This window comes from Thamnophis elegans, chromosome 6 (genome assembly GCF_009769535.1).
Source record: "Thamnophis elegans isolate rThaEle1 chromosome 6, rThaEle1.pri, whole genome shotgun sequence".
Taxonomy (NCBI): domain Eukaryota; kingdom Metazoa; phylum Chordata; class Lepidosauria; order Squamata; family Colubridae; genus Thamnophis; species Thamnophis elegans.
The window spans coordinates 5693415-5836267 of record NC_045546.1 but is presented as its reverse complement, the minus strand read 5'-3'; the positions used below and the strand labels follow the sequence as shown (position 1 = coordinate 5836267).

At 44.3% G+C, this 142853-nt stretch overlaps 3 protein-coding genes and 1 long non-coding RNA gene across 6 annotated transcripts; 2 read left to right on the top strand and 2 right to left on the bottom strand.

The window, feature by feature from the left end:
- Nucleotides 1-1825: 1825 nt before the first annotated feature.
- Nucleotides 1826-8219, bottom strand: LOC116510556. Its single transcript, XR_004255652.1, has 3 exons — nt 8144-8219; nt 7838-8004; nt 1826-1925 (listed from the first exon to the last, which is right to left on the bottom strand). It is a non-coding gene; the product is annotated as an uncharacterized LOC116510556 (long non-coding RNA).
- Nucleotides 8220-21248: 13029 nt separating this feature from the next.
- On the top strand, nt 21249-69410 carry LOC116510160 (ras-related protein Rab-30). Of its 3 annotated transcripts, none has more exons than XM_032219606.1 (5): nt 21249-21435; nt 54997-55097; nt 59614-59697; nt 65764-65947; nt 67148-69410. In XM_032219606.1, exons 2-5 carry the CDS (start codon nt 55005-55007, stop codon nt 67396-67398), a joined length of 612 nt encoding a protein of 203 aa, XP_032075497.1. In that variant the 5' UTR covers nt 21249-21435; nt 54997-55004; the 3' UTR covers nt 67399-69410. The 3 variants fall into 3 exon arrangements, with proteins under 3 accessions (XP_032075497.1, XP_032075498.1, XP_032075496.1); XM_032219607.1 differs by lacking the exon at nt 21249-21435 and adding an exon at nt 54469-54497; XM_032219605.1 differs by lacking the exon at nt 21249-21435 and having other exon boundaries at nt 54836-55097.
- A 2684-nt stretch (nt 69411-72094) lies between these two features.
- Nucleotides 72095-84089, bottom strand: LOC116509938. Its single transcript, XM_032219246.1, has 6 exons — nt 84059-84089; nt 80738-80859; nt 80485-80610; nt 78866-79027; nt 76209-76326; nt 72095-74587 (listed from the first exon to the last, which is right to left on the bottom strand). The coding sequence occupies exons 3-6, from the start codon at nt 80592-80594 to the stop codon at nt 72632-72634; spliced, it is 2346 nt and encodes a 781-aa protein (XP_032075137.1). The 5' UTR covers nt 80595-80610; nt 80738-80859; nt 84059-84089; the 3' UTR covers nt 72095-72631.
- A 488-nt stretch (nt 84090-84577) lies between these two features.
- Nucleotides 84578-125952, top strand: PRCP (prolylcarboxypeptidase). Its single transcript, XM_032219909.1, has 9 exons — nt 84578-84759; nt 113415-113555; nt 114646-114747; nt 115898-116079; nt 116629-116786; nt 118104-118276; nt 123291-123455; nt 124922-125109; nt 125376-125952. The coding sequence occupies exons 1-9, from the start codon at nt 84586-84588 to the stop codon at nt 125587-125589; spliced, it is 1497 nt and encodes a 498-aa protein (XP_032075800.1). The 5' UTR covers nt 84578-84585; the 3' UTR covers nt 125590-125952.
- The last annotated feature ends 16901 nt before the right edge of the window (nt 125953-142853 follow it).

Here is a 142853-nt window from a genome sequence, read left to right as displayed (position 1 = left end):
AGTGCCAAACCACCAAAAGTGCCAAAATTTAAGCCAGCCCTTCCCCTTTAAGAAAACCAAGAAGCATCAGCTGAAAGGAAAACTCAGAGAAGCAGTGCTAAGCTTAGGCTGTTAAAAAAGTAACAAAGCTGAACACAGAAACACTTAAGTAGAGCCATTAAGATAAGGGGAATCAGGCTAAAAATAAACTTTCCAAGGTAAACCGAAACTCCTTTTTTTCCTGTGCCTGACAGGATTAAACCCCAAGGACAGGAAAAACAAAAGACCTGGGACCAAAATTAACCCAATAAAACAGTGGGGGGGGGGAACCCAGGGCAATCAGAAACACATTAAAACCCACCAAACCTGCAGAAGCTTCAAAGGGGAATTAAGCATAAAAGGCTCAGATTCCCAAGGTGCTTGCAAGCCAGGAATTCTAGAGTGTGTCACTTTTTGCTTCTTGCCTCCCTACATTAAAAGAATTCCACTTTCTGGCAGCTGGCTTCTGCATCCATTTCTTCTCAGCATCGTCTGTCGTGTGTCCCAACTGGGAACGAACCAGGAAAATTCCTTCCAACAGTACCAAAGGCAATATTTGCAGGAGAAAAAAAAAACAGAATGGCATGAGAAAATCTAAGCACTCCACATCTGTTTAATCCTGCCTCCACGATCTTTTCCCATCTCCCTGTTGGATTTTCGGGAGTCCCACTGTCCTTGTTGCTAATGGGAAATCTGTTAATAAAAGAACACCCAGCCAATTACAATTGTTTATATTAGAAGGCCTCCAAACCTGGCAACTTTAAGACTAGTGGACTTCAACTCCCAGAATGCCTCAACCAGCCACTCATTTCTCAGGATGCTCAAGGATGAGAAGAGCAGGTTAGCCAGCTGCCTCGATATAATCTTGCATTTAGAAACACCGCAAAGCCGTTTGTTTCACATCTCCAATATTCTCTAACCGAAGACACCAGCTAAATATTAATATTTGTGCTTTATTTCTATGCCACCATCAACCGTTGGGAATCCTGTTTTTTTTTTCCAATTCCCTGGTGATCTCATTAAATCATCCAGGGGGACGCGAGTGCTCTCACCTCAAACTTTAGGATTATTTTCGTTCAGAAAGACTTGGAGAAACCCTGGAAAAATAATGCTATTAGTTATACGTAATACTTGACTTATGACCACAATGAAGCTCAAAATGGGCCACTAAGCGAGACAGGTGTTAAGTGAGTTTTGCCCCATTTTACCACCTTTCTTGCCACAAAAATTCACCTACAGTAATGGCCAAAATTGTGGAAACCTTTTGGGAAAAGTGTACTTTTGAGGTTCGATGGCTAATAACACCACTTTTTTTGGAGTAGTTTTGGAGCAGGCCTGTATGTGCTGTAGTGTGTCAACATTTACTCACACTTGCAATTATGCATTCTGTGTCAAACGGGGGGCAAAATTTTATAAAATAAAATGGTAATAGTAGAGTAATAAACCTGTAAGTATTTAAAAAATAAAAATAAAATTGTTAGTCTTGTCCTTCTCACGATGCCATAGAATCTACCTTTTGTGGAAATTGTCCAGCTTTTCAGCATAACACCCTCCAGAAACTTAAAAGTACACATTCTTGTTTGCAGCAAGCACATCTGTACTATTAGCACATCTCTACTATTACCATAAGTATTCTTTACGCATTTATCTTTAATATATTCAACCACCAAGGGAACAGCACCCCATCTCATCTTACCACGGGCTTAATATTAAACCATCTATTAAACATTCAATTTATTCTTTCAAATGTTTGACTTGAAATCACGCTAAATAACTTACCTTCAACCCTATATATCCATGCAAAATGCCCCATAATTTAAGCCTCTTCCCTTTAGTTTGATGCTTTCTTTAAGTCAAGAAGCATCTAATAAAAGTTTGCTTCTCATAGTCATGCATTTTTCAGTGACCTGCGGAGGAATAAAATGAATACGTTCCTCAAAACAAACAAACTAGTCGTCTGCATTCACGTTTACCATTTTTTCTTTTGCATATAACAATAACAGCATCATTCCTATCCTAGACACAGATGCAGGTTTCAAACATGCATCAAACACATCTGCAAATTAGTGGCCATATATCGAGCCAAAATAAAATGAATTATTTATGGTTTTAGGGCAACGTGTGAAAAGCCAACCAACCAGGCATGCTTCATATCTTATAATTTGTTAAAATATTCATGGCTGGGAGAGACCTGGGAACAAGGTCAGCCAATGAATAGGCATAGCAACCAAGTCAGCCAATAGCAGCTTAAGCAGATCTGAGTCTGTGCAGAGAATGGAAATAGAAACTTAAGTAAGAAGTCTGGGTGTCGCTTAGCTATATTAAGCAATCTGCTGCTCTGAGAAGTAACTCAGCAGTCTGTCTGGGCTTGTCTGCTGAAATGAAGCTAGTTGCTTGCTTGCCTGTAACTCTCCTGCCTTGTGTTCACTTGGAAGAACCACCTGTTTGTATTGTACATTTATTCATCTATTCTTATGTATATAAAAAAGTTAATGAATCCAGCTGAACCAGTTACTTGCGTGTGCTTTCTGGATTTGAATTTGTGCAACAAACTCTGACATAATTTACTTAAGCATGTTGTTGAATTAACCACGGCTGGCTGTTTGCCATTAAGCCATAAACTATGACCTACAAATCAGAGCAGGTGGGCTTGGCTTAGTTTACTACAACTAACCAAGTCTGGTTATGGATTAACCCAGTACTGGAAAACCACCACTGACAGATTTGGGATTACTCTCTGTGCAACGCACGACATAGACCAACATTAGTAGATGTAACATTGCAGCTTGCACACAATCCTATCTGTACCATGGATTGAGCTAGGAATGGGAGGTGGTACTTACCTGTACCGTTTAATGATATAAAATACCACAGCCTACTCCACAAGGGTGTGGTGAAGATATGTGCAGGACGTGGGAGAACCTTGCATGCCACCATAAGCTCTTGGAAGACAGTTGTTAAGAGAGTTGCGTGTCATTTTGCCAATCTTTTTGCAACCGTTGTTAAGTGAATTACTGCAGCTCTTAAGTGAATCAAGTGCTCCTGAAGACAAAGCTTTGCCAGAAGCTGGCTAGGAGGTTGCGAAGGGTGATCACATGATCCTTGGGGGAGGTGGCATTGCAACCCTCTTAAATTAATGCCAGTTTTCAAGTGCCCAAATTTTGATCAGGCGATTGCAGGAATGCTGCGAGGGTTGTTACGTGTGAGGCTCCATTCAGATTGTAAATTGAGGACTAGCTAATATACTTGTTAGGAATATAATTCTAACAGTTGAGTTGGCAATATATAAATCATGTAACAATGCTATACCTGTTTCTTTAAATCATGCTGTAACATGTGATTGATTGCTGTTTTTCCTCAATCGGCCATAAGAAGGAGCCAGAATGACTGTTAGTTCTCTGTTCATTAGATGCTGGGCTGATCTGAGTGCCGTGAGCTATTGTAAGTTTTGCAACTGCTAGCAAACTTTGAGTTCTGAACTGATTATATGATACTGGACTATGTTATTTGGATTATCTCTTAACTGAAAGACATTGATGACTGACTGAATTATCTGTGTATGACTTGGACTGTTTGATGGACTCTGAAAAGCCGAGGTGGCGCAGTGGGTAGAGTGCAGTACTGCAGGCCACTTCAGCTGACTGCTAGTTCAGCAGTTCAGCGGTTCAAATCTCACCGGCTCAGGGTTGACTCAGCCTTCCATCCTTCCGAGGTGGGTAAAATGAGGACCCAGACTGTGGGGGCGATATGCTGACTCTGTAAACCGCTTAGAGAGGGCTGAAAGCCCTATGAAGCGGTATATAAGTCTAACTGCTATTGCTATTGCTAAACCTCTATTTCCACAAAAGTAAAAGCCTATTTAAACTGCAGGGTCTCTGTATGCTGGTTTTGTGTTCTCCAACTCTCACAAGGCTTCTCTGAACGTACTTGCTCTCCCAACGGGGAGCTTACCCAACAATACTGTTGCAACCCCAGATAGATGCAGCCAAGATGTGGATGGATTTTAAGCCACGAACTAGCCACTCACATTTCAGCTCAGGCAGTCTTCGGTTATGACAATTGAGCCCAACATTTTTGTTGCTAAGCGAGACAGTTAAGTGGATTTTGTCCCATTTTACAATCTTCCCTGCCTCTGTTGTTACATGAACCACTGCAGGTAAGTTAGTCCCATGATTGTTAAGTTGAACCTGGCCTCCATGTTGACTTCGGTTGTTTAGTAGGTCACAAAAGGAGATGATGACATGACATTGCAACCATCATAAATATGAGTTACTTGCGGAGGGGGTTAATTTTCATCACGTGACCCTAGGGAATGCTGCAACGTTCGTGTGAAAAGCAATCCTGAGCCACTTTTTTCCCCAGAGCCTCATCACATCAAATGGTCACTAAATGGTCACTGTTGTAAGATGAGGACAACTTCGAGTTACCTCCTTCATTGGGTCACAAAAAATCCAGAAATTGAAATCCACAAACTATGCCAGTGATGGCAAACCTTTTTTAGAAGGTTTGCTTGAAGCCTGGGGAGGGTGAAAACGTCCTACCCCGGCTCTCTGGAAGGCCGAAAACCAGCTGGCTGGTACGCACATGTGTGCTGGAGCTGAAAGCTCACATGCCAGCAAATATGGCTCAGCATGCCATCTGTGGCACGCGTGCCATAGGTTCACCATCACGGCCATAGATAGTCAGTGTGATTCACAAGGGAAGGAAAGCTGCATGGTTCTGAATTGATCCTAAATAGCCAAGCCAGCCACGACCCTGCGAGGTTGGAAGTGCTTGCAGTCATCTTCCGACGAACAAATAAAAAACTTCGTGAGACAGCCAGTACTTACAGCATCTCCCCTCGGGGCTGCATGCTTTGGAGGTATGAAAATGCAACCCCAATGAAAATTGAGGTCGTTTCCAGCTCACAGTCCGAAAAAAAGCATCTTCTAAAATAAGATGGCACAACAGGTTTTTCCAGTAATCAGTGTTCCTTCTGTGCAGGCACGACAGTGCAGGCGGCAGTTATTAAAATACGATGAAAATGTTTTAGCAAATATCTATCTATCTATCTATCTATCTATCTATCTATCTATCTATCTATCTATCTATCTATCTATCTATCTATCTATCTATCTTTGCATCACAAAAGCTCACAAGAGATTTTGGTCCTTCTGATCCAAAAAAGATGGGGGGGGGCGCGTCGTGGCTGATCAATTCCTTACATTTCATGGCCTTCTGCTCCTATGCTAAAACCCAACAATTTACAGTGGGCGAGGACCCGTTTCGAGAAACAAAACCCGTGTGGTGGCATAGAATCAAAATCACGTGAAGTCTCAGTACCCGCTTTATAAAGCCTTAGTGAGGCCACACCTGGAATACCGCATCCAGTTTTGGTCACCGCATTCCAAGAAAAGGTTGAGACTTTGGAAAAAGTGCAAAGAAGAGCAACGAAGATGATTAAAGGCCTAAAGACTAAAACATATGAAGAACGCTTGGAGGATTTGGGTATGGCTTGTCTAGAGAAAAGGACTAGCGGGGAGATGATAGCAGAATTCTAGTATTTGAGGGGCTGCCACAAAATAGAGGGGGTCAAGTTATTTTCCAAAGCACCAGAAGGCAGGACGAGAAACAATGGATGGAAATCCATCAAGGAGAGAAATAGCCAGGAATTAAGGAGAAACTTCCTAACAGTGAGAACAATTAACTTCAGAATTCGTGGGTGCTTCATCACTGGAGGCTTTTAAGAAGAGTGGACAGCCATTTGTCTGAAATGATGTAGGGTCTCCTCCTTGGGCCGGGGGTTGGACTAGATGACCTACAAGGTCCCTTCTAGTGGTGGGTTTCAAAATTTTTTAGAACCTCTTCTGTAGGTATGCCCTGCTTTGTGGGTGGCTTGCCAGCCATGTGACCAAGTGGGAGTGGCTCATCAGTCATGTGAGTGGGTGGGCGTGGCCAACTTGTAAAATGTGGTGAAACTCGCTTAACAACGCTCTTTCTTAGCAACCAAAATGTTGGCTCAGAAACTCTGACACTTGAAGCACGCAAGTCTTAAAGCTGTCAAGTTAGAAGACCCTTGCACCCCTAACCCTTTAGAAAAAAAGCCCCAGGGTGTTCAAACTTGACAGCTTTAAGACTTTAAGGTTTAGGTAGGACTCTTAGAGGTGGGTGGGGCGATTGGTGAGCCAGCCAATCAGTGAGTGGCGGGCAGGCAAGCGTGGTGCGGACGTGCGGGGGGAGGGAGCTGGAACCGGTTCTAAATGGAACGGCAGGGACGTGCAGTCACTGGAGGCGGGGCCTCACCAGTCTCATGAGGAAAAGGAAAGAATTCTTAAAATAATTAAAAAGACCAAGGTAGTTGCTGCCAGACTCCAATTCACAGTGACTCTGAGTCTGCTAAGAGCCAAGGTGGCGCAGTGGTTAAATGCAGCACTGCAGGCTACTGCTAGATCAGCAGGTCAGCGGTTCAAATCTCACCGGCTCAGGGTTGACTCAGCCTTCCATCCTTCCGAGGTGGGTAAAATGAGGACCCAGATTGTTGGGGGCAATATGCTGACTCTCTGTAAACCGCTTAGAGAGGCCTGAAAGGCCTATGAAGCGGTATATAAGTCTACTGCTATTGCTGCTATTGCTTAGTGCTAACTGTAGGGGGAGGAGAGAGAACTATGGGCCTCCTTTGCATAAGGAATTTCTTGCCTTTTAAGAGTTAAGCAAGGGTTAAAAAGCGAAAAATTCCTTATGCAAATTAGGCACGTGATTCTCTCGCCTCCTCCTGAAGAGGGCACTCCGTTTAGAGGCTTTTTTTAGAGGTTAGAACTGGCAGGAACCCACCCCTGGTCCCTTCCAACTCAATCTGTTAAAGGCCTGCCTAAACAATATCTTGGTGGTGGTGGAGAGAATTGCAACCAAGTTTTGAATGCGAAAGCCCAGGTTCTCCTCTATTTAAAAAAAAAAAAAAAATCACCCTGTCCTTACCGCCACCTCCTCCATGTAATTTTGAGACTATATGACGAATTCAAATTTTGCAATCTCCCTAGTCTGCATTAATCCAATTTCCAGAGGTGGTAGAGCGAGTTTGTGGCAAACAGGGGAGAACTGGGTGACACCACAAAGGTGAACCAGTTTATCGGCTTCTGCCACTGTTGTAGCATACCGGTAAGCTTTTTATCAGATCTCATATGCACATCACCACAGCTTGTATAAAGAGACCGCAGTAGCTTTGTTTTTCATTCTGCAGCGGTCTGGTTTTAAGAATTACTTTAGCCTTTGTCAACATGGAAGCTTTGCCAAGCAGCTTCACTGCAAGGAGGGAGGGAATCCATTTCTCAGAGATCTGGAGTCTCTCGAGATCTGCCCGTCTGGATTATTTTAAACTGATTGTTTACCGGATGAAACGTGAGTCACCTTGGCTAATGACTCTCATGTGTTTACTTTAAATTTATGAGTCAAGCCACCGGGCGATTTGAGTCAGACAGGAATTCAATCCCAGCAGTGATCAGCTCCGATCTGTAATCTGGCCTTTCGGACAGACCTAATGAGAAAGACACGGGGGATGTTTCAAAAAGAAAACACAAGGCTTACGCAGATCTTATGGATCATAATGTCGGTGTATGAAGGGGGGAGAAAGAGTCCGTTAAAGGCGAAGGATCCATGTAGCCCGTATGACTAAACACCAAAGGCGCACGGAACGCTGTTACGGTCCCACCAAAGGTGGTCCTTATTTTTTCTACCTGCATTTTTTTACGTGCTTTCGAACTGCTAGCTTGGCAGAAGCTGGGGCAAATAAGAGGAGCTCGCTCCATTAGGCGGCGCTAGGGATTCAAACTGCGAAACTGCTGACCTTTCTGATCGACAAGCGCAGCCTCTTTAGCCACTGAGCCACCGTGTCCCCTGAGAAGAGTCCGTTAAGGTTGTTGAAAAGCACAGGGAGAAAGAAGGTAAGAGTGCTTTGGAATATTTGGCAAAACAAGTGGCGGCTTTCCATTTGGAAAATACAATTTGGAGCAGCTGCAAAAAAAAGAGAGGAAAAAAGCTGTATCGTTAACACAAAATGCAACACACACACACACACACACACAAGAAGTGGACAGCACTTTTAAAAGGGCTCAAACCCTGCAAATGGAAGCAACCACATTAGTATACTTACACACATCAGCTTTCCTGATCCCGTTCCCAAGGCGAGTCCAGAAATTTTGTGCACTAAAAAACAGAGCTCTATTGCAAACGTCTTTGGTTTTTTTGGAGTTACATAACCCACTTGCACAAAATGAGAGTGGTTGAATTCACACATAATCACAAACCACTCCATGTTTCAGCCTGGCCATTACCCAACAGTATAGTACCAATGTGCTTGTGACCTGGACTGTGAATAGCAAGCTATAAAACCCGCTTAAGTAAATGTCACCTAAGCAACAGCTGATTTTTTGTGAAAAACTATTAAAAGTAAACTGTACTTCAGGCTGAATTCCGTTCTTGGGGACCCAGATGGACTTATCTGTAAATTCCCCCGGATTCCTGCCCTTTTTAACAGTGAAATTCAAAGTTACAAACACCACCGCTCCCACCAACACCGATAGGCAAATCAGTAGCACACAAAGAGAGCAAACCCACCTTCTAGTGCTGATGATGTTACCAAGCTGGGTAGTGAAATGTCTGCAAGAAAATGACCAAGCTCAGAGAAAACCAAACTACATAGATCACTTTTAAGCAAGCCTGTTCTTTCTTATAGCTGAAAGGATCAGGTTTGTAGGGAGCAAAAAAAATAAAAAAAATAAATTAACATTTGGACATATGCATGCAATCCATGTTGGTTGCATAAAAAAAAAAAGCATTGAAGGAAGTTGCTGGGGAAATTTGCCAGGACTTACCCAGGTAGGTGCAAGCTTCCAGCTATGTTCCAGTTTACCTGCCCTGTCAAAGCCCACCCCTCCCGAGTGGCCCTAATTGAACTGAGTCACAGCAGTAATTCCAGAGGTTGTGGGTCCTCCAAGACTGGAAGTTTTAAAGAAGCGACTGGGCAAACATTTGTCTGAAAATGTGTAGGTGTCTTGCCTGAGCTGGACGTTGCAGTAGAACAGGAGTCCCCAACCCACAATCCGTGTGTCAGGACCAGTCGGAAACCAGGCCACAAAAAATAAGCGAGCCCCATTTGTGGGATGCAGGCAGCACACAAACCACTCTTCCCGTCCGTGGGAAAATTTTCTGTCCATGAAACCAGTGGTGGGATTCACTTAGGTTTACCACAGTTTTGCAACTGTGAGCGTGTGTATGCGCCTTCCACGCATGTGTTTTGCTCGCGTGTGTAGCATTGCACAAATGTGGCATGGCATCAAAAATGAGGCTACATAGGATGTTTTGGAGCCAGAGCGGGCCCACCCAGTTTACCGCTAACGGTTCAGATGAATTGGTCCAAACCGCTGAATACCACCTCTGCACAGGACCAGTCCCTGGTGAAACCAAAAGGTTGGGGGCCGCCGCTGGACTAGAAGACCTTCAAGGTCCCTTCCAACTCTTGTTATTCAGATTCAGCTAATGCCATGTTCCTCTTCGTAATGCCTGGGCTCTATTAACACCTACAAACTCAACCCACGCAAAAAAACCTCCTGGTAGCTAAGCTCACATGGTTGTAGATTTCAGAACAGAATAGCAGAGTTGGAAGGGGGTCTTGGAGGCTTCTAGTCCAACCCCCGGCTTAGGCAGAAATCCCTACACCATTTTAGATAAATGGATATCCAATATCTTCTTAAAAACGTCCAGTGTTGGAATTCACAACTTCTGGAGGCAAGTTGTTCCCTGCTGTTCTGTCAGGAAATTTCTTAGTTCTAGGTTGCTTCTCTCCGTGATTAGTTTCCATCCAGTGCTTCTTGTTCTGCCCTCAGGGGCTTTGGAGAATAGTTTAACTCCCTCTTCTTTGTGGCAGGCCCCTGAGATAGTGGAAGACTGCTATCATGTCACCTCAGTCCATCTTTCCATTAAAGTAGACATACCCAGTTCCGCAACCAGTCTTCATGTTTTAGCCTCCAGTCCCCCAATCATCCTTTTTGCTCTTCTCTGCTCTCTTTCTAATCTCCACATCTTGTTTACAACAGCCAAAAAAGGGATGCAGTATTCCAAGGCATTATTAAATGGTATTAACCCTTCACGTGATCTTGATTCTATCCCTCTGTTTATGCCAGTGTTTCTCAACCTTGGCAACTTGAAGATGTCCGGACTTCAACTTCCAGAATTCCCCAGCCAGCATTCGGACATCTTCAAGTTGCCAAGGTTGAGAAACACTGGTTTATGCAGCCTAGAACTGTGTTGGCTTTTTTTGGCAGCTGTTGCACATGGCTGGCTCCTATTTAAATGTTGTTTAAAAGATTCACCAGGGAACTGCCCACGTGAGCCTGTTGCAAGGATAACACCGCCCTCTAGATTTAATTCTTCCCCCAATTCTTGCATTCCTGGAAAATCAGGTCGAGATACTGTATTGTGCGTTGCTGACCCGGAAACCTGCAAAAAAGATTCACCGTTAAGCTGGCCTCTGAACACATTTGGGTGGAGGCCTCTCCTTGTGTTTGTTTCTTTCTCCACATTTAAAGGAGGGGGGAAGAATTATTACACCATTCAAAACTCTTCAGGCTTGCAATTTTTACAGCCACATCTCCTCTGCTCACCTCACTCAGGTGCAGCAACTCCCAAGATGGAAACCTAGAAATCTAGGGCCGTTTCCTACACGAACCCTGTCAGCAATGAAACATTTTACATTTGGCCTGCTCAGAAACTGATTGTATAGCTCATGTTCTCTGTGTTGTTTGTTGTTGAGGTCTGCTTCCCGTCATCAGCTCAATGGGCATTGTGAGTTCACAACCGCCCTGCTGCGCCTTGGCTTGCCGTGATGTGTTTCTTGGTATTTGAGCCTTTCTAGGACATTTCTAACACCTACACCCCAAACTAGACAGTGTGTTGACTCGTCCTGTTCCGAAATCAATTCTCACACGCTCCATGGGCCCACATTTTGCACCAGGGAAAGCTTTTGAAAGACATTTGCTAACTTTTGCTGCTTGTCTTGTGCGACTATGGGCTCCGTAAGGAAAAGTTGTTATTTGGGGTGGAGTATTTTACTGGCGGGATTCTGTTTTCTCTTTTGACCAAAAAGCTCAGGATTTGCACTACGGCTACCACCGAACCTGTAGGGAGAAATGAAAAATGAAAGCATTTTTGTTTCCTTTCAAGTAACTTCCTGCACAAAAAAATGAAGTGAAAATATAGTATTTTGAATCAACGCAGAAGTGGCTGAACTGAAAGTTACTTCTTCCCTCTCCCTCCCATGTCCTGCATAGGCCCCCCTTTTCCACCCTCCAAAATAATCGTCCACGAGCACAAAATGACTTACCTCCACTTACATTTGCAAGAGAAAATGCCCTAGGTAAACTGAGAGACAAACCAGTAACGCAATTCCCGATGGTACAGATATATTCCAAGGTTCAAGATAAACTTCTGGCTTTCTTCAAACACCGGGCAGCAGAGAAATGATCCATTGCTGGGGTTTCTGGAGAAATGGCAAGCAAGGAACACCAGCTAGCGAGAAACCTGCACTGTGCTTAATTGGCATGCAAATGCCAACAATTGTTGGGCTTCTTTTAACACTGGTCTCAGCTCTTCACATCTACAAACACACCCATAATGCTGTTTACCATTCTTATCTCCCAAGCTGACACTTGCCGATTCAGCAGCATTATAACCCTAAAGAAACTGATAGAATAAGAGTTAGAAGGGACCTTGGAGGTCTTCTAATCCAACCACCTGCTCAGGCAGGAAACCCTATACCCATGAGGGTGAGCCTATGGCACACACGCTAGAAGTGGCACACAGAGCCATCTCTCTGGGTAATGCCAGTCATCGCCCATTGCTCTTATGGGTTCCAGAGTGCACGCACCTGAAAATGCTGGAAACTGGAAGAGCAAATGGCTGGTGAACATGCACATGCTGGAAACCAGCTCAGATTCCTGGCATGCACATGCTTTTTCAGTGCTCCCATGCAAGCACACCAGGAAGCTGCTCTTCTGATTTTTGGCACTGCCTTGTGTGCACACGCTCCTGTTTCTGCACTCGGTGCTGAAAATGTTCGCCAGCACTGTCCCATACCATTTCAGACAAACTTGCAGTTTTGAGCATTCACAACTTCAAGAGGCAAGTCATTCCACTGCCACTGATGGAATAATCAACTTGTGTTAAGCCTTCAAATCTAACACCAGGTGGCTCCACTGATACTTCCAGAGTGTTTTCTTAGCTACATCCTTCCCAAGCCAGCTCGATTTCTGGATGGCCTCACATCCAAAGGTTAGCCTTGTTTTCTTGACATTAGCCGTATTTGCCAGTTATCATAGTTGTGGTCAAAGGTACTTTCATTAAATGGACTTCCAGTGAAGGATGTTTAATTATTTGCAGCATGAATATCAGACCGAGCAGCAAGGGTGCGCAGATGGAAAATGATTTGGCAAACTGGGGCAGCTGACTTCAATTGCAAGCCTCTTCATTGGAGGGACACATGAAGTTTCTGTTCTTTGAACCTGCTCACACTAGTCTAGTTAAAACAGGTTCTACAAAATGTGGGGAGGTCATGCTAGTTTAACAACTGGTCCACTGATCGCATGTTGGTTTTAACAAAACTTACCTTCCACGTTACTTCTGGGGAGTAACACAGCTGAGACACAGCAATCCACTCTGCTTGCTGCACAAATCAGCTGAGAGGATATAGGTAAGTAAATCATTCCCAGCTGATCGTTGGAGTTACCAGTTCAGCTGAACCATCCAAATGGGCTGAATTCCACCCCTATACAACCTGATATATTATGGTGTAGCAGAAATGCACTTTTGTATGAATTTTCACAAAATAAACACAGGTGGTGTAATGGTTAATATTGCAGGCGATTCTGCTCACTGCCAGTTCAATCCTGACGAACTCAAGTTTGGCTTGTGTATTCCATCCTTCCGAGGTTGGTAAAAGGAGGACCAAAATTTCTGGGGGCAATATGCTGAACCGCTTAAGAGGGTTTAACCCGTAAAGCACTGTGAAGTGGTATAGAAGTCTAAGTGCTATCACTATCACTACTTATAAAGAATATTAGTCCTTTGACTTTTTTAGCTACCATTTCATGTGCTGGAAAAAAAAATCCTTTACAGCTGGTTCTTGCATTTATGGCATCATCCCCACAGCCACATGAACGCAACTTGCATGGTTCAAGTAGCGAGCATCCCTGGGGCCAGCACTTGTGAATTTCTCAGCAGACTTCTGATAAACAAAATCCATTGTTCTTCGGGCAGTCCCTCTCTCAGCCCAACTTACCTCACAGGATTGTTATTGTTGTAGAGAAAATAGCATTCCTCGCAGACTTATTGTAAAAAAAAACTAATGCAGGACACAAGTTAGTTAAATGTTTCCAGTGATAAAACAGATAAAACTGCACGGATTAAAATGTGCAGCAATTAAGGGAAGCTCGTTAGAAATCCAGCCTTGGCAGTTTGGTGACACCGAACACGTCCAGTTCTTGGTCAATTCCAAATTTTGAAGACAGGTCAGATGATTTTGGAAAGAGCTCACATTGCAGATGTGCAACCAATCATATGCTGGTTTACCTCAAGTAGCATTTGGCTCTTAAGGCATTTACACACACACAAACACAACTCATGTACTCAAAATGGACTGATTCATGTGTATGTATATATGTATATGTATGCACAGAAGGATGGACAGACAGCATATGTATATATGTATATGCATGTACATGTAGGCCATATATTTATTTTCTTTTGGGAATGGGCACCAGAATTTCATTTTTAATGTGCACCGGTGTGTTCACAGACTAAAGTGACAATAAAGGTTCTCTTATCTCAGTGGGTGTTTGGTGTCCAAATAAAAACTGGTTTTGACATCACTGCACATCAGGGAACGTTATGTATGCGTTGTTTGGAGACGGCTGTATACCTGTTGCATTTATGTCAGCAAATGTGTAACATCGTTCGCTAGGGGGCGCTCAAACAGCAACGCATGGAACAGGAAGTTGGGAGCATCTCCGCACAACATCCAGTGGGATTCGGGAGTAATTGGCCACTCTGAAATCTAAACTTACTCGTCCATCAATCCCTTTTGCAGTGCAGGTATGCAAATGACGGCTATGCAGTTGCAGGAAACTCTGAATAAAGCTTAACGTGGAATGCACACAATACCCCGTGATGGCCCAGTGGTTAGAATGCGGTATTGCAGGCTAACTCACTGTCAGGAGTTCGATCCTGACAGGCTCAAGATTGAGTCAGCCTTCCCTCCTTCCCAGGTTGGTAAAATGAGGATGCAGATTGTCGGGGGCAATACCGCTTAGAGAAGGCTGTGAAGCGGTACATAAGTCTTACGTGCTGTTGCTACTGGGGTAATCCCAGCTTTATCTATCACTGCAGACAACAAATTGATTGCCCTCCATCTTCACTGAAGCAAATCCAACCGTTGCTTTTTCAAATACTTACCATTCTCACCTAGGAAGGGAATGGGAGAGGCTCAAAGCGAGATTTAATTAGCAGAGGAACATATGTTCTTTTCACCCAGAGAGGAACACGATAACCCAGTCAGACACCTAAGACCTACATTAAAAAAAAATATTTTTTTTGGTCAAGAGCCAAGCCCGACACTATCTAGAAAGCACGTGGAATAAACATACTCCACGTGCCATCTGTAGAAAGGAGAGGTTCAAAAATATGATTTGCTCCCTCTCATCATGCTTATTTACACTGTGATCTCATCTCAACCTACTGGATCCAAGGCTGAGAAGCCTAAATTTCACCCCTTCTGGATTCATCGTTCAGGAACAGTGGATTAATCCCAGCTGGAACAAACTACGGATTGTGACTGTCCCAGAGAGAAGGTGCTACAGAAGCCGCGTTTCACATCCGTTGCTCTCATAGCTCCTGAAAAGAGATTGTAAATCTGCACATTTAGTAGGGTACACTCACATCTTATTCCTGAAGAAATGTACGGACGTTTCCCCCTCTAAAATGTTCCAAATCCCATTCTCCTCTTTCCTGCCCCAATATTTCAAACCATCCAAGTGCTACAAACATAGTTTGTGACTAGCAATTCTGGTTACTTTTGCGAGCTTGCTTTTGGGGCAAAAGGACGAATGGAAGTAATTGTGGTGGCACAGTGGTTAGAACACAATCATCATCGTCTTCATTTAACCTCATAATCCCCTGCGGGGCGGAGTCAGGGCAACTGAATGGAGCTAGCAGGGTGTTTCAATGGCCAGATGCCCTCCCCGTCGCCAATGAGGAGTTTTGTTCAGCAGATATATTCTCAGTGTGCCCAGAGAGAGAAACATCTGCCTCTACCTGGGATCGAACTGAAAACCTCCTGATTGTGAGATGAGAGCTCTATCTCTAGGCCACCACACCACTCCAATGATTAGAATGCAGTATTGCAGGCTAACCCTTCCCACAGCCTGGAATTTAATCCTGATGGGACTCAAGGTTGACTCAACCTTCCATCTTTCTGGGGTCGGTAAAACGAGGACCCAGATTGTAGGGGGCAAGATGCTGATTCTCTAAATTGCTTAGAGAGGGCTGCAAAGCACTATGAAGCGGAATGTAAGTCTAAGTGTTATTGCTAATTAAAAAAAATGTGCATGGGATAACCTGTTTCTCCACCTGAGCAACTTTTAAGACACAGGGACTTCAACTCCCAGAATTCATGGCTGGCTGGGGAATCCTGGGAATTGATATCCACACATCTCAAAATTTGCTGAGGTGGAGAAACACTGGTATATAAAAAAACGGAGCATATTATCCCATCTTGTTTCTCTCGGTATGAATCTTACCTGCCACCTTCCCAAACTGATCTGGAAGAAACGAAAAGTTTTCAAGGGCCTTTGGAGGAATTTCCCGAGAAGGTGGTTAGGTTAAGGATCACGTTGCTTCACACGCCAAGCCAGAGGAAATCCTCCCATCATTGCCTCACTTGAAGCCAAAAAAATCCCCACAAAAAACATTGTTTAAATACTTGTAGAAGGCGTGAAGGGGCTTTTCCTAATCTGGCATCCCTCCAGACTGATTAGAATTGCCACCCCAGAATTTGGAGCCAGTGTAGAATTGGATTACATTGTGGAAAAAATGGATTAAGGTCTTGGAAAAGTGCCAATATTTAGCCAATTTTCAGGAGGGGGAAAAAAAAAGAGGCTACAGGTAGTCCTCAATTTACAACCACAGTTAAGCCCAAATTTCTGTCGTTGAGCGAGACATATGTTAAGAATGTTTTGACCCACTTTACGAACTTTCTTGCCACAGTTGTTAAGCGAATCGCTATGGGGTTTAAGTTAGCAACCCGGTTGTTAAGTGAATCACGCTCCCCACTGAATTTTGATCCTAGGGATGCTGCAAAGGTCGTAACTGTGAAAAACTGTCGCTTAAGTCACATTTTTCGATGCCATCATAGCTTTGGTCACTAAATGAACAGTTGTAAGTCAAAGACTATCTGTATTTTATCCAGAAGCAGTTTTCTACATTCAGGGTCGCAAAAGACATAGTGGATGCATTCAGAGAGCTTGACTACAACAGAGAAATGACTATGTGGTCTACAGCTGCACTAATTTTGCCTGTGATTCAAGAGGTGCCTTCAAAATATTAGGAAAAGCCACATTGGATAGAATCGATCTAGCGCAGTGATGGTGAACCTGTGGCGGCAGGGACTTCTCTACGGGCACGCGAGCCATCGCCCTCGGTCAGCCGCGCATTTGCCTTCCACCGGTCAGCTGGGTTTTGGGTCTCTGCCGTGCATACGTGGGGGTGGGGCGCGTGCGGGAGATGTGCATGCTTGTGTGGGGGCAGAGCGCACAGGGGGGGGCGCACGAATGCATGTGTGGGGGGGGCACAGGGTGTGTGTGTCACGCACACATTGCATTATAGGTGTGTGTCAGTGGTGGGTTGCAGGTGCTACGCCCCAGTAAGGGCATACCAGAGCCTGCCCGGAGCACCAGATACTGTTCCGGTACTCCCGAGGGCCCACCCGCCTACCCGAGCTCCTTACCGGTCTTTTAAGTTTTCGGGGCTTCTGTGTACGGTGCATATAGCACCTGTGTGATATTCCACTGAGCAGCTGGAATGTTGCGGAGGCGGTAAGACGCATGCGGACGCTGCGCGCGTCCATGTGGACGCTGCTCAGCCCATTCCAACCAGGATCCAGAACCCACCACTGGTGTGTGTGCACGCACTTGGCACCAAAAAGATTAGCCATCAGTGATCTAGGGTTTAACTCATTCTAGCTTAGGAAAACTCCAAAATAAAATTGAAGCTTATACTTTACAATTTAGGTATCTACAACTTTTTTCCCCCTTTTACACATCAAGCAGAAGAACAATCTTTATCTTTCCCATATAACCTGGAAAGTTACTATCTTGTTTAGTATAGGATTTCAGGTAAGTTTAAATACTCCAAAGAGAAAATGTAAAAAAAAAAAAAATGATAATCTCCAAAACGATGAACACCCTGCAAGGGGAAGTGTAAAAAAAATGCAGATTAAAATTAAGCCATTTTAAAGTCTTTTTAAAATAGATTATGTTAAAATATTCTAGGTAATCAAAATGGATTGCAGTCTGAATAAAAACGGAACCTACAGTATTTTGAGTTTCCACTTACTTTTCTGCAATGTAAGTCCTTGCGATTTGAGACTTCCAGATAATATTTGTTAAGGAAGTATTAAACAAGTTTGTCAATATTTAGTAAACTTTCTTTGGAATACGCGCCATGCTAGGTTTTACGAAGGCAGTTGTGCAGGGCTAGGAAAAAGATTGTTAACAGCCTTTCTCATAGATTTTTTTTCAAATTCCCAGCCAGGGAAGGTTGCAGGATCTTTCTCCTGCTTGATCTCCTGATCAAGTAACCTAACAATCACCAAAAGCTACAGACCCTCACCTCTCTCCAGGCCTTCCGTTAAAACCTGGCTGTGTCGGCAGGCCTGGGGTTGATGAGTTCCCTTCCCCTCTCGATTTGTGTGTCTGTTGGTTATTTTTAAATGCTTGTATTTAAAATGCTTGTATTTGTAGTTTTTGTGTTTCCCTTCCCCCCTTTGGGTTTGTGCGCCGCCCTGAGTCCCGCTGGGAATAGGGCGGAATATAAATAAAACGAAACCTAAACCTAAACCTACAGTCAGTCAACTTATGACCATAATGGATCTTGCCCTATCACATTCATATATGCTCATGAAAGGGGTCACCCTCCTACCAATCCCATTTCACCTCTTCTTCTTTTTTTTGCGGCAGCTGTAAAACACACACCGTGGCCAGTAAGTGAAGCAAGTCTGCTATGGGCTGGTTTTGTTGAAAGCTGGGAAATAAATGCTGGTTTTTGGCAAAACTTTTGATAGTGTGAAACACGGGAGCAGGTAATAAAAAAAAAAAAACCCAAACCCTTTCAATGGTCATAAATGCAGGCTGATTGCCAATACCCACCGTCTGTTCATATGTCACTAAGCAACAGGTCCTAAATCAAAGACTATCAGTATATCTCAGCTAGTGCCATAAATAGATTATAATCCTGTATGCAGGTAAAACTCTTATGGAGTTTTATAAGAATTTAATCCAGCAAACACACATGAGTTCTTGATTTTTCCCACTCACTGTTGTTCTTCGACAATTAAAAATCCGTTTTGATTTATTTTAATCCCTGCCAAATCCAAAGCATTTCACTAGTCTTGCTGCTTTTCTTATTTATTCCAAGCTTGGCCTTGAATAAATGCAATACTTTTTTTGGGACATTCTCATTATAATTAACTGCAGTACTGCAGGCCACTTTAGCTGACTGTGATCTGCAGTTCAGCGGTTCAAATCTCACCGGCTCAAGGTCGACTCAGCCTTCCATCCTTCCGAGGTGGGTGAAATGAGGACCCAGACTGTGGGGGCAAGTTGCTGACTCAATTTGCTAAAAAATCTGTAAACCGCTTAGAGAGGGCTGAAAGCCCTATAAAGCGGTATATGTCTAATAAATAAATAAAATAAATAAACTAGCCGTTAACCCGGCGTTGCCCAGGTATTTATTTATAGGGGGAAGATGTCCAGACCAAATGTAATTTCTAATGTTGGGTTTTCCCCCTTACCAGAAGGAGCCTCCTTGTGGAGTACTGTGAAGCCGTTACCATGGCAACTCCACTGCGCTTCACAGAAGACATTTTACAGTACAGTAGAAGCCGTTTTAAGGCACAACAGGCTGTACCTTAATAGAACACCCCCCCCAAGGGGTGTTAGGGGTGTCTTACCCCCACAGTATTTGTTTCCAGAGAGTAAGTCATCTGTATATCATGTTTGGTTGAAATTGCTCGAGGCGTTCCAGAGTTATGCTGGAACATACACAAATACATTAAAAAAGTTATTGAGGACAATTTTGGTCTTGGCTTTGCGGGCATTTCCAAAGTCTGGTTGAGATAGGGTGGGCGTATAAATTGATCAATTCATTTATAAATTGATTATAAATAAAATAAATACAAAATAAAGCCATGAAAACCTGGATGTTCTCCCAGGAGCCCATAAATGAATTTTTTCTATATCACGGCTACGATAAGACTGGGTTAGATTACCCCGGTTGCTATTAATATTATTTTTGAGTTTTACTGGAAGTCTTTGACTTACGACAAATGAGCCCAACATTTCTGTGGCTAACTGAGACAGGGAGCTTTGTCCCATTTTACGTGACTTTTCTTGCCATATTAAGTGAATTCCTGCAAATTTTAACACCGAGACAGTTGTTAAAATGGAGTCTTGTCCCATTTTACGACCTTTTTCCCCACAGGAGTTAAGTGAATCACTGCCGTCGTTAAGTTAGCACAGGGTTGTTAAGCGAATCTGGCTTCTCCATTGACTTTGCTTGCCAGGTCACAAAAAGGGACATGGCGGAACGTCGTAAATATGAACCAGTTGCCAAGTTGTCCTCATCTTAATATGACAGAATGCTGCAACCGTCGTTAAGTGTGAAAAATGGTCACCAGTCCCTTTTTTCTGTGCCACTGTAACGTCGGCCACTAAACCGAGGACTACCTGCATGCAATGCTTACCATCCAGAATTGGGGCCATAAATGTCCGTCATAATTTTTTTTAAAAAAATCTTTTTTAAAGATGCCCTCCTCAGCACAACCTCTTTATCACAACCACTCAGCGAGGTAGGCTCAGAAATATCCCCCCTCCCTTTTTTTTAGGCATGGCAGCTGCTAGAGAAGCAATAACTCCAGATCCCATCATCCACAGCTCCCCCCCCCCTTTTTTTTTCGCCTCAGAGAAGCCTTGCGATGAAGGGCGCGGGCGCCGGGACTCGAACGCGCAACCTTTAAAACTGCAAAAGAGCGCGAGGGAATCGCTAGGGCTAACGTTCGACCAATAGATGCGCGTGGAACTCCTAAAAAAACCAGAACGAGGCGGAGGGAAAGACCCGCATCCGGGTCTTTCCGCAAGGTTGCCATAGCAACGCGCCGGCCCTTTCCCAACCCCGCGCGCGCCTCTTTTTGCAGGGGGGAGGAGGCCGAGAGAGAGCGAGCACTTATTACGAAACGCGACTGAAATACTTTTGGCCCTCGGACCCGCCGCCGGGAGGACAAGAGCGCCTTCCCCCCCACCCCCTCCTTGGGGAGAAGAAGCCCGTTATTACAACCCACCCCTTTTCCTCCTTCCACCGACCTACGAAGCGCGGCTCCCCGACGGCCTCTTCTCCGCTTTTTCAATGGACTTCCCAGCCGCGAAGCTCTTACTACGTTACCGTCGCCCTCCGCCACGACTCGGGCTAATATGGCCGCTCGCCTTCTCGGAGCAAGAAGCCTCTCCCTCCCGCCGGTCAGGCGTCTCGGTGGTTCCCTTCTCTCCCTTGGAGGCTGCGCGCCGCGGGGCTTGACGGGCGCTGTAGTTCTCGCCGCGCTCGAGGACCAGTAATAGCAGGCTTTGGAAACTCCCTTTCCCATGATGCCACGCGGCGAAGACGCGCCCGCCCAAAAGGCAGCCAATGAAAAGCCCCCCCTCCCCGAGCCAGTTCCCCCCCTCCCCGCTCGGAACCTTCAGAAGGATGATGTAATGGCAAAGCGGGCGAAAGGGCGGAGCGCTCCTCCTCCTGCGCTGCAATTCATTGTGCCGTATAAACCCAGCCAGGGCAGGGAGGGCACAGCCGCTAACTCTCCCCAGCGAAAGGGGGCGGGAGTGGGTGGGTTGGCGGGGAGGGGTAAAAGAAAGGGGGGTGGGGGCAGAGACCAATTTAAAAAAAAGGAGAAAAAAAAAGCCCCAATCCCGAATCCAGAGTTTGGCAGCCTTAAAGGAAGCTGCTGCTGCTTGCAAGCTTGGCCCCCTCCCCCCCCCCAAATGTCCCAGTGACTTTGCTTTCAAAGCTGGATTTTCCTCCGTTTTCTATTCTTTGGCAAAGGGGGCAGAGGGAGCGACAGTCCCCAACCAGGTGAGTCCCGTCGCTTGCTTTCTATAGATATATAGATATATAAATGCATGGGTGGGTTATATCTATCTAATCTCTATCTCTTTTACTCTTTCTTTTTCTCTTCCTTTCTCTTTCTATCTTTTTCTCTTTCTATCCTTTCTCTTTCTATTTTTTCTTTCTTTCTATATCTATTTATTTGTCTGTCTATCTGCCTGCATGTCTGTTTTATCTGTCTCTATAGCTACATCATCTATATCCTCTATATATATCTTTCTTTCTATTTCCATCTTTCTATATCTTTCTCTTTCTTTTTCAATCTTTCTCCTATCTTTTTCTCTTTCCTATCTATCTATCTATCTATCTATCTATCTATCTATCTATCTATCTATCTATCTATCTATCTATCTATCTATCATCTTTATTGGGGGCTGCTGTGTCTTTCCCGGCTCTCCTTTCTGGGGTGTTTTAAAATTTAAAAATCAGCTTGGGCTGTCTTGAGCTTGTGAAACCTAACCTTCTGTGCAACAGTGGACGCTTTGTCTCCTGTGGGTTTTTTTTTAGGGGGGGGAAGAGAGGAGATGCAGCATCACCCCGAAGTTTGAAAATTGGTAGGGATATTCGGGATTGGTCTCCCCTTTCTTGGATGTGAGAGCAATGCCCCTTTCTGAGCTACTTAGCTTGGGAGTTTATCCAAGGATAGATTGCCCTTCCTTCCTTCCTTCCTTCCTCCCTCCTTCCCTCCCTCCCTCCCTCCCTCCCTCCCTTCTTCTCCCTTCCTTTCTTTCCATCCGTCCTTCCTTCCTCCCTGTCTTCCTTCCTTGCTACTACTCTCCCTCCCTTCCTCTCCTTCCTTCCTCTTTCCTTCCTCCCTCTCTCTCTGTCTTCCTTGCTACTATCCTCTCATCCTCCTTTCCTCTCCCTTTCCTTTCCTCTCCTTCCTTTCCTCCTCCCTCCTCCATTTCTCTCCTTCCTTCCTTCTTCTCTGTCTTCCTTGCTACTATCCTCTCTCCCTCCCTCCCTCCCTTCTCCCTTCCTTCCAAATGCATACCCTGCAGAAAAGGGACGGCTGCAGAAAACGCATTTCTTCTCAGCTCCCCTCCCTCTTTCTTTTCCCCTTCCAGATGTTGGGGTGGGAGTCTCAGGGCCTGCTGGAAGAACGGGTGGCGGTATCAATTGGTGTTGCCAGGTGGGAATATGGGAGGGGGGGAAGGGAGGAGAGAGAAAATGACACGTTGGATGATTTGGGGGGGGGGCAATGGGTGTGAATTGATGACACCTTATAAAACCGGCTCCTGGTCCTTTCCCCATCCTTTCATTGCTGGTTGCTTTGATGTCGAAATGCAGAAGATTGCCGTGTTTTCTCCCTTCTGTCCTTTTTCAAAGGTGACAGACGTGACATTTTTAAAAAAAAATAAAAATAAGCCAGCTTCATCACATGAGTTTATCTACTCTGGAGTAAATCCCAGTAAGTTCTGGGGATCCTTAAAAAAAAAAGCCAGCCTTTTTAAACTGTCTTGCAATGGAGTCCGCCTTTGCTCTCTCTGCCCGTAAATGCCCAACACAACCTCACAGCTGGGTGTCAAGGGGGGACTACTACAGTTGTAAAGGAAGAGTAGTTAGCCCATAAAGAGGCCCCCCCTTGCAAAAAAATGGTGGGATTTGGCTTTGCTCTGGAGGTAAAATCCGACTTGGAACTTGGCGCTTTTTCTACTTTCAGCGGGTTTAAAAAGGTTGTAATCTTAACAGGAGAAATTACAGAGGATTAAAAGATTCCTGCTTCAGAGGCTTTGTAGAGGTTTGAAGAAATAATAATAATAATAATAATAATAATAATAATAATACTTTATTTGTCAGTGCACAACATGTGTACAATGAGATTGGTTGAGCTCCCTCAGTGCACAAATGGTCAGAAAGCTCTTCCTTCCTCCCTCTGTTTTTGCAAATTTTCTTTTTCAACCCTCTGACTTTGATTAGTTTCAAATGGATCCCAGTCAAGTCATAAACGAAGGAGGTTTGCTGTGATAACAGTGGGTGGGTCCTTTATTTTTTGGGGGGGGTAAAAGGACATGCAATGCAGTTGGCCACCAGCTGAAATGATGACTTTGAAGAGAGACAGTCTGAGGAGGGAGAAGAGCAAACACGAAGAGAGTGAAGAATGGGTTGATCTTGGCTTCTTCAAAAACGGCCTGCAGAAATTCTCAGTCAGATCTTTTCAGTCTGTTCGAAAGAGGTTTCGTCCCCCCCGCCCCTCCCCAAAGTTGGCAGCTGTGACCCACTCTTTGTTTAGTTGCAAGGAACTGCTTTGAATTCGCCACAACTTCTAAACATTGCAGTGTTTCCCACAGTGTGAGGTCATGAGGCGTCTGTGGTGCTCAGCAATCCTGGCCTGACAATAGCATCAACCTTGTCCTTTAGAATAGAATAGAATAACAGAGTTGGAAGGGACCTTGGAGGCCTTCTAGTCCAACCCCCTGCCTAGGCAGGAAACCCTACACCACTTCAGATAAATGGCTATCCAACGTCTTCTTAAAAGCTTCCAGTGTTGGAGCATTCACAACTTCTGGAGGCAAGTTGTTCCACTGATTAATTGTTCTAACTGTCAGGAAATTCCTCCTCAGTTCTAAGTTGCTTCTCTCCCTGATTAGTTTCCACCCATTGCTTCTTGTCCTGCCCTCAAGTCCCTTGGAGAATAGCTTGACTCCCTCTTCTTTGTGGCAACCCCTGAGATATTGGAAGACTGCTATCATGTCTCCCCTGGTCCTTCTTTTCATCAAACTAGACATACCCAGTTCCAGCAACTGTTATTCATATGTTTTAGCCTCCAGTCCCCTAATCATCTTTGTTGCTCTTCTCTGCACTCTTTCTAGAGTCTCCACATCTTTTCTACATCGTGGAGACCAAAACTGGATGCCGTATTCCAAGTGTGGCCTTACCAAGGCCTTATAAATTGTTATTAACCCTTCACGTGATCTTGATTCTATCCCTCTGTTGATGCAGCCTAGAACTGTGTTGACTTTTTTGGCAGCCCTATAGGATAGGACTGGATGGCGTTTTTTGTTGTTGTTGTTGTTGATTACAAAGTCGTGTCCGACCCATGGACAACATTTCTCCAGGTCAGGGATGGCTAACCTTTTTGTCTTCACGTGCCAGAAGCTCATGTGTGCATGCGACAGTGAGCGTGTGTGTGCTCACACCCGTCATGTGATGCACGTGCGACCTCCCTGTGTGCCCCGCCCCACTGCAATAGCAATAGCAGTTAGACTTATATACCGCTTCATAGGGCTTTCAGCCCTCTCTAAGCGGTTTACAGAGTCAGCATATTGCCCCCAACAACAATCCGGGTCCTCATTTCACCCACCTCGGAAGGATGGAAGGCTGAGTCAACCTTGAGCCGGTGAGATTAGAACCGCTGAACTGCAGATAACAGTCAGTTGAAGTGACCTGCAGTACTGCACCCTGACCACTGCGCCACCTCGGTTCTATATATTGCACATGAACGTGCAATCCCCTCCTGCTCCCCCCCCCCGCACGTGCGTCCATGATCCCTCCCCCATGCGCCATTTTTGGTTCCACCACAAATCCGCGGTAGACTAAAGCGCGCTCGACGAAAGCGCATACGTGACGTCATCACAGCGCGACGAAAACGGCACGCTGTGAGCGGTAAATTTAAAATTAACGTGAAAACCTTACCCTAACCCCCCAAACCTAACCCTAAACCTAACCCTAAGCCTAACCCTTAACGTAACCCTAAACCTAACCCTAAACCTAACCCTTAACCTAACCCTAACCCTTAACCTAACCCTAACCCTAACCCTAACGCTTAACGTAACCCTAAACCTAACCCTTAACCTAACCCTAAACCTAACCCTTACCTTTATGTGAATCGGCTTGCTTTAATTTTATTTTAATTTTAATTTAATTTATTTTTAATTTATTTGTCGCGCTGCTCATGACGTCACGTACATGCTTTGATCGGGCGCGCTTTAGTGGACCGCGGTTTTGACGGGTCCCGCCATTTTTGGCCTAGCAGGCCTCCCTGAATTCTCCTGGGACCAAAAAATGGACCACAGGGACCCCTGCGCTCACCCCTTCCCCCCCTGCATGCGCACACAACACCCACCCCACGAATGTGCGCATGTCTCCCACATGTGTGGCAGAGACCCAAAAATCAGCTGGCTGGTGGGAGGTATCCCACAAGGGTCTGCCATCACAGCTCCAGGCCTTCCTGTCCTCTATCATCCTCCAGAGTCCATTTAAGCTCATGCCTTCTGCTTCTGTGACTCCATCCAGCCACGTCCTTCTCTGCCTTCCCCTTTTTCTCTTGCCCTCAATCGTTCCCAGCATGAGGCTCTTCTCCAGGGAGTCCTTCCTTCTCATTAGGTGGCCAAAGTCTTTGAGATTCCTCTTCAGGATCTGGCCTTCTAAAGAGCAGTCAGGGTTGATCTCCTCTAGGACTGACCGGTTGGATGGCCTTGCAGTCCAAGGGACTCAATGCAGGAGTCTTCTTCTCCAGCACCAGAGTTCAAAGGCCTCCATTCTTTGGCCCTCAGCCTTCATTATGGTCCGTGTGGGGATAACCCCCCCTCCCCCTCCATGCCCGGACACTGCAACCATCATAAATACGAGCCTGTGGCCTACTCTCTGAATTTTGATTGTGTTGACCATGGGGATGCTGCAACGGTCGTAAGTGTGAAAAATGGTCGTGAGACACTTTTTCAGAGCCATTGTAACTTTGGTCACTAAATGAACTGTTGTAAGTCGAGGACTAGCTGTATTCACTTTCGGCTCGGCCTGATTTGGTGTTCAGCATTGAGCGGCGGTGACGCAGTGGTTAGAGTGCGGTACTGCAGGCTACCTCTGCTGACTGTCGGCTGCCTGCAATTTGGCAGTTCGAATCTCACCCGGCTCAAGGTTGGCTCAGTCTTCCATCCTTCCGAGGTTGGTAAAATGAGGACCCAGATTGTTGGGGGCAATACGCTAACTCTGTAAACTGCTTAGAGAGGGCTGTAAAGCACTGTAAAGCGGTATATAAGTGCTATTTTTGCCTCTGTCTGTCTCTCATCCATCCATCCATCCATCCATCATCAAGAGCTGTGGCAGCGCAGTGGTTGGAATGCAGTATTGCAAGCTAACTCTGCCCACTGCCAGGAGTTCGATCGTGACCAGTTCAAGGTTAACTCAGCCTTCCAAGGTGGGTAAAAGAAGCGCTGGCAGAGACCATACCAAGGGAGATGGGCCTGTGTTCTAATCCAGCTTTCAGGATTCTTCTTCTAATATGTCTGATTCACAGGGAAGAAACTTTTGCCAAACCTTTGCCTCTTAAAACAAAACCCCAAGTTGTTTTTTTTACTTTAATTAGCTTGATACCCGTGCTTTGCAGTGAAACTCTGTGATCGGGCTATGTAGGAGAAATTCAGTTCACAATCCGTTGGCTCAGTGGTGGTCGGTGATTGAAACACTTAAGGGAATATCGCTCCTGCCACCTTGAGTCTGGAAGCAGTTCCATAGGTGGAAGACATAGATATTTTGGTGAGGTACCGATGTTTAGTACTGTAAGGAGCCTCAGACCGCTCCTGAGTGAAGGAGTGGAACGTCTGCCAGTTTGAACTGAGGTAACGGAATGTGAGGCAACTGGCAGTTGGAACAGAGTTCTTTTCTGGTGGGGAGAAGGAGTAGAATGTTCAACTCCTTAGCATCAGAGCGTGTTAAGATAAGACACCTGGCAGTTGGAACAGAGTTCTTTTCAGGTGGGGAGGGGGAGTAGAATGTTCAACTCCTTAGCATCAGAGCGTGTTAATATAAGACACCTGGCAGTTGGAACAGAGTTCTTTTCAGGTGGGGAGGGGGAGTAGAACTCCTTAGCATCACAGTGTGTTAATTACTGTATAAGAAATACTAATGATTTGATGGTCATTTTGGGAAACCCTTTCTTAGCAAGCACCAAGAAGCCAAGAGGAACATACCTGCCAAATTTGAAGTTTGTAGGCTTTACGGTTCTGGAGATTTTGTGATGAGTGAGTGGTATTTGCCTTTTATATATACTGATAAAGAGAGACAGGGGGGAAAAAAATTAGAAAGTTGGTTGGGCCGGCGAAGTTCCTTTCATTCTTTGGGCTAACACTGCGGCTTTTCATCCTTCCAGTGAAGCCCCTTCTGGTGAGAAGCCAAAGTTGGAATTTGTTTCACTGGAAACCAATGAAGCTTTTCCCACTTTGTCTTTAGGATCAACGCCCAGGAGCTGGGAGGTCTTCTCCCCATAACTACTTTGAAAAGAAGGGTGGGGGAATGATTCAGCAAGAATGGGGAGGCGAGCAGACGGTTTTATTAACCTGCCTTCTGCCCCATATCTTGCTATGCAATTCAAGGCTGAAGCGAAAACTCTGGAAAAACAGAATAACAGAGGTATTAATAACAGAGTTGGAAGGGACCTTGGAGGTCTTCTAGTCCAACTGTTAGGAGACCTTATATCAGTGATGGCGAACCTTTTTTGGCTCGTGTGCCAAAAGCAGGGGGAGCTCGGGGGGGGGGAGGGATCGTACACTGGTGTGCCACACCCATAATACTCTGTGCGCGACCATATGAATGTGTGTGAGACACCTCCCCCCCTGCACAAGCATGTGTGCGCGACATCTGCTCCCCTCCCACTTTTGGCGACCCAGAGGCTTTCTATGAGCCTGGGGAGGGCAAAAAGGGTCTCTCCTCCTCCCCGGAGGCGCTCCGGAGGGCGACTGATGGCCCTACGAGCAGACCGGAAGTTCCAGTTTTCGCATTGGGTTGTTTTTCAGCCCGCTTCAGTGGTTAGAATGCAGTATTGCAGGCTAATTCAGTCCCCTGCCAGGAGTTCAATCCTGACCGGCTCCAGGTTGACTCGGCCTTCCATCCTTCTGAGGTCGGTAAAATGAGGACTCAGGTTGTTGGGGGGGGCAAATAGGCTGACTCTGTAAACCGCTTAGAGAGGGCCGTAAAGCACTGCGCAGCGGCATATAAGTCTAAAGTGCTATGGCTATTCTTTAGAGTCGTTTACATTGAGCAGGCTTTACTCGGGTGCGCCGAAATGCATCGGACAGCAGGGTGTTGCGTAATCTGCAGTCTGAGGGATTTTTGGCATCGGTGCCTTCGCTGTGTGTGGATATCTGGAATTGAATCCATGGGCCCCAAACGCCAGATCCATTCCAGCTGCTGTTTCTTGTTAGGACCGCAAAGATTTATTTGAATTCATCTCTTGTGTAACCGACATTGTTTTGTCCCTTGGCAAACTTCTCGTTCGTGTGTGTGTGTGTGTGTGTGTGTGAGATTGCACGACACGAGAGCTGGCTGAACAATGACATCCCCTTTTCTTTGAGTTGTCCAAATTTGTAAACACGGCCAGAGTGGCTAATCTGCTGTTAACATGCGGCTTGATATTTTTTGATCTTGTATGTGCCGTTCAGAGATGGGTTTCACGTAAATTTTACCACCGGTTTCGCCGCGCACTGAAAATGTGAGCACATGCGGTTTGCACGCATGTACAGGTGGGCCCTACTGGTTTGTGAGAACCGGTTCGAACCGGCTGAATACCATCACTGGTGCCGTTTTTGTGTGCCAAAAAGCGCCTTTCGTTGTAATGAGATCGGATCTCTTTATTCCCCCCTTATTTTCTTTTTAAAAAGAACAATAAAGCCTCAGTCCCGAGTCTTCCCTAGAATTATTATTTTTTTTCCTTCTGAAGCTTGGATTTTTATTTTTATTCTTATTTTTTGATTTCTCCCTCTTGGCTTAAAAAGGAGAAAAATTGGGGAACGTGGCTTCCAGACGGCATTGGGGGACGTCCCTTGACAAATTGACAAAATGTGAATATGAGAAAAGTATGCAAAGACTTTAGGAAAAAGGGTGTGTTTTGAGTGTCGGATCCAAACATAATGGAACAGATGTTGGTGGTGGACTTGTTTAATGTTGTTTCTGTTTTTGCAGTCTTCTGGGCGGGTTTCCTGTTGTAACTTCACCCTCTTTCTTAGACCTTAAGGATAGCATTGTGCTATGTTGTTGACAAAGAAAGTTGTGTACTTTCATGAACTTATTTTGGTTATATGCCACTAAATTCTGCTTTCATCATCATCATCTTCTTCTTCTTCTTCTTCTTCTTCTTCTTCTTCTTCTTCTTCTTCTTCTTCTCCTCCTCCTCCTCCTCCTCCTCCTCCTCCTCCTTCTTCTCCTCCTCCTTCTCCTCCTCCTCCTCCTCCTCTTCCTTCTTCTTCTAGTTCTTCTTCTTCTCCTAATCCTTCTCCTTCCTCTTCTTCTTCTTCTTCTTCTTCTCCTTCTTCCTCCTCCTCTTCCTCCTTTTCTTCTTCTTCTCCTCCTCCTTCTCCTCCTCCTCCTCTTCTCCTTCTTCTCCTCCTTCTTCTCCTCCTTCTCCTTCTCCTCCTCCTCCTCCTCCTTCTTCTCCTTCTTCTCCTCCTTCTTCTCCTCCTTCTTCTCCTCCTTCTTCTCCTCCTTCTCCTTCTCCTCCTCCTCCTCCTTCTCCTTCTCCTCCTTCTCTTCTTCTTCTTCTTCTTCTTCTCCTCCTCCTCCTCCTCCTCCTCCTCCTTCTTCTTTATAAATATATAAATATGTTTATGTATATGAATAAATATACGTATGTATGTATGTATGTATGTGTTGCATTTGTGCTGATAAATAAATAAAGGGAGACTAGTATAGATCTATTTCAAGCTATTTAGCTCTCATCAGCTAGCCATTCCCTTACTGGGATTCGATTGATGAGAGCTAAATAGCTTGAAATAGATCTATACTACTCTCCCTTTATTTATTTATCAGCACAAATGCAACACAAATGTAATAAAGGCAACATAAAACAAAATGGCTTTCTGCCTGGTTGGCTCCTAGGGTGAGGCGAAAGACAGAAAAAGGGAAGCAGTATGCTCCCTCCCATATTTGGGCATACAAGGGGTTGTGACACAATACATATATATGTATGTATGTATATATGTTCCAGCATAATTCTGGAGCGCCTCCAGCAATTTCAACCAAACTTATTACACAGAAGATTTAACCTCTGGAAACAAATACTGGGGGAGTGTGTGTGTGTGTGTCTGTGTGTGTGTTTTCCAGCATAACTCTGGAATGCTTGGCCCATTAAGGAGACCGAGTGCAGCATCCTAGAGCGGCAATTGTTTGTGATGTCATAGGAGGGAGAAGGGAGAGCCTTGGCCGTTAAGGAGACCGAGTGCAGTGTCCTAGAGCGGCAATTGTTTGTGAAGTCAGTTCCTTCCCAGCTTCCTCTAGAAAGCCAGCCGTGACGTTCACCTTCCAGTGGATCAATAAGGAAGTGCCTGATGGATTTGGGGCAAAGTGCCAGGATCGTAGGCAAGACGGGAAAGAGGAGCGCATGAGAGGGGGTAGTGAGAGGGCAGGGATGATGGGCATGGGAGTAGCCGAAGAAAGGCAACTCTCAGTAGCTACCTGTCAAACGCTTCGACATCTATATATAACTGGACAATGCTGGGTTATCAACTAGTTTCACAAAGATAAGATGAGATTGAGCTATCAGATAACTGCTTTATAGGTCGTCCTCAACATACGACCGCAATTGAGCCCAAAATATATATTTCAAAGTTATGAAATTGGTTAAGCGAGTTTTGTCCCATTTTACAACTTTTCTTGCCGCAGTTGCTCAGTGGATGGACGTTAAATGAGTTGTTAAATTAGTAAGACAGTTGTTAAGCGAATCTAATTTCCCCACAGACGTTGCCTGTCAGAAGGTCGCCGGGACACACTGCCATCGTCATAAATGCGAGTCAAGCATCCAAATGTAAATCCCGCGACCCTGGGGATGCTGCAACGGTCGTAAGGGTGAAAAATGGTCATAGGTCTCTTGGTTTACAATAGTTCATTTAATGGCCGTTCAAAGTCAGAACACCGTTGAAAAAAGTGAGCTATGACCGTTTTTCACACTTACGACCATTGCACGTCCCCACGATCACGTGATCAAAATTCAGATGCTTGGCAACTGGTTCATACCTATGATGGTTGCTGTGTCCCGGGGTCACGCAATCCCTTTTTGCCACCTTTCGACAAGCAAAATCAACGGGGAAGCCAGATTCACTTTACAACCGGGTGTCTAACTTATCAATTGCAGTGATTCTCTTAACAACGGTGGCTGAGAAGGGTCGTAAAACGGGGCAAAAGTCACTTCACAACTGCCTTGCTTGTCAGCAGAAATTTTGGCCTCAATTGTGATCAGTTGGGGATCTACCTGTATAAGATCTCCTGCTTGAACAGGGGGTTGGACTAGAGGACCTCCGAGGCCTCTTCCAACTCTTGTTATTCTGCAGAATGTACAGCTGGGTTTCAAGCTTGTTTATTTCAGGGGCATAGTGGAAAAGTCGAGCTTTAGGTAACGTCTATTCCAGCACAAATCAGCATGAGTTCCTACAATTAGGGGGTTGGCATCGCTTCAGGAACCGGTCTGTGGTTTAAGAAACTGTCTGTAGAGCATTTCATGATGAGGATGATGATAATTAGCCTGAACAATGGGCAGCTGCAAGACAATGGTTATTCAGGCATGTGAATCTGGCTCTACCCCCTTGTGAGAACCTGGCTGGGAAAGTAGCAACAGCAACACCACTTATATACCGCTTATAGTGCTTTATAGCCCCCTCTAAGTGGGGGACCCCCAACAATCTGGGTCCTTGTTTTACCGACCCCAGAAAGATGGAAGGCTGCGTCAATCTTGAGCTGGTTAGAATTGAACCCCTGGCAGTTGGCAGAGTTAGCCTGAAATGCTGCACCCTAACCACTGCACTACCATGGTTCCTTCCTTCCCTAATCCCTCCCTCCCTCCCTCCCTTTGCAATAGCATTTAGGCTTATATACCACTTCATGATGCTTTACAGACCTCTCTAAGCAGTTTCCAGAGCCAGCCTCTTGCCCCCAACAATCTGGCTCCTCCTTTTACCGACCTCGGAAGGATGGAAGGCTGAGTCAACCTTGAGCCGGTCAGGATTGAACCCTTGGCAGTGGGCTGAGTTAGCCTGCAATACTGCATTTTAACCACTGCACCATCACGGCTCCTTCCTTCCTTCCCTCTATCCTTCCTTCTTCCTTCCTTCCTTTCATTCTTCGTTCCATCCATCCTTCCTTCCATGGTTCCTTTGTTCCTTCCTTCCTTCCTTCCTTCCTTCCTTCCTTCCTTCCTTCCTTCCTTCCTTCCTTCTTTCCAACAATTTGAGTCCTCATTTGACCAACCTCAAAAGGATGGAATACGTGAGTCAACCTTGAGCCAGTCAGGATTGAACTGCTGGCAGTGAGCAGAATTAGCTTGCAATGCTGCATTGTAACCAGGGCGCTGCCACAGTAGCAAACGGCCATTGCCCAATTCTAGGAGGCTGCAAACGTTGTAAATGCAAGTAGTACTAGACTTACAACCGTCCATTTAACGATCATTCAAAGTTACGACAGCACTGAAAAAAAATGACAATGGGTTTTTCAAAGCTACGGCCTTTCTAGCATCCCCATGATCACGTGATCAAAATTCAGATGCTTGGCAACCGGTTCGTACTTAGGACTGTGGCTGTTTCCCAGGGTCATGTGATCATCTTTTGACAAGCAAAGTCAACGAGGAAGCCTGACTCACTTAAAAACCAGGTTTCTAACTTTCTTTTTTTATTTAGAATCTTTTTTTATTATTTTCAAAACAAACACAACACATAAAATCTTCCTTCTTTTACATACTGTAGAAAGTGTATCAGTTGGTTACAAAAGGTTTTCGTGCATCTCTTCCACAGTCATCAAGCATAATTCATATTAACTTAAGTATTTTAACTCAGATATTTATACATGTTACCCTTATACCTCCATTTTTAATTGACTATAATTATTTAAACGTCCTTCATCATAAAATATACCGAAATTTAATACATAACCACATACTGGCATTTCATTTACTATTTCTAAAATCCTCCAATAACACTGAATCCTTATGTCCTATTCTAGCTAAACATCCATAATATTTAATAACAGACTTTTCTAATCCTCCTTTCCAAATCGCTGTTGGCAATTTTCATCTAGTTTCCGTGTGTGGGTGTGTATATGTGTATATGTGTATATGTATATATGTATATATGTATATATGTATATATGTATATATGTATATATGTATATATGTATATATATGCGTATATGTGTATATGTGTATATATATAAATATATAAATATACATACACACACACACATACATACATACATATATACATAATAGGTTGTCATCATTATCCTTCCTTTATTTGACTATATCCTGAATCATAACATTTTTACCCCTAATAATCAAAACTTAACTGTATCTAACTCAATTCTTTTTTATTAACCTTTGTATATAATCCAAAAGGATTTCTAATCTTCCTTTCATGGGTACCATTCAATATTCATATCCAATTATGATTCATATCATAACACTACACATTGTATACATTATTATCATTATCAATTATTTATTTCACTACATCTATTGTTACTACATTTCACTAAGCTTAACTAGTTTTAAGTTAGATTCTTCCATCTATCAACCTGTATCTTTCCAATAACAAAACAATCTTATATCTCCTGCCATAGTATTTTAACTCCGATATTTATACATGTTACCCTTATACCTCCATTTTTATTTGACTGTAATTGTTTAAACGTCCTTCATCATAAAATATACCGAAATTTAATACATAACCACATACTGGCATTTCATTTACTATTTCTAAAATCCTCCAATAGCACTGAGTCCTTATGTCCTATTCTAGCTAAACATCCATAATATTTAATAACAGATTTTTTAAATCCTCCTTTCCAAATCACTGTTGGCAATTTTCATCTAGTTTCTGTGTGTGTGTATGTGTGTGTGTGTGTGTGTGTATGTGTATGTATGTGTATGTATATATATGTATATGTGTTGTGTTTGTATATATATATGTGTGTTGTATTTGTACTTGTATATATGTATATATGTATATATGTATATATGTATATATGTATATATGTATATATATATATATATATAAATATATAAATATACATACACACACACACACACACACATACATACATACATACATACATACATACATAATAGGTTGTCATCATTATCCTTCCTTTATTTGACTATATCCTGAATCATAGCAGCAGCAGCAGCAGCAGCAGCAGCAGCAGCAATAGCAGTAGTAGACTTATATACCTTATATACCTTTCAGGCCTCTCTAAGCGGTTTACAGAGAGTCAGCATATTGCCCCCAACAATCTGGGTCCTCATTTTACCCACCTCGGAAGGATGGAAGGCTGAGTCAACCCTGAGCCGGTGAGATTTGAACCGCTGACCTACTGATCTAGCAGTAGCCTGCAGTGCTGCATTTAACCACTGCGCCACCTGGCTCTCTAACATTTTACCCCTAATAATCAAAACTTAACTGTATCTAACTCAATTCTTTTTTATTAACTTTTGTATATAATCCAAAAGGATTTCTAATCTTCCTTTCATGGGTACCATTCAATATTCATATCCAATTATTACTTATCATAACACTACACATTGTATACATTATTATCATTATCAATTATTTATTTCACTATATCTATTGTTACTACATTTCACTAAGCTTAACTAGTTTTAAGTTAGATTCTTCCATCTATCAACCTGTATCTTTCCAATAACAAAACGATCTTATATCTCCTGCCATAGTATTTTAACTCCGATATTTATACATGTTACCCTTATACCTCCATTTTTATTTGACTGTAATTGTTTAAACGTCCATCATGAAATTCTAACTTTCTGACTTGCAAACTTTCTAACCTTATCTCTGTGACCTTCAGTGGGTTTCAACAGAGTAAATCAACAGGACCAATCTCTGCCCTTCGTATAGGTTTTCTTTCCCTGGGCTTTTTCTCCAGGTGCCTTTTAGAAACAAAACACACACACACAACACCCCCACCCCCACCCCCAAAAGCAAAACAGGGGTCCTTATCATACTTGGAGTTCTCTCATCAAACTTTGCCCTGTTTTCTGTTAGAGCTATTGGAAGAAATGTCCATCTGGGTTCAGATCCAAGCGGGGAGAAAGCAGGGATGGGTTTCAGGCGGTTTGCGGCGGTCCCCGCGAACCGGTTGGTCGGCGAACTCGGAAGTAAGTAACTACCGGGAACGGCGAAGGGCCCACCCACCCGCCCGCACTCCTTACCCGGTTTTGACGAGTTCTACGCTTCCACGCATGCGCAGGATGCATACAGCGCCTGCGTGATCCTCCAGGAGCAGCTGGAGCATCGCACAGACGCTAGTACGCATGCGTGCACTGCGCGCGTGCACGAGGACGCCGCCGGCCCCGTTCCAACCGAACCGGTTGGAACGGGGTGAGAAACCCACCCCTGGGAGAAAGACACTTGGAAACATGGTGGCTGTTGGGAAAGATGGTTTTAATGGTGGGTAGGACCACCTGGCTTGAAGATGTAATTAAAAAAAAAGATGAAATAAAAAAAGGGGGCAGAGATGCTGAGAGTGCCTGGGTTTCATACCCTCTCTGGGCTTTTGAATCTGAGCTTGCATTCTGATTGGTTGTCAGGCTCCCCTGGGGCCGTGCAGGGGCAACTCTGTAGTCTGCCCTGAGTCCCAGGCTTGGTTGACTCTTGCCGGGTGATGTAATCTTCCCAGGTTCCATGTGGTGAGATGGATAGAGGGCGGATCCTACTTTTGTTGGGTCTTGAGTGAGGGCATTTGCCTATGAATAGACCCTAAGACCGATAAGATTGCACAGGATGGGCCTTCTCCAGGTGCCATCAGCTGGACAATGCCGACTAGCAACACCTAGGAGTAGGGCCTTCTCTGTTGCCGCTCCAGCCCTATGGAATGAGCTACCCCCAGAGATCCGGACCCTACCCACTCTCATGGCCTTCTGAAAAGCTTTCAAAACCTGGCTATTCCGGCAGGCCTGGGGCTGTTGACCTCTGGATTGAGGTCCAGCCCCGCTTAGATTGGGTGCATGTTGTGTCTCTTTTAAATTTGTTGTGTTTTATTTGTTTTTAATCTTTCTTAATTTTTGTTTCTGTAAGCCGCCCGGAGTCCTCCGGGATTGGGCAGCCTATAAATTTAATAAACAGTAAAGAGTAAACAGTAGCTATCTCTTTATCTCTTGATTGCGGATATCTGCTGTGGACTATTGAGGAGGGGCTATTAAGAGTGAGTCTGTTTCCTGCCTAAAAACATGTTTCTCCATTTCTCATCCAGGGAAAATATAATATTCTGCCTTTTTAATATTTCCTAGAATATTCCATTTTTCTAGGAGAGGGGTGGGGGGCTACCTTCCTACAGAGGACAACCACAAAGTTTTCCTAGCTGGCTGAGTTTTTGTTTTTTATTTTTTACTCTCACTCAGAAAAGCCATCAGTGGGGCCTGGGAAATCTTTATTATTATTATTATTTAAATCAGGAAATGACGATCGATTCCACGTCACGCCTGCTGGTTATGTAGGAGCCAGGAAATCAAAAGAGCTGCCTTGCTTGCATTCAGGAGGCTCAATCTACTTCTACAAACTGGGCAAATTAAAAACCTGTAGACTTCCGGTGGAAGAAATGTCCATTTTGGGTTGAGTTCCAAGTGGGGGAAAAAAAGACACTGGAAACATGGAGGCTGCTTGGAAAGATGGTTTAATGGTGGTGGGCAGGACCCACATGGTTTGAGGTCCTGGGCCATGCAGGGGCAACCCTCTAGGCTGTCCTGAGTCCCAAGCTTGGTTGACTCTTGCTGGGTGATGATGTAATGAAAGCTTCTTTGGGCAATTCCTCCTATAGCTTTGCCTGAAGGAGGTAGATATTTGTTATGTAGAGTAGACTGGCCCAGGCCTTAATGGCCCATTGACAAAGGTGTGTGTGTGTGAGTTTCTGCCCCGCTTTTAGTGGGAAATATTCTGCCCTTTTAATAACTCCTAAAATATCTCATTTTCCTAGGAGAGGGGCGGGTGCTAACTTCCTACACTTCCACTTCCAGAATGGCTGGCCTGAGGAATTCTGGGAGTTGAAGTCCCTAAAGGCGGCGGGGGGGGGGCATACTTTTTCAGCCCTGCTTTTGCAGTCTCTGCCTTCGGGTTTGATTGCAGTTGGAAGCAGCTAGGAAAGAAAAGTCTCTCTCTCCTTCCGCTTTTCCCTTTTCGTGGAGATGTGGCTTCCGTGTTTTTATCCCCAAGTCCCAAAGATTGCGGGCTAATTTATGCAGCCTTGCAGATTGAAAAGCAGTGCATGGAAATTTCCAGTTGTAAATCGCTGCACCGTTTAGTTCTTTAGAATAGCTCAGTAAGAATTGGGAGCCATTTGAAGGAAAGGGGGAGAGGGGGCAAATTGTCCAGATAAAACACAGACAGACAGACAGACGACAGACACACACAGACACACACACACAGCACACACTTCTCCCTCTCCCCCTTTCATGACACAGTCTGTTCCATTTCGACCCTGGGAAAATGCCCAGTTGGCTCAGGACAGGCAGTGCTGTTCTCGAGAAAAATCTTTTAAAAGTTTGGTGTGTTAGTTTTTTTGTTTTTAAAAAAAGGCTTTGACGTCGCAGTTTAGCTGCTGCAGAAAGCTTCATGTAGCACAACTTTGTGGAATGCATTTGGGGGTGGGGTGGGGGAACCGGCTGGCTGCCCCCTCGAGTTGGATGCAGCGTTAAAGAGAGCAGAACAACCAAGTTCTGCTTTCTCTCTCTCTCTCTCTCACACACACACACAAACACACACAAAATTGAGTTATTGAGCAGAGAAAGGGTAGGAGAAAAGCTTATGTAACAGGGAGCCACTGAATGAGAACAGATGCCTCAAGATACCAAGACCCAGTAGCACCATTGGAGTAGCAACAGTGCTTATATATTGCTTCCCGGTGCTTTAAGGCCCTCTCTAAGCAGTTTACAAAGTCATCCTCTTGCACACAACAGTTTGGGTCCTCATTGTACCCACCTCGGAAGGATGGAAGGCTGAGTCAACCCTCAGCCAGTCAGGATCGAACTCTTGGCAGTAGGTGGAGTTTGTCTGCAATATTCCATTCTAACGAGCGTGCCACCGTAGCTTCCTTCCTTCTAGCACCTAGACTTATATACAGCTTCACAGTGCTTTACAGCCCTCTCTAAGCGGCTTACAGAGTCAGTGTGTTACTCCCCGACAATCTGGGTCCTCATTTTACCGACCTCGGAAGGTCGGAAGGCTGAGTCAACCTTGATAAGGTTAGGATCGAACTCCTGGCATTTGGCAGAGTTTGTCAGCAATTCTGTATTCTAACTAGTGCACCACCATGGTTTCCTTCCTTCCTTCCTTCCTTCCTTCCTTCCCTCCCTCCCTCCCTCCCTCCCCCCCTCCCTCCCTCCCTCCCTCCCTCCCTCCTTCCTTCCTTCCTTCCTTCCTTCCTTCCTTCCTTCCTTCCTTCCTTCTTGCACCTAGACATATACCTTTTTACAATGCTTTACAGCCTTCTCTAAGCGGTTTACAGAGTCAGTATTTTGCCCCCAACAATCTGGGTCTTCATTTTACCGACCTCGGAAGGATGGAAGGCTGAGTCAACCTTGAGCCAGTCAGGATCGAATATCTCCCTTCCCCTCCCTTCCTCCTTCCCTCCCTCCCTCCCTCCCTCCCTTCCACACCTAGACTTATAATCTGCGCTAGAGTGGCATCTCTAAGCAGTTTACAAAGTCAGCATTTCCCCCCCATCAATCTGGGTCCTCATTTTACCCTCCCTCCCTCCCTTCCTCCTTCCCTCTCTCCCTCCCTCCCTCCCTCCCTTCCTTCCACACCTAGACTTATAATCTGCGCTACAGTGGCCTCTCTAAGCAGTTTACAGAGCCAGCCTCTTGCCCCCAACAATCTGGGTCCTCATTTTACCGACCTCGGAAGGACGGAAAGCTGAGTCAACCTTGAGACAGTCGGGATCGAACTGCTGACTGGCGGTGGGCAGAATTAGCCTCATATACTGCATTTCCACCACGGTAGCCGATGTTGAGCTCGCACGACGGTGGCCAATAAGATGGTAAAAAAAGGGGGAGAAGAACTTAACCAAGGTTTTGCTTAACGATGGAAATTTTGCGCTCACTTTTGATCGTAAGTCGAGGACTTCCTGTATTGTGTGCTAAAACTACGGTGTGTTTAATAGGATTCTGTGGAGAGCGAGAAATGGAGGAGGGGGGAATTACCCCAAAGACTTTTTGTCCTTAAGGAGGGATGTTTGCCTGTTGCCGAGTTTGCAGAGACAAGGAAATCATGCTCTGCATCTTGATGAAAGGGCCGGAGTCTCCTTTCTCTCTCTTTTTTTATTTTATTTTGAAGCCAAAGGCATAGCAGGACCGGAGGCATTGAGGACAGGGAGCTCCCAGCCTCACATTCGTGGCGGTCCTGTTTCTGCTTCCGAGCCTATCCCAACTTTTCAGGGCTCTTAATGAGTAGCATAGCATAGCATAGCATTTAAATATGAGCCAGCTGTGTGCAGCAGCTGCCAAAAAAGCCAACACAGTTCTAGGCTGCATCAACAGAGGGATAGAATCAAGATCACGTGAAGGGTTAATACCACTTTATAAGGCCTTGGTAAGGCCACACTTGGAATACGGCATTCAGTTTTGGTTGCCGCATTCCAAGAAAACGATGTAGAAAAGATCGATGAGACTCTAGAAAGAGTGCAGAGAAGAGCAACAAAGAGGATTAGGGGACTGGAGGCTAAAACATATGAAGAACGGTTGCAGGAACTGGGTATGTCTAGTTTAATGAAAAGAAGGACTAGGGGAGACATGATAGCAGTCTTCCAATATCTCAGGGGTTGCCAACAAGAAGAGGGAGTCAAGCTATTCTCCAAAGCACCTGAGGGTAGAACAAGAAGCAATGGGTGGAAACTAATCAAGGAGAGAAGCAACTTAGAACTGAGGAGAAATTTCCTGACAGTGAGAACAATTAATCAGTGGAACAGCTTCCTTCCAGAAGTTGTGAATGCCTCAACACTGCAAGTCTTTAAGAAGATGTTAGATAGCCATTTGTCTGAAACGGTATGGGGTTTCCTGCCTACGCAGGGGGCTGGACTAGAAGACCTCCAAGGTCCCTTCCAACTCTGCTATTGTATTATTGCATAGCACAGCACAGCATAGAATAACAGTCGGAAAGGGACCTTGGAGGTCTTTTAGTCCAACCCCCTGCTCAGGCAGGAGACCCTATAACATTCCAGACAAATGGTGGTCCCGTCTCTTCTTTAAAACCTCCAGTGTCACAACTTCTGGAGGCGAGTTGTTCCACTGGTTAATTGTTCTCACTCTCAGGAAATTTCTCCTTAGTTCTATGTTGCCTCTCTCCTCTTTCTTGTCTCCTCCATATTTTTTTTAATTTCAAAGCAGGGAATGAAACAACATTTTTTTTTGGTTAAAAAAATCCAGCTTGGTTTGCAACCTTATTTGACTTCCTGGACACACAGTTATTTCTTTGCATGCCTGTGCAAACTGCCATTGGAGTAGCAATAATCATTTATTAAAAGGTTTATCATGCTATCAGCTGTTGGAAAGTAAACAACCTTTATCTCTACTCGTCCTTGGGCAACCTTGAGCGGTGAGCAAAAATATGCTTTGATTTCCCCTGCTTTGCCAACATTGGAACTGCGAGGAGAGAGCACATCATAAAATAGAGATATTGGGTGGCATTTGTTGACAGTGCAGATACCTGTGTTTTCCCGAAAATAAGACAGGGACTTATTTTCTTTTGACCCCTGAAATAAGTGCTTGGCTTTATTTTCGGGGAGGTCTTATTATTTTTGAGGTGTAGGAGGCGGTGAGCGTGGTCACCTCATGGCTGCTGCTGTGTTGCAATATTTTCATGGAGGGCTTATTTTGGGGGGAGGGCTTATTTTAGTGCATGCTCTCAAAAGCCCGATGGGGCTTATTATCCAGGGAGGTCTTATTTTCAGGGAGACGGTATATCAGTGATGGCGAACCTTTTTCTTACAGTGTGCCAAAATTGTGCATGCCTATTGCGCATGCCAACACCAATTAAATCCTCCCCACCCACCTGTGCATGCATGAGTAACCCCCCCCCTCCCCGCGCATGTGTGCATGACCCCTCCCTATGCTCCGGAGGCTTTTCTTAAGCCCGGGGAGGGCGAAAACAGCCTTCTCCGGCCCTCCAGAAGGGCGAAAAATCAGCTGGCCGGTGCGTGCATGCGCGCTGGAGCTGATGGGTGGCGTGCCAGCAAATATGGCTCCACATTCCACCTGTGGCATGCGTGCCACAGGTTTGCCATCATGAGGGGGGGGGGGATATCTTTTAATTTTGCTGACAGAGGGCACTGGGGTTTTGCTGTTATCCTTTTCCAGAGGTTTCACCTATAAGGTTTCCTGGTGGTCTCCTTTCCGCTCCAAGATGGTTCAGATTCACCCAGGTGCGGCCTTTTCAATCTGCAGCAATTTATAAACGATGGACATATACACACACACACACACACACACAAACACACACACAGCTTTTTAATGCAGGCAAGCCTCAGCTGAACGGCCACAGCTGAGCCCAAAATCTCTGTTGCCAAGCAGGACGCTTGTTGAGCGAATTTTGCCCCATTTTGATGACCTTTCTTTCCACCCTCGTTAAGTGAATCACTGCAGTTATTAACGTCAGTTGCATGGTTGTGTTAAGTGAACCTGGCTTCCCGGTTGACTTTGCTTGTGACCTTGGGACCGTTGTAAATACGAGTCAGTTGCCATTTTGATCATGTGACTATGGGGATGCTGCGAGGGTCGTAAGTGTGAAAAACAACTCACTTTTTTCAGTGCCATTGTAATTATGGTCATTAATTTTGGGGGGGGGGGTTGTTGTTTAATGATCCCCTAATTCATTGTGGGGTGGAATCGGGGCAGCTGAGTGGAGCTGAGTCTTTACTGGCCAGATGCCCTTCCCATCACCAATGCAGAGTTCATAGCAGATATATTCTCATTGTGCCCAGAGAGAGAAATATCTGCCTCTACCTAGGATCGAACTCACAACCTCCTGATTGTGAGGCCAGAGCTCCACCGCTAAGGCCACTGCACTACTTCTAACTATGGTCATTAAATGGATGGTTGTAAGTCAAGGACTACCTACCAGTGAATTGCTCAGGTTGTGAAATGCCAATGTCTTCCACCAGGGGGTGATGTTCCCTAGGAAAGATGATAAGGAAAGTATTACATAACCCAAAAGTTTCAGATTGGCCCAGGGTTTGTATAAAACAGTGGTAGTCAACCTGGTCCCTACCGCCCACTAGTGGACGTTCCAGCTTTCATGGTGGGCGGTACGGGTTTTGTCCGATATTGAAGCACTTTCCTTTTTAAAATTTAATTGACCTCCCTACTTTATAAATCACCATTACTGTGGAACCGGTGGGCGGTTAGAAAATTTTACTACTAACAGAGATAGAAAAGTGGGCGGTAGGTATAAAAATGTTGACTATCCTTGGTATAAAAGAACAAGGAGGTTTCTCCATGCAACATAATCGTCATTAAATCCAAGTTTGCAACTTGGTTTATGCCTAGGCAAACTACACTGAGTTGGTGCCAGTGGTAGTTTCGCCCACACTTAATTATGGTTTGTTGTATCCATAACCTATTGAATGCGTTTGCATTCATCTATTACAACATTGATATTTCAGGAGATAATAATAATCGAAAAAGTAATTGATAGGAGGACAAAAATGCAAAATCCTCCCTCTCCCTGCATTTCTTTTCCTCCCTCCCTCCCTTCCTTCCTGCCTACCCTCCCTCCCTCTTTCCTTCCTTCCTGCCTGCCTGCCTTCCCTCTCCTCCTTCCTTTCCTTCTCTCCCTCTCCCTCCTTTCCTCTCCTTCCTTCCTTCCCTCTCCTTCCTTCCTTCCCTCTCCTTCCTTCCCTCCCTCTTTCCCTCTCTTCCTTCCTTCCTTCCCTCCTTCCCTCTCCTCCTTCCTTTCTTCCCTCCTTCTCCCTCCTTCCCTCTCCTCCTTCCTTCCTTTCTTCCCTCTCCTTCCTTCCCTCCCTCTTTCCCTCTCTTCCTTCCTTCCTTCCCTCCTTCCCTCTCCTCCTTCCTTTCTTCCCTCCTTCTCCCTCCTTCGCTCTCCTCCGTCCTTCCTTTCTTCCCTCTCCTTCCTTCCCTCCCTCTTTCCCTCTCTTCCTTCCTTCCCTCCTTCCCTCTCCTCCTTCCTTTCTTCCCTCCTTCTCCCTCCTTCCCTCTCCTCCTTCCTTCCTTTCTTCCCTCTCCTTCCTTCCCTCCCTCTTTCCCTCTCTTCCTTCCTTCCTTCCCTCCTTCCCTCTCCTCCTTCCTTTCTTCCCTCCTTCTCCCTCCTTCGCTCTCCTCCGTCCTTCCTTTCTTCCCTCTCCTTCCTTCCTTCCCTCTCCTTCCTTCCCTCCCTCTTTCCCTCTCTTCCTTCCTTCTCCCTCCTTCCCTCTCCTCCTTCCTTTCTTCCCTCCTTCTCCCTCCTTCCCTCTCCTCCTTCCTTCCTTTCTTCCCTCTCCTTCCATCCCTCCCTCTTTCCCTCTCTTCCTTCCTTCCTTCCCTCCTTCCCTCTCCTCCTTCCTTTCTTCCCTCCTTCTCCCTCCTTCGCTCTCCTCCGTCCTTCCTTTCTTCCCTCTCCTTCCTTCCCTCCCTCTTTCCCTCTCTTCCTTCCTTCCTTCCCTCCTTCCCTCTCCTCCTTCCTTTCTTCCCTCCTTCTCCCTCCTTCGCTCTCCTCCTTCCTTCCTTTCTTCCCTCTCCTTCCTTCCCTCCCTCTTTCCCTCTCTTCCTTCCTTCCTTCCCTCCTTCCCTCTCCTCCTTCCTTTCTTCCCTCCTTCTCCCTCCTTCCCTCTCCTCCTTCCTTCCTTTCTTCCCTCTCCTTCCTTCCCTCCCTCTTTCCCTCTCTTCCTTCCTTCCTTCCCTCCTTCCCTCTCCTCCTTCCTTTCTTCCCTCCTTCTCCCTCCTTCGCTCTCCTCCGTCCTTCCTTTCTTCCCTCTCCTTCCTTCCCTCCCTCTTTCCCTCTCTTCCTTCCTTCCTTCCCTCCTTCCCTCTCCTCCTTCCTTTCTTCCCTCCTTCTCCCTCCTTCCCTCTCCTCCTTCCTTCCTTTCTTCCCTCTCCTTCCTTCCCTCCCTCTTTCCCTCTCTTCCTTCCTTCCTTCCCTCCTTCGCTCTCCTCCTTCCTTCCTTTCTTCCCTCTCCTTCCTTCCCTCCCTCTTTCCCTCTCTTCCTTCCTTCCTTCCCTCCTTCCCTCTCCTCCTTCCTTTCTTCCCTCCTTCTCCCTCCTTCCCTCTCCTCCTTCCTTCCTTTCTTCCCTCTCCTTCCTTCCCTCCCTCTTTCCCTCTCTTCCTTCCTTCCTTCCCTCCTTCCCTCTCCTCCTTCCTTTCTTCCCTCCCTCTCCCTCCTTCCCTCTCTCCCTCTCCTCCTTCCTGCCTGCCTGCTTTCCCTCCCTCCATCTCACCCCTCCTTCTCTCCTTCCTTCCCTCTCTCCTTCTCCTCCTTCCTTCTTCCCTGCCTTCCCTCCATCCCACCCTGTTTCCTCCCTCCCTTCCCTTTTCTCTTCCTCCCTCCCTCCCTTGCTTCCTTCCTTTCCAGAACTTAAAAGTTGCTGATATTGAGAAACCCCTAAAACCAGGGAAAGGGTTTTGATCGCAGAGCTGCAATCGTCAGCCATCATAACCACCATTACCAATCTGTGAATCTCACAGCACCCCATCACACTCCTGCTCAGCCTTTCCACCTGCGTTAAGAAAAAAGATCTTTCCTATAAACCTCCGTTTTGCCTTTAAAAAACCCAAAGAAAATCTCAGTGGCCAAACCTTAATTTTTTTCTCATTAAGCCTCCATTTCAAAATCAATTCCTAAAAGTGCCCTCTAATTAACTGGTCTCCGGAAATGGATTTTGGATTTTAGGCCAGTTTAAAACTCAAAAGGCAGAAAAGACGACGGGGGATATTTCTCCTTGTGTGAGAATAAAATGAAACCCAATGTGTTTTTCTACCTTGGAGCTCCGCCCTTCTGCTTTCTTTGCAAACATAAACAGATTTTATTAAATCAACAAATCAAAAGCAGCGTTTAATCAGGTAAGGTATCTTTAAGCAGGCAACAGCTCCAGAAATTACCCCAATAAATATTGCAAACATTTTGGAGCAGGGTGAAATGCTACCGGTTTGGGCTAGTGTGCCCGAACCAGTAGTAAAAAAAATTGCTAAAAAAACTAAAAGAAAAAGTTCTGATGATCAGCTGTGCAACAATCAGCTGTACAACAATCAGCTGTGCCATGTGAGCATAGGAACTTTAAAAAAAATTTTTTTTTTTGCATTTTTTACTACCCGTTCGAGTGAATAGGTAGTAAAAAATGCTTTAAAAAGTAAAAAGGTTCCCACGATCCGGGCGGAACAGCTGATTGTCAGAACTTTTAAAAACTTTTTAAAAACATTTAGCGTTTTTTTTTTTTTTTTTTGCTACCAGTTCGGGGGAATAGATAGTAAAAAAATGCTTACATTTTTAAAAAAAGTTCCAACAATCAGCTGTGCGATGCGATTGTGGGAAGTTTTTTTTAAAAAACTTTTTTTTTGCATTTTTTATTACCGGTTCGGGCGAATAGATAGTAAAAAATGCTTAAAAAGAAAAAAAAAGTTCTGACGATCACGCAGACAGCTGATTGTCAGAACTGTTAAAAACTTTAAAAAAAACATTTTTTAGCATTTTTTTTTACTACCAGTTCGGGGGAATAGGTAGTAAAAAAATGCTAAAAAAAAGTTTAACAGTTCCGATGATCCGCTGTGCGACAATCGGCTGCGCTGTGTGATTTATATTTGCTAGAAAGCAGGAAATCCTGCTTCCTAGCGAATGTAAATCGCACGTCTCAACTGTCCTCCCCCCCCGTTTTACTTTTCCTTTGCAGACTCAGAAAAGGCTTATTAGCGCCTGCAGTGCGCATGCGTGCAAATGCGCATGCGTGCAAATGCGCATGTGTGCAAATGTGCATGCGTGCACGAAGCGAACCAGTAGCAGACTTCAGAGCATTTCACCCTTGTTTTTCATTCCCCTACAGAAGGTTTCAGAGGAAGAAAGGAAATATCTAGAGATAAAATGAGTGGATATAATCAAACAGTATTTTTTAAATTTTTATTTCATTTCTCTTTGCAGGATTTCAATCATATGACTCTGTGCTCTGTGCACATGAGCAAACAACTTTTTTTCCTAAGCCCAGTTAGACACAGCAGAGCAAACCAATGTTACCGTAGATCAGAGTTTCTCAACCTTGGGCAATTTAAGCTGTGTGGACTTCAACTCCCAGAATTCCCCAGCCCAGCATGGCTGCTGTAAATAATATGTAGATCTCTCCCCACCTCAATCTTTATCTGTGTGATTGCAGAAGGACAATGTCAGGGGCCACCTCATGCTTGCTTGTGCTTCGCTGAGATGCAATGATAGTCTGCCATGAACTAGGGAGAAAGGGGGATGAAGGGGGGGGCATACTTGGGAAAGCGAAAGTAGTGGCTGTGTCTTCTCCAAATGCTGCTTCAAGGTTGCCCAACTGGAAGAAATTGGGAGAAGCAGACCAGAGCACATTGAACCGACTGTTAGGAAAAGAGCTTTGCAGGGTTTTAACTGGTCACCGTATGGTGGGGAATGAAAGATAGGAAAGGAACATAGGAATTTTGGCGGCTGAATCTCAGCTCTGATTATGCATTAATGCGATCTATCATCTATCTATCTATCTATCATCTATCTATCATCTGTCTGTCTGTCTGTCTATCTATCTTATCTATCTATGGTCTATCTATCATCTATCATCTTATCTATCTGTCTGTCTATCTGTCTATCTGTCTATCTATCATTATCTGTCTGTCTGTCTATCTGTCTGTCATTTATCTATCTAATCTATCGTCTATCATCTATCTATCTATCTTATCTATCTATGGTCTATCATCTATCTATATCTATCTATCATCTTACCTATCTGTCTGTCTATCTGTCTATCATCCGAGGTGTCTGTCTATCATCCGAAGAGCCGAGGTGGCGCAGTGGTTAAATGCAGCACTGCAGGCTACTGCTAGATCAGCAGTTCAGCGGTTCAAATTTCACCGGCTCAGGGTTGACTCAGCCTTCCATCCTTCCGAGGTGGGTAAAATGAGGACCCAGATTGTTGGGGGCAATATGCTGACTCTCTGTAAACCGCTTAGAGAGGGCTGAAAGCCCTATGAAGCGGTATATAAGTCTACTGCTATTGCTATCTATCTGTCTGTCTGTCTATCTGTCTGTCTATCATCTATCTAATCTATCGTCTGTCATCTATCTATCTATATAGCTACCTAGCTACCTAGAACTCTCTACCCCATCTATCTATCTATCTATCTATCTATCTATCTATCTATCTATCTATCTATCTATCTATGATCTATCTATGATCTATCTATCTATCATCTATCTGTCTGTCTGTCTGTCTGTCTATCATCTATCTATCATCTATCTATCTAATCTATCTATCTATCTATCTATCTATCTATCTATCTATCTATCTATCGTCTATCTATCGTCTATCTATCTATCATCTGTCTGTCTGTCTATATCTTATCTAATCTATCTATCTATCTATCTATCTATCTATCTATCTATCTATCTATCTATCTATGGTCTATATCATCTGTCTATCTATCTATCTATCTATCTATCTATCTATCTATCTATCTATCTATCTATCTATCTATCTATCTTCTACGCAATGCAACCCAACGCACAGTGTTGGAACAGAAGTGAAGGAAAAAGAGAAAATTCCTTGCAAGAAAAGGTGCCCTTTTGCTTGAAAAGACTGGCATAGTAGAGGGAAGACAAGAAGGATAATGCAATGAGGGAAGGAAGAAAGGAAGGAAGGATAATGAGATAAGGGAAGGGAAAGGAAAACGTATGGAGGAGGAGGAAGGATAATAAGATAAAGGATGAGCAAGGGCAGGGAAAGAAAATGTATGGGTTGGAGCAAGAGAGGGAAGGAAGGAAGGTAGGAAGGAAGGAAATGTTGGATGGTCAGAACCCACAAACTGATTCTCCCTGTGCCAAATGTCTTAACTGTGGTTTACCCTAAGCCTGGCACCATGCCCCATTGCAAACCAGCCTTCTGTTTCATCTACTCCACACAATTCTCGTGATGGGAAGATGCCAGCCCCCTGCTACGCCAACCTCTCCCTCTCCTCTCCTCCCTCCCTCCTCCCCTCTCTCAAAAAAAGCTAGGATAATGTACACTAACTCAAAATCAAAACGAGCTGCTCAATTTGCAAACCGGAAAGCTGTAGTCCACAGGGGTCATTCTGGGCGTTGAAGCCCCCGTGTTTTCAAGCTGCCACAGTTGAGCCAAGCACCAGCCTAGGCAATGCCTGCAGAATCTTCCTTAACTAGAATAGAATAGAATAGAATTTTATTATTTGTATGCCGCCCTTCTCCGGGAGAACTCAGGGCGGCGAACAATTCAAGGGGGAAAAAGGGGAACATAAAAAGACAAAATACAAATAATAAAAGTAAACAACAGTCGCACAACCATACATGTCGAGAGGGGAGGGAACTCATCACCCCCAGGCCTGCCGGCAAAGCCAGGTTTTGACGGCTTTTCGGAAGGCCTGGAGAGAGGTGAGGGTCTGAATCCCTGCGGGGAGTTTGTTCCAGAGGGCCAGAGCTGCCACAGAGAAGGCCCTCCCCCGGGTAATAGCCAGGTGGCATTGGCTGGTAGACGGAACCCTGAGGAGGCCGACCCTGTGCGATCTAACGGGTCTGTGGGAGGTAATTGGCAGCAGGCGGTCTCTCAAGTACCCAGGTCCAATACCATGAAGGGCTTTATAAGTTATGACTAGCACCTTGAAGCATATCCAGAGACTGATCGGTAACCAGTGCAGTTCGCAGAGGATAGGTGTAACGTGGGTGTACCGAGGTGCACCCACAATCGCTCGCGCGGCTGCGTTCTGGACGAGTTGAAGTCTCCGAATACTCTTCAAGGGCTGCCCCATGTAGAGCGCATTGCAGTAGTCCAGTCTTGAGGTCACGAGGGCGTGAGTGACTGTTGCGAGCGCCTCCCGGTCCAGGTAGGGACGCAACTGGTGCACCAGGCGAACCTGGGCAACTAGTAAAGAAACGGTTTTGAGAAGGGCTGTATACGAATCCTGCTGAGGCGGAGGGATTCTCTGTCTGGATGATGCCGAAGGAGCTTGTAGGGTGAGATCATTATTTATGTCCCTCTATCATCTGATGAGGCTAAGTAGCTTTTCTTCCGACAAGCAGTTGGAGATAAACACTAAAAGGAATGCATTACTGATAGCAAAGTATTCTGCTGCACAATAGCATGCCTTCGATGCAGAATTTGGAATGGGATAGGATAGGAGGATTATAGGAGTAGAATAGAAGTAGAATAGAGTAGGATGGAATGGAATTGGAATGGAATGGGATAGGATCAGGGGTGAAATTCAGCAGGTTCGGGAGAACCGGTAGCGGAAATTTTGAGTAGTTTGGAGAACTAGCAAATACCACCTCTGGCTGGCCCCAGAGTGGGGTGGGAATTAAGAATTTGCAACGGCCTTCCCCAGGAGTGGGGAGGGAATGGGGATTTTGCAGGATCCTTCCCCTCCACACCCACCGAGCCACGCCTATAGAACCGGTGGTAAAAAAAATAATAATTGAATTTCACCACTGGATAGGATAAGATAGGATGGAATGGGATAGGGTAGGGTAGAGAATAGAATAGAGAATAATTTAGAATTAGAATTAGGAGAATTAGAATAGGGTAGGATGGAACTGGATAGGGTAGGGTAGAGAATAGAATAGAAATAGAATAGAATAATTTAGAATTAGGAGAATTAGAATAGGGTAGGATGGAATGGGATAGGGTAGAGAATAGAATAGGTTTAGGTTTATTCGATTTATATGCCGCCCTTCTCCCAAGGACTCAGGGCGGCGTACAACATTAAAAGAAACACATAATACAAAAGTTAAAAAAAATTAAATAGAATATCCCAAACCCAATTAAAATTGACAATGACATTTTTTAAAAAAGAATTCAAATTAAAATTAACAATAATCAATAATTTGTTTTGTTTTGTTCAGGCCAGGCTGGCTTGCTGGAAAAGCCAACTTTTTAGAATAGAATAGAAATAGAATAGAATAATTTAGAATTAGAATTAGGAGAATTAGAATAGGGTAGGATGGAATGGGATAGGGTAGAGAATAGAATAGAAATAGAATAGAATAATTTAGAATTAGAATTAGGAGAATTAGAATAGGGTAGGATGGAATGGGATAGGGTAGGGTAGAGAATAGAAATAGAATAGAATAATTTAGAATTAGAATTAGGAGAATTAGAATAGGGTAGGATGGAATGGGATAGGGTAGGGTAGAGTAGAAAATAGAATATATTAGAATTAGCAGTAGAATTAGAATAGGAGTGGGATGGGATGGGGTGGATTGGAATAGAATAGAATAGAATAGAATAACAGAGTTGGAAGGGACCTTGGAGGTCTTCTAATCCAAACCCCTGCTCAGGCAGGAAATCCTATACCATTTCAGACAAATTTAAATAGTAAGCCAAATGAATGTGTGTGGATGTGCTTCTATAAGTCCTTGACTTACAACTGTTTGTTTAGTGACTATCCAAGGTTACTGAAAAAAGTGACTTATTGACCATTTTTCACAACTGAAAACATTCCCCATGGTCACGCGATCAGAAATTCAGACGTTTGGCAACGGACTCATCGTTATGACGGTTGCAGTGTCCAGGGGTCATGGGACCCCACTTTTTGCGGCCGTCTAACGAGCAAAGGCAATGGGGAAGCCGGATTCACTTAACAACGGTGTTACTAACTTACCAACTGCAGTGATCCACTTAACAACGGCTTCCAGAAAGGTCATAAGATGGGGCAAAATTCACTCAACGGTCTCGCTTAGCAATGTAAATTGTGGTCCTAAACCCAGGACTACCTCCTGTACACACATTTGCTCCTATTCCAAAAGGAAAGAACAAGTTTCTGGTCCTTATGACCTCTGGAAGACTTATTGTGGGGGCGGGGGGAGGGGGCGCTTCAGTTCTCCTAGCCGAGTTTTGTACATTTCGACTACCTTGTTCTGGCATTCCAGATATATCTGCAGCAACCAGATAATCCGAGTAAATATTTACTATGTAGAGAGAACATTTCATGCCCTTGTCCCTTCCAGTACGTGTCTGGCTTTCTCTCCGTCTTCAGTTTCCCATAGATTAGCAAACAGCCATCTGAATTTTTTTCCTTCCTAATTTTTTTGCACGGACACATATACACGCAACCCCCCCCCCAAAAAAAACATGGATTTTTCCCCTCTGTGGCACGCTGGTCACATGGAAGTCCTATCGGCCGAGAGAAAAAGGCTAGAAGGTCAGGTTCTCAAACATCTTGGGAATTTCAGCTCTTGCGAGATTTCAGTGCTTCCAGGATTTCTAAGCCAGAGGTGGTATTGGGCCAGTTCGGACCGGTTCATCCTAATCGGTTGTGGAAATCGTGGGAGGGCTGTCTCTATGCCGTCCCTTTTAGGCACGTTTTTCATGACAAATCACATGTGCGGAAAGCTGAGCGTGCGCGCTCACATTTCCAAACGGGTAGGGAAGGGTGGCTCAGTGGCTAAGACGCTGAGCTTGTCGATCAGAAAGGTCGGCAGCTTGGCGGCTCGAATCCCTAGCGCCGCATAATGGAGTGAGCTCCCGTTACTTGTCCCAGCTTCTGCCAACCTAGCAGTTCGAAAGCACGTAAAAAATGCAAGTAGTAAAATAGGAACCACTTTTGGTGGGAAGGTAACAGCATTCCATGTGCCTTCGGCATTTAGTCATGCCGGCCACATGGCCACGGAGACGTCTTAGGACAGCGCTGGCTCTTCGGCTTTGAAACGGAGATGAGCACTGCCCTCTAGAGTCGGGAACGACTAGCACATATGTTCGGGGGAACTTTTATCTTTTAGGGAAGGTAAGTTAATACCACCTTTGTTCTAAGCTATTATTTTTCTCCACTACTGGATGTGTAGAATAGCTGGCAGAACTGATTAGGATTTTGTGAGTGTTGAAAATCTTTGGTGGGTCTCCAACCCATTGGAGAGAGCAGTCGATGCTCTCGATGTTTGTTATAAAGAAAGCCATAAAAAACATGGAGAGTGGGATCTTCTATAACTCAAAAGTCCAGTTAATTTCTTGGAGTGATTTGTAATGGCCTTTTCCCAGTATATTTTTCTTGTCCTGCTGGTTTAACCCACAGCTATGTTTCCTGCTAAACTCTTATTTATTTTTTATTTAGTTATTTAGTTTGTCAAATATGTACAAGATAAGAGATATACAAATAAACATGCATATGAACTAAGGAAATGAGTACAAATATATGGGGAGAGTGGGACAGAGACGGTAGGCACGCTGGTGCGCTTATGCACGCCCCCTTTACGGACCTCTTAGGAATGGGGTGAGGTCCACGGTAGACAGTTTGAGGTTGAAACTAGGTGGGGAGGGGGTTGAGGATGTAACAACAGAGTCGGGTAGAGCATTCCAGGCGTTGACCACTCTGTTGCTGAAGTCGTATTTTCTGCAATTGTTTAGAGCAATTTACCTTGAGTTTGTATCGATTGTTGCCCATGTATTATTGAGGTTGAAGCTGAAGTAGTCGTTGACAGATAGGATGTTGTAGCAGACAATTTAGTGTACTATGCTTAGGTCAGATCAGATGGCATAGTTCCAGGTTGTCCAAGCCCAAAATTTCGAGCCTGGTGGCATAAGGGGTGGCGCAGTGGTTAGAGTACAGCACTGCAGGCTACTTCAGCTGACTGCGGTCCTGCAGTTCGGCTGTTCAAATCTCACCGGCTCAAGGTTGACTCAGCCGTCCATCCTTCCGAGGTGGGTAAAATGAGGACCCGGATTGTTGGGGGCGATATGTTGACTCTGTAAACCGCTTAGAGAGGGCTGAAAGCCCTATGAAGCGGTATATAAGTCTAACTGCTATTGCTATTGCTATTGTTGTGAGCAGAGGAGTGGAGGACTCTTCTCGTGAAACACCTCTGGAGCCGCTCAATCATATTAATGTCCGATATACAGTGTAGATTCCAGGCAGACGAGCTGTATTCGAGAATGGGTCTGGCAAAGGTTTTTCACACCAACCACACCTGTTCTTGGGTTTTTCAGACTGCCAAGGGGTGGACTTCGCTTTCCATCATCCCCAGCCAATACTTTAACTACAGTTGTTCAGGCAGCAGCTTTTCTCGTGACTCAAGGCCTCACTGTCTTGGGTGGAAAGTTGGGGCAGATGGAAATCCAATTCCTGTTTCGAGAGGGAACCTGAATGAAGGTTACTTTCAGGAAAGTTGAGATTTCTGAGACAGCTAGCATTGTTTCAACTTCTACCCTCAAAATGGCGCTATAGGGCACTGCACACCAGAACAACTAGACACAAGGATGCCATCATTCTGCTAAAAAAACTACTGTCAGACTGTTTACTAAGATTATTAATATTATTCTTCTCATCTTTCCTATTACCTATTTCCTTTTCTACTTATGATTATAACTTTGTTGCTTGCATCTTTATGGTTTATATTGTTTAATTTAGCTTCCTAGTACGATTAATGTTGATTCTATCACTAAGTGTTGTCTCTTATGATTTATGATGTATTTTTATGATGACTATGATCATAGTTTATAGCTTTTATGTACATTGTTTGCCCGTGTATTATTGCGGTTGAAGAAATCGTTGACAGGTAGGACGTTGTAGCTGACAATTTTGTGTACTACGCTTAGGTCAGACCATAAGCGGTGCAGTTCCAGGTTGTCCAAGCCCAAAATTTCGAGCCTGGTAGTGTAAGAGGAGGAGTTATGAGTAGAGGAGTGGAGGACTCTTCTCGTGAAATACCTCTGGATCCGCTCGATCTTATTAATGTCCGATAAACAGTGTCGATTCCAGGCGGATGAGAATTCCTATGGCCCCTCCCATAGGAAACCAAAGAGGAGCGAAAGGGGAGGTTTTTTTTGCAGGAAACAATTTGTTCGTTCATTCATTTGTTTCAGGAGTGTGAAGATCTGTCCGTGAATCTCAGAGACTCTCTGCCCAGTCTTTCCTTGCACTGCTTGGAAAATAATTACATGGCAGCTCTCCAAGCCAGAGAAGGTCTGTGACCGTAAATCCTCCCTCGAAAGACTTTGCTGGATGTGAAATTAATAAAAGGGTTTTTTTTCTCGGGACAAGGAGTTTGCTTCATGCTCTTGGGAATCCTCGGTCAGAACAGGATGCGAGGATGTAGCAACTGTGCCTCCCCCCCCCCAAAAAAAACTGCCGTAAAATCAGGTGCAACTCACTCAATGGCCTCCTTTGCTTAACAAAGGAAATTCTGGTTCCAATTGCCGTCGTACGTTGAGGATTGGCAGTTCTAGCATACATTTCAATAAATATTGTGGTGTTGGAAGAAAGAGCCAATACGCAGGGACCTTTGTCCTGCACAGTTGAAGGAGCAAAGTCTGTTTTGTCATCAGAAAAGTCACTGGATCTGCCACCTAATCGTTTTGCTTCTAATCCTCTGCTAACATTTTCTAGATTCTCCGATATATACTGTATCTCCTCCTGGATCGATTCATTTATCTCTCCTTTTTTTTTTCCTTTTTCCTTGCAGTTTGGTAAATGAGTATGGAAGATTATGACTTTCTCTTCAAGATAGTTTTAATCGGGAACGCTGGTGTGGGGAAGACCTGCTTAGTACGACGGTTTACACAGGTAAGAAGGGGTTAAATGGATATGGGAGCCTCGTCGGTATTTTTGCATAGCGGGGGAGAAAAGGGCTGGATATGATAGGATCTCTCCCCCCCCCTCCCCAATTCGCTCTAGAGCTCCGTATCCGATTTGAGCCATTTGCTTTTGATGGGAGATGATACATTTCATTTCATTGTTTTACCTGATTTTGTTTTTATTTCATTTATTATTTTTGTTTTATTTCCTGTCTCTCCTTGCATGCTCAAATGCAAAAAGGGGAAAAGAAATACACAGGTACAGTATAGGTGGTACCTGGCTCAACAGTAGTAACGGTGAGAGGGATCTTGGGGTCCTAGTGGACAACCATTTAAATATGAGCCAGCCGTGTGCAGCAGCTGCCAAAAAAGCCAACACAGTTCTAGGCTGCATCAACAGAGGGATAGAATCAAGATCACGTGAAGTGTTAATACCACTTTATAAGGCCTTGGTAAGGCCAGACTTGGAATACGGCATTCAGTTTTGATCACCACGATGTAAAAAAGATGTGGAAACTCTAGAAAGAGTGCAGAGAAAAGCCACAAAGATGATTAGGGGACTGGAGACTAAAACATATTAAGAACGGTTGCAGGAACTGAGTATGTCTAGTTTAATGAAAAGAAGGACCAGGGGAGACATGATAGCGGTCTTCCAATATTCCAGGGGTTGCCACAAAGAAGAGGGAGTCAAACTATTCTCCAAGGCACCTGAGGGTAGAACAAGAAGCAATGGGTGGAAACTAATCAAGGAGAGAAGCAACTTAGAACTGAGGAGAAATTTCCTGACAGTTAGAACAATTAATCAGTGGAACAGCTTCCCTCCAGAAGTTGTGAATGCCCCAACACTGCAAGTCTTTAAGAAGATGTTGGATAGTCATTTGTCTGGAACGGTATAGGGTTTCCTGCCTAGGAAGGGGTTATTATTATTATTATTATTAAGTTTATTTATATGCCGCCCTTTTCCCTGGGGGGATTCAGCGCGGCTTACAACTCAAAAAAAGGGGGGGGGGGAAACAAACATTTAACACATAGGACAGTACGTCATTAAAAACACAACATTCATACCATTCGGGTGGGTTACAGTCTTTAGCCCCAGGCCTGACGGGATAGCCAGATTTTGAGGGCTGTGCGGAAGGTCTGGAGGGTGGTGAGGGTGCGAATCTCCACGGGGAGATCGTTCCATAGGGTCGGAGCTGCCACCGAGAAGGCTCTCCTCCGCGTGGTTGCCAGTCGACATTGACCGGCAGATGGGACTCGGAGGAGGCCTAATCTATGGGATCTAATAGGTCGAGTGGAGGTGATTGGCAGTAGGCAGTCTCTCAAGTACCCAGATCCACTACCATGAAGGGCTTTATGGGTGACAAGTAGCACCTTGAAGCGTACCCGGAGATCGACAGGTAGCCAGTGCAGCTCGCGGAGGATAGGTGTTATGTGGGTGAAGCGAGGTGCACCCACAATCACTTGCGCGGCCGCATTCTGGACTAGCTGAAGTCGCCGAATACTCTTCAAGGGCAGCCCCATGTAGAGCACATTGCAGTACTCCAGCCTAGGGGTCACAAGGGCACGAGTGACTGTTGTGAGAGCCTCCCGGTTCAGGTAGGGGCGCAACTGGTGCACCAGGCGAACCTGGGCAAATGCCCCCCTGGTCACAGCTGACAAATGGTGTTCAAAAGTCAGCTGTGGGTCCAGGAGGACTCCCAAGTTGCGGACCCTGTCTGAGGGGCGTAGTGTTTGACCCCCCAGCCTGAGAGATGGAATACTTGCCAAATTAGTGGGAGAGAAACACAACAGCCACTCGGTCTTATCTGGGTTGAGCACGAGTTTGTTAGCCCTCATCCAGTCCCTAACAGCTTCAAGGCCCTGGTTCATCACGTCCACCGCTTCATTGAGTTGGCACGGGGCGGACAGATACAACTGAGTATCGTCCGCATACTGGTGGTATTTTATCCCGTGCCGCCGAATGATCTCGCCCAGCAGTTTCATGTAGATGTTGAAAAGTAGGGGGGACAAGACCGAACCCTGCGGCACCCCATATGTTAGGGGCCTAGGGGTCGATCTCTGCCCCCCAACTAACACCGACTGCGACCTGTCCGAGAGGTAAGAGGAGAACCACCGCAAAACAGTGCAAAACAGTGCCTCCCACCCCCACCTCCCGCAGTCGTCGCAGAAGGATACCATGGTCGATGGTATCAAAAGCCACTGAGAGGTCAAGGAGAACCAGGATGGAGGCGTAGCCTCCGTCCCTGGCTCTCCAGAGGTCATCGGTCAATGCGACCAAAGCGGTTTCTGTGCTGTAGCCAGGCCTGAAGCCGGACTGGAATGGGTTGGACTAGAAGACCTCCAAGGTCTCTTCCAACTCTGTTATTGTATTATTGTATTTATTCTTTTGTTTTTAGTTTGTTTGTCTAGCTCTCTGCCAACAAAATTGGAACCCGGAAAAGGGGTGGGGGGACTGCGTGCAACTTCCCCTGCATGACCCCCATTTTCGGTCATGACGGCCTCCTGCAGCCCTCTGCTAGTGAAAATGGAGCCCCGTTTTCACTGGCAGAGGGATGTAGGAAGCTGTGGTAAAGAGGGTGCCCTGATGTGGGGGGGGGGGGCTGGTGGCAGAGATATGGGCGTACCGGTGCCTGCTGGGAACCTCAGGTACCCTTCCGGTGCTCCTTACCTGTATTTGAGCCAATAGGGGCTTACGCACACGGAGCGTACGGCGCCTGCGCGAAGCTCTGCCGAGCACCTGGAGCGTTGCGGGCGGTAAATATGCATGCGCGCGTGCAATGTGGTGGAGGTTTGGCTCCGTTGCAACGGGATCCGGAACCCATCACTGTCTCTTGTCTACCACATCAAAACAACACTTCAGTAGCAAATAATCATTGTTTTATTTGTCGTGTGCCTGTAAGCCAGCCGCCACGCAAAGCAGTATACATCCCAGCATCAATAATTAATTCAGTTGCTTGCTCAAATCCATTTGAAGTTCGCCGCTGAAATACAGAGGCTCCATTCCCCCCGGATGTCTCGTAATGTTGAAAGCGATCCTTAAAACCCGTACGGAAACAAACAACGAGGCATTTCTGCAGGGAGAATTAATACTTAAACCAGCTTCGCACAGCCTCCTGCAGACAAAGTGGGCTTCAGGGCCTTTCAAAATGTTGATAGATCGGGCTCCAGGTATACAATAGTTCTGGGAAACTCCGGTGCCAACTGTCTGAAACGAGACGGGAGGAAAAAAGCTTTCGATTATGACCTGGCTATTTTAAGGCCAGTGTTAAAACTGAAGCTTGGCCTGGCCGAAGCCATCTTGGAGCTTCGGTGTTGGAGCTGAGGGATATGGAGGGCGGATTAGAGATTATCTGGGGTTTTGTAGCCAAAACAAAATACTTTCTCTTGGGAACCAAGGACATCTCTCACACCTGGCCCGAGGAAGGAGGAGTAAGGTCACCAGGCAACCAGGCAACGTCTTGATTGGCCCATGTGACAGATTGTTTGGAGTTGAGGGAAAACTGTTACTTCTAATTAGGTGAAAACTGTGGGAACCTTCAGGGTCGGTTTTCACCAGATCTGTGCCAATATGATATAGCCAATAAAGCTATGCTTTGAGGAATTCATCTGCCTTGGAGTTTTTGCTTGTTGTGGGGTTTATTACTTGAAACCTTGACAGCCAGTTGGTTTCTACTACGTGAATGACATGAACATACAAATGTGAGCAAGTTTTAGAACTTTGATCTGATTTTTCTTTTTTTTAATTCCCTCCCCCCTTTCTCCCCAACACAATCTACATGTAGTTCTCGACTTACGGCCACAATCAAGCCCCCAAATTTCTGTTGATAAGTGAGAGTCTCCCCCCCGCCCTTTGGTTCAGGTCACATCGTCCAATTAGATGCCCAGGTGTTGTTATGGGAAAACTCTGGCAGACACCTGCTGAAGTGTCCTTGGTTCCCATCTGGATTTCACATTCCGAGCTCTTCCTCCCTTCGAAGCCTGACATAGACTGGGTTGTTGGTTGGTGCCAGCCAAGTGTCCATGTTTTGATCACACGACCATGCAGATGTTTCAATCAGGGGTGGGTTACTGCCGCGCATGTGTACATTTGCTCATAAATAAGTCTGCACATGCACAAAACATTTAAAAAGGAAAAATAAATTAAATTTGTGCAATGAAAATTGCACAAAAATCAAGACGGCCGCCCCGTAGGAGAACCGTTTCGGGGGCGTGGCAGGCCTGGGTCGCTGCCGGTTCCAGGCTGCCAAGCCACTACCAGTTCAGCCGAACCAGTCCAAACCGGTAGGAACCCACCACTGGTTCTAATGGATGTAAGTGGGAGGATAAGTTGCAAGTCACTTTTTTTGGAGTGCCATTGCTAAACTTCTAACCGTTGCTAAATGAATGGTTTGTAAGTCAAGGACTGTCTGTGTTGGGCTAATCCAAGTTTGAAATAACGTCGTGCAAAACGATCGCTAGAGCTGAAACTGTAGCCTGAATAATTTTTATTTTCTTTCTTTGTTAAGGGACTTTTCCCACCAGGCCAGGGAGCCACCATTGGGGTTGACTTTATGATTAAGACGGTGGAGATAAATGGTGAGAAAGTAAAGGTAAGTCTTCCTTTAACTTTCCTGCCTCAGCTGGGAATCTGTTCGTGTCACAAAAGGGTGTGTTGCAACTGAGGACAACTTAAAGGAAGCATGGTAGGCTTCCTATGTGGAACTTAAGTCTTCAGTCCAGTCTCTTCTTAAAAATCTCCAGTGTTGGAGCGTTTAAAACTTCTGGAGGCAAGTCGTGATTAATTGTTCTGCCAGGAAACTTCTCCTTAGTTCCAGGTTGCTTCTCTCCTTCATTAGTTTCCACCCATTGCTTCTTGTCCTGTTCTCAGGTGCTTTGGAGAGTAGTTTGATTTCCTCTTCTTTGTGGCAGCCCCTAAAATATTGGAACACCGGAGGGAGGGAGGGAGGGAGGGAGGGAGGAAGAAAAGATAGAGAGGAATGAAAGGAAGGAAGGAAGGAAGGAAGGAAAGAAAGAAAGAGGCAGGCAGGAAGAAAGAAAAGATAGAGAGGAATGAAAGGAAGGAAGAAAAGGAAGGAAGAAAGAAAGAAAGAAAGAAAGAAAGAAAGGAAAAAGGCAGACAGATAGGAAGAAAAGAAATGTGGGATGATCATTCGCAACAGAGAGGCCCAGGAAGGAAGGCTGGAAAGAAGGAAGGGAGGGAGGGGGGAAGAAAAGATAGAGAGGAATGAAAGGAAGGAAGGAAAGAAAAAGAAGAAAGAAAGAAAGAAAGAAAGAAAGAAAGAAAGAAAGAAGAAAGAAGAAAGAAAAAAAGGCAGACAGGCAGGAAGAAAGAAAAGATAGAGAGGAATGAAAGAAAGGAAGAAAAGGAAGAAAGAAAGAAAGAAAGAAAGAAAGAAAGAAAGAAAAAGAAAGAAAAGATAGAGAGGAATGAAAGAAAGGAAGAAAAGGAAGAAAGAAAGAAAGAAAGAAAGAAAGAAAGAAAGAAAGAAAGAAAGAAAGAAAGAAAGAAAGAAAGAAAAAGAAAGAAAGAAAGAGGCAGACAGGTAGGAAGAAAGGAAATGTGGGATGATCAGTTGCAACAGAGAGGCCCAGGAAGGATGGGGGAGGAAGGGCAGAAGGAAGAAAGGAAATGTGGGATGATCAGTTGCAAGAGAGAGGCGAAGGAAGGAAGGAAGAGAAAGAAAAAGAAAGGAAGAAAGAAAGAGAAAGGAAGAGGAAGTGATGGAGATTGTTGCTTTATTCTCTTTGCCCTTTCAAGCCGATTATTTTAGGAACTTTGCCATTTTCAAAACCGATCTTCAGAAAAATGTTTATTTCTCTCTTCATCGTCTCTCTTTCCTTTGGTCTTGTGTCCTTTAGAATATAAGCTAAGGGCGAGGGTAAGTTTCATTTCTTCCAGCTCATGCCAGCTGCTGTGATAATTTTTGGAGCTTCACCAAAGGAGCCAATTCTTTCCATCCTAAAGTGTGTCCCCCGTCCCCCACATGTCCCAAAGCATCTGGAAGGGACCTGTTTCGGATAGGCTCCCTTAAGCAGAAGACCCATTAACTTTAGCTGTCTTCCTAATGGTCTCAGCCAGGCTTGGCTCGGCCTGGAGTTTAGCATCTGTGGTTGTTTTCCTTCAGTAGGAATCTAGTTGCTTTTAAGTTGTTTTTGGTTCTTCTGCTAAAGCCAAGGGCTGCATTTCACCAGCAAAGCTGAAATAACAGTCTCTTTGCTCAGGCAGAATTGCTGAAAGGGCATTAAAAAAACATTTATGTGGTTTGAATTCCAAGTTAATGGAATTGCGCAATCACATTCTGTGTTATTGTTGTGGCCCACCAGCGGCCAGCAAAGCTGGCAGCAGATTCGGACAGTGAGGAGGTTGGGGAGGAACCTGGGCCAGTCCTGGAGTCTGGGGAAGGCTCTGATGAGGGCTCTGTGTCGGAGGCAGAGAGGGTGCCAGGGCCATATGCCAGTTATCAGCTGCCTTTGGAGTCAGACATCAGTGAGGCAGAAGAACAGCTGGAGCCTGTTCCCAGTGTGCGCATGCACAGAATTGCCAGACGAAGGGAACAGCTGAAGAACAGGGGTTGACTTGGGAGTAAGGCCGCAGGTGGACGATGAATGGTCCCTCCCAGAGGAAATCAAAGAGGAGCGAAAGGGGAGTGGAGTTTGCAGGAGACAATTAGTTCATTTAATTGGTTCGTGACTCTCTGAGACTCCTTCCCAAGTTTTGCAGAGATCGGCCTGGCAGCTCTCCAAGCCAGAGAAGGTCTGTGACTGTAAATCCTCCCTTGAAAGACTTTGCCGGATGTGAATGAGCAGAATTCACAGACAATTAATAAAAGGGGTTTTTGTCGGGATCAGGAGTTTGCTTCATGCTCTTGGGAAGCCTCGGTCAGAACAATTAGAAAAGAGAGCCAGTTTCGTCTATAGGGGTTAAAGCATGAGAGTCGTGAGTTCAAATCCAGCCTTAGCCAGGAAAGCCAGCTGGATGACTTTTGGGCCAGTTTTTCTCTCTCTGTCAGTCCTCACAGGGTGATGGTTGTGGGAAAAATAGGAGGAAGGAGTACTGTATTGTGTGTGTGTGTGTGTGTGTGTGTGTGTGTGTGTGTGTTCGGCACTTTGAGTTATTTCTGGGAGTTGAAGTCCACATGTCTTAAAGGGGCCAAAGTTTGTCATGTTGGCTCAGGAATTCTGGGAGTTCAAGTCCACAAGTCATAAAGGGACCATAGTTGTCCACCCCTGGATTAAAAGATAAGGATAAATTATTAGTTTGCTGCATACTGAGCTTGGATATCATGTATTAGTAGTCAGCCTGTCTACTGCTCCATTGATTTAGTCTACAGTCTGGTGTAATGTAAAGCCATGATAAGATATGCAGGGATGTTCTGTAAAACAGCAAATACTGCAATTTTAATACAGGTACATTTGATGGAAGGCTAATGGCCAGAGAACAACAGTTATTGTTTAAAAGGAAAGGCAATCTTTTGCTCGCTTGGGGAAAAAAAAATAGTTTGCACGCATGGTATACATTACTTTAAGTGACTCTCCGGAACAAAACTTCCCTTTAAATAGGTTTTTTGGGGGGTTGTAAAAAGTTTTTTTTTATTTTTCCTTGCAAATTGATTCTTAGATATACATTCTTATAATTGCTATTTAACAATTGTCAATTCATATGATTTTTCCACCTGTATATTTACATTTTGATATTTTCTTTTTCCCCCTCCCCTTAATTTAATCATGGGTTGTCTGGGATATTTATTTCATATTTTGTTCCTTTTTCTTTCTATTTATATCTTTTTTCAAGCCACTCATAAAATCGCCCCCATGTCCTGTAGTACACTTGATTCTTCTTTGTCCTCTCAATGTCAACCTGTTCATTTCTACACAGTCTAATATCTTCCTTATTACCTCCCCTTCCGATGGATTCTGTCTGCTTTCCAATTTTGTGCAAATACAATTCTAGCTGCTCTCGTTATTTGTACAATCAAATATGAATCTTCTTTACTATATTTCTCGGTTCACCCACAAAACCGCGCCCGACTAAACCGCGCCCGACTAAACTGCGTCACTGATGTCATCAACAGGGCGACAACAGCGCGGAGACAGAAGCATGCTGTAAACCCTAAACCTAAAATTAACCCCTAAATCTAAACCTAACCCCCCCTAAACCTAATTCTAAACCTAAACCTAACCCTTAACCTAACCCTAAACCTAATCCTAACCCTTAACCTAACCCTAAACCTAACCCTTAACCTAATCCTAACCCTTAACCTAATCTTAAACCTAAACCTAACCCTAAACCTAACCCTAAACCTAACCGTAACCCTTAACCTAACCCTAAACCTAACCCTAAAGCTAACCCAAAACCTAACCCTTACCTTAAGTTGAATCGGCTTGCTTTCTCCGCGCTGGCTGTTGTCGCCCTGTTGATGACATCAGCGACATGGTTTAATGGGGCGCGGTTTAGTCGAGTCACGATATTTCTCTAGTAGAATACCCAATAAAAATACCCCTGGCTTAAATTCGATGGGTTGATGTATCATTGTCTCTAAACATGTTTATATTTTAACCCAACAGCTACACATCCACCACATATGATAATATGTTCCTGGCAATTGGTGACATTTCCAACATTTAGCCGATTTATCCTTAAACATTTTTGCTAATCTTTCAGGTGTCATGTGCCATCTATGAAACATTTTATATAAATTCTCTTTGTACGCTGTCGCCATTGTCAATTTATAGTTCCTTTCCCATAGTTGTTGCCATTTTTCTAGTTCTATTGTGTATCCAATGTTTTTTGCCCATCTTATCATTGTTTCTTGAACCGCTTCCAAATTTATTCTAAGTAGATAACTGTACAGTTTTTAATCATTTTTCATCCGTTCCATGAGTATCCTTGAAGTATACAAGACAAAACAATAGCAGAGTTGGAAGGGACCTTGGAGGTCTTCTAGTCCAGCCCCCTGCCTAGGCAGGAAACCCTATACCGTTTCAGACAAATGGCTATCCAACATCTTCTTGGATGAGCCGAGGTGGCGCAGTGGTTAGAGTGCAGCACTGCAGCCACTTCAGCTGACTGTTATCTGCAGTTTGGCTGTTCAAATCTCACCGGCTCAGGGTTCACTCAGCCTTCCATCCTTCCGAGGTGGGTGAAATGAGGACCCAGACTGTGGGGGCGATATGCTGACTCTGTAAACTGCTTAGAGAGGGCTGAAAGCCCTATGAAGCGGTATATAAGTCTAACTGCTATTGCTATTCTTAAAGACTTCCAGTGTTGGGGCATTCACAACTTCTGGAGGCAACTTCTCTTCCGCTGATTAATTGTTCTAACTGTCAGGAAATTTCTCCTTAGTTCTAAGTTGCTTCTCTCTCCTTGATTAGTTTCCACCCATTGCTTCTTGTTCTGCCCTCAGGTGCTTTGGAGAATAGTTTGACTCCCTCTTCTTTGTGGCAACCCCTGAGATATTAGAACATTGCTATCATGTCTCCCCTAGTCTTTCATCCTATTCTTGCATATGCGGGGGGAGGGGCGCAAGCGGGAGACACGCACACACATGTGGGTAGGACGCATGTGCAGGGGAGCATTCGCCTTGCATTTTGGGGCTTCGTGCAGCGCCATGAATTTCCTGAATTCATTGTATACTTAAACTTTTCTCTTTCCAACGAAATGAAAATCAAGCTGTTAAAATTCTGTCAAACAAACAACAGGCAAAATCAGCATTAGTGCCCAATTAAAAAAAAAAGAAAGATGCCAGATGAAAAGATGCTGAGGTCACCCAGCTAAAACTTTTGGAAAACGCCATTAGATGTTTTGGTGGGAATATACATTCGCTGTGAGGTCCTTTGTGATCTCTGAGCTTTTTTTTTTTGGCAGACGTTTCATTACCGGACTGGGTAACGTCATCAGTGCTAACTCTACTCCCTTCTAGCCCTGATGATGTTACCTAGTTGGGTAATGAAACATCCGCCCCCCCCAAAACACACGATCAAGCTCAGAGAGCACCAAGGACTCCTCCTTTCCACCATGAACTACAAATATTCTCCTTTATCAATGCATTTCCCGTTCCTTTGCTTTTTTATATTTTATACTTTCAAAATTTTAAAAAGTTTTTGTAACGTTCCCGTGGTTCGTCCATGAGGCCAATGTTGAGAAAAGACAGGAGAAGACAACCTTTCTCGGGATGGAGCGACCCAGATTGGGGGTCTGAGAGCCCCTTTTATTGAGATAGGACAAAGGCAGGAGGAGCAATAGCATGTGGTTAAAAACAGCCTGTAAAAGTACAATTTCTAATCTACTGCTCAGTCTATATATGGTCAAATCCTGGACGTCAATGGTAGGGCACATCTCAGAATGTTATGTTATGCACTATCAGGATGTTATGGCGTTCTAGGAGTTTGTTTTCTCCTGTGTGGTTCAGCGTGACTCTGCAAGCCCTAGTATGAAGTGGACAATGGGTGACACACACCTACACAAGGAACTATATTACAACAAGTTTCGAAAGAAATAGAACTTGATATGGATGGGAACACCTGGAGGATCTGTGGGATACGTGAAGACGTGAGGTTTTATTGGGGTCAGTGCTAACACGTTCTATTTTTTTTTCTTTTCCCCCAACCCTTCGTTTCCCTTCCCTTCTTTTCCCTGTTGTGGGGAAAAACAAAAGCTGCAGATTTGGGACACGGCGGGACAAGAAAGATTTCGTTCCATCACGCAGAGCTATTATCGCAGTGCCAACGCGTTAATCCTGACCTACGACATCACCTGTGAAGAGTCCTTCCGGTGCCTCTCTGAGTGGCTGCGGGAAATCGAGCAATATGCCAGCAATAAGGTCATCACCGTCCTAGTTGGTAAGAGGCATTGGCCTGTTGATCCAATACCAGGGATCAGTCAGGTGCAACCGATCAGGAAGCAAGGCGGTTCAAATGACTTCAGGTTTACTGCTTGCTAACGCGCTCAACAAGAATCCGAACTACTAACAGTCAAAGCTAATTAGCGGTAGATAAAAGTGAATGGAATTTGAGGTGGGTTGGATTTAGATCTCTTGTTGAACACAAAGGGACTCTAAACTGATGGTGTTCTCGACACCTCCTTCAGCCTGGTCATCTCCTACATCTTGCCAGATTAAAGCAACAACCTGCATAAGCATTAGATGTTCTCTGTGAAGGGCTAGGGAGGGTCCATCTTCACCCTTTTCCTGCATACCAAATATTCCAAGCTTCCTCTTTACTCTCAGGGAGAAAGTCCCTCCCTCCTGCGATTCTGGACCATGCTTGGGAAACCCAAATCTTTTTTTTCCCCAGCTCCCCCCACCTCCCCCTTGTATACCGTATTTTGCAGAGTATAAGACGCACTGGAGTATGAGACGCACCAAGATTTTGAAAAGGCAATTTAAAAAAAAATTTTTTTTTTTGCACTCTGCAAAACTCCCCAAAATACCCCATTTTTCATGAAAACTGGCCCAGTTTTTTTTCAAAATAAGGGCATGAATAGCCTTTAGGAGGCTTGTAGAGTGCTCCTGGGGGGTGGGGGGCCAAAAATGAGTAAAAGCGGCGCATTTTTTGTGAAAACGGGTCTGTTTTTTGTCAAAAAAGGGCATAGATAGCCTTCAGGAGGCTTATAGAGTGCTCCTGGGGGCCGGGGGGGGGAAATTGAGCAAAAAACGGCCCGTTTTTCACTCACTTCTGCCCTCTCCAGTCTCCAGGAGGTCTCTGAAAATCTCCTACAGGCTCTGCACGGCCATTTTGGTGAAGGGGCAGGGTTACGGGAGGCAAAAAATGCTGTATTCAGTGTATAAGACGCACCCAGATTTTCAGCCTCTTTCTTGAGGGAAAAAGGTGCATCTTATACTCAGAAAAATACGGTAGTTGATATTCAGCTCAATAAGAATCTCTACTCTTTGTTGGCTTCATGACTTTCTCAATCCCGCTTAATTTCTTCCCCTTCCAATTTGGTTTAATTTACTCTTTGCAGATCCTTTGTTCAGTTGTTGGCTTCAAGACTTTCTCAATCCCGCCTAATTTCTTCCCCCTCCTGCTTGTTTTCTTTAGGAAACAAGATTGATTTATCCGATAAGCGAGAAGTCTCCCAACAGAGAGCCGAAGAGTTTTCCCGAGCCCAGGATATGTACTATCTGGAGACCTCGGCAAAAGAATCCGATAACGTGGAAAAACTCTTTTTGGACTTGGCTTGTCGGCTGATCAGCGAAGCAAGGCAGAACACCCTGCTGAACAATGTGGAGTCTCCCTTGCCGGGCGAAGGAAAAAGTATCAGTTATTTGACTTGTTGCAATTTTAACTGATCCGCGTTTGAACCCCAAGAGTTATGACTGCTCCTTTTACAGGCCTCTCTCCGGAGGCAAAGGCTGCTATGACCTGGTCTGACTGGTGGAGATACTCAGGCACCCGATCATGAAGCATGCCAAGCTGGCCATTTGTCTGCAGGGTCAGTCTAGAATATAATCCCTTCCCCCCCCCTTTTCTTTTTAACACATGTCCCATCCCGGAGCCCCCAAAATTTGGAGATTAAAGATTCAAAAAGATGCTAGGTAGCGGCTGGTGTTCACTTCTTGGAAGCACCTGGGATCCTTTCCCTTGGAAATTCAGGATGAATTGTGCCTGCCTTTTACATCTTTACAAGGAAAACGAGAGGCGCGTTAGAAAATGGCTGCGGGTTGCCAGCTAAGTTGACAACGCTTGTATATAAACCAGGACCCGGAGTGCCATTTTGTACGGCACAAACTCCACCGAGTGTGCGTGTTGCGTGCGTGTGTGATTTTTGTTTTTTTTAACCCTAAGTATTAATGCATCTGTGTTCTGGGATTTTGGTAAATGCGGAAGTTAAAAAAAAACCGGGATAGGCTGGTCGTTTGCAATCAGCAGGTCTTGAGATTGGACGGCTGCCCTTTCGGTTCTTGTACTCCCGAAGCTAAATTTCCTCTGGGGTCAGCTTACTCTCTTCTCCACAGATAGATGCGTCCTTGTAAAGGGATGGATCCTAAATACAGCTGTCTTTTGGTTAGTTCATGCCTGCAGGCCACAGCTCGTTCCGAGGATAAGAGACCAACGACACAAATTTAAGAGTTGGCCGCTAGTTATCCCTGCACCTCTGATCAAATAAGAGTTCCAAAACTTTCTCTCAGCTCAGCATTTTGCCATACGGTGGGGCTTCCAAACCCACTTCGTTTCTTGCGGAAAGGAGCTCTTAAAAGTTTATACGTAACCCTCCACCGGTCTTGGATTTTAGCCAAAATAGCTTCTTTGTGAGAAATGCTGGATCCGGGAAATCTGGATTTCAGATGCGGTTGAGAGAATGTTGCAGCACAGAGGCTGGGGGCTATACCTATGCACAATTGTCACTCGTGGGGAGTACTTCGTTGTTGATGCATTTGAGGAATGGGGCATGGATGGTCCTGTGTTTGTCCTGGGAAGTTCTTAGAAGTCCCTCTTGAAATGAGCTGCTCAACGTAGCAGGTAGACCTCATGGCTGAATCCTGCTTTTATAACTGGACCACTAGCACCAGTTCTGGAGTTTGCTCTCTTGTTGGAAAAAGGCGTGTACAATTTCAAAAAAGTTTTTTTTAAAAAAAAAAATACGGTTGAGGGGGTGGGGAAAAAATAGCGTGTTCTAAATCTTTTAGGCGGCTTTATCGAGGCTGCGATCCTCTTGCAGAGTACGTAGCTCTCTAAAGCTAATTTTAAAAGGCAGAAACGCAAGCCCGCTTCCCACAGACACTTGGGAGATTCGTTTGTTTGTTGTACTTGGGATTTCACTATGCACGGGCCCTTGTGCGCGTACGCCAAGAACGGTGTGTAAGCAATACCCTTGAACCAAAGCCTCGCTGCTGCTGGAAGGACGATACGCACAGAAGTCTCGCGCGCGCAAGTTGGCAAATTCAGCACTCCCAACGTCGAATTGCAAGGAGTCAACGCAAATTTCCTCCCTTATCGGTGCTTCATTCCTTGCATTCCTTGAAGGGAGACAAACTGACTTGTCTGGAACGCAATGGGCTCACGACAGGTTATTAAGATTAGCATGTCACGGCTGGCTGTTCTATACTGAGCATCACTTAATTTGGGTAATTGGGAACAAGCAAATGAGATTTTGGTATCCAGTGCAGAGGAGGTTCTATACCACATCAGCCTCCAGTAAAAGCAGTCGTATCGTCAATTCAAGAGGGCCAGCTGGTACAGGATATTTGGGGGGGGGGGATTCAATTGTGCTCAAACTGTGACTGATGTCCCCTTTTGCATTAAAATAAAGCTGCTAAAATTTTAGCCTTTTTGAGAATAAAGCTGACATTTTAAAAGCGTTGCTTTTTTTGCCCTTCTTTCTTTCTTTCTTGCGGTTTACTTTTCTTTTTCAAAGTCCAACATTACTGTTCTAAAAATCACAAGAATTTATCCATCCTTGCAGATGTAGGACACAGCTTCCAATGTTCATTTAAAGTTTAACGAATTTTTTTGAATTTTTTTGAATTTATTTGTTATTTATAGGCCGCCCTTTTCCCTGAGGGTACTCAGGGCGGCTTACAGTTCATGGGAAGGGTGGTGCAAGATGAAACATAAGACAGTGCGTAAATAAAAAATAAAACAATAAAACACAACTTTCATTCAGCATTCGGGTGGGGCGGATTAGAATCTTATCCCCAGGCCTGACGGGATAGCCAGTTCTTAAGGGCTGTGCGGAAGGTCTGGACGGTGGTGAGGGTGCGAATCTCCACGGGGAGATCGTTCCAAAGGGTCGGAGCTGCTACTGAGAAGGCTCTCCTCCGCGTAGTCGCCAGTCGGCACTGACTGGCGGATGGAACTCGGAGGAGGCCTAATCTGTGCGATCTAATCGGTCGAAGGGAGGTAATCGGCAGGAGGCGGTCTCTCAAGTACTCAGATCCACTACCATGAAGAGATTTATGGATGGTAAGTAGCACCTTGAAGCGCACCTTGAAACGAAAGTGGGAACTCTCTATTCTGTCCAGGTAGTCCTCGACTTAACAACCATAATGGAACCCCAAATTTCCCTTGCTATTCAAAACAATCATTCAGTGAGTTTTGCCCCATTTTTATGACCTTTCCTGCCACTGCGGTGAATCACACCGCAGTGAGCTAGTAACACTATTAAGGGAACATGGCTTCCTCGTTTTGCTTTGCTTGTCAGGTTGCAAAGGGGGATCACATGAGCAGACACTGCAACCGTCATAAAGTACATGCCAGTTGCCAAGCCGCTGAATTTTGATCACGTGACCACGCGGCTGCAGCAATGATTGTGGGAAAAGCGGTTATAGGTTACTTTTTTCATGTGCTGATGTTGTTTTGAGGAGTCACTAAATCAGAGGTGGGTTCCTACTGGTTTGGACCGATTCTTCCGAAGCGGTAGTGCTGCCTTCAAACAGAGAGTGAACAGGTTCTCTTGGTTTTTTAAAAAGTGGGCCCGCACACCCACCCCGGGTTATACCGTATTTTTCAGAGTATATGACGCACCTTTTCCCCCCCAAATCAATCTTGTTTCCTAAAGAAAATAAACAGGAGGGGGAAGAAATTAGGCGGGATTGAGAAAGTCATGAAGCCAACAACTGAACAAAGAGTAGTGATTCTTATTGAGTTGAATATCAACTACCGTATTTTTCGGAGTATAAGACGCACCCTTTTCCCTCAAAAAAAGAGGCTGAAAATCTGGATGTGTCATACACTGAATACAGCATTTTTGGCCTCCCAAAACCCCACCCCTTCACCAAAATGGCCACGCATAACTTTTAGGAGGCTTCCAGAGTGCTCCTGGAAGCTAGGGAGGGCAGAAATGAGCAAAAAACAGGCTGTTTTTTGCTCAATTTTCTCCCTCCCCAGCCCCCAGGAGCACTCTATAAGCCGCCTAAAAGCTATCCATGCACTTTTTTGACAAAAAACGCCTGTTTTTGCAAAAAATGGGCCACTTTTTGCTCGTTCCCCCCCCCCAACCCCCAGGAGCATTCTACAAGCATAATGCCGTTTCTTTGAACAAACGGTTTTTGGGAGGTTTGCAGAGTGCAAAACCTTTTTTAAAATTTGCCTATTCAAAACCTTGGTGCGTCTTATACTCCGATGCATCTTATACTCCGAAAAATACGGTATCTTTATTCCAGCTTCTGAAGCCCAGCTTATCCAGAGCAGCAGCAGCAGCTGTTTTCTTTTTTTCCCTGACCAATTTTTGTTCAATTGCACACATGCTCAGCGAACCGGTAGTAAACTGGTTAGGAACCCATCACTACACTAAATGAATAGTTGTTAAGTCAAGGACTACCTGAATATAAAGTTAGGGTTAAAATATGACTTGCAGTGTTGAGGGAAAGATGGTGGGTAGCAGACTTACTTGATCTGAAACTTCTTCCAAGTTGTGAACCAAAACAGCCAATGCAATCCTAAATTGCATTAACAGAAGGATACAACCACAATCAAGTGAGGTACTAATACCATTCTATAAAGCCTTACTAAGAATACTTAGTTAGCATACTGCATCCTGTTTTGGTGACGACACTATAAAAAAAGATGTTGAGACTCTACAAAAAGTATAGAGAAGAGCAACCAAGATGATTAGGGAACTGGAGACTAAAACATATGAAGAATGGTTACAGGAACTGGGCATGGCTAGACTAGTGAAGAGAAGGACCGGGGGAGACATGATAGCAGCCTTCCAATATTTGAGGGGCTGCCACAGAGAGGAGGAGGTCAAGCTATTCTCCAAAGCACCTGAAGGCCAGACAAGGAGCAATGGATGGAAACTGATCAAGGAGAGATTCAACCTGGAAATAAGGAGGAATTTTCTGACAGGGAGAACAATCAACCGATGGAACAGAAGTTGCCTTCAGAAGTTGTGGGAGCTTCATCACTGGAGGCTTTCAAGAAGAGATTGTCAGAAATGGCGTAGGGTCTCCTGCTTGGGCAGGGGGTTGGACTAGATGACCTACAAGGTCCCTTCCAACTCTTAATCTGTAATCCTGAATGTCTACACCACCTCTCCGTAGAGTTATTACTTTATTTTATTTACAGTTCTTATATACAGCCATAGGACTTCCAGCAATTCACAATATCAAAATTTATAACAATAGACAAATGCAACTAGTTCTTATTTAACCATGCTGGTTGGAACAAGACAGTCTGTCATCAAGCGACACAGTTTTAAGTCAAACAATGTCTTCATGTTGCTCAGTGATGACAGTTCCAGCAATCCTGGTTGCCATTGTTAAACAATGGGTGGGCCATTGAGTGAGGATCTCACCTGATGGTGGTAGCATCTGACTTCCTGCTGGCTTCCCCAATGACTTTGCTTATGGAAGCTGGCACAGAAGATCACAAATCATGATCACATAAAGCGAAGGGACGCTGTGACATCTCTTTAAGTACAAGACCTGGTCATAACTACCATTCATTCAGAAGCCACCATAAATTCAAATGGTTGCTGAATGAGCGGTCGTTAAACAAGAAGCACCTGTACATCAAAGAGATGAAACTGTAACTCAACTGTCTCCTCATCCAAGGAACGAACAAGAGGTTTTGCAAACAAGCTCAGTTTAAATCATCATCTCTCGTGATGGCGGCCTCCATGTTGGGCAGCTGCTCGTGATCGGAGAAGAGTTCAGAAGACCAGTCTGCGACATCAGGCACGGGAGAAGTTGTAGGAAGCAGTTTTGGTCGTCTGAAGTCTACCAAAGGTGGTTTGTCAGGCGATTCGTTGACTGGAGGGCCAAGCATCGTTCTCTGTTGACACATAAGCTGTCCTCCAATATCAGCTTCTTCCAGTTGCTGCTTTTTAGGAAGAAATCCGACCTTTGCTAAGTTGGAAAGATTTCTTGGACTCCAGGTTCCTCCTTGAATTGCAGAAAGAGGAAAATCCTCTATAACTCGGCCATCACCGTGAAGCCTGATGAAGCTCTTCCTTCTCTTCCTTCTCCACGATTTTACATCCTGACCTTGGATTTCCCCTGAAGGAGGACTCCATTCTTGGCCAACATCTTCAGACAGCAATTCTTGCGCCGAGAGGTGACTCAGAGGCCCACATGGATTGTCCGCGCCAGCTTCTGCGTTGCTTGACCTTTCGGAGGGCGAGAACCTGCTGACGAGTTGTTTCACCAAAGAGTTTTTAGAGGGGAGCCTGGGCTTTTTACACCTAGCCTTGTCCCAAGGCAATTTATTCGGGGGTAGTTGGCTTCGAAGGGATCCTTTCCCTCCAGGGAGGCTGTCTGGATGACAAGGCCTTGCGAGGGCATCGGGAGTGAAGTCCAGGGTACCAACAGGGCTACATTCAGACTTGAACCCTGCGCTGGCAATCGGAGTACTTGTTTTGGGGGTCGAGACATCCATGGTATCATATAACGATAACCCATAATGAGAAGTAGTCCCGCTAGCATTTCCCTTCCCTTCCCTTGGCATGAATTCTGATTTTATACAGGTTGGGGTGAGCGTGCCAGTTCGCGGCGTGATTACCTGGGGCCTGTGTAATGTTGCTGGAGTGCTTTTCGTCGATCCCCCGATGCTAATATCAAAAAGATCTGCTGAAGCATCAAAACTAGCCTCGGGGCAACTGGAACCCGCCTGCGGGAAACAGTAGACATCCCTTCCTCTCCAAGAACAGTCTGGTTCTTCCGCGAGCAACTCGTTCTCTTTGTCTTCGCCTGATTTTTCACCGAGAACCGAGGCAGGACGCCACTCTGGACCGTTTGAGAGAGCGGCAGTGGAGCTGCCGTTGTCAAGCCTGGCAAGAAATTCAGTCAAGCCTTTGGAGGCGGCTTCTGGAGCAGTTGCACCTCCTGTAGCAAGGTGTTCCTTAGGCCTCTGGTGGGGCAAAAGGTGCCGTGGATTTGCTAGCCCATAGCTGGACTGGATGCTGATTTTGCAGGAAGGATCTTTCCGCTCCGATGCGAAGGGGCTTTCTAATATATCACCATCTTTTCCTTTTGTGGAACGTCTACTTCCTAGTTCGTCCCTAGGGGTGAGACTCTGCGGAGAAAGATACAAACAAGACCTCTGACCTTTGTGTACATCTCCATTATCTTGCGTTGTCAAGTTTTGGCCTTTGAAATTATAAACCAATTGGTTGTGTGACATGATAGATCCATCTTCGCCTTTTGGCTTCTCCGAGCTGGCCTCGCGTGTATCTAAAGCTGTGTCTTCTGATGAGGTGGACGACCAGGTTAGCCCGAATGAGTAAGGCCAGAGGTTGAAAAAGCCATTTCTCTGACTTGATTGAGTCACATCCAAATCGCCGGAGAGATGGAGGCTCCTTAACTCTCCGCTTGGGTGATCAGATGCCGGGACATGATCCGGAGGCCGTAAAGCCCCATGACTCTGCTTCAACTGACAACTTCGCTGCTGCTCGATATAGTGGATAACGGTGTAGCCCACAAGCCCAGGGTGGGGTAGGAACATCTCACGGGCGATGAGAGCTTTGGTGCGTCTCTCCCTTTGGCGGCCATTTTGCAATAAGGGCTTGTCAGAAGGGACAACGCAGGGCATGTCGGAACTCTGCAAAGAAATGAAAATCAGTTGTTTGTTGATGAAATTAAATGTCAGGCCCAGACCATCTTCCTCTGCTCACCCACCTGACAAGGGAGAACTCAGAAACCTGTTCTATCACGTTGTCCATATCAGCCAATTTCAAACCAGTTACTTGAAACAGGCTAGTTTAAACTAGGCACAGGAAACCTTAGTCACAGTTCTAGATCCAGACTAAGAGGAAGCTAGCTCTATCAACTATCTATCTATCTATCTATCTATCTATCTATCTATCTATCTATCTATCTATCTATCTATCTCTATCTGTCTATCTATCATCTATCTATCATCTATATATCATCTATCTATCATCTATCTTATCTATCTATCTATCTATCTATCTATCTATCTATCTATCTATCATCTATCAATCTATCATCTATCTATCTATCTAGCCATCATCTAGCTAGCTATATAGCTACCTAGATACCTAGAACTCTCTCCCCCCTATCTATCTATCTATCTATCTATCTATCTATCTATCTATCTATCTATCTATCTATCTATCTATCTATCTATCTATCATCTATCTATCATCTATCTATCTATCTATCTATCTATCTATCTATCTATCTATCTATCTATCTATCATCTATCTATCTATCTATCTAACCATCATCTAGCTAGCTATATAGCTACCTAGAACTCTCTCCCCCCTTATCTATCTATCTATCTATCTATCTATCTATCTATCTATCTATCTATCTATCTATCTATCTATCATCTCCCTCTCCTTCTCTCCATCCATCCTTCTCTCCAACCCTCTCTATCCCTCCCTCTCTCCATCCATCCATTCCCTTCTCCATCCATCCCTCTAAGTCCATCCATCCATCCAACAATCCATCCCTCCTCTCCATTCATTTCCCTCTGTATCCATCCCTCTCTCTATCCATCCATCCATCCATCCATCCCTCTATTCATCCATCCATTTGGAAAATTTATATTCCTTGCAGACAGCTGGTCACTTGCATCCTCATTGAGACCACTTGGAAGTTTATCGGTGTCCTCAGGGTCACCTGAGTGCTGCAGTCTGCAATTTTTCCCTCTGGAAATCCATTTCTTCTCCCACACTATTTAAAGGGTGTTCACCCCAAATTCTATAGCTAAAAGTCCAGTTGCCTCCTGAAGAAGCACCTTTGAGACAACCCTGACCTGGATGACTGAGAATCTCTACAGATGTTTAGCTATACAATTTGTATATTTGGGATGAACACCTTTGGAATGGTGTGGGAGTAGGGAAACTCCAAATGCTTCAAGGACCCTCTAAAATGATGCAAATGACAAGCTGGCTACAAGGAATATAAATCCTTCCAATTCCCTACTATCCTGTCAGAGCCGAAGAAGCTTCTTGGATGAGAAGCAAAACGTCTTCAAAAGAAAAAACAAGAAAGTCCAGTTGCCTCCTGAAAAAAGCACCTTTGGGACTATTGGAACTGTTATTTCAGGCTGTTAAATGCCAATTATGAGGATGCTCATAATTTACAGAGGAAACCTGACCAGGCACGCATAGAAGGTTGCCTAACAAAGCAAATTATCTGTCATGCTTAAATTGCATGTTTCCTAAAAGATTTATTCCGAGAAGAACCGTCACCTTAATCCTGAAGACAAACTTTTTCCCAACAAAGCAAGTTTCAACGGCATGAGATACGGCACCAAACACGGCATCGTTTTCGTCCTCTCCTGCTTCGCGGTTCAATTCTTTGATGTACCTTGACAGAGAATAATTCAATGTCTAATTTAATAGCACTCCCACAACACTTGTTAAAAGTTATAACTCAGGAAGGAAAGCAAACAAATAGAAATGTTTCATATTCCTTGTGAACATTTCTTACAAGCTCTTTAAAAAGCCCAGCCCAAGTTGCTGAATTCAGAATTTCAAGGCACACAATAAACAAGCAACATATTTCTGCTTTCTGACCCAATTCCTCTTTTGCTGATAATCATTTATCTGCGTAAGTTATAAATCTTTCCGGATAGTGTAACTGTCTGCTGATGTATTTTTTTCAACTGGTTCTTCATACATCAGATTCTTCCAGAAAACCTTAGGTATCTCTAATGCGTGGTTAGAATCATGGAAATCATGTTGTCAATTACACATTGCCTTCCCAACTGACAGTTGTTTTCAGATACTGTTGTGGCCTGCCAGCGGCCAGCAGAGCTGGTAGCAGATTCGGACAGTGAGGAGGTTGGGGAGGAACATGGGCCAGTTCTGGAAGCTGGAGAAGTCTCTGATGAGGGCTCTGCATTGGAGGCAGAGAGGGGGTCGAGGCCTTCTTGACAGTTCTCAGCTGCCTTCAGAGCTAGACAGCAGTGAGGCGGAGGAACAGCTAGAGCCTGTTCCCAGTGTGGTATGCGCAGAGCTGCCAAAGGAAAAGAACAGCTCAGAAATTTCAGGAGTGCGAGGATCTGTCCATGAATCTCAGAGACTCTGTGCCAAGTCTTCCCTTGCAAAGCGCCTCATTTGGGGCTCCTTCTGGCAAAGGGGAAAATCCAACATTAGAATAGAACAGAATGGAATAGCAGAGTTGGAAGGGACCTTGGAGGTCTTCTAGTCCAATCCCCTGCTTAGGCAGGAAATCCTACACCACTTCAGACAAACATCTCCAACATCTTCTTAAAGACTTCCAGTGTTGGAGCATCCACAACTTCTGGAGTTAATCCACTGATTAATTGTTCTATCTGTCAGGAAATTTCTCCTCAGTTCTAAGTTGCTTCTCTCTCCTTGATCAGTTTCCACCCATTGCTTCTTGTCCTACCCTCAGGTGCTTTGGAGAATAGTTTGACTCCCTCTTCTTTGTGGCAACCCCTGAGATATTGGAAGACTGCTATCATGTCTCCCCTAGTCCTTCTTTTCATTAAACTAGACATATCCAGTTCCTGCAACCATTCTTCATATGTTTTAGTCTCCAGTTGCCTAATTCTCTTTGTTGCTCTTCTCTGCACTTTCTAGAGTTTCCACATCTTTTTTACATCGTGGCAACCAAAACTGAATGCAGTATTCCAAGTGTGGCCTTCCCAAGGCCTTATAAAGTGGTATTAACCCTTCACGTGATCTTGATTCTGTCCTTCTGTTGATGCAGCCTAGAACTGTGTTGGCTTTTTTGGCAGCAGCTGCAGACTGCTGGCTCATATTTAAATGGTTGTCCACTAGGACTCCAAGATCCCTCTCACAGTTACTACTATTGAGTGAAGTACCACCTATACTGTACCTGTGCATTTCGTTTTTCTTGTCTAAATGTAGAACCTTACTCTTTTCACCATTGAATTTCATTTTATTAGCTAGTGCCCAATGTTCAAGTTTGTCAAGATCCTTCTGTATCTTAAGCCTGTCTTCTGGAGTGTTGGCTATTCCTGCCAACTTGGTATCATCTGCAAATTTGATGAGTTCCCCATTTATTCCCTCGTCCAAATCATTGATGAAGATGTTGAAGAGTACTGGGCCTAAAACAGAGCTTTGGGGTACTCCACTGCATACTTCCCTCCATGAAGATGCAAGTTCCATTGAGGACTACACATTGAGTACGGTTGGTCAGCGAGTTATGAATCCATCTGGTGGTGATGCTGTCTAACCCACATTTTTCTACTTTATCTAGTAGTAGGCTATGATCTACTTTATCAAATGCCTTACTGAAGTCCAAGTAAATTATATTGATGGCATTCCTCTGGTCCACTAATTTTGTCACTTTGTCAAAGGAAATTACGTTTGGTCTGGACATTTCCCCCTATAAATAAATATATAATATTATATAATATATAATAAATAAATAACACGCAATGCTGTGTTACCAGCTAATTTAAAATAAATTAGACGACCTTACACTATTGGGGGAAAAATATTTACCTTACCTACTCATTTTCAGTACAGAATTTAAATGTTCCGGGCAATAATGCAACAGCTATATTTTCTTTTAATATAGAGAATTGGTGTTAATGAAGATATTCCAGTGTTCTTATAAAGAGAAGAGAAAGGTGAGGGATAATTTCCCAGAGGTTAATCATGAATTCAGGGAAATGTGAACTTGAAGAATTTTTAGACTCAAGTCGAGAACGTTTCTCCATTTCACACACTGGCCCTGCCACAAATGTTATAGCTTTGCGAAATTAATTGCCATTATTAATATATACCAGCTTGGTATCCAGGCAGCAAACTGAACAGCAACTGTTCTGAGAGATATAATTAAATCACGCAAATAGATGGAAGGAGCAGACTCGTGCTTCTCTACACAGTAATTCTTTTTTTTTTTTTACCTTTGCAAGTCTTTTGCTGTAACTCCAAAATAGGTATCTAAACAGCTTCCAAATACGGTGACCTCAAAAACATCATGGGTGTCGGCTACCTCCAGCGAAAGTCGGTATCTGTAGTTTGCTTCTTTGGTGTTGCCCGAACAACCACACTTCTGGCAATTGTATCTGACAAAAGAAAGACAATGAAGGGATTTATATGTTAGAATAGAATAACGGTTGGATGAGACCTTGGAGGTCTTCTTGTCCAAATCCCTGCTTAGGCAAGAAACCCTACATCACTTCAGACAAAGGGTTGTCTAATCTCTTCTTAAAAACTTACAGCGTTGGACCATTCACAATTTCTGGAGACAAGTCCTTCCACTGATTAATTGTTCTCACTGTCAGGAAATTTGTCCTCAGTTCTAAGTTGCTTCTCTACTTGATTAGTTTCTAATAACTTTCCTTCCTGCTCTGGCCTCTGGAAAATAGCTTGACCCCCTCCTATCTATGGCAGCCCCTCAAATATTGGAAAGCTGCTATCATGTCTCCCCTGGGTCCTTCTTTTCATCAAACTAGACATATCCAATTCCAGCAACCGTTCTTCATATGTTTTAGCCTCCAGTCCCCTAATCCTCTTTGTTGCTCTTTTCTGTGCTCTTTCTAGAGTCTCCACATCTTTTCTACATCATGGCGACCAAAACTGGATGCCGTATTCCAAGTGTGGCCTTACCAAGGCCTTATAAAGTGGTATTAACCCTTCACGTGATCTTGATTCTATCCCTCTGTTGATGAAGCCTAGAACTGTGTTGGCTTTTTTTGGCAGCTGCAGCCCACGCCTGGCTCCTATTTAAATGGTTGTCCACTAGGACTCCAAGATCCCTCACAGTTGCTACTATTGAGCAAGGTACCACCTATACTGTACCTGTATATTTTTGTTGCCTAAATGTAAAACCTTAACTTTTTTCACCACTGAATTTCATTTTGTTAGATAGCGCTTAATGTTCAAGTCTGTCAAGATCCTTCTGTATCATGGAAAGCCTCACTACTGCAGGAGGCCTTAGACTAGTCACGCACCTGCCACAACTTAAGCCTCTAAACAGAAACAAACCTTGGTTCCATTTGTTGAGAAAGGTGGAGTTTATTAGAGGTTGAGTATATCGCAGTATTGATCCCGGGCAATTGTCATAAACATGAACCAGGTGCCCAGTGTCCAAATTTTGATCACAGGACCATGGGGATGCTGCATTAAGTGTGAATAATGGTCAATTTTTTATCGGTGGTGTTGTAAACTTTGGTGGTTAAACAAATGACTGGTGTCAACTCAAGGCCCGGGGAACAGATCCGGCCCGCAGAGTGCTTAGATCTGGCCCCATGGGACCGCTCTGGAAACAGCAAAGGACCAGCCCACAATACCTCTGCACAGCAAAAACGGAGTGGATCTCCCCAGCTCCGTTTTCGTTGGCAGAGGATCGCAGGAGGCCGCCATTGACCCGAGTGGTGTTGAGCTGGCCACGCCCACCCTGGCCACGCCCATCCCTCCCTCCCAAGGTCAAACCCAACCTTGATGCGTCCCTCAATGAAATTGAGCTTGACACCCCTGGTATAAGTGGAGGACTAACCGTAATTCTTGAGAGGGAGCATACCGTTTGCATTGCAGGGATATTTTGGAAAAGCAACTGTGACATGATGGATACACAAAGCTGCGGTTCTGGATGGAAATCACAGAGGCAACCAGAAAGTGTCCGCCATTCATGTGCTTTCACAATTATCTATTGGGGGGAGAAATAAGTTTTAGTTAACCCTGACTATGTTACATTCACTCTCCTTGTGCAACAATATTAACCTTGTTAAGCCAAGGAGCTCCGGGAAAAAAGACAAAATGAATGGATAGCTCACCAGAAATTGCCAGATGGAAATGTGTTCTACCCCCTTTCTTCCTAGATAATGGGGGTGAGGGAAGTTGGTTCCAACATAGCTGAAGACCACCAAGATGAAGACATCCAGTTTAAATCTGTCCACTGGAAGAGAAGAAAGAAGTCTGATTTCCTGAAGGGATAGAAATAGGAAAGAATAGAATAGGAAAGGATAGGATAAGATAGGATATGAAAGACTAGAAAGAACAGCACAGCACAGCAAAGAATAGAATTCTTTATTGGCCAAGTGTGATTGGACACACAAGGAATTTGTCTTAGGTGCAGAAGCTTTCAGTGTACATAAAAGCTATAAACTATTATCATAGTCATCATAAAAATACATCATAAATCATAAGAGACAACACTTAAGTGATAGAATCAACATAAATCGTACTAGGAAGCTAAATTAAACAATATAAACCATAAAGACGCAAGCAACAAAGTTATAATCGTAAGTAGAAAAGGAAATAGGTAATAGGAATGATGAGAAGAATAATATTAATAATCTTAGTAAACAGTCTGACAGTAGTTTTTTTAGCAGAATGATGGCATCCTTGTGTCTAGTTGTTCTGGTGTGCAGTGCCCTATAGCGCCATTTTGAGGGTAGAAGTTGAAACAATGCTAGCTGTCTCAGAAATCTCAACTTTCCTGAAAGTAACCTCAATTCAGGTTCCCTCTCGAAACAGGAATTGGATTTCCATCTGCCCCAACTTTCCACCCAGGTGTTTCACCCAAGACAGTGAGGCCTTGAGTCACGAGAAAAGCTGCTGCCTGAACAACTGTAGTTAAAGTATTGGCTGGGGATGATGGAAAGCGAAGTCCACCCCTCGGCAGTCTGAAAAATCCAAGAACAGATGTAGGTGGTGTGAAAAACCTTTGCCAGACCCATTCTCGAATACAGCTCGTCTGCCTGGAATCCACACTGTATATCGGACATTAATACAATTGAGCGGCTCCAGAGGTATTTCACGAGAAGAGTCCTCCACTCCTCTGCTCACAACAGAATCCCTTTAGGCCACCAGGCTCCAAATTTTGGACTTGGGCAACCTGGAACTATGCCGTCTATGATCTGACCTAAGCATAGTACACTAAATCTGATCTCATAGTACACTAAATTGTCTGCTACAACATCCTATCTGTCAACAACTGCTTCAGCTTCAACTGCAATAATACACGGGCAACAATTGATACAAACTCAAGGTAAACCGCTCCAAACTCGATTGCAGAAAATATGACTTCAGCAAGAGAGTGGTCAACGCCTGGAATGCTCGACCTGACTTCGTTGTTACATCCTCACCCCCCCCCCCACAGCTTCAACCTTAAACTGTCTACTGTGGATCTCACCCCATTCCTAAGAGGACTGTAAAGGGGGCGTGCATAAGTGCACTAGTGTGCTTACCGTTCCTGTCCTACTGTCCCCATTTATTTGTGCTCATTTCCTTGGTTCATGTCCATTTATACCGCATACAGATGGAAGGTTGAACAACTAGCATTGTGGTGTGACCAGAACAATCTGGAACTGAACACGCTCAAAACTGTAGAAATGGTGATAGACTTTAGGAGAAACCCTCCCATACTACCACCTCTTACAATACTAGACAGCACAGTATCAACAGTAGAGATCTTCAAATTTATAGGTTCTATCATATCTCAAGACCTAAAATGGACACCTAACATCAAAAACATCATCAAAAAAGTACAACAAAGGATGTTCTTTCTGTGCCAACTTAGGAAGCTCAAACTGCCTAAAGAGTTGCTGATTCTGTTCTACAGAGGAATTATTGAGTCTGTCATTTGCACATCCGTAACTGTCTGGTTTGGTTCTGCAACCCAACAAGACAGACACAGACTTCAACAAATAATTAGAACCACAGAAAAAACAACGGCTACCCACTTGCCTTCCATTGAGGACCTGTAAACTGCACGAGTCAAAAAGAGGGCTGAGAAAATCGTTACAGACCCCTCACAACCTGGACATAAATTGTTTCAACTTCTACCCTCAAAAAGCCGTTATAGGGCACTGCACACCAAGACAACTAGATATACAGGGCGGGGCATAACCTTTTCCTAGGGGGTCACAGCAACACTTGTAATAACAACACAAATAATTCATACACCATTCGAAAGCCCATCAAAAACTGAGTTTATTGACACGATTTAATAGTCAGTATGACCACCATTAGCCCTTCGAACAGCATTCAAACGAGGTGGATAAGAACACAACAAATCTTCAAACAGTTCCGTTCGATTTTCCAGATTTTTCAACACAGTTTCCAAATTCATTCTCAAAGTTTCAACCGAATATCGATTTTGACCTTGCTCCTGAATCATCAGAGCTTCCACTTCATCCTTAATTATGGCCCCAATGTTCTCTGCCGGATTGAGATCTGGCGAATTGAGATCTGGCTCCAGCATCGCGAGCCTCTCGAAAGGCAATGCATTTTATTCTGTCAATGATCCTTTGTTCTTCCGAATCGAATTTTCCAGCCATTCTTAAAGCAAATTTAACATTTAATAGCTCATTCAATTCAGTTTTTTATGGGCTTTAAAATGAGGTGTCGCGGAAGTTGTAAACTGCTGTCGATCTTGCTGTGACCCCCTAGGAAAAGGTTATGCCCCGCCCTGTAAAAACAGTTTTTTTTCTGCTAAACAAATAATTCCCTCCCCACTGTCAAACCATTCACCAAGGCTGCATTACTATTACTATTAGTCTTCTCATCGTTCCTATCACCCATCTCCTCCCACTTATGACTGCAGGACTGTAACTTTGCTGTTTGTATCCTTCTGATTTATATTGATATTGATTGTTTCCTGATTGCTTATTTGTACCCTATGACTATCATTAAGCATTGTACCTTATGATTCTTGGCGAATGTATCTCGTCTTTTTATGCACCCTGAGAGCATCTGCACCAAAGACAAATTCCTTGTGTGTCCAATCACACTCAGCCAATAAAGAATTCCATTCCATTCTATTCTTGTTCTGTTCTGTTCTAGACTTATACCTGTTATCTTGTACATGCTTGACCAACTAAATTGGGGGGGAAAAATTAGACCCCGCCTTTTGTATAATGGATCGAGGCAGCCTGCATTGTATTCCCTCCTGCTATTTTTAAAAATAACAACAACCCTGTGAGGTAGGCCGAGCTGAATGGAACTGGCCCAAAGTCCCCCAGGGAGCTTTTATCGCTGAGGAGGAACTTCAACCTATTCCAAATTTAAATAATAATAATAATTGTGGAGAATAATAATAATAATGGGGTAAATCAGACGGTTATCTCTGCGCCTGAGTAGCGGTAACACACCTTCCAACAAGTACGCGGCTGCTTCTTCCGGAACCGACTTCGAGATTCAGGACGGAAGTGACGACAACACTTTCTTTTCTCCCGCGCGCCAATCAGCGAGGACGAGGAGGAGAGCTGCTCCCCAATCTTTCTCCCCAGCCCCGCCCATTCTCTTGTTTCTAGCCAATCGGAGGGCTTCGCTGTTTCTACCTGCCGTGGCAACCACGAAGCCGGGGACGCCGGGGGCGGGGACGGGACGTGGAGTATAAAAGCCACAGCCTACGCTTTTGCCTCAAGGCCGCAACCAATCGCAGAAAGCCTCCGAAGGCTTACCTGCCTTTCTGTCCCTTCTCCCACCTCCCTCTTGCTCTCTCTCCGCGAATCATCGAGTGGGGGGCGTGGCTTCTTTTAGAGAGGACCCGCTCATTCGTTCGTCTCGGGCTATGGGCGCGGCCAGACGGTTTTCGGCCCCGCCTCCTTCCCGGAATCCGGGTATAAAAAGGAGAGAAACGGCGGCAGTCTTGATTTCGGTCACTTGCTGCACGGTTATGCGGGTGTTTGCAGGGCTGTGGGGCGGGTGGCTCTTCTGCCTCGCCTGGGTCGGCGTTTTCGGGCGCGCCCGGAGCATCTTCGCCCATCCTCGCCTCTACGCGGCCTCCCGTCCCGATTCCTCCCGGCTCGTGGGGCTGCGCGCTTACCGCACTTGCTATATCGCCCAGAAGGTAAGGAAGGAAGAGCCGGGCGGCTTCCTCTCGAGCCCTTTCGTCGCAAAACATCCTATATTTCTTCCTCAACCCTCTCCCCTCAGTTTCCCTTTTAATGGTGCCTGTCTCCAGTGGCGGTGAGTTCCGCATTCTAGAATAGAATATGGGAATGGAATAGGAATAGGACAGAATAGAATAGGAAAGAATACAGTAGGAAAGAATAGGATAGGAAAGAATAGAATAGGAAGGAATAGGATAGAAAGAATAGAATAGGAAGGAATAGGATAGGATAGGATAGAAAAGAATAGAATAGAAAAAATAGAATTGGAAAGGATAGGATAGGAAAGAATGGATAGAATAGGAAAAATAGAATAAATAGGAAAAAATAGAATAGAATAGGAAAGAATAGGATAGGAAAGAATAGGATAGAAAAAAATAGAATAGAATAGGAAAGAATAGAATAGGAAAGAATGGATGGAATAGAAAAAATAGAATAGGAAAGAATAGAACAGAATAGGAAAGGATAGGATAGGAAAGGATAGAAAAGAATAGAATACAATACAATTATTTATTGGCCAAGTGTGATTGGACACCCAAGGCATTTGTCTTTGGTGCAGATGCTCTCAGTGTATATAAGGAGAATAAAATACATTCATCGAGAATAAAAAGAGAAGCCATCAAAAGCAATCAACCAAATGAACAGAAGTTGTGGGAGCTTCATCCCTGGAAGCTTTCAAGAAGAGACTGGACTGCCGTCTGTCAGAAATGGTGTAGGGTCTCCTGCTTGGGCAGGGGGTTGGGCTAGATGACCTACAAAGGTCCCTTTCCAACTCTCTGAATCTGAAAAGTGGACTGGCGAGCAAGCCAATAAAAAGTGGTCTGAATTTAATGCCGTGATAACTTTAACCGTGGTTTGCTGGATTCCTAGTAGCACATCCTGGATCCTACACAGTTTAGCAGGCCTTACCCATCGACATGCCCGGGACTACAGTGCATTTGACTCTGAGGTTGTGGGAAGACAGCAGAGGAGAATTTGCTGCAGGATGGAGGGATCCTAAATCAGGGTTGCTCAACCTTGGCCATTCTAAGTTATGTCTGTGATGGCCAACCTATGGCATGTGTGCCACAGGTGGCATGCAGTGCCCTCTCTATGGGCACAGGAGCCGTCACTACAGTTCAACTTTGCCACGCATGCACATGTGCCTCCTGCTGGTCAGCTGGTTGTCGGGTCTCTGCCAAGCATGCCCCTGCATGTACATGCATGCGCATACACACACAGCTCCCTGTATGTGTCCGTCCCCCCCGTGCATGCATGGCAGAGACCCGATGACCAGCTGACCAGTGGGAGGCAGCTGCATGTGCATGCAGGGTGCATGCAGGGGGGGGGCTGTGCGTGTGTGGGAGGGCATGGCGGGTGTGTGCATGCATTGCATTTTGGGGGTTCGGGCACTTTAGGCACTCAGTCCGGAAAAGATTAGCCATCACTGAGTTATGTGGACTTTAATTCCCAGAATTCTTCAATCGATGCACAGCCAGTATACTGGCTGGGGAATTCTGGGAGTTGAAGTCCACACATCTCCCATGTTGTTGGAGTTGAGAAATGCTAGATTAGTGCATAATGTCAACCTGTCTTGTCTTGATGGATTAGGATGGCTGTTTTGAAAGGAACGGGGCTTGGGAAAGAGAAGAATGGATTGGGGAGAAAGTTTGCAAGATTGTGGAAAAAATATTGCAAATAGGCGGTCCTTGGATGGCAGTCTGTGTATTAATTATTCTGACTTAAATGCTTTTCTGATGTCTTTGGAAAGTTTGGAAAGTTTGATGCTAAACATCAGGCTTATCAATGAAATAAGCCACTATCATTTGATATAGTCCTTGATTTACAATCACAATTGAGCCCAAAATTTCTGTTGGTAAGCAAGAGAGTTAAGCCATTTTTGTCCCACTTTATGACCTTTTCTTGCCACAGTTGTTGAGTGAGTCACTGAAATTAAGTTAAGTTACACGGTTGTTAAGTGAATCTGGAATTCGTCATAAATATGAATTGTTTGCCAAGGGTCTGAATTTTGGTCATGTGACCATGGGGATGCTGGAACGGTTGCGTGAAAAATGGTGATGAGTCTCTTTCAGTGGCATTAAACGGTCGCTAAACGAATAGTGTAGCCTTTCTTGTCATTGTGCATCGTCTATACAACAAAATTGGTTTTAGCCTCACTAGTGCAATCCATGTCAAAAAATACAAACAACATAAATAGCATAAAGAATAATCCCTGTGCAAGTAATTAAGGGGAAAAAAAGAAAGAAAAACTAGTCATAAGTTTCCACGTGTGTGTGGAGTGATTGTGGTTGTGTTTAAGAGTCTTAACAGCCCAAGGATAAAAACTATTTTTAAACCTATTTGTTCAACTGGCTACGCTTCTGCCCCATGATAGAAGTGTGAAGAGACACTGACCGAGGTGTGAATCGTCTGTGATTGTAAGTCAAAGATTACTTGTAATAATTGGATGAGTAATGCTGACTTTTAAGGTGTGATTTTGAGAGTTTGCTGAGTTTTCAGAAGCTCAACTTCTATGCAAGATGTGTGTATGTATGTATATATATATATATATGTGTGTGTGTGTGTGTGTGTGTATGTGTATATACACACAAGGATATGGCTAGCTGATGAGAGCTAAATAGCTTGAAATAGATCTATACTAGTCTTCCTTTATTTATTTATCAGCACAAATAAAAAAAACACACATATATATGTATGTATGTATGTATGTATGTATGTATGTATGTGTGTGTGTGTGTTTATTTGTGCTGATAAATAAATAAAGGGAGAACGTCTTAGCCATCAAGCCACAGGGGTTGTGACACTAATATATACCTTCTTCCCTGGCTTCAGCTGATAAGGAAGAGACCTGTGGCTTGATGGCTAAGACGTTTGCCTAAGATGCAATACAGCACAGGTTCGAATCCCAGTAAGGGTATGGCTAGCTGATGAGAGCTAAATAGCTTGAAATAGATCTATACTAGTCTCCCTTTATTTATTTATCACCACAAATAAAAACACAAATATAACAAAGGCAACAGTAAAAATATTGGGTTTCTGTCGTGATGGACTCTTGTGACGAGCCGATTGACAGATGTTGGAAGCAGTTAGCTTCCTCCCATAATTGGGGCTTACCAGGGGTTGTGACACTAATATATATATATGTGTGTGTGTGTGTGTGTTTTGTATTTGTGCTGATAAAAAAATAAAGGGAGACTAGTATAGATCTATTTCAAGCTATTTAGCTCTCATCAGCTAGCCATACCCTTACTGGGATGAGAGCTAAATAGCTTGAAATAGCTGATGAGAGCTAAATAGCTTGAAATAGATCTATACTAGTCTCCCTTTATTTATTTATCAGCACAAATACAACACAAATGTAACAAAGGCAACAGTAAAAATATTGGGTTTCTGTCTGGATGGTCTCTTGTGACGAGCCGATGGACAGAGAAAGGAAGCAGTAGGTTTCCTCCCATATTTGGGTATACCAGGGGTTGTGACACTAAATACATATGTTAACTAACTTGCAGGCTTAAGACGCCAACCAAACTTCATATATATATGAAGTTTGGTTGGCGTCTTAAGCCTGCAAGTTAGTTAACATATGTTCCACTCTTGCTTCCTGGAATTCTTTCCAGCACAATTGTACTGGTGCTTTCAAGAAAAGACTGGAGTGTCTTCTGTTAGAAATGATGTAGGGCAGGGATGGTTAACCCTTTTGGTGGTGAGTGCCCACAGCACAATACCCCCAAAATGCAATGCAAGTGCCCCCCTGTGCATGCGCCCCACCCCCTTGCCCCCCCATGCCCATTTTTGGCTTCCAGATTGGTGCAGCAGATTTCCAGGCCCAAAATGTGGCGTGGGGCAGCCTGCACCAATCTGAAAGCCAAACTGGGGCATGGGGGAGTCGCGCGAGACCCCAAAATGCTATGCGAATGCCCCCCTGTGCATGCACGCACATCCCCACATGGAGGCTAGAGAACTGAAGAACAGCTGCCCAGTGGGAGGTGCGCATGTATGCACGGTGGAGCTGGGTTGGGGGCGACAGCTGGAGTGCCCGCAGAGAGGGCTCTGCATACCACCTGTGGGCATGTGTGCTGTATGTTTGCCATCACAGATGTAGGCTCTTGTATTTGGTGGGCTGGGGGGGTTGGATTAGATGACCTACAAGGTCCCTTCCGACTCTGTTATTCTGTTTGCATTTCTCCTCAAAAGTGGCAATGTTACATTCATTTGTACAGTTAGAAGTGGAGACAGCTGTGTGACTCTCTGACTGGAATGTTAAACGGCTGTTTGTGCTTTCCCAATAGGTCTCTTAAGCAAGCTGGCGATGTGGCAAATAGGTTGAACATTATACTCTTGTCACAGGTGAATTTGCTTCCTGTTCAATTGGGACATCCTAAGCTAATGGAACAAAATGAAATTCAATGGTGAAAAAAGCAAGGCTCTACATGTAAGGCAAGGAAAACCAAATGCACAGGTACAGGATAGGTGGTACCTTGTTCAACAGTAGTAACTGTGAAAGGGATCTTGGGGTCCTAGTCGACAACCAATTAAATAGGAGCCAGCCATGTGCAGCAGCTGCCAAAAAAGCCAACACAGTTCTAGGCTGCATAAACAGAGGCATAGAATCAAGATCACGTGAAGGGTTAATAACAATTTATAAGGCCTTGGTAAGGCCACACTTGGAATACGGCATCCAGTTTTGGTCGCCACGATGTAGAAAAGATGTGGAGACGCTAGAAAGAGTGCAGAGAAGAGCAACAAAGAGGATTAGGGGACCGGAGGCTAAAAGATACGAAGAACGGTTGCAGGAACTGGGTATGTCTACTTTGATGAAAAGAAGGACTAGGGGAGACATGATAGCAGTGTTCCAATATCTCAGGGGTTGCCACAAAGAAGAGGGAGTCAAGCTATTCTCCAAAGCACCTGAAGGCAGGACAAGAAGCAATGGCTGGAAACTAGTCAAGGAGAGAAGCAACTTGGAACTAAGGAGGAATTTCTTGACAGTTAAAACAATTAACCAGTGGAACTACTTGCCTCCAGAAGTTGTAAATGATCCAATACTGTTAGTTTTAAAGAAGAGATTGGATAACCATTTGTCTGAAATGGTGTAGGGTTTCCTGCCTGAGCAGGGGGTTGGACTAGAAGACATCCAAGGTCCCATCCAACGCTGTTATTCTGTCCTGTCCTATCCTATCCTATCCTATCCTATCCTATCCTATCCTATCCTATCCTATCCTATCCTATCCTACTCTTGTTCTGTTCTCTTCTCTTCTATCCTATCCTTCTATTCTATTCTATTCTATTCTATTCTATTCTATTCTATTCTATTCTAATGTAAGAATTGGATAAGAATTACGTTTGGGAACTTTCTGTAAAGTTACAAAGTATGCCCATCTTCCCCCAGATTCCTTGTTAGAAAATAATTTTTTACTGTGGTGTAGAACAGCTCTCCCCAAGCTTTGCGGCATGGTGGCCTGGCTTGGTGGGGGGGGGGGGGCGGGCGTGGCGGAGAGGGGTGGAAGGAGGGGAACCAGGCCGTGCGCGTAGCAGGTCAGTGTACACGCGTAGGTGCAAGCAGCTTGACTTGTGCAAATTGACCTGTGCACATGTGTGCATGTACACTGGCTGACCACTCATGTGGCTCAGTTCCAAATAGGCTATGTTCAGATAGTGGGCCTGAGCCCACTATGGTCCTGGACACTTGGTTTAGAAAATCTTTATAATTTGCAAAAATTAGGAAAAGCAAGGAGCTTTTTCTTTTCCTCGATGGGTGAATATAAACCCAGTTACATCTGTACCAGACAGAAGAGGCCATTCCCTTGGGTAGAAAGTTGAATATCTGAACCGCTAGAAAACTCAATGAAATATAAATATATGAATATCGGAGAGCGAAGAATATGATGTTGCATCTCTGTGCATAAACATAAACTATACTTTAACGACCCCATAATCCCTTGCGGGGTGCAGTCTGGGCAACTGAATGGAGCTAGAAGAGTGTTTTACTGGCCAGATGCCCTTCCTGTCACCAATACGGAGTTTTGTTCAACAGATATATTCTCATTATGAGAATGAGAATTATCAGAGAGAGAAGTATCTGCCTCTACCTAGGATTGAACCTGCAGCCTCCTGATTGTGAGATGAGAGCTCACCTGCCTGGGCTCTAAGCCGTCCTATTTAGACACGTTTTTGAGGCCGGGCGCATGCATGGAAGGGGTGCGTGTGCCAAAAACCGGTGGTAACAAAATGTGAAACCCAAATGATTGGGACACTTTGGTTGTTTGAGAATTTCTGCACCTTGGCATTGCTGGGAAATATTGACGTCTTTCCCTTTGGTGGGTTATATTCATGCCTAAGAAAGGACCGGAGTACCAATAAATTAGCATTATAATGACTGCTTTTCTTGATCCAGAGATAATATCAACAGCCAAGTACTGTTAGCCACTTTGCAGTTGAAGCGTGTGATCAGATTAACTGGCGACTAACGTGGCATTTGAGGTGTTACTCCTTAAAGCAGAAATGAAAAACAAAAAATGTTGAGATGAATATATATATATATATATATATATAATGTTCTTTGTTTATCAGCACAAATGATATATTTATCATTATCATGAGTTATTTATTTATCAGCACAAATACAACACAAATGTAACAAAGGCAACAGTAAAAATATTGGGTTTCTGTCTGGATGGTCTCTTGTGACGAGCCGATAGATAGAGAATGGAAGCAGTAGACTTCCTCCCATATTTGGGCATACCAGGGGTTGTGACACTAAACATACCTATTTGCCTGGCTCAGCTGATAAAGGAGGAGAACCTTGTGGCTTAGTGGTTAACACATCTGCCTAAGATGTAATACAGCACAGGTTCTAATCCCAGTAAGGGTATGGCTAGTTGATGAGAGCTAAATAGCTTGAAATAGATCTATACTAGTCTCCCTTTATTTATTTATCAGCACAAATACATATATATATTTATGCGTCCTAGCAGGCGGTTGGTATGACAGAATTTATTTCAGCCATGATAAATCTGTAATTGACATGGGGGTGGGCTGCAAATCAGTTGCATTTTAAGTGGCATAAAAGTTGACCCAGCTTTTGGTTTTGGGGAGTTGATGGTAAGATGAGTTGATGTAAACATTTAACAATACAGTACGATGTTGGCCATGTAAATAGCATACATGTGATTATATGTTGTGAAAATGGAAAAAAAAAAACCTTTATATACCAAAAGTTGCTCCAGTCGTGCAAGCAATTTTTTTTTTAAAAAAAAGTTAGATCTAATCTGGTTATGATTCTTCTTATTTGCTGTCTTGTGAGCATCTTGTTCTAACCAGAAATAAAAGAGGCTTCTGTCTTTAGGATGTGATGTGCCCTGCCTTTCCTCTGCCAACCTCAGATCTCTGAAAACTTGTGGAATTACACCCTTTGAAAATCTTGTATTTTTATAGCCCTGTGAACCGTCGCCAAGATTTCAGTGGTTTTTTTTTTTCATTGAATACATTTCACTTCTCCTCCAAGAAGCTTCTTCAGCGCTGACTGGATGGTGGGGAATGGAAGGATTTAGACTCCTTGCAGACAGCTGATCATTTGCGTCCTTGTTTAGAGAGTCGTTGAGGCCACTTGGAGGTTTGTCTGTGTCCTCCGGGTCACCCGAGTGGTTCAAATGGGTGTGGCGCCTTCTTGGCTGCAGGATGCTTTCTGCCCCTGTGTCCCTTCAATTTTGAGCTGACCCTACTATTCAGGTGACACAGATAAACCTCCAAGTGGCCTCAATGACTCTCTAAAAAGGATGCAAATGACCAGCTGTCTGCAAGGAGTCTAAATCTTTTCATTCCCCACCATCCAGACTGAGCTGAGAAGTGGATGAGAAGTGAAACAGCTTCAGAGAAAAATAAGAAACTCTAGTTGCCCCTTGAAAAAAGGACCTTTGGGACAACCATGATCTGGATGACCGAGAATCTCCATAGACAACCAACAGCTTGGATTGGAGCTGGAAGCATACTGGCAACCATTGAAGCTTTGCACAACAATGGTGTTATGCATGGCACGCTAGAGGCGTCCAAAACTCTGCCACTGCAACCTTTGCCAATTGTAGCTTCTAAATAGTCTTCAAGGGTTAGTCCCACGTAGAGAGCAGATTGCAGTAATCTAACCCAGAGATTAGCAGGGTGTGAGTGAGGCTTCTCTGGCAGACATTTCCACAGCCAAGTGACCCGAACTGGGAAAAAATAAAACCACACTGGGGTGAAACAATAGCCTTTCAATAGCTGGGAAAGTGCGGAAGTTGTTGTTTGCTTATTCCCAGTGAAATTTTATTTCTATGCACTTATCTGTAGGTCACACTGCAGATTTGACTTCTTTAAGGATGTCCGGATATGAAGAACTTCCTGTCCCATTTACAGTTTTTTTCCCCCTTCAAGACACTGGCTTGGAGCATAAGAAAACTCCAGCAATTATGGTCTCATCCCGCTGTAAATATGTGTATGTGTGTGTATGTGTGTGTGTTTGTGTGTGTGTGTATGTGTATGTATGTATGTATATATGTTGTATTTGTGCTGATAAATAAATAAAGGGAGACTAGTATAGATCTATTTCAAGCTATTTAGCTCTCATCAGCTAGCCATACCCTTACTGGGATTTGAACCTGGGCATACCGGGGGGGTTGTAAAAATCTAATAGATACCTTTCACCCTGGCTTCGCTGATAACGGATAAGAGCCTGTGGCCTAATGGCTAAGATGTCTGCCTAGTATGTAATATAGCCCAGGTTCAAATCCCAGTAAGGGTATGGCTAGCTGATGAGAGCTAAATAGCTTGAAATAGAAACTATGCTAGTCTCCCTTTATTTATTTATCAGCACAAATATAACAAATGTAACAAAAAGGCAACAGTAAAAATATTGGGTTTCTGCCTGGATGGTCTTTTGTGACGAGCCGAAGGACAGAGAATGGAAGTGTGATCTTCCTCCCATATTTGGGCATACCAGGGGTTGTGACTTTAAATATATATATATTTATTTGTGTTGCATTTGTGCTGATAAATAAATAAATAATCAGCACAAATGCAACACAAATGTAACAAAAAGGCAACATTAAAAATAATGGCTTTCTGTCTGGATGGTCTCTTGAGATAAGCCGATAGACAGAGAAAGGAAGCAGTATTTTCCCTCCCATATTTGGGCATACCAGGGGTTGTGACACAATATATATACATAACATACATAAGTGCTTAGTGAGCAGTGTATTGTCTGGGTCAATTTGCTTATAGCAATAGCAATAGCAGTTAGACTTATATACCGCTTCATAGGGCTTTCAGCCCTCTCTAAGCGGTTTACAGAGTCAGCATATTGCCCCCAACAACAATCCGGGTTCTCATTTTACTCACCTCGGAAGGATGGAAGGCTGAGTCAACCCTGAGCCGGTGAGATTTGAACAGCCGAACTGCAGAACTACAGTCAGCTGAAGTAACCTGCAGTGCTGCATTTAACCACTGCGCCACCTCGGCTCTAATACATAATATTATATACATAGACATAGTAATAGAAGAATAGAATAGAATAAAATAACAGAGTTGGAAGGGACCTTGGAGGTCTTCTAGTCCACCTTCCTAGGCAGGAAACCCTATACCACTTCAGACAAATGGCTATCCAACCTCTTCTTAAAGACTTCCAGTGTTGGGGCATTCACAACTTCTGGAGACAAATTGTTCCACTAATTGTTCTCATTGTCAGGAAATTTCTCCTCAGTTCTAGGTAGCTTCTCTCCTTGATTAGTTTCCACCCATTGCTTCTTGTCCTGCCTTCAGGGGCTTTGGAGAATAACAGAACAGAATAAAAGAATAACAGAGTAGGAAGGGACCTTGGAGGTCTTCTAGCCCTATCTCCTGCTCAAGCAGGAAACCCTACACCACTTCAGACAAATGGTTGTCCAATCTCTTCTTTAAAACTTCCAGTATCAGAGCATTCACAACCTCTGGAGGCAAGTTCTCCCATTGATTGATCTCACTGTCAGGAAATTTTTCCTCAGTTCTAAGTTGCTTCTCTCCTTGATTAGTTTCCACCCATTGGTTCTTCTCCTGCCTTCAGGTGCCTTGGAGAATAGCTTGACTCCCTCTTCTTTGTGGCAACCCCTGAGATATTGGAAGACTGCTCTCATGTCTACCCTAGTCCTTCTTTTCATTTCATTAGTCCTTGACATACGACAACAATTCCAGCTGATATGCAAGACAGTAATAGCAATAGCAGCTATATTTGAATATCGCTCTATAGCCCGGTATTACAAGATGGTTAAGTGGGTTTTGCTCCATTTTAACATCTTTCTTTGCCACACTTGTTAAGCGAATTATGCCGTCGTTAAACGAATCTGGATTCCACCCCCCCCCCCCCATTGAATTTGCTTGTCGGAGACCAGCCCGGAAGGGACAGGGCAGCCATCATAAATACCTGTCGGTTGCTAAGCAACCAGATTTTGATCACGTGACCATGAGGATGCTGCCATCCTTGTGGTCACGTGGATGTTAAGTGTGAAAACTGGTCATAAGTCACTTTTTTTTTTCAGTGCCTAAATTTTAATGTTCGTTCTTGCTGGGGAATTCTTGGAATTGAAAAGCACAATCTTAAAATTGCTGAGGTTAGATAATACTGTGCTGATCTGTATTCAGAGGAGGAAGGAGCATGACTGGAGTGGAAGTGGGATAAATTATGTGTGGGCAGGTCGTTAGTGAAGTGGGTATAGAAGGAAGTATCTCCAGCAGGAACTGGTTCTAAAGCCAGATGGAGGGTTGATTTGTGATTTTCTGCAGAAAATCAGAAGCTTCAGATATCATCAGAATCAGACAGTAACCAGGATATGTTTAGCGTGTGTTTAAGTAGTATGACTCCTTATCTTAGCTTGTGTGTGTGTGCGTAAAAACCTGTTTCTCACACTGAAGCAGCCTCTCTACTTTCCAGTTCAGAGTAACCTGTGAGAGCTAAATTTATTTATTTCTCTCTCTCTCTTTCTTTCTCTCTTTCTCTTTTCCTTCCTTCTTTTCTCTTTCTCTTTTCCTTCCTGCTTTCTTTCCTTTTTCTTTCTTTTTCTTTTTTTCTTTCTCTTTCTTCCTTCCTTTCTTTCTCTCTCTCTTTCCCTTTCTTCCTTCCACTTTCCTTCTGCCTTTCTCTCTCTTTTTTCTTTTCCTTCCTGCTTTCTTTCCTCTCTTTCTCTCTCTCTCCCTTCCTTCTTTCCTATTTCTCTCTTTTCCTTCCCGCCTTCTTTCCTCTTTCTTTCTTTTTCTTTTTTCTTTTCCTGCCTTCTTTCCTCTCTTTCTCTCTCTCTCCCTTCCTTCTTTCCTCTTTCTCTCTTTTCCTTCCCGCCTTCTTTCCTCTTTCTTTCTTTTTCTTTCCCTTCCTTCCTTCCTTCCTTCCGTCCTTCCATCCTTCCTTCCTCTCTCCCTCCTCCCTCTCTCTCTTTCTTTCCCTTCCTTCCTTCCTTCCTTCCTTCCTTCCTTCCTTCCTTCCTTCCTTCCTTCCTTCCTCCCATTTTCCTTTTGCCTTTCTTTCTCTCTCTTTCTCTCTTTTTCTTCCTTCTTTTTTCTTTCTTTCTGTATTTCTCTCTCCTTTCTTTCTTTCTTTCTTTCTTTCTTTCTTTTTCTTTCTACTTTTCAAAAGCCATTTTTTGAACCCACATAAGCGTCTTAAAAGCAAATGCAGCCACACAGAGTGCAAAATAAATTGCCATTTAATCTACAGGAGGTTTGCACCGTTGGTATCATTCTGACAAACTTGAGAGCACTGGCAGCTTTGTGCTGCAAGGCAACACGCATCATTTTGTGTATGCTGCTTGGAGTTGTATGCCAGCAAGATGGGTGGCTCTATAAATTCAATAAGTAGAATTTATTTGGTAGAATGGCCCAACTCCAAAAGTGGGAACTAATAGATCAGTGCTTTTATATTGGTAAATAAGACAAATGATTCATGACTTTGTTTAAAACACACATGATCCCTCAGCTAAATGCAGTATGTGCAGACTGCACATACTGCATAATTAAAAAAAGAAAAGAAAGTCAGATATTCATTAGTATGGCAAAATGTTGCTTCTGTATAATGCTAAATAAATGATAGACACAATTCAAAAGTAAAAGCAGAAGGAGGTCTGTTGCTCAAGCAAATTCTTCTTCCCCATATTGGAAAATAAAATCCATGCTGCCATGAACAGAGAATTAGTGAAGCTTTGATAGTCAAAAAGAAAACTTGATTGAACTTGATTCTTACTTACTCAGTTGCACAACTGTTTGTGAAACCTGCATGCATTTATCTTCAACCACTCCTTTGTAATGATCAGAGGTTTCCCTGTATAGTATGTGGGATCATCACCACACCCGAAAACTAAACATTTGGGCCACATGGTTTAGGCGGATCTATTCCTGAAACTCTGGTTTGCTAGATGGTTCTCTAGTGAGAGATGGACTGGATTTCTTCATTACCCAAGAAGTTCCCTTAGAATAAATCAGTGGCTTTCAGACATTGGCAAGGTTAAGATAGTGGCGACGTCAACTCCTAGAATATTTACAAAGTTGTGGCATCAGATACAGTTACAGTTCCTCGAGTTACAACCATAATTGAGCCCCAAATTTATGTGACTCAAGTGAAGCATTTTGCCCCGTTTTACAACTTTTCTTGCCACAGTGGTTAAGCAAATCATTGCATTTAACCATGTTGCAATGGTCGTAAGTATAGAAGCAACTCTGCTGAATTTATTACAGGCCGTCCTCAAATTACAACTTAGTGGCCGTCCAAACTTGCAACGGCACTGAAAAAAAAAAGCGGCCATTTTTCGCACTTAACAACCGTTGCAGCATCCCCACAGTCACGTGATCACAATTGGGACCCTTGGCAACTGGCATGTATTTATGACAGTTGGATTGTCCCAGGGCCATGCGCGTGCTAGAAACCAGAACAACAGCTGGCCGGCATACACATGCATGCCAGCCAGCTGGTCTTTGAGTTTATGCAGCTCAAGTGCGCACATACGCATGCCTGTTCTGGTTTGGGCACTCGGTGCCAAAAAGGTTCGCCAGCTAGTCTTCATGCGCGCCGGAGCCGCGGAAACTTTAAAGGCTGGTGTGCATGTGCCGGAGCCCTGGAAACACGAAGACTAGCTGGGCGGTGCGCGCATGCGCCCTTGGGCTTCGGTTTTCTCTGTAAATACCAGCTGGCCAGTATGCATGCACATGTCGGAGCTCCGGCAACCTGAAGACCAGCTGGGCAGTGCGCATGCCAGCTGGTCTTCACGCATTCCGGAGCGCCGAACACCAGGGACACATGCAACACGCCAGCCAGTGGTCTTCAGGTTTCCGGGACTCTGGCACATATGAAGATTAGCTGGCTGGCCCGCATGTGTGCGCCAGAAATCAGAAGAGCAGCTGGCGATGGTGCATGTGCCCACAGAGAGGGCTATGCGTGCCACCTCTGCCACATGTGCCATAAGTTCTCCATCATGGACCTAAATGATGTTGGCCGTGATGTTTTGTGTGGTTAATTATGGAGTTAAATCTTCGGCTGTTACAGTAATTGTCTTCTAACCTTCCCACTCCTTTCGGTTTCCCTCTGTCTTAGCCTAGCCACACCTGTAAACTCTCGGCAGTTAACAAAAATAAAAAAATTAGTGGGTGAAAGGTATGGAGTAGTTTCAGTAGCCGAATAACACCAATTGCACCAATTGCCAAGCACCGAAAATGCAATCAGGTTACAGCCATCAGAACTCCAGAATTGGGTCTAAATAGCTTTTTTTTTCAAGGGCGAGGAAGGGGGGCTATGTTGTAACTTGGAGTTGACATTGAGGACTAGCTGTAGTGCAATTTGTTTTTGTAACAACTTTCCAGGTTAATTTTCCATGTTAGCTGTAATGGTGATAAACAAATTCATGCTTTAGGTTTTGAAAAAATGCCTGAATTCATCTGTCTCAAAATGTTGGGCTAAAATGGTATAGCTTCTGAAATGGTATCTGTCTGAGCAGGGGGCGAGACTAGAAGACCTCCAAGGTCCCTTCCAAATCCTATTCTATTCTATTTCATATTCTATTCTATATTCTATTCTATATTCCATCCCATCCCATCCTCTATTTTCTATATTATTCTATTTTCTATCCCATCCCATCCTATCCTATCCCATCTTCTATTTTCTATTCTTTTACATTCTATTTTCTATTTTATTTTCTATTCGATTTTCTATTCCATTCCACTCCACTCTATTCTAAAATATGATTCGTGACAGGTGTGCAAAGTTTGAAATAAAAGTTTTGTTTTTATGAAAAGAGTCATCTCACCCCCGGGAGCTCTTCCACATCACACTCTTGGATAAATTCAACATCCTTGATATAAATACTCCTTGTATCAAGGGGTAGATATGAACTGCAAAAGCCGAAACGTTATGTAAAGCATCTTGTAGCCCTTTGTGTTTGGAAGCGGTTAAATTATCTTATTGTTGTATTCGGTATGCTTTGTACAATAAATATGGCGTTACTTCAAAAGGCAGCAATGTTTGTTCTTTCTAGGTCTCTTCGGTTGACCCAGGAGATGTTCGGATATGTGCCAGAAGGTTTGCAGAGAAAGCAATAAAGTTAGTGTGGCTATAAGCAGGACTGAATAGCTGCTGGGGTTTACGGTTCCTTGCACAGCCAGCCAGATCTTCAGCCTGGATTTGGCATTTTTGTCCTCCTATCGCAAACTCGATTTCATTGAGGGCTGCATCAGGGTAGTGTTTGACCTCAGGGGGCCAGGATGGGCGTGGCCACCTCAACACCACTCATTTCCGGGACACACCTCCCAAGCTCCGTTTTTGGCTGTGACAGCCTCCAGCATTCTGCCAGCAAAAACAGAGTTCGGGAGGGCCACGTGTGGCGCTCCTGAGCTCCGTTTTCACTGGCTGAGTGCTGCAGGAGGCCGTCACAGCCAAAAACGGAGCTTGGGAGGGCTACACATGGTGCTCCTGATCTTTGTTTTCATTGACTGAACTCTGCAGGAGGCCGTGACAGCCAAAAACGGAGCTCGGGAGGGCCAAGCGTGGTGCTCCTGAGCTCCGTTTTCACTGGCTGAGCGCTGCAGGAGGCCATCACAGCCAAAAACAGAGCTTGGGAGGGCCATGTGCAGTGTTCCTGAGCTCTGTTTCCTTTGGTAGAGTACTGCAGGAGGCTGTTGCAGCCAAAAACGGAACTTGGGAGAGCCGCATATTGCCTTCCCAACCTCCGTCTTTGCTGGTAGAGGCACTGTGGGCTGGTCCTTCACTGTTTCCAGGCAGTCCCGTGGGCCAGATCTAAGCACCTTGCAGGATCCGGCTCACTGGCCTTGAGTGTGACATCCCTGTCCTATTGAGTCCTTTCCAAAGATCTGGGATAAGCAGATGTGGATTTTTGATGGTCTCAAAAGTGTCTTTAAAAGGAAGTTGGATGAGTTTTAGAACAATTCTTGCATGATAACAGAAGCCATCACTATTGTGTCAAGCGTGTTTTTCCCAAACTTCCAAAATTGTAGCAATAATGGCATTGCTAAAGACGGCGTTAGCGGCTCCTACATTACATTAGTACATAGTCCTCGCCTTACGGTCACAACTGAGCCAGGGAATTTATGTGGCTAAGCGAGAAAATTGGTTTTTCTTTATCGTGTTTGAAGACTTTTATTGTTAAGTGAAATCCACCATCGTTGTCAAATTAGTAATAATGGTCATTCAGTGAATCTGGCTTCCCCATTGACTTTGCTCGTTCCGAAAATCGCAAAAGATGGTTGCACAACCGTCACAAATATGAACCAGTTGTCAAACATCTGAATGTAAATCACGTGAAACCGTGGATGCTGCAATGTGAAAAACGGTCATAAATCACTTTTTCCAGTGCCCGTTGTAACTGAACGGTCACTAAACAAACTGTTGTAAGTTGAGGACTACCTGTTCAGAGTAGCTTGCCCTGACAGTGTTGGTGGAGGTGCGTGATTTTTTTCTTTGATCATTCCTTGACGAGGATATTGTCTTAAGCTTGCTTGATTGTTATCTCCTGCTTAGTTCCTTGATGAAAGTATTGGTTTCTGCTTGATTGTTTGTCTGGTGTTAAGACAAACTGTTACTAAACAAACTGTTGTAAGCTGAGGATTTACCGTACCATCTATGTAATATGCATCTTTTTAAAGTTTAATATTGCCAAGCACGAATCAAATGGCAAATCTAGACAGCATCCTAAAAAGCAGAAACATCACCCTGCCAACAAAAGTGCTTATAGTCAAGGCGATGGTTTTGCCAGTTGCAGTGGATGGCTGTGAAAGTTGGACCATAAGGAAGGCTGAGGGCCAAAGAATGGAGGCCTTTGAACTCTGGTGCTGGAGAAGACTCCTGCATTGAGTCCCTTGGACTGCAAGGCCATCCAACCGGTCAGTCCTAGAGGAGATCAACCCTGATTGCTCTTTAGAAGGCCAGATCCTGAAGAGGAAACTCAATGGCTTTGGCCACCTAATGAGAAGGAAGAAGGACTCCCTGGAGAAGGGCCTCATGCTGGGAATGACTGAGGGCAAAAGAAGAAGGGGACGACAGAGAAGGAGGTGGCTAGATGGTCACAGAAGCAGTCAGCGTGAGCTTAAATGGACTCCAGAGGATGGTAGAGGACAGGAAGGTCTGGAGGAATGATGTCCATAGGGTCGTGATTGGCTGGACACGACTTTGCAACTAACAACAGCAACAACAACCAATCGAAGTGAAGGCAGTTTTCTGATGTTTTCCAGCCTTAATGCAAGAAACCGTAACGAGGGGCACCACTTTGATGATGATCTACACAAAAGACCATGGATTGAACTCTTTCGTACCATGTCTGAACTGAGCGGCGTGGGAGAGCAATCTTCCGGCAACATCTGTCTGCAGGGAAGTCTGCATTTGCACTTAAAATCCGAGAGTGACTCAAGAGAAGAGGAAGCTCACATCCGGGTGTCATTAAGAGACATCCATCCCTTAGTTCATCAGCACATCAGGATGAAAGGAGCTGGCGTTTAAAAATAGCCATGGCACCAACATGTCTGGCAAGAGAACGGTTTCCCGTTGCCATTGTTGGAAGAAATCTCCTTCTGGGTCCAGTTCCAAGTGGGGAAAAAGACACTGGATACCTGGCGGCTGTTTGGAAAGGTGGTTTTAATGGTGGAGAGGATCACATACCTTGAAGATGTTGGGTGAAGGGGAAAAAAGGGAGGAGATGTTGAGAGTCTCTGGGTTTTATGCCCTCTCTAGGCTTTTGAATCTGAGCTTGTATTCTGATTGGTTGTCAGACTCCCATGGGGCCATGCAGGGGCAACTCTGTAGGCTGCCTTGAGTCCCAGGCTTGGTTGAGTCTTGCTGGGTGATGTAATCTTCCCAGGTGCCATGTGGTGAGATGGATAGAGCGCTGATTTTACCTTTGTTGGATCTTGGGTGAGGGCATTTGCCTATGAATAGACCTAGCTATCTCTTTGTTAGCAGATTTCTTTTATTATTTTTTCCCCTTCTACAACACCTTACAGTCATTACATCAACATTGTTATGTCATCATACCTGTACATGTATATAATATTTCGCTTCTATATTTACACATCTTTATACACAGCTCTCTCTATATTTATATATATATTGTTTTTTGGCTTAATTAATTTTATTCTTGTTTTGCAGCCATTTGTATCAATTGTTCCAAATTTCATAATATTCCGACTCTTCTTTATCTTTTAATTTCAGTGTTAATTTGTCCATCTCTGCACAATCCAAAGTTTTTTTAATCACTAATTCATCCGAGGGGGTATTATTTTGTTTCCAGCATTGGGCAAATGCTATTCTAGCTGTAGTTAGCAGATGTGTTAATATGTACTTAATTTTCTTTGTATATTTCCCTTTGATTATTCCCAGTAGAAAGATTTCGCGTTTGTATTTCATCTGTTCTCCTGTAATTTCTTGCACCCATTTCCAAATTTTTGTCCAATATTTCTGTGTTTCTGGGCAGACCTAGCTGTCTCTTTATCTCTTAAGTGCAGGACATCTGCTGTGGACTATTGAGGAGGGGCTATTAAGAGTGAGTCTGTTTCCTGCCTAAAAACATGTTTCCCCATTTCTCATCAAGGAAAATATAATATTCTGCCTTTTTAATATTCCCTAGAATATTTCATTCTTCTTGGAGAGGGCTGGGTGCTAACGTCCTACACCTTGAAAGTTGGTTTGAAGGACTTTTCAGAAGAATAATTTGGGGGTCACAACTCAATTTTTGGGGTTGTGCAAGAATAAATAAAGATGAGATCCAGACAGCTGTGAGGAAAGGAAAAATATTTATTCCTAAAAGCAAAAAAAAACCCGACAGTTTGCTTTTAGGGGCAGGCAGCTGAGAAATGGGGTACAGCAGCAAATTTTTATAGGGGGAGGGGCTTATCCGGGGTGTGGAAGTGTCGATGTGCTGATTCTAGGGTGACACTTGAAAGGCGTGTGCACGCACATATGTGTGGGTTTGTATTCATGTGAACCTGCAATTCCGCTGGGAGACCCTAATTTAATTAACTCTATTTGTGTTTGCAAACCTTATCCTTTGATACATGGATTAGGTCAGGGTAACTTATTTTGGGGGTTTGAGGAAGTTTGCTCATTTTAGTTGATTAACTTAAGTCTCAGCTCGACTGTCAGTTATCTAGTGGAGACACTGACCATAATTCACAGCCATTTAAATAAAAGAGGTTTTGGGGGACCAAGTGTGAATTACCGTATTTTTCAGAATATAAGATGAACCTTTTTCCCTCAAAAAAGAGGGTGAAAATCTGGGTGCGTCTTATACACTGAATACAGCATTTGTGGCCTCCCGAAACCCCACCCCCCCCCTTTGCAAAGTGCTCCTGGGAGCTGGGGAAGGCAGAAATGAGCGAAAAATGGACCATTTTTTGCTCGTTTTTGCCCTTCACAACCCCAGGAGCACTTTGCAGGCCTCCTAAAGACTATGCATGCCCTTTCTGTGACAAAAAACGGGCCCATTTTCGCGAAAAATGAGCTGTTTTGGGAGGTCTGCAGAGTGCAAAACCTTTTTTTTTTAAATTTGCCTCTTCAAAATCTTGGCGCATCTTATACTCCAGTGTGTCTTATACTCCAGAAAATACGGTATGTTCTCTCAGGAAGCCTAGGTCAGAAAAGGTTGTTAAAAGTGACCTGAAATGAATTCTCACAACATTTAACCATTTCATCATCCTTGGGATGGTCAAAATACACACCCAGCCTCTCATTCAAGGGATGTTGAATTACATAAGGGAGAAAATAAATTTGGTATAAGAAAGAAGGTGTTGGTGTAAGGTTATTTCTACAAGGTATGCGCAGCCCGCCTACTCTGATGAATACTCAGTAGTAATTACTACTGGAAGCTTATCCTCAAGGAAGGAGCATGTAGGCAGCATCGTTGGTGTCATTGTGGCAGGTTGGGTAGGGAGTTGAAATGACAGAGAAGTAAGGAAAAATAGAATATTGTATGAGATGCCGGAGGAACACAATTGGGGAATATTGGGAAAAAAAACTATCTTGAAAGAAGCCCATAGGTAGGAGAAGGGGAAGAGGAGGAGAAGGGAAGAGAAGAGAAGAAGAAAGGATGAGAAGGGGAAGAGAAGAGAAAAGGATGGGAAGGGAAGGATAAGAGAAAGGGAAGGGAAAAGAAGAGGAAGGAATGGGAAGAGAAGGAGAAGGGGAAGGGAAGAGAAGAGGATGGGATGGGAAGGGAAGAGGAAGGGATGGGAAGAGAAGGAGAAGGGGAAGAGAAGAGAAGGATTGGAAGGGAAGAGAAGAGGAGAAGAGAAAGGGAAGGGAAGAAGAAAGGATGAGAAGGGGAAGGGAAGGGAAGAGAAAGGTTGGGAAGGGAAGAGAAAAGGATGGGAAGGATAAGAGGAAGGGAAGGGAAGGATAAGAGAAAGGGAAGGGAAGAGGAAGGGATGGGAAGAGAAAGGGAAGAGAAGAGAAAGGGAGGAGAAGAGAAAAGGATGGGAAGGGAAGAGAAGGAGAAGAGAAAGGGATGGGATGGGAAAGGAAGGGAAGAGAAAGGGATTGGATGTGAAGGGAAGAGAAAGGGATGGGAAGAGAAGGAGAAGAGAAAGGGAAGGGAAGAGAAAAGGATGGGAAGGGAAGGAGAAGAGAAAGGGAAGGGAAGAGAAGAGAAGAAAAAAAGGCTGGGAAGGGAAGGGAAGAGAAAGGGATGGGAAGAGAAGAGAAGGAGAAGAGAAGAAGAAAGATGATTAGAGGTTGGAAGTTGAACTGTATGATGAATACAATTGAGAGAGCTATGGATGCCTAGCCTTATGAAGAAAAGGAGCATGGGTGATATCATAGCTGTCTTCTGGTACTTGAGGGGCTTAGAGAAGAGGGGTTAGACTTATTCTCCAAAGCAGAAGGCAGGACAAGAAACAGCAGGTGGGAAGATCTTTAAAGAAAGATCTAACCTAAAACTAAGAAGAAATATCCAGACAAGGACACAACAGTTTATCAATGGAGCAGCTTGCCTCTAGAAATTGTGGGAACCCATCTATTCCTTTCTGGAATTTTCCCTATTATTTTTTTAACTTTAGAAAGTATTCCCTAACTTATTCTTTTAGAATACTTTAGGGGAGAAAAATATCTTTGGGGAATTAAAGCATAGGAATAGAACAGTAACAGATTTGGAAGGCTTAAATTAAGCAAGGAGTTAAATAGGTTAAGTTTAGGAGTTCATTAAAAGTTCAGTAAAGAGGAAGGGGATTTTTTAACGCATTTTTAAACATATTGTTTGGGTTTTTTTGTCTGTTTTTGTAAAAAAATATATTTTGGGGGGAAGTTTTGTATTTTAACTTTTTTTTGGGGGGGGGGAAGGAAAGAGGACAAAAGTGACTAATGTCAAGAAACAAGGTTAACCTTTGGATAGGAGGCCATCAAGAAATCCGAGCTGGCTTGGGAAAGATATAGCTAAGAAAACTCTTTGCAAGTATCTGTGAAGCCGGTGTTAGATTGAAAGGCTTCACACGATCAAGTTAATTATTTGTTCCACATTAATCGGTGGAACAACTGGCTTGAGTTGTGAATGCTCCCAAGCCTGGAAGTTTTTAAGAAGACATTATTAGACAATTATTTGTGTGAAATGGTATAGGGTTTCCTGCCTGAGCAGGGGGTTGGACTAGAAGACCTCCAAGGACCCTTCCAACTCTTATTCTATAAGGAAAGGGATATTGGCTATTCACAGCAGACTGCCTTGTGAATTTCCAGTCCGGAAGCTGGGCGGCCTTTAGCGGGAAATATTGTGCTCAGGATGAACTTGGGTGATAGCCGTCAATAATTAGGGATATTTCATAAACACTGATATTCCCCTGGGGCTGTTTCTGAAAGTGGAAATGTCTCATGACATTAAAAACAAGCCACAAAAATGCTAACTTGCATGGCTGATTCTGTGTTTCTGTGTTTGGGGAAAAGGAGACTTGAGGGATTTTTGGGGGGACGCGGTAGAAGGGAAGTGACTACGGAAAAAGTGGGAACTCAGAAAAACAACAGACAACGACAACAACACCCGAGCTGGTTTGCCACAAGACAAAAGATGACACCATTTCCTTTCTTCTTTCCTTCGGCCCTTTTGAAATGGGCGAAAGACGATACTTTGAAAAACAGTTGATATCACCAGGTTGCATAGCCAGAGCAAAGAATTATTACCAGGAGTTAAGGGTGATTTGATATGTTTTCTCTACACAAGGAGGCCTCATTTTTCCTTTTGTGAAGCGGCTCAATGAAATGGGTGAGGGGAGACTGTGGCTGGGATAGAACGTAGAACAATAGGGTTGGAAGGGACCTTGGAGATCTTCTAGTCCAACCCCCTGCTCAAGCAGGAGACCCTCTACCATTCTGGACTAATGGCTCTTCTTGAAAACCTCCAGGGTTTTCCACAATTTCACCCACTATTTCACGTGGCAAGCTGTTCCACCAAGGGATTGTTCTCACTGTCAGAAAATGTCTCCCGAGTTCTTGGCTGGTTCTCTCCTTGATTATTTCCCATCCACTGCTTCTTGTCCAGCCTTCAGGTGCTTTAACAGACTAACAGAGTTGGAAGGGACTTCGTGACCCGACAAATGCGCGCCCGACAACAGTGCGCCGACAAAACCGTGGCGATAAAACCACAACGTCGACAGCGCGCCCACAAAGGCGCGCCGACAAAAGAGCGCTGACAGAAGTGCCATTATGGTTAAGGTAAGGGTAAGGGTTACGTTTAGGGTAAGGTTTAGGGTTAGATTTAGGGTTAGATTTAGGGTTAGGTTTAGAGCGCGCTTCTGTCGGCGCGCTGTTGTCAGTGCGCTTCTGTGCTCATTCATCGGCGCGATTTCAAACTTGCGCTTTTCTCCCCGCGGTTTTGTCGGCGCGCATTTGTCGGTGAACCAAGGGACTTTGGAGGTCTCCGAGTCCAACCCCCTGTAAAAGCAGGACACCCTCGTTGCAAACGGCTCTCCTGTCTTTTCTTAAAAGCCTCCGATGTTGGAGCATTTACAACTTCAGGAGGCAAGTTGTTCCACTGATGAATTGTTCTCACTGTCAGAAAAATTCTCTTCTAGGTTGGATCTCTCTTTATGAGGGATCCTCAAACTACGGCCTGTGGGCTGGATATGGCCCGCTGAAGCCATTAATCCGGCCCGTGTGGGACCATAAGGCTGCACGGCCCAAATTGCCCGCGCCTGCCTTCTGGAGGCCCAGGAGGCCAAAAACGGGACACATGGAGGTCCCAGGAGGCCAAAAATGGCTTTGATTTTGGAAGCCAAGGAGGCCAAAAATGGGTTTGTTTTTGTTCTCCCCAGCCTCCAGAGGGAGGGAGGGACACACATACACACCAGAAGTCCCTCAACCCCCCCACCCCACCCCAAGGGAGCCACATCCCTTCACTAACTTCTTTCCACCCCCAGGAGGATAACAAATAAAAGTTTAATTTGTGTGTATTGTTTAATGGACTGCTAAATTGACCATGCCCACCCAGTCACTTGACCACCTAGCCATGCCCCCCACCCCAGTCCGGCCCCCCAACAGTCTGAGGGACTGTGAATTGGCCCTCTGTTTAAAAAGTTTGAGGACCCCTGATGTAGGGTATGTAGAGATGAGTATATCAGGCTAACATTTAGAAGCAAGGTATTTATTCTCCCTAGACCAGGGGTGTCAAACTCAAGGCCCAGGGGCCGGATCGGCCCACGGGGCTGCCCTGGAAACAGTAGAGGACCAGCCCAGTGATAGGATCCTGATCCCATTCCAACTGCTATGGTTGGAACAGGCCCGGCGGCGTCCACATGGATGCACACAGCGTGGCCTGTGTCTTACCGCCTCCAGGAGCCTCTGCGAAGCTCCAGCTGCTCAGCATACGTGCCGTATGCGGAAGCGCAGAAGCCTTAAAAGACAGGTAAGGAGCACCGTACCGGAATGGTATCCGGTGTTCCGGGCAGGCTCCGGTATGCCCGTACTGGGGGGTACCGCCTGCAACCCACCACTGGACCAGCCCATGGTGCCTCTGCCAGGGAAAACAGAGCTCAGGAGCCCGTTTTCTCTGTCAGAGTGCTTGGACCGCCACAGGCGCCCCCCCGACATGGGTGATGGTGAGTTGGCCACATACCCCCTGGCCACGCCTACTCCGCCGCCACCACCCCCGATAAAAAATAACCCTGATGTGGCCCTAAATGAAATCGAGTTTGACACCCCTGCCCTGGACTGATGGCATGTATTGAGCTATAGAACAGTGTTTCTCAACCTTAGGAACTTTAAGACAAGTAGACTTCGGCTCCCAGAATTCTCCAGCCGGTCATTCAGACTAGAGAATTCTGGGAGCTGAAGTCCACCATTTAGCTAAATGAGTTTAGCTAAATTTTACAGACTCCCTTGCCACAATTGTTAAGTGAATCGCTGCGGTTGTTAAAGTTAGCCATGCGGTTGTTGAGTGAAACTGGTTTCCCCGTTGACTTTGCTTCACAAAAGGGGACCATGTGGGCCTGGGTCACTGCAACCGTCATAAATAGGAATCGGCTGTCAAACATCCAAATGCAAATCACGTGATTAATGGAGATGGTGCAACAATCATAGTAAGTGGGGAAAATGGTCATCAGTCACTTTTTCCGGGCCGTTGCAACTTCGACCGGTCACTTAACACAATGGTGGTAATTGGTGGATTACTTGTACCTTGCATAAGGTAGTAAATAGATTGTGTTCTGTTTTTTCCCCCTAATCTGCGAGGACAATTTTCTTTCTGTTTTTGCTGACTCCTGCACACCTGTGTCTTTCGTACATGGGGGTCAATGAAGCTATCTGGTGCTTCTGCCTTCCTAGCTGGGATGATGAATTTTGCCCACAGAGATGAGCAGCTCGGCTTTCACTCCCTTTCCACTTCTGCTTTTTTAGAGTGTTTTGAAACTGCTATTTTTGTTCCAAGTTGTTAGTGGGCTGCTAAAACCGGCTGCTCTTTCCTGAACACCTGGAGGAAAGACTGACTGTATTTAGAAGCTAGTTTCCTGATTGTGTGAAGGGGAAAGTCTTTTTCAGAGTGGCTTCATTTCTTCTTGTCTTGTCCTGTCCTTCCTTTCCTCCACTCTATTTTCCTCTCCTTTCCACTCTCTCTTTCTTTTCTTCTCTCCTTTTCCCTTCCCTTCCCATCCTTTTCTCCACTTTATTCCTCTCCTTTCCACTCTCCTTTTCTTTTTCTCTCTCCTTTTCCCTTCCCTTCCTCTCCATTCTATTTTTCTCTCTATTCTTCCTTTCCTTTCCACTCCCCCTTTCCTTTCTTTTCCTTCCCTTCCTCCACTCTATTTTCCTTTCCTTCCCTTCCCTTTCTCCACTTTATTTTCCTCTCCTTTCCATTCCCCCTTCCCTTCCTCCACTATTTTCCTTTCCTTCCTCCTTTTCCTTTCCTTTCCTTTCCTTCCTGTCCCTTCCTTTTCTCCAGTTTATTTTCCTCTCCTTTCCATTCTCCCTTTCCTTTCCACTCCCCCTTCCCTTCTCTTCCCTTCCTCCACTATTTTCCTTTCCTTTCTCCTTTTCCTTTCCTTTCCTTTCCTTCCCCTCCTTTTCTCCACTTTATTTTCCTCTCCTTTCCACTCTATTTCCTTTCCACTCCCCCTTCCCTTCCTCCACTATTTTCCTTTCCTTTCTCCTTTTCCTTTCCTTCCCTTCCTTTTCTCCACTTTATTTTCCTCTCCTTTCCATTCTCCCTTTCCTTTCCATTCCCCCTTTCCTTTCCTTCCCTTCCCTACCTCCCCTCTATTTTCCTTTCCTCTGTCCTTTTCCTTTCCTTCCTTTCTCCACTCTATTTTCCTCTCCTTTCCACTCTCCTTTTTCTCTCTCTCTCCTTTTCCCTTCCCTTCCCTTCCTTTTCTCCATTTTACTTTCCTCTCCTTTCCACTCTATTTCCTTTCCACTCTACCTTTCTTTTCCTCTCTCCTTTTCCCTTCCCTTCCCTTCCTCCATTCTGTTTTTCTCTGCTTTCCACTCTTCCCTTTCTTTCCTCTCTCCTTTTCCTTTCCTCTCTCCTTTTCCTTCCCTTCCCTTCGTGTGTCTTAATTGCTAGTGATATAATAAAGCAGTCATTGTGTTATAGGAAAAAATCAAAACAAGGCCTTCTCACCATCATCCAAACCATAGTCACCGCCTGTCTGGACTACTGCAATGCGTTTCGCAAGGGGCTGCCCTTGAAAACTATCCAGAAGCTTCCATTGGTCCTGAATGGTGCAGCGGACTGCTTGGCTGTAGGTTTGCACACATGTCACCTTTCTCAAACTGCATTGGTTTCTGACTGGCTTCCCGGTGGTCCCAATTCAAGCTTCTGGGTGTCACCTGTAAAGCCCTACATGGCTTTGGAACCAGGTTATTTGAAGGACCATCTTTCCATGGTCACATCTACCAGACCCACCAGAGCAGGGAGTCAGGGAATGTTAAGGGTCCCCTCTCTTACGGAACTTTGTCTGGATGAAGAAGGGCCTTTACCGTGGTGGCTCCCTTCCCGTGTAACATCCTTAACATTATTTCCCTGTGGAAATAATATTGGCCTCCCACTTTGACACTCTTTCGAAAGGCCCTGAAGATGTGGTTTGGCCAATGGTCCTGAGGACTCCGGGGTGACATGGAGCCCATCAATAACAGGTAGTCCTCAACTTATAACAGTTCGCTTATGTGGCTGTTCAAACTTACGATGACATTGGAAAAAAAGTGACTTATGACCATTTTCCACACACAGGACTGTCGCAGCATCCCACGTTCAACGTGACTTACATTCAGATACTTAACTATTGACTCACATTTACGACAGTTGCAGTATCCCAGGGGTCATGCGATCACCTTTTTGTGACCTTTTGGATAAACCAAGCCCATGGGGAAGCCTGATTCACTTAACAACCCTGTTACTATTTTAACGACCGCTGTGATTCACATAACAAAGTGGCCTAGAGGTGGAGCTTTCGCCTCACAATCAGGAAGCTATGAGTTCGATCCTAGGTAGAGGCATATATTTCTCTCTCTGGGCGCAATGAGAATAATACATCTGCTGAACAAAACTCCGTATTGGTGACAGGAAGGGCATTGGGCCATTAAAACGTTCTGCTAAGCTTCATTATGTTTCCCAATGTCCACCCCACAAAGGATTATGGGGTCGTTAAATGAAAACGGTGAGTGATTCACTTAACAAAGGTGGAAAGAAAAAGTCATAAAATGCAGGCAAAACTCTCCTAACACATTTCTCATTTAGCAACATAAATTTCGGGCTCAATTGTGGTTGTAAACTAAGGACTATCTATTGGTTTGAAGTTCCTTTAAGGTCTGGAAGATGCATTAGAATATGTACGATCATCATCAGCTGTGCATTCTGAATATTTTTTCCCCAGAGTCCTTAGTAGTTTAAGGAATTAAGTTTGAAGTGATTGATTGATTTGATTGATTGATTGATTGATTCAGTTTGTATGCCGCCCTATTCCCGAGAGACTCAGGGCGGCTCACAATCAAAAAGGGAAGGGGATACAGAATAAAAATAAAAGACAAACACATTAAAAACAACAACAGTCATACCCTCTGATGGAGCTGGAAAATTCAACAGCCCCAGGCCTGCTGGAACAGCCAGGTCTTAATTGCTTTGCGGAAAGCTGGAAGGGTGGTGAGGGTCCGGATCTCAACGGGGAGATCGTTCCAGAGGGCCGGAGCAACCACAGAGAAGGCTCTCCCCCGGGGAGTTGCCAGTCGACACTGGCCAGCAGATGGAACTCGGAGAAGACCTAGTCTGTGGGATCTAATAGGTCTTTGGGAGGTAATTGGCTTGGATTGGGCTAAAACAAGCAAGGTTACCCACCATTTTAACAAAACACCACTTTAACTCTAAAGTCTCTGATAAGTCCTGATAAGGTAAGAACATGGAGCAAAAGAGATTTAAGTTACCTTACAGCTCCATCTGCTGTCTCTTTTTCTTTTTTCCTCCTGTCCAGTCTTCATCATCTGTGTCCAATATGTTTGTTTATATCTTGAAAACTTCCCAGCTAGTTTCCTTGGCAGCTGCTACTTTGCAATTGATTTCTAGATGCTTTTAAATATCATTTAGGCAGAAAGGATATTATTGCTGTCCTCGGTCCATAGTTTTTTGTTTTTTGTTTTGCTTTTTCTCTGCTTTTTATGAAGTCCATGAAGGATACAGTGCCTAGGCTGCATCAACAGAGGAATGCAATCAAGATCAGATGAAGTATTAGTACCACTTTATAATGCCTTGGTAAAAACCACACTTGGAATATTGCATCCGGTTCTGGTCACCATGCTACAAAAAAGTTGAGACTCTAGATAGAAAGAGTGCAGAGAAAAAAAAAACAGCAAAGATGATTAGGGGATTGGAGGCTTAGCATACGACAAATGGTTGGGGGAACTGGGTAGGTCTAATGAAAAGAAGGACTAAGGGTGACATGATAGCAAGAAAAGGGGGAGTGTCAATCTATTTTCCAAAGCACTTGGGGGTGGGGGGCAGAAAAAGAAATAATAGATGGAAGTTTATCAAATGTAGAATTAAGGAGAAATTTTCGGTTAGTGTCACCAGGACACTATCAGTGGAACAACTTATCTCCAGAAGCTGCAGGTTCTCCCATCACCCAAGGTTTTTAAGAGGAGTTTGGACAGCCATTTGCCTGGAAGGGTGTAGGGTCTCCTGCTTGAGCAGTGGGTTGGACTAGAAGACCTCCAAGGTCCCTTCCAACCAGTGGTGGATTCCTAACGGTTTGGAGCAGTTCGGCCGAAACGGTAGTGGTTTGGCAGCCTGGGCTGCTGGAACCGGCAGCGACCCAGGGCTGCCCTGCCCCCAAACTGGTTCTCCGGGCAGCGCCATAGGTGCCGCCAGCTTTGCTTCTGCAGATGCACAATTTGTATTGCACTGCACATGCGCACAAAGAGTGCATGCACGCGGGACGCGTCCACGAGCGAACGGGCAGTAGTGACTGCAGGAACCCACCCCTGCTTCCAACCCAGTTATTTTGTATTCTCTAAGGCAGGGGTGTCCAAACTTGGGAACTATTAAGACTTGTGGACTTGCTGGCTGGGGAATTCTGGGAGTTGAAGTCCACAAGTCATAAAAGTCCACAAGTTTTAAAAGTTCCCAAGTTCGGACACCCCTGCTCTAAGGTTTCCCCCTCCCCCATGTTGTTTCAGATCGATCACTTTGGTTTTGCTGAAGACCGCACGTTCAAGCAACGCTACCTCATCGCAGACCAGCACTGGAAGAAAGACACGGGGACAATCCTTTTTTACACTGGCAATGAAGGAGACATCGCCTGGTTTGCAAATAATACGGTACTATTTTGTTCCCTATGCCCTCCGTCTGGTAAACTCTCAAAATTCGTTTTTCTCACCATAAACATGTATAACTAGACTGTGTTGTTTCTCTGTGTCATATTATATATGTGGGCATATACAGAATTCTGTATTCATTTAATTTTTTTATCTTGTCATGTTTATGATGTGTAAAATTGCAGGTGGCGACCCTTTAAGAGCTGTATGCAATGAAATTTCATTGTTAATGTATGCCAATTGGTGTATATTCAAAGTGACAATAGTTCTGTTCTATTCTATTCCTATTCCTATTCTATTCTATTCATAATATTCTATTCTATTCCCTATTCTATTCTGTTCATAATATTATATTCCTATTCTATTCTATTTATAATATACTATTCTATCCCCATTCCCATTCTATTATATTCCCTATTCTGTTCATAATATTATATTCCTATTCCTATTCTATTCTATTCTATTCTATTCATAATATTATATTCTATTCCCATTCCAATTCTTCCATTCTGTTCTATTCTATTCCCTATTCTGTTCTATTCTATTCTGTTCATAATGTTCCATTCTATTCCCATTCCCTATTCTATTCTATTCATAGCATTCTATTCTATTCTATTCTATTCATAATATTCTATTCCATTCCCATTCTTCCATTCTGTTCTATTCTATTCCCTATTCTATTCTATTCTGTTCATAATGTTCCATTCTGTTCCCATTCCTTATTCTATTCCATTCTATTCTATTCTATTCATAATATTCTATTCTATTCCCATTCCTATATTCTATTCTATTCTATTCCCATTCCCTAATCTATTCCTATTCCTATTCCTAATTCCATTCCATTCAAATTTCCTATTCTACTCTATTCTACTCTATTCTACTCTATTCTACTCTATTCTACTCTATTCTACTCTATTCTACTCTATTCTACTCTATTCTACTCTATTCTACTCTACTCTACTCTATTGATTATCTCATATCCCGTTAAAATACTTCAGGCTTTTTTTTTTTACAGTATAAACGTTTGAAAGATCGAAGATTATTCTTTACTGAATTATTTTTAAAACAAACTGACACCTTTGCTCCACTCCAGGGTTTCATGTGGAATGTGGCCGAAGAATTGGATGCGATCCTGGTTTTTGCTGAACACAGATACTACGGGGAATCCTTGCCGTTTGGAAATAAGTCGTACACCGTAAGTATCAACTTCTAATTCAGAGTAGTCACAGATTGAGCTCATACGTTGAACTCAGCTATACAAGTAGTCCTCGGCTTCCAGTAGTTCATTTAGTGACCGTTCAAAGTTACAACGGCACTGAAAAGAATGACTTATGACCCATTTTCACGCTTATGACCGTTGTAATATTCCCCATGGTCATGGGATCGAAATTCAGACACTTGGCAATTGACTCATATCCATGAGGGTTGCAGTGTCCCAAGCAGTGGTGGGATTCAATTTTTAACTACCAGTTCTGTGGGTGTGGCTTTGTGGGCATGGCATGGCTTTGTGGGCGTGGCAGGGGAAGAATACTGCAAAATCCCCATTTCCTCCCAATCAGCTGGGACTCGGGAGGTAGAGAATAGATGGGGGCGGGGCCAGTCAGAGGTGGTACCGGTTCTCTGAACTATTCAAAATTTCCGCTACCGGTTCCCCAGAACTGGTCAGAACCTGCTGAATACAACCTCTGGTCCCGGGTTCATGTGATCCCCTTTTGTGACTTTGACAACGAAAATCAAAATTTCCCAGAAGTTGAAGTCCACAAGTCTTAAAGTTGCCAAGATTGGAGACCTCTGATCTAAGGAATCTCTTCTTTTGACGGGGGTGGGATTCAGCTGGTTCGGACCAGTTTAGGCAAACCGGTAGCTCGGATGAACAGCTGGGAGTGAACCGGTTCGCTCCGACAATCATTTGGACAATCATTTGCCCCTATCTTGAATGGTATGATTGTTGCGCTTTTAAATTATGTATTGTTTTGTGTTGGTGTCAAATTGTCTGTATCCCCTTTCCCTTGCTCAACTTGTGAGCCGCCCTGAGTCCCCCTCGGGGAAAAGGGCGGCATACAAATGAAATAAATGAATGGACCGCCCTTCCCCCGCCCCGCCCCTGCGCTTTACTTACCTATATCCTTTCAGCTGATTTGCGCAGCAGTGTGGATTGCCGCGCCTCAGCTGTGTTGCTCCCCAGAAATAACATGGAAAGTAAGTTTTGTGTGGGTGTACATCAGTCGCGGGCGGGCACATAGCACACGATCACTGAACCGGTTGTTAAACCAGCATGCTCCCAGCACTGAAGGTAAGTAAATATATTAAGGGCGCCATACAAAAGTTTTGTGGTCTCGTTTCAGGATGCCAAGCATTTGAATTACCTGACTTCGCAGCAAGCTCTGGCTGATTTTGCGGTACTTATCCAACACTTGAAAAATACGATTCCTGGAACGCAGAATACTCCAGTGATAGCTATAGGAGGGTCTTATGGTGGAATGCTTGCTGCCTGGTTCCGAATGAAATATCCCCACATAGTAATTGGGTAAGTCTGGAGCAACCTGGCCCTATCTCTACGGAACCACACAGGAACCAGCTAGTTTCTGAATCTAGCTTCACATTTCTCCGCTTGTGGTTTTTGATTACTACTAGCTTCAATTACTACTTAGGTTCAGAGTTTAGCGATCACCATGTTGGAAAGCAGGGGTCCATGAATTCAAGTCCTACCTTGGACATGAAAGTCAGCTGGGTGACTTTGGGCTAATTGTAAGGAGACTGTGAGTTCTAGTCCTACCTTAGACATGAAAGCCAGCTGATTGACTTTCGGCCAATCATGAGGAGATTGTGAGTTCCAAATCCGCCTTAAGCATGAAAGCCAGCTGATTGACTTTCGGCCAATCATGAGGAGATTGTGAGTTCTAATCCTGCCTTAAGCATGAAACCTGGCTGGGTGATTTTGGGCATCCGAATGTAGATAAATAAGTGTGAAAAATGGTCATCTGTCCCTTTTTTCAGTGCGGTTATAACTTTGAACGGTCACTAAGTGAACTATTATAAATCGAGTATTACCTGTATTTTGCCTCTTTGTTTGCAGAGCTCTGGCTGCGTCAGCCCCTATTTGGCAGTTCGACAGCTTGGTTCCCTGTGGTTCTTTTCATAAGATAGTGACCGAAGATTTCAAAAAAAGCGGGATTGGCTGTTCGGAAACCATCCGAAATTCCTGGGCGGCCATTAAACGTATTGCTGACACAGGTAAGAAGTTAACGAGTAATTGCTAAGCTGGGGGATTCTGGGTGTTGAAGTCCATTCATCTTCCAAGTGGTCAAGGTTGAGTCCGATATAGAATAGAATGAGCTGGAAGGGACCTTGGAGGTCATCTAGTCCAGCGAAGTACCTAGAAGTGTGTGTATATATTATAGCATATAATAGAAGCATATAATAGAAGTACCTATACCATTTTAGACAAGTGACTGTCCAATCTCTTTTTAAAAACATCCAGTGATGGAGCGCTCATGATTTCTGGAGGCAAGCTGTTCCACTGATAAATATGGATGGATGATAGATGGATAGATATGGATGGATGATGAATGATAGATCGATGGGTAGGTAGGTAGGTAGGTAGGTAGGTAGGTATGGATAGTAGATAGATCAGTTGTGGGTTCCTACTGGTTCAGCTGAACCCATAGTGGTTTGGTGGCCTGGGTCACTGGAACCGGCAGCGACCCAGGTCAGCCTCGCCCAGAACCAGTTCTCATCTTGTTTTTTGGTTATATGGTTAATAGATAGATAGATAGATGAGAGAAAGAGAGAGAGGTGGATGATAGAGAAATAATAGATAGATAGATAGATAGATAGATAGATAGATAGATAGATAGGTAGGTAGGTAGGTAGGTAGGTAGGTAGGTAGGTAGGTAGGTAGGTAGGTAGGTAGATAGATAGATAGATAGATAGATAGATAGATAGATAGATAGATGATAGATAGATAGATAGATAGATGATAGATAGATAGATGATAGATAGATAGATGATAGATAGATAGATAAATGATAGATAGATAGTAGATAGTAGATAGATAGATAGATAGATAGATAGATAGATAGATAGATAGATAGATAGATAGATAGATAGATGATAGATAGATATGGATTATATATATATACATATATCATATGGTTAATAGATAGATGATAGAGAGATACATGATAGAGACAGATATGGTTAATAGATAGATAGATAGATGAGAGAAAGAGAGAGAGGTGGATGATAGAGAAATAAATAATAGATAGATGATAGATAGATACATAGATAGATGATAGATAGATAGATAGATAGATAGATAGATAGATAGATAGATAGATAGATAGATATGGAATATATATATATATATATATATATATATATATATATATATATATATATATATAAACACATATATCATATGGTTAATAGATAGATGATAGAGAGATACACGATAGAGAGAGATATATGGTTAATAGATAGATGATAGATAGATAGATGATAGATAGAGAGATATTGAAGTGTAATTTCTTGATTTTTTTTTCTCTTTAGAGAAAGGCTTACAGTGGCTTTCCCACACATTTCGTTTGTGCAGCCCCTTGAAGACCACAACAGACCTCATCACCTTCAGAGAATCCCTGAGAAGCACATGGATATACGTGGCCATGGTAGACTATCCGTATGAAGCCGCCTTCTTACAGCCTCTCCCTGCCTGGCCAGTTAAGGTAACTGAACCCAATGTGTCCGTTTTGTTTTTTTTCTATGACCCGCCTCACAACTGGCCTTTTCCGGAAGACGCCAAAATTAAATTCCTGAGGGAAAAATGGGGTCAGATTCCATCATGAATAAAAGTTATCCATATTCTGTTAGCTTTTGAAGTCCTGAAGTTCTCACTTGCTGAGTTTCTGCATCTCTTTTAGAGCTGGCCAACCGCTACTTGTAGTCCTTGAGTTATAACCATTTGTTTAGTGACTTTAAACGGTTGTGACAGGGGTGGTATTCACATACCTTTGCTATCGGTTCGCAAATGTGAGCATGTGCAGAGCGTCAAAACGGGACGTGATGACGTGCAGGCGAGTGGGCGGAGACTCATGACCAGTGGTATGTTCCTAACCAGTTTACTAGCGGTTTGCTGAGAGAGCGTTTTCCCCTCACTTCTCTCGCGCGCCCACCACACATTGCTGCGCATGCGCAGTTGACTGGAAACTGGTCTGCGAATGTGCAGAAACATGCCGGCAACGGCAAAAGACACTGCGGGACCAGTTCGGGGGCGTGACAGGCCTGAGTCGCTGCCTTTTCCACCATACAACTACCGGTCCCGCCAAACTGGTCTGAACTGATAAGAATCGCTACCGGTTTGCCTGAACTGGTGCAAACCGGATGAATAGCACCACTGGGTTGTAACTTTGAACGGTCGGAAAGTGAATCATGGTTTGCAAGTCTCGAGGGCTTAACCGTATTGGGTTGTTTCTGAAGTTATTTTGATTCCACGGGGACAGCAAACAATTTCATTCGAGCATTATGTACCAAGACAAAACACGTGGCAAAGTAGCTGAAGAATTGATCCTATCTGATGGGGAAACCAAGAGCTACCGTACATCTGAATTTATGAAAAATGCCTTGGGCGACTGGAAGGAACCGGCATTGCTCCGGTTGAGCTTGCTGACTGAGGAATTCTGGGAGTTGAAGTCCACCCATCTTAAAATAGCTAACCTTGAGAAATGCTGTTTTTTAGGCTCTTGGATTTTTGTTATTGTAAGCAACCCTTGAATCCTGGCTTCTCAAGATTTGTCAATTATGATTTGAGCTTTCTAGGTGTCCTTGGTGCTTGCAGCCTTTTTAATAAAGAGGTTTGTTTGTTTTTGAAATGATAGTTAGTGGGGCTTCCCGTGAGAGATACCTTTCACAAGATTTTATTTATTTGTTTGTTTGCTTATTGATTTATGAAATGGTGGCGGGACTTTCCCTGACAGATACTTTTCACAAGATTTATTTTTTAAAATTTATTTATTTATTTTTGGAATGGTGGTGGCGGGGCTTTCCCTGAGAGATGTTTTTCACAAGATTTTATTTATTTATTTATTTATTTGTTTGTTTGTTTGTTTGTTTGTTTGTTTATGAAACGGTGGTGGGGCTTTTCCTAACAGATACTTTTCACAAGATTTATTTTTTTCAAAAAAATTTTTTATTTATTTATTTTTGGAATTGTGGTGGCGGGGCTTTTCCCTGAGAGATATTTTTCCACAAGATTTTATTTTATTTTATTTTATTATTTATTCATTATTTATTTATTTATTTATTTATTTATTAAATGGTGGTGGGGCTTTCCCTGACAGATACTTTTCACAAGATTTTTTAAAAAATTATTTATTTATTTATTTATTTATTTATTTATTTATTTATTTATTTATGAAATGGTGGAGCTTTCCCTGACAGATACTTTTTACAAGATTCTATTTATTTATTTATTTATTTATTTTATTTATTTATTTATTTATGAGTGAAATGGTGGGGCTTTCCCTGACAGATACTTTTCACAAGATTTTATATTTATTTATTTGTTTATTTATTTATTTATTTATTTATTTATGAAATGGTGGAGCTTTCCCTGACAGATACTTTTTACAAGATTTAATTTATTTATTTAATTTATTTATTTAATTTATTTATTTATTTGTGAAATGGTGGGGCTTTCCCTGACAGATACTTTCCACAAGATTCTTATTTATTTATTTATTTATTTATTTATTTATTTATTTATTTATTTATTTATTTATTTATTTATTTATTGGTGGGGCTTTCCCCAAGAGATACTTTTCACAAGATTTTATTTAAAAAAAATTATTTATTTATTTATGGAATGGTGGGGCTTTCCCCAAGAGATACTTTTCACAAGATTTTATTTTAAAAAAATTATTTATTTATTTTTGGAATGGTGGCGGCAGGGCTTTTTCCCTGAGAGATATTTTTTCACAAGATTTTATTTGTTTGTTTGTTTGTTTATGTAATGGTGGGGGACAGGTCTTCGCCTGAGAGATACTTTTCACACGAGATATTCCAGTCCATCCGGAGTCTAAAATCAAGAAGGTTTCCTCCCCCCCGCCTTCCTTTGGTCAAATCCTTAAAAGAAAAAAAAACTTAACGTATTCAGCTTCCCCTGGGTGGCGCAAGCTTTTTTTCAGTCACTTCTCTTCTCCCCCCCCCCCCCGCGCCCCACCCTCTTTGTTTAGAAACTCGGATGGGTTTTCTCAGTGACCAAACTAATGTGATTATTCTGAGACTTTGCTATTGAGTAGCTTGAAAGGTGGATTCATTCAGCTGGCTTGAATACATCGGTTTAATCCTCTTCGGTCATGGGGCATAAGGGGGGGGGGAATAGTTCCCCTTGGAGAAATGGGAGGCGCTCTCTCCCCTCCCCCCCTCTCTTTCCCCCCTCTCTCCATAAAAGTTGCAGCCTCTTAAAGCAACTCTTCTATCTCCCATACAGCAAGAAAAGTTTTGGGAAATCCTGGATCTTCCAGCTGAGAAAAAGGATTCGGACACGTGGAAAAAGATAGGCATCATCTTATTAAGAACTAGCTGATAATCATGTGTCGCCCCGGGGTATTTATTTTTGCTAACCCCGTATTAGACAGGAAAAGGAATGAATTATATGTATACTGTCAAGTCAAAGTAATGCTGGAACACACAGAGAGACACAGACACACAGAAACACACACCTGAATCTAAAATGCACACTATCACTGTCAAAAGTACTGTGATTTGACAGTATACGTAGATATAATTCATTCCTTTTCATTTCAGCTGGCCAGGTGTTCCAGAGTTATGCTGGTACACACAGACACACAGACACACACACACCAAGGAGTGTTAGTATTTGTTTCCAGATAACAAGTCATCTGTGTACCAAGTTTGGTTGAAATTGCTGGAGGCATTCCAGAGTTATGCTGGAGAACACACACACACACACACACACACACACACACACACACACACACACACATACACACACACACACACACACTAAAGGCAACCCAGGTCTTGCTGACAATTTGACTTTTGAAACTTAATTTGAATTTAATCAGATTTGAGTAAGTGATTTGGATTTCTGCCTACGCTTCCCCCACTGCGATTCCGATCCAACTGGGTTACCTGCAGAATTGAAAGACGGGTAGTCCTCGACTTACGACTAATATTGAGACCAAGCTTTCTGTTGCTAAGTGAGACATCGGTTAAGTGCAGGGGTAGTATTCACTTACCTTCGCTATCGGTTCACAAATGTGAACACGCTCGCAGGTCCTTCCGCGCATGCGCAGAGGGTAAAAAAACGGGACGTGATGATGTCCGCGTGGGTGGGCAGAGCCTCCTGCCGCCGCTTCCAATTCGTCCGAACCGGATAGAACCGGATAGAACACGACTGGTTAAGTATGTTTTGCCCCATTTTTCCATCTTTTTTGCCACAGTCGCAAAGTGAATCGTTGCAGTTGCTAAATTAGTAATGTAATTGTTAAGTGAACCTGGATTCCCTGTGGACTTTACTTGCAAAAGGGGATCACGTCTCTCTCTCTCTCTCTCTCTCTCTCTCTCTCTCTCTCTCTCACTCTCTCTCTCTCACTCTCTCTCTCTCTCTCTCTCTCTCTCACACACACACACACACACACACACACACACTGCATCCGTCATAAATAGGAACAAGTTGCCAAGTGTCTGAATTTTAATCACGTGACCAGGGGGTCATAAGTGTGAAAAACGGTCATAAGTCACTTTTTTCAATGCTAGGGTAACTTTGAACAATCACTAAACAAATAGTTGTAAAACAAGGAATTCTTGTATAGCTGTGTAAGGTTTAAGGTTTATTGCATTTATATGCCGCCCTATTCCCTGAGGGACTCAGGGCGGCTAACAAACCCAAGGGGGGGGGGGGGTAAAACAAGAAGGTAATACAACAAACGAAATACAAAGAGAATTTAAAAAGACAATCGACAGTCACACGATTCGAGAGGGGGAAGGGAACTCGTCAACCCCAGGCCTGCCGGCACAGCCAGGTTTTAACGGCTTTACGGAAAGCCTGGAGGGAGGTGAGGGTCCGAATCTCCGCAGGGAGTTCGTTCCAAAGGGCCGGAGCAGCCACAGAGAAGGCCCTCCTCCGGGTAGTAGTCAGGTGACATTGGCCAGTAGATGGAATCCGGAGGAGGCCTAATCTGTGGGATCTAATGGGCCTTTGTAGCCTGAATCCTTTACAGGTAGTCCTCAACTTATAACAGTTCGCTTAGGGACCACTCAAAATTATGCCGGCCCGGAAAAAAAAGTGACTTACGACCATTTTTCACAGTTATGACCTTCGCAGCATCCCCATGGTCACGTGATCCAAATTCAGAGGCTTGGTAAGTAGTTCATATTTATGACCGTTGCCGTGTCCCAACCACATGGGATCCCCTTCGGAGACCTTCTGAGGTCACAAGTCAAGGGAGAAAGCCAGATTCACTTAACAACCGCCTGACTAACTTACCAGCTGCAACAATTCGCTTAACAACGCAGGCAAGAAAGGTCGTAAAAATGAGGCAAAACCCGCCTAACAACAGAAATTCAGGGTTCATTTGCGGTTGTGTGTCCAGCAATTGCTTGTGTTTTGCAGATGTGCCAAAAATAAGCTTCTCTGTGCAGGATTGGATTTTTTAATTCTCTGCTATTTGGGGGAGACTCAATTCTTCTCTATTTTTTCCCCCCAACCCTCTCTAGGTTATCTGCAAATACCTGAAAAAACCTAAACTGCCGGACAAGTTGTTGCTACAGAATGTTTTCCAGGCTGTAAACATCTACTACAATTACACGGGGCATGCATCCTGTTTGAACTTAACTCGGACTGCTACGAAAAGCCTGGGCCTCCAAGGCTGGTCTTACCAGGTGGGTGTGCACCCCGTAATCAACGTGGCAATTTTGGGAAGGGGTGGGTGAATAGCCGCCATGATGTAAGGCACCGCTTTTCCCAATGTGAAAGCCATACTCATTTTTTGATTTGTAACTTTTTGTTCTAATCTTTTTTGGCACTTTTAAAACTTTTTATTCACTTACTATCCGGCGTTGCCCGGGTATTTACCTATTTATAAGGGGAAGATGTCCGGACCAAATGTAATTTCTAATGTTGGATTTTCTCCCTTACCAGAGGGAGCCCCCTTGTGGAGTACCGTGAAGCCATTACTATGGCAACTCCACTGCGCTGTACAATAGAGGCCATTTTATGGCACGACAGGCTGTATCTTAACAGAGCACACACCCCAAGGAGTGTTAGGGGTGTGTTACCCCCACAGTATTTTTTTTCCAGAAAGTCATCTGTGTACCAAGTTTGGCTGAAATTGCTCGAGGCGTTCCAACACACACACACAAACACACACACACACACAAACACAAACACACACACACACAAACACACACACTCATATATAGAGATAATAATACAGGTAGTCCTCAACTTACATCCACAGCTGAGGCCAAAAATCACTGTCGTTGAGGGAAATATTTGTCAAGTGAGTTTTGCCCCATTTTGCTACTTTTCCTGGCCCAGTTGTGGAGTGAATCACTGTGGTTGATAAGTCAGTCACATGGTGGTGAAGTGAATCTGATTTCCTCATTGACTTTTCCTGGATCAGAATGTCTTCAAAAAGGGTGTGTGTGTGTCACATCACATACACACACACACACACACACACACACACACACCCCACACACACGGGACACTGCAACCGTCATAAATATGTACCAGTGGCCAAGCATCTGAATTTGGATCATGTGACCGTGTGAATGCTGCAGTGGTTTTGTAAGTGTGAAAACGGGCATAAGTCCCTTTTTTTTCAAGTAACGTCATAACTTTGAACAGTTCTTAAATGAACTGTTCTAAGTGGAGGACTACCTGTATTAGAAATCTATCCATGGTTGCTCTATTAGTCAGGTGGCAGCCTAGAAATTTAATAATATATCTATATATAAAAGTGTGTGTGTGTGTTCCAAGAGAACTCTGGAACACCTCGAGCAATTTCAACCAAACGTGGTACACAGATGACTTACGGGGAGGGGGGGTGTTCTGTTAAGATACAGCCTGTTGTGCCTTAAAATGGCTTCTTCTGTACTGCTGTAAAATGGCTTCTACTGTACAGCACAGTGGAGTTGCCATGGTAACAGCTTCACCGTACTCCACAAGGGGGCTCCCTCTGGTAATACCCAGGGAAAGGCCGGTTTATCAGCTAGTAATACATAAATCTTTAAGAGTTCCCATTTTTAGGGATTCACATATTAATGTCTGTCTCTCTGAAAGACCTATTCCAAGCCGGGATCTTATGAAATTAAGCTCTCCTGTTTCCCTTCTCTTCTCCAAGGCTTGCACCGAGATGGTAATGCCCATGTGTTCAGACGGTGTCAACGATATGTTTGAGCCACAGAAATGGGACCTCCATGCTTACTCGGAGGAATGTTTCAAAACCTGGGGGGTACGACCCCGCCCTTCCTGGATTACCACCATTTACGGTGGGAAAAACATAAGTGCGCACAGTAACATCATTTTCAGGTGAGTTTGTATTGTACATAACTAGTAGCAAGTAGCATTTAGACGTATATACTTTACAGCCCTCTCTAAGTGGTTTACAGAGTCAACCAATTGACCCCAACAATACGGGACCTCATTTTACCGACCTCAGAAGGATTGGAAGGCTGAGTTAACCTTCATCTGGTCAGGATCGAACTCCTGGCAGTGGGCAGAATCAGCCTGCAATACTGCATTTTAACCACTGTGCCACTATTGTTCTAACACCTGTCTTCTCCATTCTCTGCCAGCAACGGAGGGCTCGATCCTTGGACCGGCGGTGGCGTGACAAAGAACATCACGGACACTCTCGTGGCCATCATGATCCCGGAAGGAGCTCATCATCTCGATCTGCGTGCCAACAACCCTTATGACCCCATCTCCGTTCTGCAGGCTCGCCTCTTGGAAGTCCACTACATGAAGTTGTGGATACAGAAGCACAGGAGGGTTAAAAAATGCCCATAGTAACTGGATAATAGTGGGGGCTTTGTGCGGCAATGGTTAGCCTTTGGTGATCGTCTTCTTTCTGGATTGTCTCTTCTTCATCTTCATCTTGCTGAGCTTTCTTTAGCTTCTTTTAATTCTCAATCAAGAGGTCCGTTTGAGACGAGCTGGAACTGACACGGCCTAGCTTTGGTTAGTGACGTCTGGAGGTGGGTTGCTACCGGTTCGCACCAGTTCAGATGAACCAGTAGTTGAAATTGCGACTGGGTCGCCGAACCGGTAGGGACGACAGACTCGTGACCCCCCGGGGAACCAGTTCCCCGGTCACCGCGGCATGTTTTATTGACATTTTTAATGTTCTGCGCATGCACAGACCTATTTACAGGCAATTGTGTGCATTACGTGAGCACCAAACCGGCAGTAACATTAGCGGAAACCCACCCCTGGTGGCGTCCCATCCATCTCTCTCATTATAGAAAGCCAAGACAATTTCTATCTGTTCTTCATTGAGCTGTAGGACCCACAACTGGGGAAGGAGAAGGCTTCTAATCTCCTTTGCCTTTGCCTCTCCCACTTACTTAACTGTCTTTCTATGGGGAGCTGGACTCCCTACAGGTAATGCTCGACTTACGAAAACCACCATGGAGCCCCAAATTTATGTGGCACACTGAGAAATTTGTTGAGCGAGTTTTTCCCCTTTTTTCTGATTTTTCCTGCCACATTTCTTAAGTGAATCCTAAAGAGGTGCGGTGGCCCTAGAGGTGGAGCTCTCGCCTCACAATCAGGAGGCTGTGAGTTCGATCCTAGGTAGAGGCAGATATTTCTCTCTCTCTGGGCACGTCGAGATTATATCTGCAAAATATAACTCCTCATTGGCAACAGGAAGGGCATCGGGCCAGTAAACACAAAGCTCCATTCAGTTGCCCAGACTCCGCCCCCCCCCCAAGCGATTATGGGGTCGTTAAAAGAAGACGATTTATTTAAATTTCTGCACTTGTGAAATGGATAACACAGTTGTGAAGTGCATCTTTGCTTCCCGTATTGACTTTGCTCGTTGGAAGGTCGTGAAAGCGGATCACGTGACCCTGCGACCGTCATAAATGTGAGTCGGTTGCCAAGCATCTGGATTTTAATCCCGTGGGGATGCTGCAACCATCATAAGTTTAAAAAACGGTTATAGGTCATTTTCCCCCTGGCCGTTGTAACTCTGAACGGTCACTTCACGACCTGTTGTAAGTCGAGGACTACCTGTATTGTCTTAATTTAAGGAATTCAGGGGACCAACAGGTAGCAGGCCAGCTGGAAACTTAGGAGGCGACTTTAAAGAGAGAATAGACAAATTTGCAGAAGAACCTTTGTACTCAAAATACTTGAGACGCTTTGTCGTTGGCTGGAAGGCATTCTACTTGAATAAATCCTACTCTTGATCTTGGCTGTTTACTTTGAAATCCAGTCACCAGGAAACACTATTAGAGCAGAAGACTTGTGTGTCTTTGCGTGTTGTTTTGTACTTTTTCAGGAGGCAACTGGGCTTTCTTTTTTTCTTTGAAGACGTTTCGCTTCTCATCCAGGAAGCTTCTTCAGCTCTAACTGGATGGCGGGGAATGGAAGGATGGACAGCTGGTCCTTTGCATCCTTTTTAGAGAGGCATTGAGGCCACTTGGATTTTCACCTGAATAGTGCTAATTTAGCCTGCCATTTAGGACACAGATAAACCTCCAAGTGCTTCAATGATCCTCATAAGTGATTGGTGTCAACGGTGACACAAATTTGTGTCATTTCTGTTTCTCAACATTTTTGCTTATTTTTCCTATAAAGGCTGTACTCATCCAAGGATATTGCATGAAAGGATGGATGGATGGATGGATGGATGGAGAGAGTATGAGAGAGAGATCTTTATTTTGGTTATTTCTTCTTGAGAAAACGAAATGCAATTTGTACAATGATAAAATGAGATTGTGAAAAAATAAAATACTGCTGTTAATAAAAGTAGAAAACCAACATATCCATTTGGCAATGCTTGTTAATTAAACACACCAGGCAGAGCAACTAAGCAAGGCACCTGGAAAATATGTCCTGCAAAAAGTAACTGCGAACGAGAAAAAAGATGATTGGGGATCAGAAGAAGCGATACAGAAATACTTTTAAAGTCCCTGGAGAGGACTTTAAAAAGGAGAGAGGGGCTTTCACTGGTCTTAACTTTTTGGATGCCCCCTTCCCCCCCTCCCATCAGTATTGTTGATGTTCCGTCAGTAAGTTGTCTCCAACACCTGGCGGCCTCATGGATCATAGCATCACATCTCCCTGTCTTCAGGTGGCTCTTAAAGTTTGCCCAAATTCATGTTCCTTTCATCCATGACACCATCTAACCATCTCGTTCTCTGTTGTCCCCTCCTTCTTTTGACTTCCAACATCCTTTGGCGGCCAAAGGACTTGAGCTTCAGCTTTAGGATCTTCCCTTCCAAAGGACTGTCAGGGTGGATTTCCTTGAGGATCGACCGATTACATCTCCTTGCAGGCTGAGGAACACTCAATTCTTTGGCGCTCAGCCTTCCTTATGGTCCAAACCATAGCTTTGTCTCAGAGGTGGGTTCCTACCAGTTCGGCTGAGTAGGTAGTATCTCGGCGTGCCACGCCCCCAAACCGGTTCTGTTGTCGGCGACGCCATCTTGATTTTCAGTTCTGCGCATGCACAGAACAATCTTCATTGCAAAAATGTAATTTTTTCCCCTTTTCTAATGTGTGCATGCGCGGACCTTTTCAGGTGCAACTGCGCATGTGCACAATTTTTTTGCACGCCGAACCAGCAGTAATGCTGGCAGCAACCCACCCTTTCTTTGACTATAAAGAACTCTGTCATTTTGACGACGAGACCATGGGGATTGCCACCAACGGCCATTAAGTGTGGAAAACCAATCCCAAGTCACTTTTCTTTTTCTAGCCACCGTGTCAACTTTGAACGGTTATTAAACGAGCTGTCGTAAGTTGAGGACTACCATATAGGCCCAAAAGTTGCGCCTTCTTTCTGAAGAAACACAATGTGAAATGCTCTTTATAACATGACTTAAGGGGGCAGTAATGTATTTAAGAAAACATCCCAACTTCGGTTGTACTTTTTTTTAACTTATAAGTTTTTTTTCCTGATTGACCACACCGTAAACAAGAGCTATTCTAAACGGGTCTGCAATTTTTGTAAGTTGAGGACTACCGTATAGGCCCAAAAGTTGTGCCTTCTTTCTGAAGAAACGCAATGTGAAATGCAATTTATAACATGGACTCTTTTTTTTGCAATTTTGTTTTATTTTTAAACATAAAAAACAACATAAAAAAAATTCTCATCCATTACATATACAGCATGTCGTTTGGTTACAAGTGTTTTTGCATCCATATTCTCAATTACATATACAATCACAGATTTTCCGTCTAATATAACTAGATACCTCACTTTCATTGTACAACATAGATTCAATTACGGTTAATGTTTCTTTCTTTTCAATAAACCTAATTCTCTTAACATTCTTGATTGTCTGTTTAATAACAATATACCTTTATATAATCACTTATCCCATTCAGAATATTTTTACAGTATAAAAGAATTTACCAACTGTTTCTATTTATATATCACTATTTTCAATTATGTATAATCCCACCAATCATCCATCGAGTATGCTTTTGTTCATTATTGTCCTTGTACATCATACATTCAAACAAAAAAATAACATGGACTTAAGGGGGCAGTATTGTATTTAAGAAAACATCCTGACTTCGGTTGAATTTTTTTTAACTCACAAGTTTTTTCACAATTGACCACACCGTAAACAAAGAGTTATTCCAGATGGGTCTGCAATTTTTCACTTGAAGGGGGAAGATATAGATAGATAGATAGATAGATAGATAGATAGATAGATAGATAGATGATAGATAGATAGATAGATAGATAGATAGATAGATAGATAGATAGATAGATAGATAGATAGATAGATATTAGATTTTTACAACCCCTGGTAAGCCCCAATTATGGGAGGAAGCTAACTGCTTCCATCATCTGTCAATTGGCTCGTCACAAGAGTCCATCACAACAGAAACCCAATATTTTTACTGTTGCCTTTGTTATATTTGTGTTTTTTTTTAATTTGTGCTGATAAATAAATAAGGCCTAATGGCTAAGATGTCTGCCTAGTATGTAACATAGCCTAGGTTCAAATCCCAGTAAGGGTATGGCTAGCTGATGAGAGCTAAATAGCTTGAAATAGATCTATACTAGTCTCCCTTTATTTATTTATCAGCACAAATAAAAAAAACACACATATATAGATATAGATTAGATATAGATTAGATATAGATATATAGATATATAATATAGATATATAGATATATAGATATGAATGATAAAGGAGGAGAGCTTGTGGCTTAGTGGCTAACACAACTGCCTAATATGTTAATACAGCACAGGTTCAAATCCCAGTAAGGGTATGGCTAGCTGATGAGAGCTAAATAGCTTGAAATAGATCTATACTAGTCTCCCTTTATTTATCAGCACAAATGCAATATATATATGTACATACACACATACACACACACACACACACACACACACACACACACACGGTTCTGTTGTTTAAAAAAAAAGCACAATCTTCAGAGTTTAGGGGGGCTTGAAAAAGGGGCACCAAATTACTTCCGTTGGCCTTGTTCTTCCTAATCTGTGGAACCCCAGGGAGAGTTGAGGCCTTGCCATAGAGAGGAAGGAGACCTTTTAATGACAAAAGTAATGTGATTATCGGACTGAATGTGAGGAGCAGGGCGTGGATGGAAGGCTTAGAGAAAAATCTGTTAGAATAGCTGAATGTATCGGCTTAAATCTTTTCTCTTAATATGGCTGCACAACGGTTGATCTTTCTTTTAAACGCTTCGTCTTGGGAGGAAGGCCGTCGCTTGAGGGGATTTGAAAGATGCTCCTTTCAAATAAAAGAAAAAATCTCCACAGAACTCGAGGCGGGGTGGAAATCTTTTTTTTAAAAAAAGCCCACAAATCCATGTGCAGGTAGTATCCTCGACTTACAACGGTCCGCTTAGTGACGGGATTACAAACGGCCATGAAAAAAGGCACTGTTTTTCCACACTTACGGCGGCCATAAGTTGCAGCATCTCGTTTGGACACGTGATCAAAATCCGGGTGCTGGGTGGCTGACTCGTATTTATGACGGTCGAGAGTCTCGGGGGTGGTGGTCACGTGATCACCTTTTGCGCACTCCTGTTAAGCCGAATTGATGGGGAAGCCAGATTCACTTAACGACTCTGGCGCTAACTTAACAACTGCAGTGATCCGCTTAACAGCGAGGGCGAGAAAGGTCGTAAAATGGGGCAGAACCCCATTTTAACAAATGTCTTGCTTAGCACACAGACATTTTGGGCTGGATTGTGGTCATAAGTCGAGGATTACCTGTCGTTGAACTGAAGAAGCTTCTGGGATGAGAAGTGAAGCATTTTTCCAAGATAAAATTAAGTCCAGTTTCCTTTTGGGGGAGAAAAAAAAGCATTCAGGATAGTTGAGACAAAAATAGCAATAGACTTCTATACCGCTTCAGTGATTCTGTCTTCAATCAGTCAGAATACACCTGGAAGAGAGCTTGGAGGTCATCTAATCCAACCCCCTATATCATTTCAGACAAGTGACTGTCCAGTCTCTCCTTTAAAACCTCCAGTGTTGGAGCACCCACAACTTCCGGTGGCAAGCTGTTCCACTGGTTAATTGTCCTCACTATTAGGAAGTTTCTCCTCAATTCCAGGTTGCTTCCCTCCTTGATTAGTTTCCATACCAAGGTGGCATAGCAAATAAACAAATACAGGCCCTCCTTGACTTACAACAGTTCATTTAGTGACCGTTTGAAGTTACAAGTAACTTTGAAGTTACTTGTGCCGAAGTAGCGGCACTGAACAAAGTGACTTAGGACCATTTTTCACACTTACGACCGTTGCAGCTTCCCTACGGTCACGGGATTTACATTCGGCGCCTTGGCAGCTGGTTCCTATTTATGACGGTTTGCAGTGTCCCATGATCCCCTTTTGCAACCACATATAGACTGGGTAAAACCAGGCTTAATAACAGGTGTGGGATTCAACCGGTTCGGACCAGTTCAGGCGAAACGGATGTTAATTTTAATCTGGTTCGCCAAAGTGGTAGTTACAAGGATCGGCTGATCCCGGCCACCCCTCCCGTTCCAGGAATCTCCACGTGGCCTGTTCATCATGGCAGGTAAGCACAGGGCCTGCGCGGAACCTGGGGAGGGCGAAAAACAGGCCTACCGGAAGTCCTGGAAGTCTGGAAACGGGTCCATTTCCAGCTTCCGAAGAGCCTCTGGAGCCAGGGAAGGCTGTTTTTGCCCTCCCGGAGTCTCGAGAAAAGCCTCTGGAGCCTGGGGAGGGCAGACGGGCCTACCGGAAGTACCGGAAGTCCAGAAACATGTGTTTCTGGCTTCCGGAGGGGTTCCAGAACCCAGGGGAGGCCATTTTCGCCCTCCCGGAGGTTCAAGTAAAGCCTCCAGAGCCTGGGGCGGGTGAAAACACACACACCACAGCTGTGGTGCAGGAAACTGACGAGGCCACGACCCCATGGCCATGCCCACCCAGCAACTGGGCAGTGAACCAGTTGATAAAATTTTTCAATCCCACCCCTACTTAATAGCAGTCACTGTGAGAGGGATCTTGGAGTCTTAGTGGACAACCAGCTAAATATGAGCCAGCAGTGTGTAGCGGCAGCCAAAAAAGGCCAATGCAATCCTAAATTGCATTAACAGAGGGATACAATCAAGATTAAGGGAGGTACTAATACCACTCTAAGACCACACCTAGAGTACTACATCCAGTTTTGGTCACCACACTATAAAAAGGACGTTGAGACCAATGGTGGGTTTCAAAAATTGTTCGAACCTACTCTGTGGGTGTGGTCTCCTTTGTGGGAGTGGCTTGCCGCCCATGTGACCAGATGGGAGTGGCTTGCCGCCCATGTGACCGGATATGAAGATGCTGACGCCACTTGTCAGAACCACCTTAAATTACCTCACAGACAGCACTGGCATGCATAAGAATATGAGGTAAACTTGTTTTTTGAAAGGCATCTTTGGTTTGCGTTAAAGCAACTTCAACACACGCAATGTTCTGATTGCACCACAAACGCAGAAGTCATCTTTACCTTTCACAGAGGCACTGAGTTTTATAAATATGAGCATGATAGTGTAGAATAATCACATCCAAGGACCAGCGGTGGGTTTCAAAACATTTTGGAACCTCTTCTGTAGGTGTGGCCTGCTTTCCGGGTCCACTGGTGGAACCTCTTCTAACCGGTTCGGTAGATTTGACGAACCGGCTCTACCGAATAGGTGCGAACTGGTAGGAACCCACCTCTGGTTGAGACTCTAGAAAGAGTGCAGAGAAGGTCATCCAAGATGATTAGAGAACTGGAAGCTAAAACACATGAAGAACGGTTTCAGGGACTGGGCATGGCTGTTCTAGTGAAGAGAAGGCCCAGGGGAGACATGATAGCATCTTCCGATATTTGATGGGCTGCCACAGAGAGGAAGGGGGTCAAGCTATTTTCCCAAGGCACCTGAAAGCCAGACAAGGAATAATGGATGGAAACTGATCAAGGAGAGATTCAAGCTGGAAATAAGGAAGGACTTTCTGACACCGAGAACAATCAACCCATGGAACAGCAGAGTCCTATCCAAAACAACCAATTCGAACGGCTCCTTGATTCCGAAATCGGGACCAGCCCTCTCAAACGACTAAATCAGCCCCTTGACGTCTTAAGAGATTAATATGTGGGAGACTGAGAGAAAAAGAGAGAGAGTGCAATTCAATAAACCGAGCGGCTTGAATTATAGTAGCTCATTGCCGAAATCCTGGGTCACCAAGTAATTTACTGACGAGGCTCCAGGACAATTTGCACAGCCCAAGGCCCTCACTGTCTGCTGACTACCGCTGTTCGTATTATTAATGCAATCAACCGACAGCAGGGTGCTGGGCAGCGAAAAGCCACTCGGCTCGAGCAACTAAGATGGAGGTGGCCACTGATTGGGGGAAAATCCAGAATTCAGAGCTAATGGGGAGGTCAAAAGAGAGAGGAGAGGGGAGAGGTTACAAAACTTCCTTGGCCTGATTACCACTTTTACAAAGTTTTTTTCTAGAGGGATTTCTGCAATTTAGGGAGTCCCCCTATTTAGGTCAGCATGAGGGGTCCGTGGTGGTCTCTGAGCTTGCTTGTTTTCTTGCAGACGTTTCATTACACAAACTAGATTACATCATCAGTGCTGGCTAGAAATCTCTGACCGAGGCTTCCCAAGACAATGAATCAACTCCTTGTCCCACCAAAAAAAAACCTTTTATTAATTGACTGTGAATTCTGCTCCTTCACATCCAGCAAAGTCTTTCGAGGGAGGATTTAGAGTCACAGACCTTATCTGGCTTGGAGAGCTGACAGGATGACATCTGTAAAACTTGGCAAGGAATCTCACAGAGAGTCACAAAACCAATGAAGTGAACTAATGGTTTCCTGCAAACTCCACTCCCCTTTTGCTCCTCTTTTATTTCCATTGCGGAGGGCATCATCCACCTGTGGCCTTGCTCTCAAGTCGACCCTTGTTCCTTAGCTGTTCTCTTCGTCTGGCAATTCTGTGCATGCACACACTGGGAACAGGTTCCAGCTGTTCTTCTGCCTCACTGATGTCTGACTCCGAAGGCAGCTAATAATTGGCATACGGCTCCGGCCCCCTCTCTAACTCCGACACAGAGCCCTCATCAGAGCCTTCCCCAGACTCCAGGACTGACCCATGTTGCTCCCCAACCTCCTCACTGCCCGAAACTGCTGCCAGCTCTGCTGGTGTGGGCCACAACACAAGAAAAGAAGCAAGCTCAGAGAACACCAAGGATCCCAGAGTTCTCCTCCTCCTCCTCCTCCTCCTCCTCCTCCTCCTCCTCCTCCTCCTCCATCTCCATCTCCATCCTCAACTCCACAAACTCTACTCCCTTCTAGCACTAATGATGTTACCTAGTTGGGTAAGAAAACATCTGTAAGAAAACAAGCAAGCTCAGACGGCACCAAGAAAATCACCATTATCGCCCTTCTCCTTCATCCTCCACTCCATAAACCCCACTCCCTTCTAGCACTGATGATGTTACCTAGTTGGGTGAGGAAACGTCTGCAAGAAAAACTCAGGCAGTATCAAGGACCCTTCATGTCAACCCTGAGCTACAAATATTCTCTTTTATTAATAGGTCAGATATCTTTGTCTATCAGTAGGATGGACACGGAAATATTTCCCACAATCAGTTTAATTCAATATCCAGCCAGCAGGCTTAAATTAACCATCAATACTCCAAGTGTTTTATCCTTTTGAATCTCTTCCAAACTTGCCCTTTTTACAAAATAAAAAATAAAAAAGGAGTCGTCTTTCTTAAAGTCAACTTCTATGTTCAGGGAGTTAGCTATGTCTAACCTATTGAAGATGATAAGGATTAAAGGGGGAACATGATTGTTGTTTTCCAGTACTTGAAGGGCTGTCACAAAGAAGAGGGGATTGACTTAATCTCCAGCGTACCGGAGGGTAGGTCAAGAAACAAGGGGTGACAGCCTGTTAGATTCCACCTAGAAGTAAGGAGAAATTTTCTGACAGAACCGTCAATCAGCTTGCCTCCAGGACAGATGTGGTATTCAGCCGGTTTTGACCGGTTCTTGTGAACCGCTAGCGGAAATTTTAAGTAGTTCAGAGAACCGGCAAATACCACCTCTGGCTGGCCCCCGCCCCCAACTATTTGCTTTCTCCCGAGGTCCCAGCTGATCAGCTGGGTCTTCTTTTGTTACCCTGCACAGGAGAATGGAGCTGGAAAGCAGGCTAGTGGGGTGGGGAGGGAATGGGGATTTTGCAGTATCCTTCCCCCTGGAGTGGGGAGGGAATGGAGATTTTGCGGTATCCTTCCCCCTGGAGTGGGGAGGAAATGGGAATTTTGCAGTATCCTTCCCCTGGAGTGAAGAGGGAATGGGGATTTTGCAGTATCCTTCCCCCTGGAGTGGTGAGGGAATGGGGATTTTGCAGTATCCTTCCCCTGGAGTGGAGAGGGAATGGGGATTTTGCGGTATCCTTCCCCTGGAGTGGAGAGGGAATGGAGATTTTGCAGTATCCTTCCCCTGGAGTGGGGAGGGCATGGAGATTTTGCGGTATCCTTTCCCCTGGAGTGGGGAGGGAATGGGGATTTTGCAGTATCCTTCCCCTGGAGTGGGGAGGGAATGGGGATTTTGTGGTATCCTTCCTCTGAAGTGGGGAGGGAATTGAGATTTTGCAGTATCCTTCCCCCTGGAGTGGGGAGGGAATGGATATTTTGCAGTATCCTTCCCCCTGGAGTGGGGAGGGAATGGGAATTTTGCAGTATCCTTCCCCTGGAGTGGGGAGGGAATGGGGATTTTGCAGTATCCTTCCCCTGGAGTGGGGAGGGAATGGAGATTTTGCAGTATCCTTCCCCTGGAGTGGAGAGGGAATGGAGATTTTGCAGTAGCCTTCCCCCTGGAGTGCGGAGGGAATGGGGATTTTGCAGTATCCTTCCCCTGGAATGGGGAGGGAATGGGGATTTTGCAGTATCCTTTCCCTGGAGTGGAGAGGGAATGGGGATTTTGCGGTATCCTTCCCCTGGAGTGGGGAGGGAATTAGGATTTTGTGGTATCCTTCCTCTGAAGTGGGGAGGGAATAGAGATTTTGCAGTATCCTTCCCCCTGGAGTGGGGGGGAAATGGGGATTTTGCGGTATCCTTCCCCTGGAGTGGGGATGGAATGGAGATTTTGCAGTATCCTTCCCCTGGAGTGGAGAGGGAATGGAGATTTTGCAGTATCCTTCCCCCTGGAGTGCGGAGGGAATGGGGATTTTGCAGTATCCTTCCCCTGGAATGGGGAGGGAATGGGGATTTTGCAGTATCCTTTCCCTGGAGTGGAGAGGGAATGGGAATTTTGTGGTATCCTTCCTCTGAAGTGGGGAGGGAATGGAGATTTTGCGGTATCCTTCCCCCTGGAGTGGGGAGGGAATGGAGATTTTGCAGTATCCTTCCCCCTGGAGTGGAGAGGGAATGGGGATTTTGCGGTATCCTTCCCCTGGAGTGGGGAGGGAATGGGGATTTTGTGGTATCCTTCCTCTGAAGTGGGGAGGGAATTGAGATTTTGCAGTATCCTTCCCCCTGGAGTGGGGAGGGAATGGGAATTTTGCAGTATCCTTCCCCTGGAGTGGGGAGGGAATGGGGATTTTGCAGTATCCTTCCCCCTGGAGTGGAGAGGGAATGGGGATTTTGCAGTATCCTTCCCCTGCCATGGCCACCAAGCCACACCATGGCCACCAAGCCACGCCCATAGAACCGGTAGTAAAAAAATGTGAATCCCACCACTGCTTCCGGTGTTGTGGGTACTCCATCACTGGAGGTCTTCAAGAAAAGATTGGGCCACTATTTGTCTAAGATGGAGTAAGGATTCCTGCAATGACTCACTAGTAGACCAACCCTAATGGTTGGAAACTAACCAAGGAGATGAAGCAGCCTGGAACTAAGGAGAAATTTCCTAGCGACGAGAGCAACCAACTAAAGGAACAGCTTGTCTTCAGAGGTTCCGAGTGCTTCATTACTGGAGTCTTTCAAACAGAGACTGGACAACCATTTATCTGAAATGGTATGGGGTCTGCTTCAACAGAGGGGTTGGAATAGAAGATCTTCCAGGTCTCTTCCAACTCTACTATGTTCTATCTCCAAAGTCCCTTGCTTTTTTTAAAAAAAAATCTTTCTATGTTCTCTATCTGGATGGGAAATCCCTTAAAGAAACATAGCTGCAAACATCTGGATTTATACAATAGAATACAATAGCAGAGTTGGAAGGGACCTTGGAGGTCTTCTAGTCTTCTACGCAGGAAACCCTATACGGTTCCAGACAAATGGCTATCCAACATCTTCTTAAAGGCTTCCAGTGTTGGGGCATTCACAACTTCTGGAGGCAACTTCTGTTCTACTCATTAATTGTCCTCACTGTCAGGAAATTTATCCTCAGTTCTAAGTTGCTTCTTTCCTTGATTAGTTTCCACCCATTGCTTCTTGTTCTACCCTCAGGTGCCTTGGAGAATAGCTTGACTCCCTCTTCTTTGGGGCAACCCCTGAGATATTGGAAGACTGCTATCATGTCTCCCCTAGTCCTTCTTTTCATTAAACTAGACATACCCAGTTCCTGCAAACGTTCTTCATATGTTTTAGTCTCCTGTCTCCTAATCCTCTTTATTGCTCTTCTCTGCATTCTTTCTAGAGTCTCCACACTTTTTCTACATCGTGGCGACCAAAACTGAATGCAGTATTTCAAGTGTGGCCTTACCAAGGCATTATAAAGTGGTATTAACACTTCACGATTTGTGTTGGATCTATCCCTGCCTTTGAATCCTGCTACTTCTCAGCAGGATCTGCTTCTGTGCTGAGGCATTTTGGGCAAAGGATGGGATTTAAATGTTCCTCCCAACAGCAGTGGGTCTAGGAGGGAGGGGGGGAGTAAGTTGCCATCTTTTCTGTGGTTGCTTAGCTACCTCCCTCCCCTTCTCCACCAGCCTTTTTGGCGTGAACCGAGCAACTGGAACTTGGCAACCTGATTCTATCGGTTGCCAACCCTCCAAATTATTTCTTGCTCAGCTCTCCCAGTCCTGCGGGTGCCATGTTTTCGATGCCACCCGAAACAAACTTCTTGCAGCCACATTTCCCAAGGAACGGGCTCTGCGTTTGGGCCTCTTCTTGGTTTCCTTGCCATTTCTCCTTTGACGGGGAAAAAAAAAAAACGGCAAGAAGGTGGCTTTGGTTTTACAGGAAACCTGTTGCCATGCCTGTGATTTTGGCTGGCTTTCTCCAAACTTCGCCCAAGAGGGACGCGGTGGCTCAGTGGCTAAGACGCTGAGCTTGTCGATCAGAAAGGTCGGCAGTTTGGCAGTTCGAATCCCCAGCGCCGCGTAACGGAGGGAGCTCCCGTGACTTGTCCCAGCTTCTGCCAACCTAGCAGTTTGAAAGCACAAAAAAATGCAAGTAGAAAAATAGGGATCACCTTTGGTGGGAAAGGAACAGCATTCTGTGCGTCTTCGGCGTTGAGTCATGCCGGCCACATGATCACGGAGGCATCTTTGGACAGCGCTGGCTCTTCGGCTTTGAAACGGAGAGGAGCACCGCCCCCTAGAGCCAGGAATGACCAGCACATATGTGCGAGGGGAACCTTTGCCTTTACCTCCAAACTAAGGGCTGCGGGCACCAAATATTAACCCCAAAAGTTGGAGCCCTTGATTATAGGTTTATTTATTTATATTCTCCCTTCATTACTTTTTTTTTTTTTTTTACAAATAACTCAAGGTGGGGAACCTATCCAACAGATCTTCCTCCCTTTATTTTCCTCACAACAACAACCCTGTGAGGTGGGTTGAGCTGAGAGAGGGTGACTGGCCGAAGGTCACCTGATCCGCTTTCACGGCTAAGGCAGGATTAGAACTCACTGTCTCCTGGTGATTGGCCGAAAGTCACCAAGCCAGCTTTCATGGCTAAGGCGGGATTAGAACTCACTCTCTCCTGGTGATTGGCCGAAAGTCACCCAGCCAGCTTTCATGGCTAAGGCGGGATTAGAACTCAGCGTCTCCTGGTGATTGGCCAAAAGTCACCCAGACAGCTTTCATGGTTAAGGCGGGATTAGAACTCACTGTCTCCTGGTGATTGGCCGAAAGTCACCCAGCCAGCTTTCATGGCTAAGGCGGGACGAGAACTCACCGTCTCCTGGTGATTGGCCGAAAGTCACCCAGCCAGCTTTCATGGCTAAGGCGGGACGAGAACTCACCGTCTCCTGGTGATTGGTCCAAAGTCACCCAGCCATCTTTCAGACCTAAGACATGATAGAACTTGTGTTTTTCAGTTTGTAGCCTGGTGCCTTAACCACTAGACCATACTGTGCTTCACAAACTACACTGCTTACCCATTGCCTTTGGGGTGCAATTCAAGGTGCTAGATATCACCTTTAAAATCCTGTTTATTTGATGTTGCCGCCTATTCTTTCTGCCTGTATGGTCTAATCAAGCAAAGTGAATGATTGGACTGCCATCTGTCAGAAATGGTTTAGTGTCTCCTGCTTTGGCGGGGGGTTGGACTAGATGACCTACAAGGTCCCTTCCAACTCTGATTGGTTCAAAATTGGGAAAGGAGTCCGGCAAGGCTGTATACTGTCACCCTGCCTATTTAACTTATATGCAGAGCACATCATGAGAAAGGCAGGGTTAGATGGATCTAAAGTTGGAATTAAGATTGCTGGGAGAAATATCAGCAACCTCAGATATGCAGAGGATACCACTCTAACGGCAGAAAGTGAAGAGGAACTAAAGAGCCTCTTGATGCGAGTGAAGATGGAGTGCAAAGGTTGGTTTGAAAATCAACAGTAAGAAAACTAAGATCATGGCATCCGGCCCTCTCAATTCCCGGCGAATAGACGGGGAAGAAATGGAGGTAGTAGTGACAGATTTCTATTTTCCTGGGTCTCCAAGATCACCGCAGATGGGGACTGCAGCCAAGAAATCAAAAGAGGCTTGCTCCTGGGGAAGAAAGCTATGACAAATCCAGACAGCATACTAAAAAGCAGAGACATCACCCTGCCAACAAAAAGATGTATAGTCAAGGCGATGGTTTTCCCAGTTGCAATGGATGACTGTGAAGGTTGGACCATAAGGAAGGCTGAGCGCCAAAGAATGGAGGCCTTTGAACTCTGGTGCTGGAGAAGACTCCTGCGAGTCCCTTGGACTGCAAGGCAATCCAACTGGTCAGTCCTAGAGGAGATCAACCCTGACTGCTCTTTAGAAGGCCAGATCCTGAAGAGGAAACTCAAATGCTTTGGCCACCTAATGAGAAGGAAGGACTCCCTGGAGAAGAGCCTCATGCTGGGAACGATGGAGGGCAAAAGAAGAAGAAGGGGACGACAGAGAATGAGGTGGATGGATGGAGTCACGAAGCAGAAGGCGTGAGCTTGAATGGATTCCAGAGGATGGTAGAGGACAGGAAGGCCTGGAGGAACAATGTCCATAGGGTCGCGATGGATCATACACAACTTTGCAACTAACAACAACTCCTGCTTTGGCGACCTACAAGGTCGCTTCCAACTCGGTTAATCTGTAATTCTGGATGGACTGCAGGTTCCTTCCATCAAACCTTGCCTTATTATTTGATCCAGCAGACCTCAGTGTGCCTGCTTTTTGAAATGATATTCCCCCCCCCCCCAATTCCTGTGCCGCCCACTTTTATAACCATGCAGAAATTTCTTTAAAAAAATAAAAATAAAATAAACCTGGTTATTCTATCAGGCTTTGGGACAGGATGGTTGAGAAGCCCCGTGACCCGTCAAAACCGCGAAGGACAAAATCGCGCTCGACGAAAGCGCGCATTTGACGTCATCACAGCGCGACAAAAAAAATTAAAAATTGAAATAAAATTAAAATTAAAGCAAGCCGATTCACATAAAGGTAAGGGTTAGGTTTAGGTTTAGGTTTAGGGTTAGGTTAAGGGTTAGGGTTACGTTTAGCGTTAGGTTAAGGGTTAGCGTTAGGTTTAGCGTTACGTTAACGGTTAGGTTTAGGGTTAGATTTAGGGTTAGGTGAAGGGTTAGGTTTAGGGTTAGGTTTGGGGGGGTTAGGGTAAGGTTTTCGCTTTATTTTTACATTTTTCGATCACAGCGCGATGTTTTCGTCGCGCTGTGATGACGTCAAATGCGCGCTTTCGTCGAGCGCGATTTTGTCCTCCGCGGTTTTGTGGTGGAACCGAGAAGCCCCTGTTAATTTTCCTTAATTTTGTTCTTCCGGTTGACTGTGTTTCTCTTTCATTCCCCATTGTTTCTTTCCATTTTATCTGTAAACCGCCCAAGCGTTTGGGCGGCTTTGAGATGGGAATAAGTAAATAAATAATTTACTCACAGTTGGATTAGCCCAAGGACTGCGTGACTTTCATTCCCGGATGGATGGGATAACTTTTTTTTTTTTAAGGAGAAAAACAGTTTGATTTGGGGGAACTCTAGACGCAGGAAATGTGGAGAAAGCTAATAAACGAAATAGAAAGATTGGCACCATTTGCCTCTTTGGATGATTCCTCTCACTTAGCTCGACAACAGAAACAATTTCCAAAGCAACAATGCGTGTGCCTCCTAGTACAATTGCATGCAAATCACTGAAACAGATCAAAGAAGTTAATTAACCACATGCAAAATGGAGACTTGGGTCTTGTTTTCATTGAACTTTGCCCAACTAATGCTAAAAGTTGAAAAATGCTTCTTGCAGGAAATGAATTCTTTGCCGGAGACACAGAAAAAAATGAGCAAGGGCCACGGTGTTTGCTAGTGTTCTACAGTATGTGTGAGGAAAGATGGGTTATTTCTTTATTTCTACATTTCTATCCTAACGTTATTACTTGATAAATAACTGAAGGTGACAAATATACCTAATACGCCTTATATTTTCTCTGTAACAACCCTGTGAGATGAGTTAGGCTGAGAGAGAGTGACTGGCTCAAAGACATCCGGCCAACTTTCATGCCTAACACGGGACTAGAACTCACTGTCTCCTGGCCATTGGTGCAGTCACTCAGTCAGATTTCATGCATAACCCAGGACTAGAACTCACCATCTTCTGGCGATTGGTGCAATGTCACCCAGCCAGCTTTCATGCTGATGAAAGAAATGTCCTTCTGGGTTCGGCTCCAAGTGGGGGAAAAGACACTGGAGACATGGAGGCTGCTTGGAAAGATGGTTTTAATGGTGGACAGGACCACGTGGCTTGAGCCCTGAACAGAAAAGGTGGTCACATGCTTCAATGTTGGTGGAGAAGAAGAGAAGGAAGGACTGAGATGCTGAAAGTCCCTGGTTTTATGCCCTCTCTGGCCTTTGATCTTGAGCTTGTATTCTGATTGGTTGTCAGACTCCCATGGGACCATGCAGGGGCAACTTTCTAGGCTGCGTTTTGAATCCAGGTTTGGTTGAGTTCTCAGATGCCATGTGGTCAGTTGAGTAAAGGGCCAATATTATTATGCTTTAATCCCATCCCCCCTGGAGCTGAAGCGGAGAAGTCTTTATTATGTAAAGGGACCAGCTTGGCCTTCTTAATGGCCCATTGACAAAGTGGGGATGGGCAGGAAGCTACAGGCAGCTATTCTGTCTTTTAAAACATGCTTCTTTCTTTTCACATCCAGAGAAATATTCTGCCTTTTCAATATTTCCTAGGATA

Coding starts and splice junctions, on each gene's coding strand:
- LOC116510160 (XM_032219606.1), top strand. CDS start 55,005: ATGAGTATGGAAGATTATGACTTTCTCTTCAAGATAGTTTTAATCGGG. Junction 55,098..59,613: donor TAGTACGACGGTTTACACAG/GTAAGAAGGGGT, acceptor TTCTTTGTTAAG/GGACTTTTCCCACCAGGCCA. Junction 65,948..67,147: donor GGTCATCACCGTCCTAGTTG/GTAAGAGGCATT, acceptor TGTTTTCTTTAG/GAAACAAGATTGATTTATCC.
- LOC116509938 (XM_032219246.1), bottom strand. CDS start 80,594: ATGAATGGCGGACACTTTCTGGTTGCCTCTGTGATTTCCATCCAGAAC. Junction 79,028..80,484: donor ATATCCCTGCAATGCAAACG/GTATGCTCCCTC, acceptor TTCTTTTGTCAG/ATACAATTGCCAGAAGTGTG. Junction 74,588..76,208: donor AGTTTGTCTTCAGGATTAAG/GTGACGGTTCTT, acceptor ATTTCTTTGCAG/AGTTCCGACATGCCCTGCGT.
- PRCP (XM_032219909.1), top strand. CDS start 84,586: ATGCGGGTGTTTGCAGGGCTGTGGGGCGGGTGGCTCTTCTGCCTCGCC. Junction 84,760..113,414: donor CTTGCTATATCGCCCAGAAG/GTAAGGAAGGAA, acceptor ATGTTGTTTCAG/ATCGATCACTTTGGTTTTGC. Junction 113,556..114,645: donor CCTGGTTTGCAAATAATACG/GTACTATTTTGT, acceptor GCTCCACTCCAG/GGTTTCATGTGGAATGTGGC.